Consider the following 123,364-nt stretch of genomic DNA (forward strand, 5'->3'; position numbering starts at 1 on the left):
GGGGGGGGGGGGGGGACGATTTCGAGCGAGTCGGCGAGGTTTTACAAAGATTCAGAAAACACCGATGAATTGGGCTGGAAGGAACTTATACTAGTACTCTAAACTCGGCTCTTCTTCTTGCAGGCACAAGTTTTTCGTGGCACTGCGCCACCTGGCGGCCGAGTCAGAAGCTCCGAAGTAGAAAAGTGGGGAAAGGTGACGAAATGATGAGGCGAGTATTTGTAATTTGACCAAGTTGATTAATGAGAAGTTGCCCTAGGTCCAAACTCTGGAGAGCTCATCGACGCGAGCGCAAAGACAAGAGTCGATGTGCTCGGGCTAGAGACGACTTTATTTGCTGGGCCGGGCGCCTCGCTTACATAGAAAGCAAGTGCGCGCTGATTGGCCGTCGGCGCAAGGTGGGGACGAGTGCAACAGTGCACGTCGTTTGAGTGGGAACGCATGCAGAGGTCTCGTCTAGCGAGTGGGTATAACAGCGGAAATATGTGTTTCATCTGCTGGCAATTATATGCCCATGACGCACCAAAGCAGGTGATCGGGCGGGTACACCCGCCGAGCTAGATACGCGGACCTCGAACATTTGCGATCGATTAGTCGCTTGCTTCACTGCACAACGTACGTCGTGAAACTATAGTCACGCGCTGTTGTTTATAAACAGTGAAGGAAGCGATCACAAATGTTCGAGGTCCGCGTATCTAGCGCGGCGGGTGTACTCACTGCCGGGCGTTGTGCGAAATAAAGAATAATAAGTCGTGGACCACTGTTGGATGTGCAATAATTATTCTTTTTTAACACTGCGTGCGCGAAACACGGGTTTTCTAACCTGAAAGCGTCAGAAAACCCTAGTTTCTCGCAAGCAGAGTTAAAAAATATCGTTTGCAACTAGTCCGCGAGGAAGTTGACTCACCTAGGAGTCTTTGCACCTTTGCTACGCTCGGGTGAAAACAACTCCTGGATGAGTCAACTGCTTCGCGCACTTGTTACAAAATATACTATTTTCTTTTTATATGATAATTGGACATAGAATAATGACCATAAAAGTATATTTTTAATTGTTTTTCATATCATATTTTCCAGGTACCCGGTCATTGATTGTTCGAACTACCCTAACTCCGGGCAAATGCGGAGATGGGTGGAAGAATATCTAAGTTGAACTTATATTAAGGAGCTCCGTACCTCAGCCCAAAAATCAAAATTTTGATCCAGTTTTCTGAAACTTCTAGTGAATATTTCTCTAAAAGGCTCTTTGCCATCGAAATCCATGGCGAAACCGCGTACTTTCGACCAGGGGATCAAGAAAAATAATTATCAAGATTGGTTTTAAATGCACTTGATTTAAGAATAATTTAATAAAAGTACATATGCATACATTTTATGCGAAAAAGTTTATCTGACATTTAACCCCTATTTTGTGTGCATTGGGCCCCCCGACTTATTTACCCAATGCTGGGGTAAGAGGAGCAAATTTGTCGTTCCAATTATTGTTGAAATTTTTCAAGTGATTTCATTCATGATAAAATCATGATAAAATCGTTACGCCTCTTTAGGTATAGGTCAACGAGAATAAAACTGCAATAAAGGCGGTGCCAAAATCAATATTTATTAAAAGATATGCGGTGGGTGGAAGTGTACAATCATACACTTCTCGTCACCTAGTCACCGTTTCGCCGATCACTTTGTCGGCCTCTTCGGGATTACTTGATTTTATTCAAATTTTGATTCATTACATCTCGCAAAAAATAGTGGCTCTATTGTATACCCCACTTTCCCCTAGCTGGGGTTACGAAAAAGTAGTAGCTGGTGATCCAAAAGAGGTTAGCTATTGTGCTGAAAAAAAGGGTAGCTGGGGTTCCGAAAAAGGAGTATCAGAGGCTCAGGAAAAGGGGGTAGCTACTCTGCCAAAATAATAATTTACGACACAAGTGCCATAAGTAACACTGTGCTACGTTCACATTTATACCCCCTTTTCCGAGTCATGAGTAGCACTTTCTGGTAGCGTGAAGTGAGGTTAGCGCACAAGCGTATGTGAGTGTGATGCGAACGCAGCGGTGCCAGAATGTGCGACTTATGCCACAGAAAAGTGTGCCATAAATGTGAACTTATGCCACACAGTGCTATAAAAAGTAGTAGCTGGTGCTCGGAAAAGGGGATAGCTACTGTGCTGAAAAAGAAGTCGCTGGAGCTCCGAAAAGGAGTAGCTGAGGATCAGGAAAAGGGGGCAGCTACTGTGCCGAAAAAAAGGTGGCTGGGGCTCTGAAAAATGGGTAAAGGGTAGGCAGTGGCTCATCTAATACTTTCACAGTAGGTATAAGTGTCATTTTACAATATATTGTGACTACGGCTGTGCGAATCCCTGGATTATTTGGTTCGGGTCGAGTTGGGTCAGGTCGTGTTTTCTACTCGGTTTTTTGTTGGACTTGTCCTCACCTGAAACTTTTGGGTAAGCTGGCGTAAAACTCGAGTAAGCTAGAAAAATGCGAGTTAGTCCAAAGACTTAACCTGACCTGACTTGAATCCGATGATTTGTTTATTAATGTCGGGTATCTGCACACACCCTCAATTTAAATGTTTTACTCTTTCAAAGCATGAAGCATGCTTTGGAAAATAAGTTATATCATACAATTATGTATACACCATTTCCATTTCCAATTGCGTGCATGCAACGTCAGAGTATCACATAGTGTATCACTTTCTGGAGATTTGCCCATATATTTATTTGAATAATCAATGCAGCTATTGCAGCACTCTATAATATTCATATGAGTCGTCTCTTTCATCAAAACTCTTGGTCTTTTTTCTCCTCTCCCTTTTTCTACTTTTTCATTAATTTTTGCAGCTCTCGCGCGTGTGCGTGCCGCATCTATACGTGCATACGCACAAGTTGCGCGGCAGTGGCACTTCGAGAGGCAAAAAAACTTGCAATCGCTGCCTTTCCGCGTTTCAATTTCATAGAATTTCTTCGTCTCTTTTTCTTCCTTCCATCGACCCGAATCAACCTCGCACGCTGCAACGCCTATGTATATAGATAGAAAAATATCCATATCCTCAATTATACCTACCCTCAAGGTTCATATATACGTCTATATGTGACGTACGAATTTCTCACCTCATGCGTGCATCTATCCATAGCTTTTCGTGCACCTTCGAATTATTTAATTTGGCCTCCTTTTTTTCCTTTCATTCGCAAAATATACTCAATTGGAGGCCAGCAGAATAAAAACCGTTGCGAAAGATATTTTACTTCATCAATAAATGTAAAAAAAAATTTCCACCATTCGGTACCCGGGCGAAAAAAAAATAGAAGAAGGCAAAGCGAAGTAGGTAACTGCGCGTCCAGTACATATTGACAGTAGTATAGAAGCGAGCGTTAATAAAACTCGGCTTCGGCGCGATGCCTTTCATTTCGCTACAAGGCGTTAACGGGCAAATAAACGCAAAGAAAAGTCCGCGGTTCAGTGATGCTTGACATTCATCTTTACTTCAGTTGCATGCCAAAGTTCTATTAACTGCTATATAAAGCGGCGGCGCACGACGAGGGTCACCTCGCGCGAGAAAAAGGCAAGAGACAAATATACATTCCTTCTTCGGAGATTACGCTCTTCTGACTCTTTTCAAAATGATGTCGTCGTGCGAGCGTCAGAGTTTTTCTGAAAGTTCGTATTGAGCATTATGGAAAGTGAGTTTGCTTTTTTCTTCAACTCATATGTATCGATCGATTTTCATTTATTTTACTTTGCCTTTGAAAAACTTTGTATATTATTATTTCGTTTGCTACACCAACACGGCAAGTAGTCAAATTCATTAAGAAATATAATGAATCAAAATACTTCATCATTTGAGTTCAGTGTAGCCGAACGATATATTATAATTATTAAACAGTGGAGTAAGATTCTTCTCGAATTAATTAATGCAGCATGAAAGTCAACGAGTGAATTTCCTTAAAATGTTAATACAAATGTGTCAACTTATTCAGGGCATTTATAAATGAATTTCGTTCATTCGTACACATGCCGTTGAAAAGTCAAGAATTGCTTAGATTCAATACACGCGTTGAAATACGTTGATACAAAATGCCTGATATACCTAAATTTATATCTTCATCTACGTCATAGAAAGTCGAAGCATCCCCGGAGAGAGCAACGTTAAATCCGCAGTCTTCCCTTGGGTCTTGAAGCGAGAGAGTAGTTGACCGTTGTTGCTTCACAGGGAGCGAAGAACACTTGTCATCGCAGCGACAGGAAGTTGCTCCTTCTTTTGCTGCTTCCTCATTTCTTCGTTTTCGTGTAATACTGCTTTTCATGGGCTTATGGTATCACGTATACAGAAATTAATTATCCATATAAATTAATTAAAAATATTTTTATGCTTGTCTTTTAATTGATATACTAGCAATATTCCTCGTTCCATCCTTGATTTATATATATATTATTTATCTTCACTGTGTACTAAGGGGGATACAAACTGCTGCTAAGGGCGATTTTTAACTGATTTCAAAGAAACAACTTGAGTGAGACAGACAGAGGGTGAAGGGAAGGAAAAAAACGTTGAAACTGGACTTAATTTTTTTTCTTTTCAAACGACGTGGCAGAAAAGCTCAAAGAGTCAAGCAAGCGTCAGAACTTACTTTAATTACTTTGGAGAAAAATGTTTTTTGAAAAGTACACGCGACGTGATTTTTTTCTCTGCCCGAGCGTATCTGTAGACGAGTCTTTTTTCACTGACTACTCCCAATAATATTTACTTCGCGTAAAAAATTGGTTTAACAGAGATTCTCATTTCTTGAGAATACAATCGTCTGAATTGATTGAAATTATATAACTGATCGATTATATTGTTAGCCAATGGTTACTAGAGTTGCGTCGGCATAGAGTTTGGTCTTGATTTTCCTTGAAATAAAATTCAATAAACAACTTTTAATTGTTAAAAAACTCAACCTACAGAGAATCACGCAGTTGCTTCAATGTTCATAAATCTATAAAATAAGCTCTCCTGCGACTATAAACCCTCATCCATCAACTTGAAATATTCCACCACTTATTTTTACTATTTTAAGACGTTGCGTATCCATAATAATTTGGGTAATTTGATTATTGCATACGTAATGCAGCTCGTCAAGTTTTTAAGGAAAAAAGATTTGAAGCTACGTATCGCCCGTTTCAAAGACAAAAGAGTTCACGATGTATATACCGAGCTATTCGCCGTTACGACGCTTTATTTTCAATTCTCGGCAAGCAGAAAAGCTCGGATATAAGATATCAGGTTGGAGCATAGCATAACACACACTCGCATTCACGTTCGTAAAATGCAATGAAGAAAAAATTCTTCGCAGTAAACTCGCTCTCTTTCTCTCTCTCTCTCTCTCTCCTCGTGGTTATTTCGCTCGCTTCCCCATCCTCTTCCTCTCTCTTGCGCGCGCGTACGATTTTCTTATTGTACATGTATATTTCAGAAACGAGAAATTCTTATTCTCTTGTTTTATTCTCGACGCATTGTGCACACGCTTCAATACGGCTCTATATCGCGTGACATTCACTTTTTGGCTTCTTATATGCGCAGCAGCATAAATCTGACGCCGAAATTCGCCATGGATACAGAAGCAGTTCTCTGTGTAATGCGCGACCGACTATATCCAGTCTATAACTACTTATAATACACTACACTATTCTATTCTATTACTCTCTACCCGCCATCCCATTTTCGAAACGATTTAACTTTTTTTCTCCTCCCTCTTACTTAATCTGTTTCGCTAGTTTCGTTCGATGGACATTTATTATTTGCTTATATTTTCTTATCTCACATGCAAACGAGATATTCCATTAGGTCGTTTCCGCTTAAAAGATTTTTCGCTCGTCGTAACGACTCGCGTATAGTCCTTGTGATGGATGAATTCGATTGCTTTCGTTACCACTCGCGAGCGCGCGCGAGGCAAACTCACTGGGGAAATTTACGATCTTTCTTTTTTTTTCCTTTTTTCGTGGGCTCGCGCAAATGAAGAAGAAGCTGCGAGCGTTTATATCGACACTGTCAGCCTTTTTATCTTAGCAGCTGCACACTTGCAACATCCCTCGTAGGGAGCCCCTGCATCCTGGATTAAAGTCTTTATGCCAGGCGGAAATTAGACTGTATCGCGGGCCGTTTAAGCTACTCGCTGATAAAAATCATAAATTTTTTGTCAAACTCGCCCGCTCAGGAAATAACGTAGCGCGTCGTACGTGTGTGCCCTGGGTATACGCGTGTGATTTTCGCGAAAGAAAAAAAGAAGAATAAGAAGAAAACAAAACGTAAACACGCAAATAGTGTAATAATACGTGTGTGCACGAGAGCTTCGTACGTACGGCAACGGTGGCCTTATTATACGTATGAAGAAGCAAAACCCTACAGGATACGCATCTGCTGAATCGAAGCAAATATTTAACAAAGTCTATATATACATCGTCAGTGTAGCCTATTAAAAAAATCCGAAGTTCCTATACTATAGAACGCGGAGCCTCGGAAGCTGGGAACGGAGGCGAAAGCTTCTTCACTCCGATAAGGAAATATCCTTTTTATCCACATGATTATATATATAACATATGTTTGCTTTGGAATTGAATTTGCTCCATGGCGTCTTTGTCTCTTTCTCGCTTTCTCGTGAATAGTCACTGATCCGGCCCACTGCGTATATTTCATCCAAAATCGATTATTATATTTTTCAGCGACTTTTATGGAAAATTCACTTTAATCGATACTTGACACACTCGTATTCAAAAAAAGGAACGACCCGAACTGCTTGCATAAACTTTTAGTTATATCAAGAAACTTTTTAATATCGACGTTTTTTGTCGAAGAAGCTCTGGACTCGAGCACGAAGCGGTCAAAGCCTGAAGTAAAGGGACAAAAGATCCAGAGAGGCTTAAAGAGAAATTTCATTGTAACGATGAAAGAAGGAGAAAGCGGGAAGAGATATTCAGACGATTAAATAATCTGAATTCTTCATTGTAAAATCACACAAGTTCATCGGGGCTTCTTTGTCGTGAGCATTTATTCGAGCTTTGTCTTACTTGGTCAACTACTGGTGCTCTTAGGGTAGAATTCACCAAAATCTCCTGTTTTTATTTTTTCTTCTGCAGTACACAAAATGTCGAGTTGCGTAAGTTGCTTTGGTGCTTGATTTTTCAATTTTCGTGCGAAGCCAACTTTCTACGCAGTTACTAGTGCGAGCGAAAAATTGTTTGGCATAAAAATGAGTTAGGTATACTAATGGAAAATTTATAATGAATATACCATTGTAAAATTGTAGTCAGAAATTAATTGTATGAGTTTTAGTATGCTTTTTATTAAGCCAACGATAATCCAGTAACAGGTATAAAGAATTTTTGCATCTCTTAATCATCTTCACAGGTTAATTTTATGCTTAAAAGTCAATAAAATTCTCTAGCAAACCTATTGATTGCCAAATAAATTGTACAGTGTACGAGACAGTTAAAGTTATTGTTGTTCTTATTCTCACACTTAGTACGGTGCGCTTACACTTTGGCACGTTTTTCCATTTATTATTCTTTCTTATATGCGCTTACAACAACCCCTTTACTCTCCCTCCCAGCTGGCGGCGCTGCTGCTGCTGTTGCTGCTACTCCGCCGCACTCAAATGAGCTCGAGCTGAGCTTTTAATAGAAAAGTGCCAGTAGTATGCCTCTTTACTCCCTCTCTCCTTCTCTTTTTTTCTCTCTCTCTCTCTCTTTTGGTGGGATAAAAGTGGTGCACAAACCCTACCCAATAGAGCTTTTATATCGCGCGTGTATGCGTTAGTGTGTATATGCGGTTGCTTTATGTATGGCTCAATGGTTGGATTTAATGGCTCGCGCTCACTTTTAAAATTAATTTGACTCTCTGTTTGAGAACGAAAGCCGTTACTCTAGTATAGTGTACACTGTAAGAAAAAAGTGACGAAAGAGAAAAATCTCAAGGGTTCGATTTTTAATCTCTGTTTTTCTTTTTACGATCCTTACAAATTATGGCAGTGTATCTTCTTGCTCACCTAACGGTAAACCTTTTCACGGAAATATGGAATTCCGACTGATTGGATTGCCGGAGAATTAAGAAAAATGGAAATTCTAAGGTGTTGAAGCGGCGTTAAAAGCATTTTTGAGAGTGACGATAAAAATAAAGCATTGATAAAAAATTCATTGCCGACGATTCCCGCTACGTAGACGTGTACACAAGCGCGTGTGTATATATGCGTGGCAAGTGAGTTTCTGTTGAAATAAAGTGTTTCGACGCACTCAAAAGCCAAAGAAAGAGAGATATCTACCCTTCTTTATAAATGTACACATAATATTTGAAAAAGTAAAGCGGACGAACTTCAAACGAAAATTCACGTTTGCGAAGATTGCTTAGAAGCTTACCAGGGAATTTTCGTTCAACGAAAAATTATTTTCTAATTTTTTTGCGTTCCGAGGACACATATATTGATACATATAAATAAATTGTTATACTTTTAAGCAAAATGGTGTGTAATTTTTATTCAATGTATAAAAATCATCCAAATGGCACACTTTCAGTCAGAAATCTCTTCACTAGAGAGACTTTCCAAAAGCGAAACCTGCGGAAAATTACGACTTATATAAAAATTAAGACTTATTACTTTCTCACTCTGTTCACTTTCCACTTCGAGCTTCGAGAACGAGCGCTAGGTGGCTCATCCTAAAAAATTGGCTCCCGCAAGTGGCCATCCACTTTTCAGAGTACTAGTAGGAGTGATATCAACTTCCAGATTGTTCTGTTTATTGAATTTTCATGCACTCTAATTTTTTATTCTCTGGTCATTTCGAAGAAATAGTTAGTCAAGTGATTAAGGTATTCACTTCCTTTTCAATTCCAATTTTCAATTTCCTTGATCTTGCTCTCTTATCTAACCTGCGCTTTTTTGAACTTTGACTTCCACTTGCATATGAATTACTTCGGTCAAGTAAACTAAATCAACTAGCTAATAAAATTAGCTTTGAACACGAATAAGTGACTTCAACAATTGTCATTATTTTATAAGTAAATAATCCGTGGTTAGGATGGAAATATTGCGACTTTTTTGTCCAATAGTTGTTAAAATTTCAAACTTCCGTAGCTTAAATATGAAACTATTCTGTACGACAAAAAATGTACTTGGCACACGTGCACACAAAGAATCGACGAGCAGAAGGAGGGAAAAAATGTCATACGCAAATTAAAGCGAAAAAGCTGGCTCGCTTGTTTGACAAGCGAAATAATCAACATGCAATCGTACGATCCTGTCTAAACAAAAACTTTACTTATTAGCCGCACTGTCGATTCGCATTATGCTCTACCTATAGAGGTGCATTACGTTAACTGCAGGCAGTAGGCTGGCAGACTCGCGGTATATAAGGGAGCCCCCCCATGCGCCCCGAAGCTGTGCGCGCCGATATACTCGTTCTGCTCGACTGCTCGATTTGCTCGGATAAACGCTTTGCTAATCTCGCTCGCTCACTGCCAATAGAGAGCTTATATTATGATGGGAATTGCTGCCATATTGACTCTCGGGCTCGGGCTCCAGCTCTCTATATAACCCGATACACCGCCGCTGCGCTTTATATATAATGCGCTCGCCAAAGAGCCGCCAATAGACACGGACTATATAATACTTGTGAGCAGCGAAATTTTAATTGACCTTTGAAATTGCGATTAATTGACGAATTTAGCTGAAATATACACTCCTCGGCCGATTAATTTAATGAAAAGCTTGAGTGATGTTTCAAGATCGCGGCCCATAGACATTTCTACGAATCCCTACGCGTTCTGTTTGTCCCGCAATGTCCGTCATCGATGCAAATATTCGAGTCGATGAAATGCGAATTACAAGCCGTCGCCGTTCTGCCGATTGATTCGGTTAATCTAGCAGCCCCATTTTCATCGAATAATAATGTACAGACACGCGTGCACAAGAAGAGAAAAGAGAGGGGGGGGATGCAGATTGATCAGTATAAAAACAGTTTGATTTATCGGCAGGCACGACATGTAACGATCGCGAATATACACCCCCTTGAACAAACAGTCCAACTTGTAACTTTGATATGCGATTTCATCCTCCATGCGATATCTGTGTAGGTATAAACGATCAAAGATGTATTGCCGTATTTTATATACGCAACGCACATATATCTGCCTCGAGTACTCATTCGTATAATTGGCGAGTCCCGTGGGTCTCCTCTCGTCTTTCCATGATTCACGTGCTGCGTTCCGCTAATATATACGTTGCAAAGATAAAGTTTGAATCGCGCCTGAGTGTGTGCGTGTACACGATGCAAAGTTATGATTACAAACTGATGCGCACACAGTAGTGTCTATACGCATACATGTATAGATGATAACACTGCGCCGGGCCGGAGAGTCTACCTACGTATGTACTACTGCTGCTGCTGCTGCTGCTGCTGCTGCTGCGCTTGTGAGCGTTGCAACGAGCACCAGACCTTTGCACGAGGAATATTATATCAAGTTCATTGAAAATCAAAAGTTTTCGCCTCGCACGCTGAAATTTATAGCGAGTCGAGCCGTGAAAATATTCAGTAATTGTTTCGTGTTTCACATCTTGATTTATCGGATGCGAGAAACTAAAGAAGACTTTATTTTTGGCTTCTTCCGCGTTGAGTAGAAATTTTGCTTTACGAAATTATATCGCGATAACGTTGTTGTATTGTTGTTGTTATGCCTCGCAGCAAATGTTTAATTTTATCAACGCGATGATCAAGCCCGATAAATCACGTTGCGGATCATTGCAGTCGTAAATTATCCTTTTAACCAATGACTTCTTTTTCATTGTAACGTTTACAGCAAGGATAATTTATCGTTCAAAAAGTTTTACCAAATGAATTATCAAATTGAGCGCAATGTGCGCGCACGCGTCCTTGAGTGCGATTTAAATCTAAGGAGGCTTAGCGGCGAATGTGCCTGCGGCTACACTGCGAAAAACTAACACAACGGCAACAAAGACATTATTGTACAAGGACAAGATTGTAGCCGCATCGTAAAGACATGTTGTACTTTCGAAAATCACGAGCACTCCAATTACGGCGTTCAAAGCTCAAATTAAAGCATCGCGCACGCGAGACGCTGCATCTCGCTCGCACGAGTGGCCAAGCGTCATCTGCCGTAAGCCAACCATTCGGCAAAATCAAAATCCACTTAGCACCGAAAACTCTTGCTGTTATGTACGTGATATAGCTATACGTGCGCTTTGTGGCTGTATGTGTGTATGGGTGTGTGTGTGTGTGCGCCTGACAAGAGAGGGAGAATATAGTCTCAGAGCTAGTGTACAACAAGGGCGCCCAAACGGCGACAGTGCACGTCTTAATTAACATCTGGCCTAATTTGCTTCATCGTCCTCACTCCTGCGCCCGCCCGCCCGCGTTCACTCGCTCTCTCGCTCGCTCGTCCCTATAGGCGAAAACTTCCTCGGACAGCTTTATCCGTTGAAACACATCGAATTTATGTTTCTCGGAACAGACTATGGAGCGAGGAAAAAATTTCTACAGAACGACTCGTATGTAAAGCCGCGCGTTGCTTCGTCCCTTTCTGCACGGCTAACTTATTTTTATTGATGACTTTATTTTTCGTGACCCGCTATGTGTTACTCTCACTCTATGGTGAAATGCTAACGATCGAAACCATTTTTAACCACAAATGAATGAATTTTACCATGTTTACTTTAAAAAATTACATTAATTATACAAATAAATTCAAAAAACCAAAAAGTTGTTTCTAAACATTATGACAATCGACAATAAATGGATTTTATTTCGTTACGATTTACTGTCCTATTTTTTAGATAATTAACACAGACAGACATTTATTGGGATTTCGTTCTAGTTTAAAAATGTATAAACAAAATCATTCTACGACACCTGGTTCAAATAATTGTTTTGGATCCTATCACAGAGCTCTCTCGGGCAGGAAGTAATTGTTAGTAAATGTTTTTGCCTGTTTCAGAGAAATTCTAATAATTTCAAAATTATTTATTCATTTTTCACAAGAATATTTACTTCAAAAAATTGAAAAACAAATGAAGTTTTAGACAAGATTGAAGTAGTAAGTAAGAACACATACATTGTATCTTGAGCAAAAAAAATTCGCGAAAATATTCCATGCGCACGCGACAACGAAACAATTCACACGATGTAATAATACGTGACATTATTACTGCCCAGCCGTATGTTATAATTTCCCTCGCACAACATCGTGCTGCAACACACTTTATTTCAATCGCTCAACGCCATCTCGTATATCTGCATACGTGTTGCCATTAAGTTTAATACACCCGAGCCCCCTTGCAAGCGCGCTGTGGTCAACTTAAGATCCCAGATAATGGCTTGGCAAGGTGTATGCTGTAGAGGCTCGTTTTTTTCCCTGAGTAATTTATTAAGGAGAAACTTGTTATTTTATGTCAAGATCTCAATAGCAATGACTGCTTCAACGTGTTTCAAACTTGTCTTTCGATAGCAGAACTACCCATTGATTCTAAATTATTCACTTATCGAGATACCTATCACGCACGTATCGTGTATGGTCTATTTTACTTCAAATTTGAGCTCTCTTGCAGAATTTTAATATTGCATGACAATTAATAATTATGAAATGAAATCGATGAATTTCATTTTATAATGCTGATAAAAAAATGAAAAAAACGAGTGCTTTCAAAGATCAAATCCCCTGTTATTTACATTAGCCGGGGATTAAATTTTGATTGAAATAACTTTATCATACTGTTAAATTATGTATATTCATACAGAGCTAATTTCGGGCATAGCTCGACAATTATAATAATAATTTCAACTTAGAATTGCCTTTTCGGAAATATTTCACAAAATTAAATGCTCGAAGGTAATCAAAAATAATCAATCATGCATTTCTTGTAAAATAAAAATTAAAAAAGTTCCTTTTTTCATTGTCAATGCAATTGCCATCATCAATCTACGCGTAATAGAATTACATTAATGACGAAGTTCTCTCCCTCTCTCATCACACTTTTCGCTCACTGCATATTCGGGCAATACACACGCAGAACCAGCATGAATCAGCGTTTGTTTAGGACTGCTCGGCATATCACGCGATAAAAAATCTATTGCAGCGCTGCAAATGAATATTCCAACGCTTCATTATAAACTCGCCAAATTCGTGCGTTACCTACATGTATAATTGAAGAGGAGGAAATACGAATCAGTATAAACGTGAAAATCGATTTTCATCGAAAGTCCCGCGAGAAAATGATATCGGACAAGTCATTAATCTCAATTGTAGTTGCAATTGAGCAATATCGTGAGATTCTAAATGGTTATAAAACAGTGTTTCCCAGTGTTGTGAGTTTCAGTTATTGTAAAAATGAAGAGAGAGAGAGAGAGAGTATCAGCTATATCAAGAGAATTTAGTTATTTCGAAATTTTAATGTGTAACATATACGTCTACTCGTTATTCCCGTAGATACCTTAGAACTTGTAATAACAAGTTGAAGAAGCCTATTCGAGTTCGCTCAAGTTTGAGTATGTTCTTGGGAAAAACAAAAAGTAACAAACTACAAATAACTTGGCTTACTGATATGAATCTATTTCATCAACGGGTATTAAATGTATAATAAAACTCATTGAAGCTTGCTTGAATATTTTCGACCTGGATGACCAAAGTTATTATCAAGAAATTCAAATAGCAAATATCGGTGTATAATTTTCTATAAAGATGTACTTCACTGACTTATCACGGCTTTTAACAATTGCTAAAAAGCTGGATCTGAATAAATACTCTGATGAGCAAGTCTATTATCTTCTGAGATCACTGGGTCCTTTTACTAGTGTCAAGGTAAAAAAAAATAGAAATTGAAGCTGCACAACACAATGCTGGCTTGCAAGTTAAAACAAGTCCCATGTATACCCATAGAATAGAGATAAAAGCTTCGTTGTCTAGAAGGAGCGGCCGGAATATAACGTTCGTGGCAAGGACGACGCTATAGACAGGCAAGGCGGCAGAGAGACAGAGGGAGCGAGAGAGAGAGAGAGAGAGGAAGAGAGAGTTAAGTTGTTCGAAGTCCCGTTAGCCATTTATCAATCGCACTGTGGCGGTTAAAGTTTCTTGCCTCTATACATACACACACCCGCGGCTCTGCACAATTAATGGAAGCTGAGGCAATAGCAGCAGCAGCAGCAGCCAGTCTGCTCTCCTGCACTTGTAGCGGAAAAAATTTGGCCTTAGTCGCGCGTGAGCGTATTATATTTCTTTCTTGGCAAATGGTTTGTAAAAAAAACGGGGCCCATTGCACGATATATAATACATCAATCGCCGCTGTGTACACAAGAAAGTCTCTTCGTTATGATACTTAATCACTAATTATGAACTGAACTTTTTTCAACTCCCTCTCAAATCCTTTTATTGAACATAAATTATGTCAAGGTACGACAAAAATTTATAAGATCGATAGAGTTTCTTGTTCATAAAAATTTAAATTTACTAAATATAAACCATAAATTCAATTAAATATTTTATCCGGCTATGTCTGCTCTATGTCTGGGCATGTCTATCTTCTGCTGCTTGAATTAAAACAACAGTACCAATCTAAAAGCAATCCAATAATCTCTTTACACTCTACTTCTGAGATCCACCGAGACGTAAAGCACTTCTTAAGGCACTTGTACCGTAAAGTACTAGAGCATAACATTTAGGATTTTCATTTTTCTGCATATATATTTTTTAATCATCATTTGGATTATATTTATTGAAAAATGCTAACTTTTATATGATTGGTATTTAAGAAAACTTTGATACCGTATAATTTTGGTAAATGGTATTTAATGCAATTTTTCCCTTTTTTAAATTAACACGATAAATAAACCGTAGCCGAGATTGTAATTTTCAATATCAAACCCACACTTCAAATAAAAATTTAATGCACTTTTAAGTTCTTTTTGAAGGTACAGCAATATAAATATTATTTTCTATGAAAGTGTTTGATAATTATTTTTGCCCAGACATGCTGATAATTAAAAATTAAAATAATTTAACTCTCTCTCTCTGCACAAATTTTGATTTCCAATTAATTATTTCTACTTATTTTAGATACTATCCTGTTTTACTTATTACATAGCATGAACATCAATTAATAAAAAGAAACTCTTCTGACTCGTAATCTTGATATTTCTAGAAATGAAAACGCTAGCCGAATAGTCACTTGAAAGTCGCTGCAAAGCAATGTGTATCTGCGTTACAGCAGCAGCAGCAGCAGCAGCTTTTCATCGATCCAAAACTGCACCCAGCGCGCGAGAAATTGGGCCACGCCGTATAGTGACGCAGTGTGTATACCTATACTCGCACGCCCAGCCTCTCGCATTCAGCGAGCAATTATTCACACCGGTCAACACTGAACACCACTGTCCCTGGTCTTTTACTTTGAAACCGATTTTTTGCCCTCCCCCACCATATCTGCTCTTGTAGATTCTTTTTAATGTCTTTTTAGAGTCGATCTTTTGTTTGATTCACAGAGAGCGCTGCTAGATCACCACACCGTTATTTAAAATTTTTCATTTACTATCTATCATTTTAAGGGGTAACACCACTCTAGGATTTTGGAAAATTGCTAAAATTTACAAATTTTTTGTGGGGGCCACGATAAATACTTTAATTTGAGACTTTGAGGACTAATAATACACGCAATGAACTAAAAGAAAAAAATTTTTTTATTAGTTTTAGGCACAAAATGGCGAAGATATCGCAATTTTACAAAATAGCGATTTTTTGACTGGCGGAAAGTTTTCTCGACTTATGTGGCATCTAGAACAAAATTTCAAAAAAGGTCTTAAAGTTAAATGCTTTTTCTAGGGAAGTACCTAGGATTTTAGCTCAAAAGTGAAAATTGTGAAAATTGCATGTTTCTAAAAAAAAATTTCAAAAATTCGAGAAAATTCCCTCCGAATATTGTTTATAAAAATTGAAATAATTAACTTATCGAAAAAATCCTACGTACTTCCCTTAGTAATCTTATTTTAAAGCTTCAGTTCAAATTTCAGCTCAATCGGTTCAATATTTTTGGAGAAAAAACGTTTTTTTCAAAATCCTAGAGTGGTGTTACCACTTAAGTAACACAATAATATTCATAACTCTGAAAATATGTTTAATAAATTTAAATTAAAGAAGAAGCAAGTGATTAAATTTTAACACGATTATATTGAAAGTCTAAAATGCCTTAAAGTTTAAAAAACTAAGAATTGAGATACAACACAACGAAACGTAAACATTAGGGGTACAACGAAATAAAAAAAATTTTGCCTGCCAATGGGAAATTTCAATTAATTGAATGTTAAAATAACAGATTAAAAAATTGTATCAAAATTATTTACTCGAAAAAAGTAATGAATTAAATTTTTCCAACCCTGGTAAAACAATAGTTACAATATTTGGAAATTACAATTTGTTTCAAAATTGTATGTGACTCAAATTTGTTTTTAGCTCAACATATTTAGCAAAATACGTGACTAATAATTCATTATATATTATTAGTAAACAATTTTATTTATTTACCTTTTTATTAAACTAACATGAATTGAAATTAAATTAAAAATATCCAAGAAAAATGTACCAATCAAAATAAATCGAGACTATTATGCATTATATAATTTTAGATCTTTTAATTGCAATGTTTAATTGGATAACATGGAGCTTTTATACATGTGACTTTTTCAACTGTACATTTTTGAGGACGAGGACATGGTGCTACAACGCAAGGGCAAAATTTTTTGTCTGCAAAGTAAATTATATCGATATAAATTTTTTTATGAAAATTACAAAGTATTTGAAATAAATTTTTTACCTGTTTGGCAACAATTTTCATAACAGCAACCATTTGAACATTGATTATTCCGAGAACACTATAATTGAATATTAACATTTAATTGTAAATCATTTGCAAAGAAAATTCTAAACAAAAATATTATTTACTGATTTCGTGCAAGTTTGAGCATTTGCTTGCATTATGAATACTGCAAAAATGACAGTGAAAATAATGATAACGTTTGAACGCATCTTAAGTATTGATCCACACTCAGTTAACTGGAATTAAACTGTTTATGGCTAAATTATCTTGGCAACAATATACCTAGAACAAGAAAAAAAAATCAAAGACTTACCCAATATCCTTTCAGCAATTCTGTTTCTTGAATCATGAACTGCATAGATGGAGCTGACTCTTTTATAATAACATTTTTCGCAGCACGAGATAAGAAACAAGGAAAATATTGTAATCAGCTCTAAATACATTGTAAACAAAAACGTTAACTGTTTGACGCATGAAATGAGATCATAGTATTTTATCCTCTTTACCGGAAGATACAAAAAAGTTGAAATTGAACTTTTAGAAAATTAAATTTGATAACGATTTGTTAGGTAAATTTTTAAAGCTGGAAAATACTCACCGAGACAAAAATTTAACATAATGCCAATGTTCAATTTAAACATGCGTTTAATGAACACTCAAATGAATGAATTAATTGTCTTTTTTTTTGAGAGTTTTTATAATTAAATTTACAAATGCAATAAAAATTCACATTTAACATGATATACAAGACTTCTGGTATCGTTACTTATTGCTTGAAAGATACAGAAAATTGTAAATCGATCGTGTAGTAGCTACCCTGATAATTGTTGTAATTTTTTTTCTTATTCTCTTGCACCAGTGTCGAGTTTATTTTGTGGATCGGCAATGCTATTCACGTAGCGATTACGTGAGCACATCGACATGATATCGCCTCTCTTTCAACCAATATAAAAGATAATAGCTATAAAGGGTCGTGTGGACATGGGCTTTTTTGCAACGACGTTATTTTCGTAGATACAGGTGCCTGTTAAACACATTAACTTGTTGATGCACGAAGAGTACACCGTCGTCAAAATTAAAACAACATTTAAAAAAAATAAACATAAATGCAATCTATGATAAAACTTTTTTTTTATGTGTGTATATGAGTAATTCTATAAAAAATTCTTATAAATGGAGGCTAAAATTGCGAATAAAATATGAGAAACTTGACTCGTGAACCAACGATTTGGAACTGTAATTTCTTTTAATTCAAATTCAACTAAAATGAGAAATTTATTTCTAACTGTAATGCCCTCAAAAACACAAAACAAACCAAAAACATACTTTTACGCAAAATTTTCCATTTTTTAAAATGTAAAAAAATGGGGTTTACCGAGTAGAAAATAGATTTTGGATTCACTGCAGCTTTAAGGTTAGGTTCAAGGTCAAATCAAGAACATCATTGATTTCCCTGACAAAAACTTTTATCGCCCCCTGTAGATCTCTATTTTTCCAAAATGTTATACCTACATACGAAGCTATTTAAAAAAATTTTCCTGCTATAAAATTCAAGGTCTTGATATTAGTTTTCAATTAAGAGTATAAAAAATATCAGTGGAAAATATTCAACTGAAATTTAACATTAAGTCAAAAATGGCTTCGGTTTTCTTCGGTTCGATTCGGAATTGTCTTTCACAGAAGACGAAATAAAGTAAAATATTAAAACAAACATCATGTTACTAGCAGGGTTTTCCGTCATTCCCTTGGGTCCTAAACTAATGAAAACTTACTTTTTTTATGAGTATCTTTTGATATCTGGATTAGCAAATGGAAATACTCAATTTCGAGAAATAAGGGACACCCTAATACATACGTACTCGTATACGTACCAATTCCCTTTCGTTTCTCCAAATAGCTGTGTGATCCGTTGTCGACAAGCAAGAGCACGACTGATCAATTACATTGCTTTGTCTCCAGCATAAATGTAGATTCAAGATGTACAACTGTGTTGAATTACTTAAAAAAAGTTTTTGCTTGAATTAACTTTATGCAGAATAGAGCAAGGGATTTTTAAATTTTAGTGACATTAAATCACAGAATGAACTTTTTTGTTTATTATTGTGCTAGTATATACCATATGTCTGCGGACACAACTAATCAAACTTTTGGATCCACTTTCTCGTTGATTTTTATCGTGTGTTCTCCACCGAATATTTACGAGAGATAGATTCTCCAAGTTTTTAATTGAAAATGTATTAGGCAGGGTGCATGATGATCTATGCATCAGTGTTGAACTTGGTAATTTTCTGAAAATTTCAAATTTAGGGGTTTCTTCATGCACAACTGAACTCGTAAAACTTCCTCGAATTTGCCAAAATTTCATAAAGTAGTTATTAGCTCAGCAGTTGCTTTATTATTTATATGAATGCGAATCGACTGCCGAATAGAATATTTCCATTTTCATGCATACTCGTAATTTCAAGCCTAGGAATTTTGGTTCGAAACATCTCATTTTTTGCATGTTAGATTTACCGTAAAAGATAATGTCAAAAAGTTAAAATGAACATAATCATAAAATTTTCAAAGTTTTTGGAAAGATTTGTAAATATACTTTGATTTTATTAATCGCCTAATATTTAATTGAACAATTTTATTATTTGATTATATAAGTAAACTCCGGAAATCTTATCATGAAACACGTTTGAAAGTACCTCTAAATTAATTATAAATTAAAGATGAACATCAGAACAATGACATAAATCCAAAAGACAGGATGCTAATAATAAATTTTGAACTTATTTTCCCATCTGAGAAGTCAGTTCAAAAACTATTGGCTTTATTGATCTTATTTTAAATATTTATGTGCTCCAACAAAGATCGTCGGGAAAATTACGTGAATACATATATCCTGAATTTTCCAGGGTTACGATGATTTAAGATACTTTTTTCTTTTTTTTTACTGCTTTTAAGAAAATTGCAATGCAACAGTTGCTTCTTTCCCTATGAATATAAACAACTGGCGTTGGAGCGTAAATGAAGAAAATACTCTGTTCGTGTGATTATATAAGTAGCTAAGTAAGACTTGGATGAAAAATGAAAGTAGTCACTGCGTTGAAAAATTTTCCTCTATACCGTTTGCTCTGACTGTGCAGTAGAAAAATTCCACCTCATTGAAACATAATTATTTCTCTTTTCTTTTTAAATATTAAATTAAATTTAACTATTTTTGTCCTGTTAATTTTCTATTAAGATATAATACATCCGTTATTTCTTTACGATCTTAACGATTTTTACGATTCTCTAACGAGGAAATCTAATCATCGAAAAACATCAGTTGAGCATCAAATTGATTTCCAGTGCTATCTTCCTTTTTCATTGGAGTGAACGATCTTCACATCATTGCAACTCGTTATTTAAAATTCTTTTCTTCAAACGGTGGTGCGTCTAGACGACAAGTTAACTTTAATTTCTTTTTTTTTTTTTTTTGAGACGTTGCTTAGAGGACAAAAGGTTTTGCAGTCGGCAACGTCTTCGAAACGTCATTTTTGCCGTTTGTTTCTTGACTGCCTTTTCCGCCCAAGAGAAACAATATAAAGAATATGAGGAGATATTTTATCGCTACGCGTGACAGACAGAAGAAGGGGGTGAAGAGGTATTGTTGAGAAAAGGCTTTTATTGTTGCGACTTGTGTGTAAAAGAGAAGGAGCTTCATTTCTTTTTGTTTGTTTGTAAAACTGGGTCATTGTTATAGCAAGCTAAAATATATACAGCGGTTTTTTCTTCCTACTGGCCTGGAAGTGTTAATTATTTATTGTTGAGTTTTCTACACTTTCTCAATAAAGAGGGCGTGGACGTGGGCCATTAATGTCAGTGTGAAAAATAGGAGTATGTCTCGGCGAGAGGGTACTCGAAACGATGTTTCATAGTTTTATATTGTAGAATTTACGCAAGGTGAAATGAGAGAGCACATATTATTATCATTTTCAGGGAAAAAAGCAAAATTTTCAAAGTAATTTGGTTATAGAATCTATTCATCTATGATAGGAACAAAGGGTCAAATTACTCAAAGGAGTCCTAAGCAGCACTTGGACTCCAGAGGCCTCAGTCTGGCTTAATACCATCGGCAAAATATAATCGAATTCCCAGTGCCTCGCTTCCTGCTCATGCTGCTTACACCTCTACCTATATACCTACACACGCGCAGAAACCAAGAGAAAAGCAGATTAGATAATTGGTTGCATATAGGACACAATCATGATTGAATTTCTATATGTGCAATGTGCAAGCTGCACACACATATATTTATGTATGTACACATACATATTGTGTGTCCAAGGCAGACCTACACGAGCCTCGCTGCATGTGCTACGGGTACGGAGTTACAATTGATACGTTATGTCGAGCATGACGATGTATATGCTGCTTCGTGCATGGTGACGCGTAAAATCGACGTCGACTCTGATTGACATGGCAACTTGACTTGACAAAATCAAATGTTTTTGGATAACAAGTAGGAATGTCCTTTGAATTAAACAAATTTCATTATTATCTCGAGAATTATCATAAAATACTTCTACACAGAGGAATCTCTATTAAAGGGTTAAGGCGTTTTTTGAAATAAAAATAATAGCGAAGAAGCGTTTGCCGCTAATCCCTGTTACTACTCCTACCTGTAACCCCTTGTTTAACAGAAAAAGCATATCCACAAATGTTGAATAATATAATATTACTATCTCAATTCTATGATTAATCGTGAAAAAATTGGTGAAAAAATTGGTGAAAAAATTACAAGATTATTTATTTGAATAATATGGAAATTGTGTAACATCTAATTACAACGGATATTACAAAAATACTGAAATCACCAACACAAGATTTGGCACGTAGTCACCAAGCAAATACATCGCAATTCTTCGTTCTTTAGTTTCTCGATGATCAGCAGAGAATTAGCAACTGGTGACCCGTCAATTCCAAGAAAGAATCCAGTGTCCATCGACGGAAAAATATTTTTAATAGTTAGTCTATTTGAAGACAATTTTTATTATTATTTATTTTTAATAGTATATGGCACAGGTAGAACCACAAGCATTGCGATAAATTTTAGGAAATCTCCACCATTCGAGCATTCATTCAAGCTCATGAACTTCGAGATCTCAGCATATGTGAGTATTTTCGCCATCCCATTATTAGGTCATATCGGGATTAAGTCGTAGAGATTCTTCGTCCCCATACCAAAGTTCGTCAAGATATGCCGGCTTCTTGAAAAATTCGTAATTATTTAATGCGTTCATAATCGTTATGGCATCACTTCAATTCAGCTCGTATCTTTTTCTCGCGTCGCTCGACGACGATCATAATGACAGATACTGGTTTGAATATAATTGCAATCGAAGTATATCGCAACTTTAATCCCTCGTCAAAGTCACTCACTGTGGGAAAAATTGGAGCAAAACAGGTAAGTCCCATACCCATCCCTGTATCAGCTGATATTTTTTGTTGGCGATCTCAAAGAATGTCCACCAAATCACAATCATCGGTTTTCTTGCTAATGATGTGCAGAGGAAAAATTTTTTGAAAATTTGGATATTGGCCCTCCCAATCAATTTTTTCGATAAATAATATTTCATTAAAAAGAATTAACAAAACAGATTCTATGGTGCGTGAAGCGTGCTATAAATGATTTGATATCGCTAAAAAATAATGATAATTTTATACAGAATTATCTACACAAAATCAATATCATTGGTACACGAATATCAAACTTGGCATATTGCAAATACTAACAGTCGCTAAATGAATAACATCCACAAAAGGAATTTTATTTTCACTTCTTTACTAATGGTCTTTTGTAATCGTTCACATACTTGCAAAAATATTGCTAAAAATACTTGCACAATTTGAAGCATTTTATATCTTTAGTTTTTTTATTAAATATAAAAAGAATGAGAACTATTCAAGTAATGTTGAAATTGTTAACTGGTGCATTAGAGACCACTTAAATTTACGTCATAACAAAGAAAAAACAAATTAATTTTTTAGTCCTCTTATTCTGTGTACGTTGAATAAATACTCATATAAATATATTACATATCAAAATGCAAGAGCTTTTAATTAAAAATTTATTTAAAAAATCTACATTTTACGGTATTATGAGCTCGTTTCTTTGTTCTAAAACATTCGTTTGTTGGCAGGAAAATTAGTTCACCTTTTTGCTGCTTAAATATTTGCGATAGACATTTCTACATAATTAAATTTTCTTATTACTCTGCTTGGAACGCGTGCAAAGTTATTGAAAAAAGTCTTTTATGCGCATGTTGAAGAACGTCAAAAGCTGACTTGGAGCACGCTCGCTTGATTTTGAAAACTTTCTACTGCGAGACATATCAAAGAAGATATTTGTACACCCCCACGTCTAAATCGAAAACTCGCATGTGTTATTATGATGATGATTATTATTGTTATTATCATTCGCGGCAAAGGGAGTTTCGTATCCATAGCACGTGCGCAATCCTTTGTCAACTTTGAGGACAAGTATTTCGCTGCGAACGAACCAATATATCTATATACGTGTGCATTTTGAAGTAATGGTAACAGTTGTTAGACGACATTCAAAGTCTGTTTTTAGGTGAGACCAACTATAATAATAGGTGCACAACTACAAAGTAGCATTGGTCTACAATGGACGTGATGAAAATGTCAATAGAAAATATTATACGCGCTATTATGAAAATAATCTGCTGTACTGCTGGAGTCGATTTCATGGTAAAAAGTAGTGTTTTGTTGAACGAGCACAAAGTCCGTTAAAATGTTTATCCTACAAGATTGCGCACTCAATAGATCGGAAGAAAAAGAGCCACCAAACAAATTCATAAATCATTGGAAGGAAAAATTTTCTGGCCAACGTACGCGCGATTACACGGAGAGCGATTACTCGCAGGGGGCGAACAAAACGCGGGGATTTGATTCCGCTAAAACGAGCCCCGGAACTTTTTGCACGAGCAGGGTTAGTGCAGGTGTCCTCCATACCTACTTCTCCCCGACATCTTTGCCGGGCTGCGCGTCGAACTGCGGCGATATGATAGAGTACGAGTCGAAAGCAGCCCGAGCTGGCTGGGACGACGGTGTGTTGCAGTCATGCGTACATGGCAAAGTTACAAGGACGAATGAAAAATTCAAACGTGCCCCCGGATTCCACGTATACTCGCGCACCTATTGGCAATTTGTTCGAGAAAGAGACGCGCGTGTATTCGTACTTCTTTTTCTGATTTTATTCGATGAGTTAAGCGTATGTACACGGAATTACGCCGAGTGTGAATGTTCGTGAATTTTAATGAGACACTCGGGAGCGGGTGTTACTCGCATCCTTGCACATCGAGCTCGCTTTCATTGTGTAAGATGAAAAAAAAAATTAAATATTTGCAAGAAATTCGAAACTAATTTCCTACTTGCAAATCTCTCCTAAGGCTCTTTTCATTCATAAATAGTAAGACTCGAGTATCGCACAAGCCGAGAGTAGGGCCATCAGCCGTCGGATCGGTCTATAACAAACAACTAACTAACGCCATGGCTTTTGGAGATCCGAGAGGGCGAAAGGGACAAGAGAAAAGTGACTTTTCAACGTTCGACAGGCGGGGTAGACGTTTCGCAAAGATTTAAAGAGGATATAAGGACTCGAAGCGGCAAAAGTTTTTTTCGGGGCTCTGTGCGCGCGCGTGGTCGAAATGAGAGAGATGGAGAGAGATGGAGAGAGGAGCTGGAATAGGAGTAGGAGCGGGCGAGGGATGAGAACGAAGCCTGGCTTCAACAGCACGCAGGGAGTAGCTTTACCAAAAGCAAGGATAAGTGCAACTCGCATTCATAGCGACAGCACCAGATGTTACGCTATACGAGTGCGTATATATATCTATAAGTGGCTCGGGCCCTCCTCTCGCTGCCGCTAGTTTCACGTAACTTTAGCCCCGAAAAGAGGATATATTTATGCTACCTAGCACCTTTGAGATTTTATGCGATTTCGGAAATAGTTTTCAACTTTGTCTTTGGACGCTGCTGCTGTTTTTTCCCCTCGAATTATTCGCCTCTATGCAAGCTCGCATCGTGTTTGTACACAGATCTATGCGCGGGCACGTACACAAGCTTATAAATCTACAATTATTCGTCAGCCTCTGGGAGAGTTCAGCACTCGCGAGCCATAATTTCGAACGATATACATCTATTACAATAGCTGTAATTCCTGTATTATAGCTTATGCTATGTGCAACTCATCAAATGTATATTACAAATGTCAGAAGCGCTACTGTGCTGCCCGCTCTCTGCTGTGTGTGCGTTATAAATGGATTTAGTCGAATAAACCCATACCGCGTGACGTTGAATTATTTATGCCAGTTATGTTTTTTTCATTAAAAACATTTCTTCGTCTGCTCTTTTGACGAGGAAAAATTGATGAGATGGAAATTTGTACACAGTATAATGATCTCTCTAATATATGAAAAGATAAGCATTCAGCTGGAAATTTTGAACGGGAAGATTCTTCAACAATTTATAAAAACTTTTCTTTTTAAATTATCGTGCACCAATTTTCTTGCGGCTCCAGCAAGAAACTGCTTTATTTTGCAATTTTAATAAGTTTAGACAATAACGAGATGAAATTATGATTCAAAACATTAGCCAAAAAATGGCGTGGACTCGCGAAGACAAAACTTCGAAATACTCAAGTATTCTAAATCATCAGTGTGTTGAATGAATTGAATTATGATCTGTTCTTTTGCAATCAAAACCTATTACAGCATTTTAATTATCGGCAAATCACATTAATCAGGATATGGATTTCAGGAAAGGTTAGATGAAAAAGTATTCGTTGATTTTGAGTGCAAAGGTACTGAACCTGAACCGATGTCTTTACCTACAAACATACAAAACTGAGGGTCAAATTTATTCACCTATCGTAAATTACACCAATTACTTGATGATAATGGTTTGATAATTTTGATAAAAAAACAATTTGATTATGATAACAATCGTCTATTTCAAGTACAATTCTAATTGAAATTTGATGAATATGAGGATCAGGTTATGAAATTTAGAAAAACGATTCTAACCAAATTATCTTATCAGGGTATAAGGATTAAAAAAAACGTATAACACTTATAAAGGTAAAGTAATATTGATAACCATTCGACAGCAAAAGATATAAGTCATATAAATATAAAATGTATATCAGAAGGATTTCATAAAGCACCTCAATGCAGTACATAGTCGGAGAAAATCCTTCGAATTTATTGTTTATATCAAATGATTCAGATATCACCGAAAACACTTACATTTAATACATAATCGTAAAAAACTCTTTGAATGAGATTTTGCATAAATCATCTTAACAAAAAAGTAACCTTGATTCTCATATAAATAATATATTATTGGATTATTAATAATTGGATAATTCCATAATTGGAGCAAATTTTTGTAATTTAAAATATGTCACGAATCATTTAGATCCCACTATCTATTCAAAAGACAAACTTTGACAGCACATAGTCGGAGCGAATCTTAGGAGCGTAAAATTTGTCTCGAGATGTTTGGTTTCAATGAAGATTTCTATCAATTACATTATTATGTCACGTAATTTTAGAAAATCGTTCACATAAATATTCTGTAATTTTGTTTAGAACAATAAAATATTTGAAATTTTTTTTTAAATATTCAAACTCCGAATGAATAATTATTTGAAGATAATGAGGACCTTTAAAAATGAGGAACTTTAAAAATGTAATGTATATTTTCATTTAATATACGATTATTGATTCGCTGAATTTTATACACTTCAAAAATTGTAAACACTGATGAAAAAACTTTCTTTTTCAAGAAATCAGTATTTTATGTGAGTAATGTGCGTATGAAGGAAAAATATATACGCGCGCGTATATTGCAGTCTATACCTATCCATCGCATTTTCACGGATATGGACATTGATTTACGAGGCTTCACGCTTAATATATGAATCATGAAGCGAGCTGCACCAAAGTCAGATATCCGGGACTTGTGCTTTGAGCTGCGAATGAGCAGCCCAACGGTCTATAGATAAAAATTTACGGGTATTTCCATGCGTGCATGCCATACATCTATAATATATTATATCGTAAGAAATTGCTTTCATTTCACTTGCACGTGGATTCGAGTGCTGTTTGCCTCGTACGCGACATAATAGACTCGAGACAGCCGTGCTTTAAATAAAAGTGAGAATACTCGCCTGTATACATACCCCATTATAGTGTATTGTTGTGAGTAGTGAAATGAGATTTTTGTCAGACGGTGTCGTGTGTTTTGAATTTTCAGAATCAAACGCACCAGCAGCGTAATTTAATTCTCGAGGGATGACATAATGCTCCTCAATAATAACGTGGGGAAATGTTTTCCTTGTTCCCGTTGATTTCCACTAATTATTATTTCAAAACTAATTACATTGCATTACATTAGCTATTAAACGATTTGTAAATTTAATAAATAGCAAAGAAGTATTAAAAAAATCATAATTTTTTCAGTAAAAGTATTATATGAAGATAATATTATTAATTCAATTTTACAAATTATTACAAAAAAGTTCTAATGGTAATAAAAATGCAGGTGCAATACGCCATATAAGGAAGAGGAAAATTCAGTATGCCATTGACACACAAAGGTAGTAGGAGTATTCGTAATGTGACGACACTAAATTAACCGGGAATTCAAATCCTTCAGCGTAAGGTACAAATTTATTATTTGAATTTCAAAATTTTACCCAAGCACATGTCGAGTTCCGGGTGTAAAGTAAGAGTAGAGAAAGTATATAACCATTATGATCATGTAGTCAAACTCGGTCGCGAATTTTTTTTTTTCGTAAAGTTGAGAAATGAAAAACGAATTGTACAAGGAAAAAGGGAGAGTGAGAGAGAAATCGAAGTCGAGCGCATTGCGTACATATAAGAAATGACTGAAAGAAGAAGAGAGAACCGACGACGAATGAGATTTGATATGCAGATATGCGCTCGAAACTAGGCAGGCGTCGAGAAATGAAAGAAGGAATGGATTCCACATAAAACAGAGAATACGAATCGCTAAAATAGAGTGAAGACAGAGAGGCACCCGAAAACAAAAAATGAAAGAAATTTAAGATTACGATCGCGATATCATTTTCCCTGACGGTGGCAAAATTAAATAAGTGACTTGTAAATGCTTTGAATGAAACTTATTGATTTTCGTTGCATTTTTTACTCGCGGTATTTTCAGAACGTGAGGCGCAAAAAAAGACAATCACTAACTTAGATAAGCACATCAGAAGTAAAGAATAAGTCGTAGGATGAAAAAAAGAGACAAAAACGGAATAACGAAGCTATATATGCGGGAAAAGGAGCCAGAGCGCAACAAAGCGTTTGAGTATGCGTAAATACTCGAGAGCAGCAGTTAGCGCGCGTGCGAGGTACAAAAAAAAGAGCGGGCAAAAGAGAAGCTTTGCTGCCGAGAAAATGACAACAAAGAGCAAATGTAAATGAGGCTCTCATGCTTACTGTAAAAAAAAAGAGAGGAGAGGAATATACAAGGAAAAGAAAGCAAACGAGACGACGATGTGTCCTTAACTCCTTGAAACTGCCTGTGCATTTTCTTATATATATGTACGCGTAGAGCCGAGCGTCGATAGCGTACTGTGCTCCTTTCTTTTTTTTTTGGCTGCGTATTCATTCCACCGAGTTACTTTATTTTTTTTGTTCACTTCTATGTTTTTAATGAGATTTACCCTTTTCATTATTTTGTATGTATATACGGGCTCGTGTATATATGCGCACACAACGTGTAAAATATGCAAAAAGATGAACAAGTAAAAAAAGGCATGGCGCTTCATCGCACCGTTGCTTTTAATCCACTAGGAAGGCTATTGTGCGCCGGAAAAGGAGTTGTTTTTCGTTCGTGTTACACTTGCAATTTACGCCTGGCATGCCCAGTCTTGTATACATATAAGCAACAATTTGTCTATTTCGTATCCTGCGCGCATCCCCCTACATATAGTAAATATATTCAATTTTCAAAATTGCTTGACTGTGTTTAATACACGTACGCGATGTAACGAACGCACGCACACGTGTGCGGAAAATGAAAGGAGAATTGGACAGATGGGAGCGTTTAATTTTCTTCACTTCATTACCACGTGAATTTGTTAATTGTTGTTTATTTTTCTTCTCACTCCAATTGTAATGACTGTATTGAAAATATATATCGGAAGTTAATATATGAACGCAATTGAGGAGTCGGTGCGAATAAAATGATCCACAACATTTTTTCATTACGAGATTCGTATATTTCGTCCAAAGCTGTCTTTTTCTAATTAAGCGCGTGGCACTTTTGAAATGACAAAAAAACCTCGGTCATAACGAGACTTTAAAATGACAAAAAAACTTTTGCGGAAAAATACTACAATAAATCCACTGGCATTCTGCTTTTCCCTCTCTCTGCATACAACCCAAATACAAGTTATCCTTTAAATCAGTCTTGGCAATTTTACCAAGAATATACAGATATATTCGTACGTATGAGGGTAGAAAAAAGAGAAAGAAAAGCTTCGTTTAACATCCATCACCAAGAATGAAAAGCACCAAACTGATGTAGAAGCGTCGTTATCTGTCGATTTGTGCCATCTATTAAGAGGAATCCAATATTTTGCCGTTGCTCCGGTTCGCTTGGAAAGAACGCCTCGCCTCGGGCATCTCGCGCTACGACTTGCAACACAGTCGTACCTATCGACAGTTCGTAATTTAGCTCTTTCTTGTGTACTCTGAGAAGGGCAGAAAAAATTTTCTTCTTTTGGAAAAATGATTCTTTTTTTCTCGTCGTGGTTCGTGAAAAAATATCGCGAGACATGCCATACCGTACGAGATCTTTGTAGATTATTTTTATCGTGTCTAAATATGGTTTCACCTCGTCCTCGTACTGGCAGAGCGCGCCGCCAAGAACCAATAATTGTAAAAGCCGAAAGATAAATTCTTCTCGTTCCTCGCTGCTGAATAAATTATATTCGCAGCTATCCTCGTCGAGTATCATCTATGAATATAAATACATCGACATAATAACGTGCTGCTTTTTTTCTCTCAATGTAATAAAAAAGAAAGGGAGAAAGAGAGAAAAAGAGAAAAAGAGAAAGGAAGAGAAAGAGAGACAATCAATGCTGCCCCTACCGATCTGAGCTTGTCGGATACGATGAAATTGTCGATCTCGAGGTCGCATTGTTTGCGGATATTTCCAGTCGCTCCGCAGATGCCGTTCTCAGGGTTTGTTAATTTATCGAAAAAGCTCATGTTGAATACAGTGCACGGCACCGGCGTGATCTCCACCGTGGCAGCTGCGATGCCTGTAAATATTACACGATTGATCAATATCATCAATTTGCATTTTACACATTTATTGTGGTCTTTTTCTTTCTCATCTTCATACCTTTATTGATCCATGCATCTCCCTCTTTCAGCAGCAAACTTGACACGACTTTATCATCCTTGAAAAATTGCTGCGAAAAAATCCGAATTTCGGAAAATGAAACATAGTGTGGTGAATACGCGCTGAGAAAATTGAGATGGGGGTAGAAAAATGTGTAACCTCGGCGATGTGATATTTGTTGTACGGTTGAAACGGCTCATTGAAACAGAAATCTTGTATGCTGATATTGCCCAGCAGTCCCCTGCGCAGTTGAGAGAGAAAATGTAATAGTAAGGCAGCGTCGAGGTCTCATTAAAAGTGCAGGCGCGCCGGAGCGTGCGTACACCGCAGTCCCGCCAAAGGTTATCAAATTTTCGCACGCACACACACATACATGCACGTCACACACGGGCGCACGTAGAAACAAACTAATACACGTAATTACGTTTATGTGCTGTAGATACGAGCAAATTTTTACTTAAAAAAAAAAAAAAAAAAAGAAAAAAACAGCCTCACCATTTCATGAAGTTACGCTGGGTATTTTTATTCTCGATACCCATGTAATGTCTCGGTGCGAGAGGCACAAACGTGTAGTCCGGATCGAGCTCCATTTTCAAAGGCGCTGCAGCCAGGTTTGTCGGCGTTGCCGCGGTAACCCCCATGTGCCGTAGGGTTACGCGTGTCGGTACCTATACAGCAGCAGTAGCTGTAGCTGTAGCAACTCGACCTACACGATCCCGAGCAAAGATTACACAACGCCAGCCGTATATGTATACACGCGCATATCTATGTATATGCTTTGATTTTACGGAGTAAACGCATTGCGACAGGGCCGTATTAGAATCTCGCTACGGCGCGCCTCGTTTGTGTGTGTGCGTTGGTGCACTTGTGTCAGTGCGTATGCCCAGGCAACTAATCCGGCGCTTTTTGACCTAGGCCATAAATTCGACGAGAACGAGCTCCGATGATCGCAGCTGAGGAAGAAATACGAGGAGCGGAGATTTCGATATAAATATTTATCGGGCGCACGAAGGCAGTTTTCTTTGATCGCGCCGAGCGATTGTTCAACGCAGTAGCTGCACTCGAAATTTTACAAGAAAAGAGAGAGGGAGAAACTTAAACAATTAAGTCGAGGAGTGCCGAGTGAAATACGCGCCTCGCGAACTGCAACTAATAATAAGTATAATTAAATTTTATCTGCCGCGCGCGACACTGCGCGAGTGCGAACTTGCGCGCATCGGAGGAAGGCGGCCCAAGCCATGGGGGTTAACAACCAAGCCCTTTCCTATTATATGACTTACTTTCGCGCCAACTACACTTATGCCTCTCTCTCTCTCTCTCTCTCTCTCTCTGTGTCTGCAGCTTGTACCACTGCTCTCTCCTGCATACAACTCGCGCCTCTGCGCTATATACCTTACATGCATACACCGTGCGACTTATTTTAAAGATTTATTACACACCAACAATTTTGCAAGTCGCGCGTGCGGCGCAATTTCCCCTGGCGTAAATTCAAGCCGAGAAGAGATGCGCGAGAGCAGCAGCACGTCACGCATTATATACCATCGAGACTTCGCGCGCGCGAGGCCAACTTTCTTAATTTTTTAACAAAAAGCACTTGGCCCTTTTTGATTCTCTGACGCAGCGGAGAAATGCAATTTTGATCGTAGCGCAGATTAGCTCGCTACGACAGTCACTTTTACTGGAAGAAATAATCCGAGGGCATATTTATACTGCAGGTGTAGCTAATCGAGCTATTAGCGATTATTGTCTCCCTTTCTCTGGCCCTGCTCTAGTCGAGGAAAAAAGGACCAGTGCGCGCAAAAAATGTATATGACCCCGAACGTCGTCGTCTTCGGGAAATCCTTGTGAAGTTCGTTAAAATTATCTGACTGCCTCGCAGCCGCTACTGACGTCAGGTGCGCGTAATCGTGCGGACTCTTGAAGATTTCAACGTCCCGACTCATTTTCTTCTTTTTCTTTTGTGATTGTTCCTTGGAAAATCGCTGCAGAGTAGCAAAGATCTCGGTCTGCCACGTTGTGCTTGCACGCGACCAGATGGATTGTGTGTTTCAACACTATTTATGGTGCTTAAGCCTTTCGCTGATGCCGGCAATTATAAATTATCTCCGATATTTTATGCATAAACATACCCGGGACTTTTTACATTTATTTTATTTCACGAGGGAAACTTTCTTGCGCACTTCTTGGGCACGACATAACGCGTAACAACGCGCGGGACGTGGAAAAAAACGAATCTTTCATTACTTTTTTAGAGTTTAATCTCCCTTGCCCATCCTTTCGAAGGTTTCACTGACGGGGAAAATTAAGTAACTTTTTGTCTTATACCCCGAAGCGTATTAAAAAGGAGAACAAATTTTTGCCATGCTTGTTTGAAGCTAAAAATATATAGGTTTTGCTGGGTAGTTTTTACATCTGATAATAAGTATTCAAAAAATTTCTTTAATCTGCGTGAGGAATAAAAAGAAAGTTTTCAGAAGATAAAAGGACCGAGTAGAGAAAAAAAAGATTCGATTGAATTGAATATATTACTCAATCATCCGTAGCCCAACCAAAAACTCAATCTACACTAATCCGGGAGCGTCGAAAAATCGATTTTTTTCTCCCAGTGTCTCCATAAAGCTTAAATCCTAAAATCTCCGTATACTAACCGTCCCTATTCATCAGTACACTAGTGAGAAAATGAGTTTGCCAATTCAAATTCGTTTCAGCTGACTAACTTTGAGTTCAAACAAAATCTCGACGTATACTTTTCACTTTATCGAGATTTTACATCGATAGGAATTTCAGCAATTTATTTAGTTTTATTTTTTAGTTATCTAATTCGATTGGCAAACGAATTGAGTGCAAATAAATCTTTCTCCTAGCTATCATTCAATCTAAACCAGAATGTTAAAAAATCTAGCACGCTCTATGGACTTTTAAAAACGTTCAATTATTTTTTCAACAAGCCTGCTTCCGTTGCAGCTATGCAATATTTTTTCAAAAATCCTTCTGATATTTTCATGAAAAAAAGCTAAATTAATAAGTGAAACTGTGTCAGTAAAATTCTGAAAGCAGAAAGTCTGAAGACTAAGTACGCTGAGTAAGTTTGAAATTTTAAAGTCATACTTATGCCTAATGATAAATTTAAAATCACAGATTTTCAATCTCTTTCAATAGAATGAAGCATTCGGAATAGCTTAAACGTACTTATGCAAATCTCAAATCGTGACCATTAATAAGAGATCTGACCCGTGCAAAACACGTAATCGCAGCTCTCAGTTTTTAGATTAATACAAAAATATTTTTACGATATCAATAATTAAACGTTTTTAAATACATACTGTAAAAAGTAAATGGTGATAATCAAAAAATACTTACACAATACAAAATAATTTCAAATAATATTGGAAAGTAAGTCGTCAAATTGGAAACTAAATTACTTCAGAGTATACTTCATGTAACAAGCAAACTGTAACATTCGTAATTTAATAATGAAATAATTAATGACTGCCACAGTTACGTTTTCGGTTAAAATTTTTGAAAATTTTTCGAGTACTGCATGGCTTATTTAGCACTAATTGAAACATGGGAACAATTGTAGCTAATTCGATTTACTTCGGAATGCTAAAAATGCAGTTTTTTACATCGAGCTTTATTGGCGTAGCAGTGCAAGCATTTTTTGCTCAGAAAGCCGCATCATGATTACCAATTTAGTTGGATAAATGAAAGATAAAATCCACCAAGGACGCAATTGCGTCATTAAAGATTTATTTGAAGATCGAAAAGATGTTTGACGTGTGCGCGTATAAAGGTCATCCATCGCTTGTACGTTTATTCAACGCAGTCACTAAATAATTGAAGCGAGTAGTTGAGGCAAAGGAGCGCGTTTAAAAGGGTGAGAAAAAAGGTCAGCATCGGTTCTGATGTCTCCTCATAAGGAGTATGCTCTCGAGCCGAGGCATTGGTAGTGCAAGCACCGCAGCTCAATTAAAATCATCATTGCGGCCTAGTAACTCGTAAATGCATATCATAGCTAGACGGCCGCGTTCAAGTCCTGCGAAAGATAGGCGTTTAACCGGGACACTTCGGCGTGATGCTAGACACCCTTTCAGCTGCTTGCTGGTGTTTGTGTGTGCATCGCGCGCGCACATATCGACCGATGACAGAAAACTTGGCGGGAAATGCGTTGAAAGCTCCGCAGCTTCTTCGGCGCAGACTCCGCTGTGTGTGTGCGCGCGCGAGAGTGTGTGTATTTATACGGACTTGGTAAATCGATTTTAGATTTTCCACGAGGTATATGCAAGTGTGCAATACGCAGAGAGAAAGAGAGAGAGAGAGTGAGTACATACGTGTATGTACAGTTAAGCGCTTATGCAGATTGCTTTTGCTGCTCTTGGCATGTATGTTGTACGTGTTTAAATGATTTACCTAACGCAGCTTTGATGTAGTAAAGTATTGAAAATTGAAGATTTTCCCTTTTTTTATGCAAAATAGACACGAGCGATCGAACGAATATATTATGAAAAGCGTGAGGTTCGATTTGAAAAAAAATTATTTTGAATTGCATGGGTCTAGATACTAGACGTACTACGTACTACGTTCTAGACTCGTATTTTGCCCTTTTTTTCAAAGTATAATATTTATATGCCTAACAACATCCGCCAAGCGGCTTAATTTTCTAACTATTTTTACACTAATTAAGGGAGAGTTATATAATTTAAATTGGTTTATTAATCACTTCAAAGTTTTGCATTGAATAACTGTTGATGCAAAATTTTTAGCGGAATCTTCTCGTTGGTCGTGAAGTTGTTTCTATACCCACTTCAAAGCATAACTTATCGCGACTCTGAGCAATTAGTTCAAGCTTCTAAAGGCAGACACACAGAAAGTATATAAAGCATATAAAGTGGAAAACGTTCATTGACATATATCAATCGAGTTTTATTCGAGTGCTTATTATCAAACTAGCAAGAGCAATGTACTCCGTGCCAAGGGCTCGAGAGACCTTATCCGGGCTCCTATACCCTTTACAATTCCAGTGGCAGCTCTCAAGGTTTTTGTCTTTGATGCGATTCTCGTGTTTGACATCGACCGAGAGGAAATTTAGCTCCGATGCTTGGCAAAGCTTATAGGATACGTGATCCCCCTATAGTTTCAACTGAATTTAAGACTCTCTCTCTCACTCTCGGGTTAAGCATTCATGTAATTTCGACCATACGTGAAAAACAATCGCACAAAAGTTGCATTTCTGCCGCTTGATTTTCCTTCATTCACGGGGAAAAACGAAAAAAAAGAGAGACGTATTATTTTCATATTTTTAGCGGAGAGCCAGCGTACGTCTCGCAAGCATTTGGAAGTACCGGAAACAAAGACATTTCCAACCGAATGTAGACACTATTCAATCCTCAAACCGCGAAAACAATAAAAAATATATATCTTTGTCCTCTACTTGTAGCATTTTTTCAAGAAAAGTACGCTCATTCGGAATTTTTTAAAAGCCTGAAACTCTCGTTCGACAATTCACTCTCTATGCGAGAAACAAAATATTTTTGTGCGCAAAAAATGGTCACAATTTCATGCTCGACATTTGAGGACCGGAGCTCTCTGAAGCGTTGAGATGCGAAAAAAATTGTGCATTTTTTAGACGAAGATGTTGTAAATCAAATTTTCATTCGTCGCCATCTTGAAAAAAAGTATATTATTTTTAAAAGTCCATACGTTCGTGAGTTGAATTACATAACAGTTTTATATATTTAATATTGTACATCTTTTTACACACTCACGCATATATAAACATAAGTACCATTATTTTACTTTCTTTCTCCCTCTTTTTCTCTTTCTCATAAAAAAAATCCACTTCCTAGTTCGTAGCTTTCAGGCCAATAAAAACATTGCATCAGCACATGTATCAACCTTTCTTTTTTATTTTTACCGAAAAAAAGTTAAGCTCGTTCTAAACAATAGAGCGAAACTCGCACGTATAAGAAAAGGAAAGACGTAAGCTGAGCTCGCAAGAGGTAAAATTACTTTATGTACATATATACACTCACACACACACACACACATATACCCACACATCAAAGGATAATAAAGAGAAGAGGAGCAATGGGCAAGAACAAGAAAGCTTAAAATCAGTTGAGAACGAGGGCAGCAACCCGGATAAAATCCACCTGTATTCTTTCAGCAATCCAACATTTGAATCCGTTTTTCTTCTCTATAAGATTTTTTTTATTGCAAGAGCGATTTTTTAATTAAAAACGAAAGTAATTTTGTTTTAAAAAGCGATTCAGAAAATAGTTCACTTAGTTTAACAAGTACTTAAAGAAGTATAAAAAAAGTACGTTATTTTTCCTACCAAGAATCAAAAAATTGGAATGGAGCATTGTATAGATTTGTAAAAAGATTTTTGTGACGCAAAAAATTTAATTTTATGTAGCATATATAACGATTTTATAAATGAATCTCAGTCTTGATATTTAACAGGAAATCAAATATTGCATCATTAATATGAATGAGCTGCAGTTATGATGTAAAATTTAGACCCAATTTTTATGTATGGATGCAAATTCAAAATTATTTTCAGTAAAGGCGTTCATAGAAACTATTAAAAATGTAACATGCTCACTCACTAGCTGTTCAAAATTTAATATTTTTATTATCTAATTACCGAAGATAATTAATATGCAGAAAAGGATTTAATGTACGAACGCTGTTAAAACACGCTTGGAATTTAATTATTTTCCATAGCATTTTTATGCGAACTAATCAAGTATACTAGTGCAAAACATGTTTCAAAGACATGTTAAACCATTGTCAATTTTCAACAAACTTAACAACGAGGCTGGTAATTTTAAGATACAGTAGAGATAAGTATTCAATATTTCTTCTTATTTATTGAGATAAATAATATCCTAAAATTTCCATAGATTTTTCTTACAAATTGCGAGTTCACTAACCTCGTTATTAACGGAGTCTTGATTACTTTTTGTCATTTTTTAAAAACAAAATCACGCATATCCTTACTTAATAAATATTTGTAAGTATAATAATATCATGATAATCAGAGCGATGTACTCGTAACGCGCATTTGCCTAATTAGAAAGTATACGTGGTGCACACACGCGTGCTATGATGTCTTTTTCCACCTCCGGCAAACTCTTGGTTTCAAAAAAAAAAAGGAGTGAGAGAAAGCACCGAGTACGAGATCAGTCCATCCGGTCTCATTAGCATAAAACGTTCCTACAGGCGTTGTTGCTGGGTTCTCCTGACGCGCTTCTGGTCTCAAATAAATGTGCTATATAATAGTTATATGTAAAGAATCAAGCTGTGGCTGGTGGCTTCGAGTCAAGAGCAAAAATGTCAATCAACTTTTTAGCATGTGCTCAAACTATTTGCTAGTTTTTGCCACGGATGAACTTAATTCCACTCAGGGGTGCGAGCGAGTACCTTATTTCATCTGTGCTGTACTTAAAATTTTCAAAAAAAGCCGCCGATTATTTTGCCCATGCTTTTTCTTTACGATTATTCGAAATTGGACAATTTTTTTTCTAGTTAAGACAACCAAGAAACTTTAATCAGGCGCTCGCGCACACTTGAGTTTCAAGGCGAAACGGAAATTGCAACTATATATAACTTTGATATTAGCTGAGCTTCTCAAGCTACTCGTATACATACCGTGTACGTGTATATATGCCTCGCGTTTTAAACTTGCTACATAGTTGCACGAGTTAACATGAAAAACAAGTGGAAGCGAAGCCTTTTTGCAAATCATTTTGGTTTTAGACTTGAACAAGATCGTTAATTAAGTTAATTTATTTTTATAAGTCGAAATAAAATACTGATAAGTCGTAAAGTTAATGATTGTTGGCATGAAAAAATAAATAAATAAAAACAGAATAAATACTTTGGAAAAGTTTTTTATTACAATGAAGAGAGGCAAGACGAGGCTGAATATGCAAGCACGGGCGATCCCTTGGCTAAACCAAAATCACACCACCAAATTGAAAGCCCATTTAGGAGAGGCTTGAAATATTTAGACACTAGCTCGCAGTAGTATAAAGAAAAGTGTAGGGGGAAGCTGGGCGCGTGGATAATCTCCTCTTTTTTTACTCTCTTTCTATGCCATTACACCCGCTCCTCGCTTCCTTCTTGTTTCTCTCTTCTTCTTCTTCTTCTTCTTCTTCTTCCTTTCCTTCTCCTGCTCTCCGATGGTACGCGTCGGTTAAATCAGCCGAAATTTCATTTCTACCCTTCTGGCTCCAGCAGCTATTTCGACTCACTCTCCTTCTTCTTAAAACGAGAGTTTAGGTCATTATCCCTTTCGAGTAACTTATATAGATGTGTATACGGGTGCACCTGAGAGTGTGTGTATAAATGTGTGTGCCTGTATTTGTGTCGAGGGGTAGTCGATTTTTTATTCTTCTCGGCACTCGTTTATTCACTGTGCGATTTCTACCACGATTTCCTAGCATCGTTATAAATTAAACGACTCTTTTATTGGCCTTATAAATAGGAGCTTTTCTTATATTATTTCGCAACAAGTCCGATAAAAGCTATTCAGCGATCCGCATACACGCATGCCGCGCAAATAAAGGCGTACAGTATCTTTGTCCATTTGTTTACCTTTAGAAAGTGCGGGATGAGTATGAGCGGAGCTTTTGTGTATGAGAGTGATAATAAGAAAATAAAGATAATGAAATTACGTAACGCCAGGCTCTACGTATTATTGTAAAGTCTTGCCGCAAATACCTTATGAATGTAATTTATAACATTTACATGTAAAGTCTAAGTACTTTTAAATTATTAAAGCTGCAGGTTTCGTTGCGTTTATTTATGGAGGAATAATATAGGTATTGCATCTATTTTCGATGAACATAAAAAATAATAATCTTGAACTCGAAGTATAAATTTATATACATATATTTATTGTTTTGTATTTTTTGTTAATAACATGAGGTGTATGCTGTACATAATATTTCATTTTTCTTACCTTAAAAATATTTATATAAAATACAGTTCGTGATAGATCATTCACACACTTTTACATTCATATATATGTTATCCATTAGCTATCCTGAAAATTATCTTGATTTCCTACGCATTTGCATTCATGTAGATAATTAATCGTCACACGAGCATTTAAATTTGAATTTATATGTATTCTTACACGTATATTGTATCGTTTTGTTCGTCAAATGAAACAGAACGCATTAATTTATTATCGATATTGTGAAGAACGAATAATGAAAGAATCTGTACCAATTTTCGTTCATGTCCCTATTTCTGTCCATTTTCAATGAGATCTATTTTGAAAACTTAAAAATTTGTACGACATGTGCAATATTTAGATAAAGAAATAATGTTTTGAGCTTGTAGGACAAAATTAATTTTTCGCTAATAGGGACATCTGAACCAAAATTGGTACAGTTTTTCATACCTGCAAAATGGAATCATTTTTTTTTTTTTTTGCAAAGCGATACAACAAAGTAAAAAATGCCATAAAAGTAGGTACCTATATTTATTCTGATTTACAAACACACATATATTTGAAATAATGACATGTATACGTTATGGTGCGTTTATACGTATTTATATAGTATACTCCATAACAGATAGTATTGATACGCGATATGCGTCTCGAGTAAAAATTTTCAAACAATAAGATGTACATGACACCTACATTTAAATCATAGTAACGTGTTATAATACGCAGTAAATGAACTGTGTACCAAATTATATTATGTATAAGTGATATTTAAATATTTTTACACCTTGGGTATGAAAAATGTACAATTCAGTACTACTGTTTAAAAATATAATTAAATCCTTTTTTAATCTATTCGTACATGCTCAACTATGATTTTTTTCAAATTATAGTTTGTTTTTGTCAATGAAATATAAGATGTATGCAGCAAGGATATATTTTGCATTAGATTATCCGAATGCTTCGCGCAAATAAAATAGCACGCAAGACATCATATAAATATACATTATTTTACAACACCTATTTTCTTCTATTACCGATTGGTCGCCTTGTAAACTCCGCTTTTTTCCTAATTACATTTGCTTACTGAAGGGCAACGGCTCGCAATATTTAAATGTTCCCATATCCTGCACAAAGTAATAATTTATACGTAGTATTTTTGCGTACGATTGCACTTTTGATGGCATTAACGAATCCGTAAAAATATACCTTCTTATATTATATATTATAAATTAAGAAAACATTGAGCATTACGGGCATCACGTTATATTTCACACACACATTATCAACAGTCTTAACACTAAAAAAGTTTGTACTTTGTTATATTTTAAAGCTGTTTATTACAAAATACCGCATCACTTACGCATCATTCATTTGTTTTTCAATTCTTCGAAGTACCCACAAAAACATCAGAGTACTAAAATACTTTTACTACATTTTATACACAACGAACAAAGACGCACAAGTTTACAAAAATAAGATTACCCTTGACACTGCCAAGCTCGTTGCCCTGCAAGCTCTCTTGAGGTGTATAACTCCAGTTCCTTTTTCGACTTCATATAATTTTCATTTCACTTTTACGTAAAATTCTCACATAGTTATACTATGTATACGTAAATGCATAGCATTTAGTTCCATTTTTTACAGAGATTTTTTGCGTAATATATTTTTAAGGTTTATTCGTTTTAACAGATTTTCACAAAACTTTTTTGTGTGTCTTCTGATACATAATGATAAAGCCCAGTTTGATCTTCTAGGTGCTGGAAAAAATTGAAGAGCACAATGAAGTTTCGATTATTATATAATATCATAAATTAGCGTATCATGGTGCGACGTGTCTATTCAGGGCAAAATTCTAGTCATGTTTGAATTTAATGTACGAAAATCATACTTTTTTAGAGATCTCTAGGGTTATTTTTCCCTTCTAGTTACGAATTTTCTCCTGAATAGCCAAACCCATATAATAATTAAAACATCATTGTGTTCTATAATTTTTTCCAGGGCCTAGAAGATCGAACTGACTATAAGGGGCTACATTATTATGTACCAGAAGAATCTTTTTGACAAATCTGGTATTATTTGTTTTTACTCTACATGAAATGATAAATATTGATGCAAGTATCGTGGAATAAATTGGTAATTTTCTGGTGTATTTTTTAAATTAATATTTCAAATTGATGTAAATGTACCATTCAATATTGTTGAAGATGTATAGAAAAATAACAAAAAAAATGTATTTTATTAAAAAAAATTTTCGAATAAAAATGCATGTATCTTTGATTGAATAGCTATGATTACCCTGTAAAAAAATTTACACTCTCATTGTACTCTGTATAATAAGTCTCAAAAGACTAAAAAATATGCACAGTTATCAACAGTGAAAATTAAATTATTGTATTTAAATTCGACATTATTTTAATAACTCACATAGTATTTGCTTTTCAAGATAAAAAATTTAAACGAATTTATTCAGGAAACTTGTGCATGTATTGTCATTGTGTTAAGTTTCTTCCCATGAATTCACAGTCCGATATCATTGTATATAGAAAACATAGAATCAACATAGCCGTTAAAATGTCAAGAAAATAAATTAAAAATCGTAAAAAATTACTACAATTTATACTATCATTAAATTTCTTCATTCATAATTTTTCATACTTCATTATTTTTACCATTTTAAATGCTGTTATTAGATATCACATAAAAATTTTAAAAAATATACTGACACTGTGCTGTTCCAAAAATGTTGATACTCTTAGTGGAATATTAAATACGTTAATAACCACTTACAGTGTCTCATGAATTTCCTTTTAGATTTTCTCTTTTGTTTTTCACGCTATTTTTTCTTTCAAAGAAAATTGTTGTAATCAAAACTCTTACGGGATTTTATAAGTAAAACATTCAACCCATTATTGTAGAAGACAGGCAGAGTCACGGGTGAAGAATCAAATTTTTGCCATTTTACAAGATCTTGAATTTTTATTCAATAGAAGATTCTCGATCCTTTGCGAAAATTATCAAACAAAAACACATCATCTCAAACTTTTTAAAAATCATAAAACTTTCATTTATTTGTAAGTAAAATATATACATTTTTCATTCATGCATATGTATTAAGCTAATTAAGATATTTTTACGCAAAAGTTTGATTTGTCTTTCATTGTTTCATTATCTTTCATTTTATTATCGATTTTCTAATTATTGCGATTTTGAATGTCATAGCTTAAATTTGAATTGGATATATGATATATGATTTCACAAAAAAGAATAAACTAATTTGATCACTCAATTTTGAACGACTAATGCTGTATTTAGCACACTTATACTTGAAACATTTGCGCTTACTAGATCAGCTGTTAATGCAAAAATGAGCGTGGGTTCAGAATTGTAAATACTGTAATGAGTGCAATGAGAATGACGCTGAAATGATTTTAGAAGCACTAATTACCGATTTCATATTATGTATCGATATTCATTTAATAATACAAACTTACTAATTATATTAACAAAATGCATCACCGTCATTGATATCACTCTGATTAACATTCGCAACCATGTAAACGATGTAAGACCGATTAAAATATTGTATTGAAAGTGTAAATGATACAAAAGATCAATGAGATTAAAATGAATATTTTAAATGCAATTTGTGCTAATACCTCTTAAAATATTATTAAAAAATTATAAAACGAAGAAATAAAATATATAAGATTATTTAGGAATGGGTAAAAAGTTTTGTGCATAACCATGAATTAAAAAATGTTGGAAGCTCTTTTTATAGTATTTACAGTTTTTAAAAACGTGTATTATATTTAATTCATAAAACATAAAAAAACATTCGTGGCGATCAATCATTTGTTAAATAAAAATTCTCATGATTTCATTCAACAACATATACGAAATCTCTGGAAACAGTGATTAATTATTCTAAATTTAGCGCTTTTATAGTTTTGTTTGCTAAATAAAATTACATACTTCATATTCTCAACTATTTGCTATTATGCTCGCCACGAACGACTTATACATTGAATGATATGATGTTTGTTTTTTCACCAAAATCATGAATACTATTATTTAAAAGTCTTATACAAAAATGAATAAAAAATAATAAAAACAATATATAATATATGTATGTATATGTAAATCGGAGTTATCTATCTTATTTCATAATACTAAAACCTATGTGTTTGTGTTTTGATACAAATAATATTGATAACGAATTGTGATTTACGATTCTATGATTAATTAAAATCAATCAGTTCTGCGCCTTGCAATGGTCTTTTTTAAGCCTATTTTTGTGTAAGTATGCTAAATACATCGTAGCATATAAAATATAGATCATAATTATACAAAAAAAACGCATAGATGCGCTCACATATTCATCATTAATTGGGACATATCTTTATACACAAGGATAAAGGAAGAACAAATTGGAAGATTAATTCAATTGACATTGAGCGCTCTATATAAAATGAAATTGATTTAATGCATCAATTCGATTGTATGGAGTATATGCATATGAAAATACACATATACTATCGCTCCACCATCACTCTGTACCCTTATATACATAAGTATATAGAAAAAATCAATAGTAGAATTATGAATTTGGTAACGTCAACTGCAAGAAACAGCAACAATTTATATACTTTTTTCAATAGATTATATACAAGCTCTAAAATTATTTTGGGTTATAGTTTTAATCAGTCACACAGAAACTTTTGCCATGCGTACACTTATTAATATAGCTTCATTTACACATTTTATTTTCTGCACGCTTGATAGAAAAAAAAGAATAATTTAACGTAAGATAATATCGCTTATGACATGTGGAAAGTCTTAAATGTTTTTACATTCATTCTCAATTAAACATTTGCCCTATCGAAATAAACGCACGTCATGATCGCTTCTTTATGAATACCTTTAAATATTTTGTTCGCTAAGTCATTTTCATACAAGAGCTAATAAATCAAAAATTTTCGTTATGATCGCAAAGCGATAGCGTTTCTCATCTTGGAGAATTGAAAAATCACACATGAAAATATCGTGTAAATGAATGTAACAAGTACATCATTTACATATCTATGTATAGAAGGCTCGTAACAATATTCAAAATTAGTTTATGACGAATAATATCGCAGTCTTCCATGAGGAGTGCATTTTTACGAAGATAAGTTTTGAAAAAAAAACTATTTCAGCTTATCCTTCATAGCAACACGACATTTTCTCTTACTACTATTATTAAATTTACTATTTAATATATAATATAGAAGTTATACATCCTCAAATTCTTCTTCATTAATAGTTAGCTTTGTCACGCCACATTCGACAAGTAGACCAAATTTTAAAAAGTTAACTTAACATTAAGCATTTAGCGCTAACATATGTATGTATATATGAACATTGTACCCCGGAAAAAATCTTTTTCAGGATATCTACTTTTATGAACCTATTTAATTGATGTTGACCGAATTAGAATGAATCTCAACGAGGTTTTTGGCGTTCGGTGAGTTTAAAAGAGCTCGCTAACGCTCTGCGTAGATCACACCATTACCATGTCCTCATCGACGTTGATGATAGACGGAAAATTGCTTTCCGCCGAGTCTTGTCTCTGGATCGGCTTTTTCCTTAGTAGTCCGTCTGTTAGCAAAAATTGCCACTTAGAATAAAAATTATTAACAGAGTCTCAATACTCTGAAAAATGTATGTGTCATACCTGCGGATGGCAGCACAAGAGAATCGTCGATTGAAGGATCGTCCAAATCATTAGCTGAAATTAAATCGTCATCGGACGAGGCCCTTGTTAAGCTCGGCAGAGTCGAGGTCAGCAAAGCTTTCTCCTGTTGGATGGTTTTAATGTGCCCTACCAAAGCAGCCACTTCTTCGTCAGGGCCAGCTGCAGATCTGGATACGACGTTCGACAACGTCGTACTCAGTTCTTCTGGACTCATGTTCTTAGATGACCGGAGACTCGACAACCTTTTATTTGCAGTCGTACAAGCCTTATCGAGGTCGTTGATGTCTGCGAGTGTTGTTGTAAGTGCTCGAAGCTTTTCCTCGACAATAGTTTCGACGCACCTCGTCTGACGACCAACGTCTTGGAGTGAGTCTTGTGCGGGCAAGGTACGATGAGTACGTAAAATACAAGGCGCAAAAACAATAGCCAACGCCGATGGTGACATTCGATTATCTAACTCGTGAAAGGCAACACGAGCCAAGTGAAGTATGAGGCGCTCCATTAGATCATAGTTAGGCCTAGGTAGCTTTTTAAGAATACCGTACAATGTACTGTAAAAAATTAAATTCAAGTTAAATTATGATCCTGAGGTATTATTTATATTTAGGCTTTAAATATATTAAATTTGTACCTAACGCGGTCCGCTGGTTCAGTTAAGCTAGCTGCATGAAGAAAGTCGTCGTAGTATTCGAAAGTTAACAAAGGTTCGGGCATATCCCTGAGGAAACTTTTCAGCACAGCAGCGAGCACATGAACTTGATAATTTTTAAAATCAATATTCTCGTGCCCCTCATCATCCATCGCATTTTTAAGCTCTTTCACTTTTGAACTAACGCCACTTTTGCGATATATTCCTTCAGTATACAAACCATGTAATTCGATTGTTGTAATTAATCGATCAACCACTAAAGGTATTCTACCATCACCGCAGTCCAGTTTGGACAGAGGTACACCAAACACCTTATGCGAATTGAGTTCCATTTTAACTGATGATGGGCAATCTTTGCTGCACTCTTTGCTAGCGCGTCTGTAACATTTCTTATGGCTTGTCAATCTACAGTCTGAAAAAATTAATAGTTACACTTGATACATGTTGATAATAGTGCAAATACAAAGAGGTATTTATAAAGGGTGCGAGAGTAATTGATGAGTAAAAAGCGTTAAAAACCAGAATAAAGGTTTATATATTGTTTCGCTTTAAAAATTATATTTTTGCTAGTATTCATATTAAAAGAAGGTTCTATTGACGTTATTACAAACATAGTGCAGTTAATTGTGACAAAAGGGAATACTTCAATAGTAACCATACTTACTCTGGCAAACAAGTCCTCGCTCGATTGGCCACATGAAAAAACTGGAACAAAGCTCGCAAGCTGTTGGTATATTGATGATAGTAAGTTGAAACATGTGTTTGCCATGAGGAATTGGATCGTCTTTTTTACTTTTATCTTTTTTCTCTCGTTTACGCTTACTTTTACTACTCTTTTCAGAGGACTCAGTTTTTGCTTGCACCATAAATTCATTCATGAAACCACGAAATGCATTTACGCCCATAGTCACAGGAAAATCTTCTTTCAAATTTTCTTGTTTGCACACGTTTTCGATTACTTGTACAAAGTTTGCAATCAAGTCCGTATATTTAATGTTTCCTTCAACATTTCCTTGTTGAATCACTACACTGTAAGTCATAACTAACTCATCTTTGAATTTCCTTAGGGCTTTTTTGAATACGCGATCAACTTCACTTGGAGGTTTTTTGCCATCATCTTGAACCTCCATGATTTCGATTTTTTTCATTATAAATTCTTCCATGAGACCAAGCTCTTTTTCGGAAGCTATAATTTGATTAGTACTATCTGAGTAGGCCGAAGTACCAGTGAGACTAAATTTCGATGACACTCCTTGTTTATTTTGTTCGTAAGGTGTTCTTGGTGATTTTCGCTTATTACGACGATTAGGAGTATTTCCAGATACGCAAGATATTTTAACAACTCCTCCGTTTTGAATACACTTTACGTGGAACGGTTTTTTACAATCAGTGCATTTGTAACCTTGGGTGACAAATGCATCCATTTGTTCATTGCAGCATACGCAAACGTCATCTTTGCTGAACCTTGCTATCTTCCTGAAATTATGCCCAGCGAGTGAAAACTGCGTACCGGAACCCTTCCATTCAAGCAATGTGGAGTTGTGCGGAGGTTTAAGATCGTTTGTTGGACTATCAGAACTTTTAATTTGCGATCCCAATAAAGTTTTAGTCGTTGGATCAGAATTGCGCCTCCTCAATTCCATTTTCGGGGGAGTTTGACCCGATCGTATGCGTTTAGTACCTTGTGGCATATATTTGAAGTGAGAATCCTTTTTGTTCGACCATTCAGAATTCGGAGGAGACTCCTCTTTTTGTACCCACACATTTACGTCTTTGACAAGATCACTTTCTTTAATTGTGTTTAAAATACTGTTTCGCGGCTCGGTCGGCACTTCGATTACTGATTCACCCATTGAACGACACTGAAGATCACGAGGTGGTCTATTGCGACGGGCATTTCTCACCGGAACATTAGGTTCGCTTTTTTCTTTCGGCAATCCTACCGTCACCGATGATTGCATGGTTGATACAATTTCTTCCGAATTTTGTTTTCTCAAATAATTTGAATATTCTTTGATCTCATCCTCGCTCATTCTTCGTCTCATTGGATTGTCGATTTTACCAATTTTCATATTCATATTCAGTCTTTCAATTCTATTCAATCTTTCTTGTTCTTGTAGACTTTCACTCATGTTCTTGTGCAAATGCTGCGATACATTTGGTGATCGCGTAATGGTCGGTTTGGGTACTACCGGCGGTACATAGTAATCGTGTTCCGACTTCTTATGCCAAACATCTTGCTGATATTTAAATTCTCGAGGACTAGGAAAACTCGACACACTTGGAAAAACTGGAGGTGCGCTATGAACGGCACTAGGCGTTTCAGCATCATTTTCACCGTCACTACAACCTGTTGAAGAGCTATCTGTTCGACGACTTGACGAAGAAGGTCGACTACTGCCAGTACTAAGTGTGTGTTGCGAATCAACAGTACCGATTCGTCTAACACGAGTGTTCGGAACGGGTTGTGCCTGCTGTGGTTGCTGAATCTGCTGCTGGTGTGGTGGGGTTGATACGCGTTGATGTGATTCCAGAGACTCCACGGAAACTTGAGACTCGTAGCTCTGTAGAGAAGCTATACTCTCAAGACTACTCTTGCGATGCTCTGAAACGTTAGTAGGACTATTCACCTCGTTGTTCAAAAACGTTTTCGTCGTTGAGCTTTGTTTCACGGGTACTAATTTCCGTGGTTTCAAAGGCAACGACGGCTCGAAATTCGGTTCAAAGTTACTACTGCAATAAAGAACAATTACACATTTACAATTTCAGCATTCTATATGAATATGGGATTATCGTAAAATAAAAAAAAGTTTTACCTTAAAGCAGCGATTCTATTTCTGTAATCAAAACTTTGAGCTAATCGTTCACTCTCAAGCAGAGAATTCAAATTCGGATCGTGAGTGGTCTTAAGGTCTCGTTGTTCTTTATTTGAAATCACAGGGCTTACAACGACAGTACTAACACCAGCTTTCTTTTTCTTTCGTAATTCTGGTAAAGTTTTTCGAACAAGATAACCACGTGTGAGAGCTTGAAACCTTATTGTCCATTCTCGAAGTTTTTTATAATACTTTCGCTGTCTATAGGCCCTCCATAGCGACTGTATCTGAATAACAGCTTTGGATTTTTGTTTCAAGACGATTTTGTAATTCTTCCTAGCTTTCCACATCCTAACTGCGCTTTGTACAGTTATCACAGCTTTACGAAGTCGCAGAAAACGACGACGTTCTAGACACGCTCGGAACCAATTCTGTATTGTTGTGATGCTTGTGATAATCTGTTGATGCAGCTCGATGTCAAGCTTGATTTTCTCAGATTCGCGCAAAAAGATCTTTGTCTCACCAAGTTCATAATGGTCGCGATTGAGGTTGAATGTCAGAAGAGAGTCGCGTATATCGATTTTCGTTGACGAAAGACCCTTGGGCAGTAGCATGCGGTACAACTGAATAAATTCGTCGTATGTAAGGCGAACATTAAAACCTGCCTGACGAATGCGCACAGTTTCTAGCATTCCAGTGTATCTGTGATGAAAAGTCATGAATCGTTAATTTTTCAATGCAATACAAAAGTTCATTTTAGTAATAATTAACTAATTAACTGAAAATTTGCAACGATGGTAGTGAAGTCGGTAAAAACGTCGTTTACTTTCGTTAATAGAACATTACAAGATATTTATCGAAAACAAAATATAAAGTCTAATATTGATTAACTTAAAAACTCTTCTGTTCGATCTCATTATTAAAAAATTGGAAATTATCAAGAAATTGGCTTCTCATTTTTGTTCCGTTGAAAAAATTTTTAAATAAACTTTTCTTCGTGTTCGAGAAAATTGCACTTTGGTTGAGAGATTTTTCTTTGATAACAATTATCTTAACACTTGAACACAGTGAATCAAGCACGGAGGTTTATAAATACTTCTAATTAAATGCAAAGTGAAGTGACACTCAAATAAAGTTGATTCACACTTGAACTAGAGCAAATTTACACTCTTGTGCCGAGAGCCTATATAAGTATATTTTAGATTGCTCTCGAGTGTAAAAAAACTCACCTGAGTTGACGTTGAACTGTCTCCTCATCAAATTCGTTCGGTTCTTTTTGGCCGTTGCTTTTGATGCATCTGATGAAAAATGGATTTGCTTGATTTAGCGTATCCATCAGACTGTGCAAGCTTTGTTGAAATTGCGCTGAAACGGTCATAGGCTGTTTTCGAGCTTTACCAGGACCAGTCCCGTAGCTTTGTGTCCGACCGGCTAAAGTTTTGACGGTTTGTAAATTCTTCAAACCTTTCTTACCTCGCTCACGGGGTCTGAATGACTTGTTTTTCCTAAAGAAAAAATTATTGCTCAGTGTTATTTTTCATATTAAAATTTCACTATGATCAGTTAATGGTCTCAGCCGAAACAGTGGTTATAATACACTTTTGCGCTTGGCGTAACATTAATTCAACGTCAGTTTAGTCGTTCAATCAGAAGCATATCTCTCCTATTTGAGTTCAATGCTATTAAAGAAATAATTTCAATTGATTCTCAACGTTAGAGCTAATTATTATCCGATGAATTACTTAAATGATTTAAACGTTTTACCTAGTAAATATTTATTAGAATTTTGAGTAAAATTCCTAGAAATATACTCTTAAAGTGTAGTCGTTTGAAAAAAGCTATTAATTCAAAAGCTCATTTGACATACCTAACTGTATGTTTAGATTATAATTTGTCATTTTGTAGCGTTTAAATAATTAAAAGAAAGAAAAATAAAGCATGCAATCAAACAACAACATTATAATATATTACGCATGTGCGAATTTTAGCAGCTGGTAACTGAATAAAGCCGAACAAATTGACTCATTGCTCGCCTATTTATATTAGATGATTCTATAAGTACAGTCAATTTGCTCGCGAGTACATAGCATTTGTTTAAGAACAACTTAGATGATAAAAATATTTTAAAGAAGTAAAAAATACGAAAAAAATGATTTGGAATGTAAAAAAAAATGATAATCATGCATGCATAATCATTTCTATAATAAATTTCTAGGCAAAAAATTTGAAAAAAGATGATGATGACGATGAAGTACAATGCGAATGTGATGAAAACAAAAATTATGTGCACAGTAGTATAGGTATTTACGAAGCGTGAATGATTAGAATGAAAGATTAGTAGACGTATACGTTGCGTGATCGGTATTATTTTCAATTTTCTACGGCGTTAATTGTTGCCTAAATGTACACAATCGTTTTTTCACACTACTGTAGGCTGATTCAATATTATTCTTTACAAACTTTTTCATAAAAACTGTTTTCGAATATTTTAAAAGACCCTTCACCCTACAGCATTAATTCGAAATTTATGATTAAGCAACTCTACAACGCGGTAATACGTTATTTTATCGTCACCTAAAGTATTAGAGGATATCGTTTATTGTTTCAGTTCTCACGTGGTCGACTTCTAAAGCACAAATCTCTACTTTGTACAATTACTTTATTACATGCAGTTCTTGAATTATATTTTGGTCATTTTTCTGATTTCTAAAAGCTCATTAAACAATCATCCCATTGTAGTATAAAATCATGAGAAAAAATTCACTAAAAAGCCACGCAGCAGTACAATAGAATCCCAAAACCATTTCAAAGCTTATCTTCAATTCTGCGATGAATTTTTGTCAGTTTTTTTTCTGCTTCGCAAAAAAGCGTATTAACATTTTCAGCACGTACATAACAATCTGATTGGCTCGCTCCATGACATTAGCTTCTTCTCTGGGCAACGGCTTAGCTGAGCCGATTCTTCCTCTAAAAACTTGTTGCTGCTGCGTTTGTTGCTGATTTTCGGCTCGATTATTGGCATTGCTTCCGGCAACCAGTAGCTGATTGACATTACGAATTTGTGGCCAGGAAAGTCGATTGTTGTTACTGACACTACTACTACCATTATTGTTATGATGTTGATGGTGGTGATGGTGATAGTGATTGTGTCGATGGTGGTGATTGTTGTTGACACTGTCGCTAGCTACACCACTAGCACTGCCACTGGTCCGTTGTTTTGAGTAGCCGGCTCGGCTGTGTCTACTACTGTGCGAACTGCAATGCAAACGAGGCTCTTCTCTTTAGACCTAATTGTATTATACCTCGTATATAACGCATATACGAGAAACGGGCTAACAGATTTTTTGTTCGCGCTTAGTGAGTTTCGTGTGTACAGACTTAAAGAAATATCTAACCCTTAACGCAAATAAGAAGTCTAAGTTTTACATAAGTAATAATGACAATGACGGCGACAATGATGATGATAATGATGATGATGATGATAATGATGACGATGATGCTGATGATGATGATGATGATGATGATGATGATAAAGATGATAACGATAGTAGTGGTTAACACGATGATGAAATTTATTTAATACGAGCTAATTTTAATGTCAATTTTAATTTTAAAAAAAGTCATTCTGAATTTAAAAAGGACACATAGAATAATTCAAAGGCTAGATATTGCAGTCCAATTGAAAAGCAGAAAAATTTGCCAATCATTGCATACACAGACAAATTTTCGAATGAGGAATGCTTTGCCAATCGTAGAATAAAAAAAAATGCGATCTAGTAATCAAATTCAAATAAAATACAAACAAAAAAAATCAAAGGTCATTTGAAACATTACACATACAGTGGAGCTGATAACCACTTACGCTATTCGGTTAATAGTTAGATTGACTGCAGATAACGTCACAAGGTGGCTATTCAGAGACAAAAGACAATTTGGACAATGTGAGTGTGAGTACAATCAAATTATTCGTTGTTTTCTTCACTAAAATTCTGTAATTAATTTTCCTCGTAGATTAAACTAGTAACCACTCATATCGGTCAAAAATAAAAATTACTATCAAACGTATATTGTCGGCTATATATTCAGTGAAAAAATACTAATTGGAATTATTAATTTATGTTTACCACAAAACTAGCATTTACTAAGTTTTTTAGTAAATCTTCATTCGATAGCGCTAATCATGTGATGCATTCATTTGTGGATTGAATACGTCATTTTATAATTATAAATATTGCAATTTTAAATTGTTAGCCAAATGATCAACACTCACCTCAACACATTCTCGTTTGGAGTTCTGTATCTATTCTGCACAGATGATTTGTTTCCGTCAGCTATAGCCACACGAACGAAAATAAAAAATAATATAATTTCAAACCACTCTAGGATAAATAAAAGGGCGATAAAAATAAAAACATACCTCTTCCATGTCTGTAGGCTCTTCCAGCGGCTTGAAATGCAAAATGTGCCCGAAAGAAAGCCCTGAGAATTGCCCATCGAAAAACAGCGACGGGATCAGCTCCAACAAGTTCTCGGACGAAAGCGAGAGATGAATTTTTTAGAACACCAACAACACCGTCTGGTCTCATGAGGTCTAGATTTTTTTCACGCATGTTCGCCACTTGATACCTCACAGCACCGGCGTAATGTCGAACGATAAATGTGTTGTCCCTTCGTTGAGGTGCTTCATAAAATTGATTTTTTTCGTGAACGGAATTGAACTTCTGCAGGAGAGTTTCATTCGAAGCTCCCGGAAAACTATTAAAGTTATTTTTCATTAATAAACAAAAAAAAATTAATTCAAAAAAACAATCATTTACACATACTTGCACTGATCATCTAAAAGACATAGTAGCCCATTGGGTTTACCCTCGATAAGATTAAGGCAGCCTGAATTATCACTATAATCAATATCAGTCCATCTAATTCCTTGCTTTTTATATTCACTTTGCTCATATTTAAAAACGTGCTGATTAAAGTAATGTTGAAGTTGTTCATTGGCATAATTGATGCAAAGTTGTTCGAAACTATTGCAGACTTTAAAGTCTTCAAAACCAAATATATCAAGAACTCCAATACTGTTGCCTTGGTGATCTTTTGTGGTTTCTTTTTTTGACAGTAATGCATGGTTAACTTGCAAAACAATCCAATCAAAAAGAGCTCCATACAAACATTTGGCCATAGCATCTCTAGCAGCGACTGCTTCAGGCAATCTATAATTTATAACGAGGGTCTCACCCGATGCCCTCACTCTCTTAGCTGTCAGGGACAATATCAAAGTCTCTTGCTTTACTCTGAGAAGTTCAGATATTAGGGCTACGACTTCGGGATTCTTCACCATAACTTCCTCATGGTGATTATATGACTTTTTTGGTAGAAATTCTACATTGCCTGTTATAAAATTAATATTCTAATGAGAAAACCGTATTTTTTGAAAAATCAACATTCAATAATATAAGTATAAATTTTTACCGAGTAAAAGGACAGCTGATAGAACTGCAAACAATCTTCTTTGTTTCTCCGGTGTAAAACCGACCATTTCCATCGATTGTTTCAGTCTCGAAAATTCGTGTCGTTCGTCCGCATTTTCAAGTCCATAACAACCACTTTTGTTCAAATAATGATACCAATCAGAATTCCTTAAGTGCAGTACTTGTTTCTCTTGTTCGTTAGCTCCAGTAAGCAGATAATAAAACACATGATAGTTTCGTTCATTTTTTCCTTGCGAAACGATTCTTGATTTTTCAAGAAGATATTTCTGCACAACAGCTCTGTAACATTGATCATCATTATCGTTATTATAATCAATTTTATGATTGTAATTGATTTATAAATAGTGTATCAAATTACTTACCCATGAACCATGCCATTCTCCTTGTAATTAACTTGAATGAACTTTCCAAACCTACTGCTATTATTATTGTGAGCAGTTTTGGCATTACCAAAAGCTTCTAAAACAGGGCCAGCGCTTAAAATCGTTTGCTCTACCCCACTGCCATGCGAGCCTTTTTGACTTAAAGCTGTTAAATGATGCAACAAAAAATTTGTCGATTCTGTTTTTCCTGATCCACTCTCTCCGCTTATAACAATGCATTGATTTCTCTTTTCTTTGAGCATGGAATGATAAGCGGCATCCGCAATAGCAAAAATATGTGGTGGTGCATCAGTTCCAAGACGTCGATTTTGATATAATTTAACATACTTTGGGTTGTAGATTGGGTAAAATTTGAACGGATTGACAGCTATCAAAATACTGCCAACGTATGTATAAATGTTTCCGGCTTCAAACCGAGCCCGCAGATTGTCAAGCAATGTCCTCTCATTGAGATCTGGCAATTGGCAAAGATCTGGGTATTCTTTATCTTTTGGTTGATGCAAGAAACGATTGAAGTAATCTTTGAGCAGCTGTGGATCCAGCGGGAAACGACTATCTGACCAAAGATTGTCAGTAGGTTGCCGTTTGCGCAGGTAAAATCTAGAAAACATTCAAATTTAAAAATTTTAATGAAAACATGATAAAATTAATAAAGAAATTTAAAACATCTACAAATTTATAATTGTTCAAAGACTCAGCAGTTTTACACTTGTTTTGATATTTAAATACAAGACTGTTTTTTCTAAAATTATAGAGTTACAAAATAACGCCGATATAATAATTGAAAAAAAATGTCGAAAAAAAAATTATGGAATTTTTTAATAAAGAATGAAGTTTTAATGTGTTCAATTTTGTCAAATAGCTCGAGAAGAATTCATGTCAAAGTTTTGATGTGATCGCGATTGGATCTCTTGAATAAATATATATTGTATATTAATATAAAATCAAAATACACACAGATAGACGTGTGAAACTCAAAATATTATGATTTTTAATTATTGATACCCACAGGATTTTCTTTTCTAATAAATTTTAAATTATGAAAATCAATCATGGATGGACTTTCCAAAATTCTAATTTTATTGTGTTTCATTGTTTGGAAAATCATTGTAAGGATTACAATTTCCGCTTTTTATAAGAGTAGAAAGTTGTACAAGTACAATAAAAGTAAAAAAGATACTACTTTTGCCATTAATAATACTAGTAAATGTCATATTAAAAAAAATTTAACAGAATCAATTTATGTAATGAGTATTTTACTTAAATCTTTTTAGTTAAAGTAAAATATAAAAATGAAATGCAAAAATAAATCTCAACTTACTTATAGTATTCTTGTTGAGATGAATTTTTCTTTGGCCACAATAGCATGAGAGCAACAGGACATTCTGTGGGTGCAAGTCTCCTTTCTTTACATTCTTGACCCACAGAATTACCAATGACTTCTGCTAATTCATAGCCATTTGGAATATTGCCATCAGGTAGATTAAGCCTTTCTATGATACAGTCAACTATTTCAGTTGAAGAAGTCTGTTTTGTTGCCCTTATAGATAGTGCTTCATATTCAGCGCTCCACTCGCCCACGAATACTTGCACCACGCCTACAGTTGAGTCATCCATTCTGAAATAAGAATATTAAATTATTAAATTGTGATAAAATAGTCAAATATTTTTATCAAATCAATTGTTTAAAATTTCAGCTAACCTCAACACATACAGTCCATAGTACGTGAAATCTCTAAAACTATTTGCTTCAACTCTTGTTTTAAAATACTTCTTTTCAAAAAATAAAATACATTTTTCTCTTGCATGTTGCTTCTAATGAAGAATTTACATTATATGTACATTTTGAATTTCTAAAATCTAATATTTGTTTGATTCATTATCAGCTTGAATGCATTTTAAGAAATTGTCTTTCAATGGCTGATTCAAGATACTAGCAGCAGTTAAAATATCACTATTAAAATAATTTACCTCAGTCACAGCACAAAAAATTGCATGCTTTTGCTGAAACACTGTTTCTGCAAAGACTATACTTTTTACAAAAAAATGCACAGCTTACTTTTTAAATATGCTTACTTTTGATTTATAAGAAAATATAAGCCTTAAAATATTTGCATCTATTTATCCAAAGTACATAGTGTTCTAATAAGTTAAATAATTCAATGACACATAAAATATATGTGAGCAGCACCTCTAAAGTGTTAAATTATTATCGCAGAATTCATTATGCCAGTTGAGAACTGTGCGCAGCTATACTACTGTGTTGGTAGGCAGTAAACTTGATTTTTCCACTGGACACAAAGATCTATAATTCACTTTTGTTTAGATAACCTTATTTTATCTTGAGTATTTTCACATATTTATTGCAGAGATGTGATGATTATCCTGTACCATAATGGAATCTTCAACTGTAAAAATTCATTAAGCAATAAATATAACAAGTATAAAAATTTTCATTTTTATACCAGTGGCCTAAAAGTAGCATTTTTCTGTCGCTGCGCTAAACGAAATATTGCTATTTTTGGGCCACGGGGTATGTAAAATAGCATATCGGCCTATACCAGAAAAAAAGAATGTCCCAGTGCATGTGCTAATCGACAGAGGCTTTGCTTGGGTCACTTATTTCACGTGCCCTGGGATTTTTCTGTTTTTCCCGGCCTAGGGCAGTAATATACTATTTAAAAACAAAAATGTTGTCCTATTTAAATTAGAGGAATATATAATTTTATGACACATCTTCAAAGATACAAAAGATTTTTTTAGAATAAAGCTAAATTTATTTTTGTGAAAACAATGTCAATTTTACAAACTAGATTCTATAAAAGTTCCTCATTTATAAACTCAACTTATAATAAACATAATATACTTGTTCCTCCTATCTCAAATAATTGCAGGTAATAATGTATTAGAAGTATTATGCTTTCAAACATTCAATTGAAAACAGCAAGGATCCATTCAATGATTTCATTCTTATTCAGTTATAAAGATTTGTACCTTTTACCCTACTAGTTCTACAGAAGTAATCAAAGAACAATGCATTTTACATGCCTTCAATGCTTGCATTATGATGTTTGTAACAATTTTAAATGGCCACAATTATATCAGATATAGTAAACAACATTTATAACCAAACAGATGCATGAATGAAATCCTTTGGTTATTACAAGCTAGCACATAAACACTCTCTCTGATGATTTCTATACATTATTTTTAGGCATATATAGAAAGCAAAAGCATTAGGCTCGACTGTTAACGGTTTATTTATAGAAAAAACCAAATGTTTACCTGCTGTATTCCAAAGCTGGAGTATTGTAGTTGAATCTTTCTAAATTCAGCTGTCGTTGATCTAACGTCAATAATGCCAAGTTGATCGTCGGCCTCACTCTGTTCCATTCACATTTTCCGGAAATCATTCTCGTGTTATCTCAGCGTTTGAACGTTGTACTTTTGATTCTGCGACGATTACCAGAAGGACTGCTGCATAAGACAGAGTTGTGTTGCATAAATATACATGGATTTTTAAAAAGTTTTATGCATATTTACATATGCACGCATATGTAAAAGTGTACAGTTAAAAAGATACTTTTAAACATATATATATATACATATACGCGGATGTACGTGTATACAGCATATATTGGTATGGTGAAGAAAGATAGAGAGAGAAAGAGAGAGAGAAAGAGAGAAGAGAGAAATGTGTATGGCCTCGTCCGATACGCGCGCACGGTTATAATGTTGCGTGCATGACCTAGTGCATCCTCTCTCTGTCCGTGTCGATCTGTCTCTCTGTCTTACTCACTCGCATGCAGCAGCAGCAAGACGGGCAAGTCGCACTCACACATGGACACTCATTATCAGCGTATCATCCCGCTGATCGGGTTGTGTCTTCTTCGATTAAGCCTGCATTGCAGCTGCACACAAACATATACAACAGAGATATATGTTTGTATTCTATGCACCATGTACATATACACGCACGGGATGGTCAGGCACTCACTCGAGGCAGCCCGCAGAGCTCATGCAGCCTGCTGCACTCAGCACTGGTCGTTCGCACTTGGTACTCCGTACAGGACCTTATGTACTGGCTGGGGATCTCGATCGCACGGACGATGGGTGGCGCGCGCGCAACACGATGTATCTGAATCTACAGGACACGGCCAGGCCCAGAGCCAGAGCACACAGGTGGATGAAACACTAAAACTCTGTTGCTGCTGCTGCTTTCTCTCTTTCACTCGGCATGCATGTATGTTGTATCCAGTACTGCCTGCGATGCCTCCTGTATCGCGTATACACGCACACACGCATACACTATATATATATTTATTATACACGTACATACATATGCGTATATATATGTATACATGGATGTAATAACTCACAAAATCACAGTACTTTTATGCTCCGTACGTACTGCAAAGTCTAGTCGACACTGGCGACTCGCTCAAACACAAATAATCGTACATGTAAAAAATAAAAAATAAACGAAAAGAACTAGAGAAGACGTAGGTAGATCGCGATAGATATAGCCAGTCTCGTGGCGACTCGTATCTAACGCGACTGTAGCAGGACTAAACGATGTCGGCGGAGGCTTGCCTTACAACACTGCCTCATGCACACGAGAGAGAAGAGGGAATATCATATCAGGCGCGGCGACACGTCTCGGAAGCCAGCCATGCCATGCCATCGCATCGCCAGCGAGCCGCAGGCGACGGTACATTATACACGCCACTCGCCAGTCTGTAATATCTTTTCGCTCTCTTTCTCTCTCATTCGCGCAAAGTCTTGAACGGAACGAGTCAGCGCGAGGGCCGAGCCGCCGACGAGCCGATGGATGGAGGATTTTGCGCATACGCATAGGGATGTATGTAATGTATACGATCGGTCGCTATATATACGTGCTCTACACTCTACAGGTTTTATACAGACCTTGCCATCTCTTTTCCTATATATACCTCTATATATTCGTTACTTACTCGTGTGGTATGAGCTTGAAACATCGTTCCATTCGCTTGTGCATGTGGCGTATACACTCGTAAGCTCGCTTTTATTGCGGCTTCCAGCGTGTATCGGACTTTATCCTGCCGATGCCTGCTGCCTGACCGTTTCTTGCGCTACGAACAGACTTTGACATCTGAATCGGAGCATTTGGCTTTTCGAACAAGAGTCGACATTTGGCCACTATACTGCCTATTTTCATTCTTCTTTATCATGAATCAGAGCACACATGACTCAAAAGATACGTACGTTTCACGGGCATAACGTACGCTAATTGCTCGTGTTTAGTTAGAAATGCGCCTGTTAATACGATGCACACTTGCACCCGAATAAATGTGATTCGATTTAGAAAAACACGACTTTCATGATAAATAATCAAACGGGAGTAGATTGTATCATCAATTTATTTATTAAACAATTATATCTTCGATGACCAACGCAAACGAGTTGACAACTCAGGTTACATATATGTTTTGTCCCGTTGACTTCATTAACCATTTTTAAAATGAGCCTGGAGCTTTTGCTGTAAGCTTATATGATTCTATGGACTTTGTCCAACATTTCTTGGTTTATAAAATTTAATTTATGGGAACGTAGCCGAACGTGCAATTTTTATTTGTTCAAAACGACGATTTGAATTAAGTTCACAAAATGCACGATCGAGAGCGACATCTTTCATAAGTTCGACTTCGAATAAATTGACCGCAGTAACATGCGTTATACTTGCAAACTAATAATTTTAGGATATAGTCAGTAGTTTACATTTTTTTACTTGTTCTAGTTAAATCGTTATTGTGTAAGTTTCATTAAAGAATACTATTACAATAAGAAAACAAAATCTTATGTGATATCATTGAAAAAAAACAATAAAATTTAATGAAATACTTATCTATTGTGCTACACGTGACGCATTCCACTCAGCTGATAATGACGATAAACGCTTACTCTCAGAGAATAAATTTGTAAATAAGTTTGTGTAAAATTTTATGTCGTGATTAATAGTGCATTTCATCATAACGCAGCTTTAACGTATGTGGTAAAAATTACATAATTAAACACAAATATCTCAAAAATTGCATTCAGCAGATTTTTTTCATGTATGCTGACCATTGATTAATTTTAAATTTACTTAAATTTATTTCCGTTATTACTAAATTATATTTATATCTTATTGATTTTTGATAACTTTTATTGTTGTAGAGTCTTCTAACTTCCTATCAGATACACAACCTAAATGTAATCAGTCTTTAGTCTATTCACTCGATGAAAAGTATATATCTGAGGGGAATCCCAACAACAGTTGCATATACATAGGGGAAGTATATTATATAGTCAAGTAAAAAGCAAGACTTTGTCAATTCAAAGCAGTGGGCATATGATTTTAAATATGGAACAGTATGATAAGTTAATAAGTGATGTGATAGCTATTGCACAAGATCAAATGGATACAGAAACATTGAATAATTTGAAGAAAGTTTATTGCAAAAATATAAGACCACGTGAACTAGAAACAATAACAAACTTGGAAACTTTTTTGTTGGCTTTGGACAAGCGTAACATTATAAGCTATGATAATACAGATATACTTAAAATCATTGGTAATAAATTAAAAAATAAGGAAATTACAGATTTAATAACAACATATAATCAACAGTTTCAAGCTTCCGAAACCAATATTTTATACCATGGTAAGTCTTATGGTCATAGTAACAGTGAATTTCAAATTATAAATCTTTCCAACACTGAAAAAATACTGACAAACTATGAGGCTGAAGAACAAATGAATTATTCATTTTCTATGAATCCAAAATCTAATAATCAACACATTACCAAAAAAATTTCTGGCAATATTTTCTCATTTGTAGATAATAAAAAGCATAAGAAGGCAAGCCAAACTAAAAAATGCATCATATTGTCCTCTATTGCAATAATGAATATTGTACTTATTTGTTGTATCACGCTGATAATATTACATCTTAAATCTTTAGCTCTTACACCAATGGAAAGTATTGAAAATGCAATGCCAGCTCCTATTCCTAACTTTAACTTTGGATTTACTTTAAATCAGCCACATTTCTACTCAACAGTGCCTCCAGATGATCCAGATAAAGCACTTAAAACTAAAGGTAATATTATTTTTATATTTTTGAACACCATTTAAAATAATTTCTAAAAGTCAATTATATTCTTTTACAGTCACAAACTGTATAAGTAATCATATAGGTAAACATTGGATTTACATTTGCAGACACTTGAATCTTTCAGAATCTCTTATTGATGAATTAGAAATAAAATTTTTGGACCAGACAAATGCATACAAAAGTGCTATGAAAGAGGTAAATCAATATTTACTTTCTCATTTTTGATAAAAGGTGCATTACAGTTTATTGAATTTCAACCTAAATAATAATAATATGTTCATTTATTTCAGGCTTTAAATGAATATTTTTCCAAAAATCCTCAAAACTGGAAAAGAGAAATATTGGATGCCCTAAAAGACTCTAAAAGAAACGACATTAAAAAAAAAGTGGAAGATATTTTTCACTCTTGATATTTAATAGTTGCAGAAAAATAAAGTGTTATTGTATCAAGATTGTATAAATTTGTGGTAAAAGGAATGAAAATAAAAAAATATTTTTGTATATATTTATATATAAAGAAGTATTTATTCGCAGTACTTTAAGTATAATTTACATAGAAAACTGAGTTACATATGAACTATGAAAAAATGGATGTACGATGCATATCTAATCAGTTATTATGTAGCATGCGAATAACAATTAATGAACAGATTGCTGTGTATTTTTCACTTTTAACTATTTCCTTATAAACTATCGAAATGAAAACGCAAGCTGCTAACTAAAATCAAACTAAAACATCTGTTGAATTTGACAGAAATGGTAATACAGCAACCTGCGCCAATCTCACCAAACATACTCATTTGTATATAGTACATATTAAATATTCGTACATCTTTTATACTAAATCATCATTCAGCAATCATTTTTATTACTTTCGGTTATATTTTCATATTTTTATTACTATACTAAACATTTGGAAAAAGTAATTTATGTTTATAGTAATCCCAATTAGTTTTAATTTCTTAACTACCAGCTTCTGATTCCAGTCAGTAATTGGGTATTATCAGAAATAACAAAGAAAACAGTATAAATTATAATGCATTGACAGTTGCACTTTCACCTTAGATCACATATGTGTTCTTAGTCGTACTTCCCTTTTGCACCATTGTGTCCTTGTGAACTTGATATCCTATAGTTATTTTGGGTGTGATCTTCAAACGTTCTTTTAGTTTTCGTCTGAAAAGAAATATTAATTGAGTTAAAGTAAGAGAAAATTTTGTTTTTATTGAATCAAAAACCAAATTATTTACCCAATTTCCATTACACTAGCTTGAACGCTAGCGTCACCTGTCCAAACAGCAATTTTATCTGCTCTGGGTCTCACATTAACCACGGCACCGCAGATGTCATCAGAATATTCATTGAATCCTTCACCAATCATACATAACAATATTTCTAGCCAAAAATGATCTAATTCAGTTGATCTCTGCTTCTTATCCAAATTAATGAGCCATCTGCCTCCTTGTTTGTTAGCTTTGTCTTCCCACATGGGCCGAATGCCTTGTTTGAACATACTGTAGTCACATCCATTTTTGAGTTCTGATGCTGTTTTGATATGATGATACATACTGCAAATAAAATAAAATTTGAATTTATTTTTGAATTATGTTGTAACAATACTAAATTCAATGCTGCAAAAAATGGACTATGAACGACTTTGCTCATGCAAAAAAACTGAGCAAACGAATAATTTTAGGTTACGTACTGATTATCACATGGATTGCACTTATAACAGCGTTAAATAAGATCTGATGAAAACATACCTCCAAAAATCTTCAGCCGTATCAAAGCTAGTGATTTCGCGTTGACTTTCTTCCCATGACTTGCTCTTGTCAAGCTCAAAATACCAAAGAGTCCAGGTATTCTGAAGCGGATGTTTAATCAACAGTTCTGGAGGAAAGTCTTCGGCAGGAGTTTGGGTGTTTTCTCTCCTTTCGATTTCCTGCAAATTGAATTGAAAAATATACGTTTATTATGCTTGGTTACAATTGGCAGTCACAATATGAATATATTCTATATATTGCAAGACTGATTGTCGCCATTTACCCCATTATGACCATTCGAAGAGACCATCGTGCGTAACGTTAACATAACAATTTGCTTTTATTACGGTTTATTCAGCGAAGTACGTGAAAAGTAATAGCCATAAAAAATAGAGTAAGCAATGCGTTGAAAATAAAATCTAAAACTTATTCGATCAATCGCTCGTATGAATCGGAGACACTAAATAGTTACACAATATTTCAATTTCAATCGCTTTATATGCTCCACTGTATACACGTAACGATAGTAACTAAAGATTCTCGCAATTACGGAGCTTTTATTTGTTTGTTTATGCGGTTTCTATGCGAATTTCGCACTATATGGAATCTGCTGTCGCGCGAATAAATAACAATCGCGATCCAAGCTCCGAGACAGTCGTCAATATGCTATATCGGCCAAAAACGACAAAATGTATATGAGTTTATAAAAGGTACGCGTGTATCTGTATATACGGTGGAGGCGGCTCGCGGCAGGCGCGGCGCCATGCGAGAGAGGCTGTAAAACGCCGCGTAGGCGCACCAGCGATATACTTCGTATACATACACATACGTGCATACGAGGATATAGATTGTTATGTTAGTTATGTATGATGCGCGAAAGTCAAAAAACGAAGTTAGATGAGCGTCATTGCCTGCAATAAAGAGAGAAAGAGAACGAGAACGGAGCAGCGCGGCTTGGCAATTTGGAGGAAATTAGGTATACAAAAAAGCGATGCACAGCTCTCACGCCTCGTGCACTCAAGGTGGGGGAGCCTATGGAGCGTTGGAAAATTTTTCTCTTTTTTTTTTTAATTCAGAGAGTCAGACAGAAAATCCTCATTCATGAATATGCAAGACGCGCATGATTTTTAATTCACGACTTGGCCGATGTTTTGAAAATTTTCAATGTTTTTCTACGTTAGAGTCGATGGCATGCTCGAGCGATTGCTTCTGTCAAAGCAAAGTAGATATGTTTCACGAACATATTGTCCGGTACTTTAATTGCTCGGCACCCATCGCGTACGTTGAGGCTACGCGTTTTTGTCATATGTTATGTATGAGCTTCAAATTCAAAAGTTGTGTGCTCGTTTCGAGTGAATAATTAAGAGAATTAGGTATCGAATAGCACTCTGCATGGAATGGAAGGCTCATTTGATATAAAAAACTGAAATTTTTCTCATATGAACTTGATGGAAATACGACACTGGCATACAGTCATGACGTACAGATATATACATACACATCACACGCACACATGCACAGACTCACACGCACGTACTTTAAGAACGTAACGTTTCACAGGTTTATATTTATACCCCACAACAAATTTCTATATTTAAAGTCTATCAAGCGTAGATTGGAAAAAAATGAGCAAGTTCCAGGGACAATAATCAGCTGGTAAAGAAGTATTAAAGTGCCGTGATGTAGAAAAGCGATTAAAGAGTAGTTAAAGGCCTGGGCAGTAGTAAGCGTAATTCATCGGTGCCAATGACTCCGATATCGGCGCGGGTGTTAATTATCCATTACCTCGGCAACCTCTTCCTTCGGAGGATTTGCTGCTTCAGCCATTTGCTATCTGTGTTTATTATTTTTCGCCTTTATTTTGAGAGCGTCTGCTATATAACAATACTATATATGGAATGGAGAAACGAGACCTTTTTCTCGGACACACACGCACACAATCGGTGTACGCACTTGCCGGAAATCGCAGGGGAAATTCGAAAATTCGAGATTGTATTTAACGGAATTGAGAAAAACGTATGCAATGTCTGTAATACGCGAGGCGCGATAGCGAGCAAAGTGAAAATTTCTTTAGCAGGCGTGAAAGCCCCGTACTCGGGACATCTGCCGACTGACTACTACTCTATATGCTCGCTTTTAGCTCTTACTCACTCTCTCGTGCTGCTGTAGAGTGGAGTAGCACGGAGTACACCTAACCCCACTTGACAAAAATTATACACATTTAGCCGTGGAAAAGCATATATAGGTATCGCGTACGTATGTGTATGTGTATGCGTGTGTATGATAAAATGTATCGGTGACTCGAGAAGAAACGAGAATTCTCTCGCTGCGGAGCGAAAGCCTCCCAGCTGACGGTCTCGTTGACAAGTCAGGAGTTCACCGCTGTTTATCTAAAACCTCGCGTGCACAGCAGGAACAGGAAAAGAGATTGTAGGCGTAGCCGCATGCCTGCAACTCGTGCCAAAGACTCGCGGATAGGCCCATTCGAAGCGCGCGCTCGATTTAAAGCTCACCATTTCCACGAATGCGAGTGCATTATCTTTGGCGCGCGGATGAGAGAGAATGAGAGGAAAAGAGAGAGCGCAGCAGAAAAGCGCTCATAGTCAGAGCCTAGTAGCTGAGAATCGTGCGCTCTTTTCAACAAACCTACTTAAACTTTTACTGATTTGCTCTAATTGATTTTTTCTCCCGTAAACATCTCGACGAAGTTCATGAAAAGATATATTCTACACAACCATACATTCTTTCAATATAAGAGAACATTCGTTTTTGAAGGTACATTTAAGATTTTCGTGCATTCAGATATATCAGATAGCAAGTCACTTTATTTTGAAAAAATATGCTGAGTCACAAAATTATATACTATGAAAAGTAAAGAAGAAAGTGGGTAGTCTTATTTACTTAAAATTGTGAGGCCAGATGGATTTAAAAAAGCTAGCTAAAAAAGGAAATTCGTTCAGAAAATCGTTTTCCAAAATTCGTTCTTGTAGTACGGTAGAGTGAAATTTAAAAGACAATCGTGAAGAGGACACTGAAACATAGGGTAGATCAAGTAATTTTCCACTTGTTCGAAGATTCGAAAATACATGTTTAGGTGATTGCTCGAAAAAGTGTCGAACACGCGTGTAGCCTTCTGGAAGCGCCTAAAGTCAACCTTCCGTTTCACCTACGCTCGCGACCTGGAGGTCAATTTCCAAAGCTTTGAACGCCATTTTGAAAAAATGTCAATATCAACAAGCTGAAATGCTATATATGCTCATTCAGCTGTCTGCACAAGGCGCGAATCGGCCTTGCGTAAAATGTATAACTATATTATGGCAGCTGCATTCGCAAGGACTTGGATCATGAATGAAAGCCATGCGCCATGCAACTTTCTAGCGCGTACACTGTACACAGAGCGACGCGTGGAGTCGCATATCGTTAATGCTGAGTCCGTGCCATGTGCTGCTACACCGGCCTTTCTCAAATTCAGTCCAACTCGAAAGAGACCATTAGCTCGAGAGACTAGAACGCAGCGTCGAGTACCGAAAAATATGATATTCCTCGGGTCGAAAGTTGGCCGTCTCTCTCGCTCTCGTTTCTCGCTCGCTGGCTCGCAAGAAACAAGCCAAATACAATGAAAAAATAACCAGTTTGTGAAAAAAGCCGCGCAGCACGCAGGAGGCATTCCTCTCGTCTGCAAGTGTGCTCACGGAAGCATGATGAAAGCGAAAAACGACACCGCTTAGGGCCCGGGCTGAAATTCCATCCGATGAATAATAATAAGCAAAGAAACAGCCAATAGTGGCGCGGGTCAGAAAAAACGCGTGTGCTCGAGCGAGCCTTTACAAAGAGGTTGTGTAGGCAGGTAGGCCACGAGGATGGATTTCACTCACCAGAGTAGGAGGTTCCACCTGAATTGTCTCGACTATGCACTCGTTGGCTCGCTGATTTACGGCTGCGGCGGCGGCGTCGGGTGCTGCTGCTTGCGTAGGGGCTGCTGCTGGGCCATTATTGCCATTGCCAAATCTGTTAAAGGTTGCACCACGGTCACCACGTCTCGGCAAGTTGAACTCGCGAACGCCGTTGCTGTTGCCGCTACCGAATCCGCTGCCACCGCCACCGTTACTTCTGTTATTTCTGTTGCGATGCATTATTGCAAAGTTCTACTCGTGATAATAACGTGGTAGCAACTGAAGAAAACCAAACTAGGGCCTATATGGTACACTGAACTACGACACACACTCGTATTCGCACCAGCAACAGACACTATCCTCCACGACTGCTGCTAGGCGACTGTTACTTGTTAGCCGTTATAGGCCGGTACACGATGTTAGTGAAGTGGAAGAGTGAAAGTGCCACTTAGGCGCACGCCGACGCTTCCAACGAAAGGAAAATTCCAGCGTGTTCCGGCGCAGCGAGCTAGCGGCGTGGCTCGACAAAAATTTCGACGTTGGGTCTTTTACTCGGCTCCGTGCAGAGCCAAAAAGAACTCGGGCCAGTTGCTCTTGCCACGGCACGCACAAAATACTTTTTGGCTCTCAGGAACGACGACGAAACTGGCTTCCCTTTCCCCGCGCGCTGCGACTGCGCTCACACGTATACAGCACTAAAACAGCTACAACAACTGTACCACAAGACTCGTGGCGTTACAATAATCTCTGGCCATATACATGTACGTTTGTACGATTGTGCTGCGTATGGAATACATACGGATTGGCCCCCTCTCCGCCTGACTGCGCCGGTCCACCTAGCAGGCTCCTACGAAAATTCGTCGCTACGCACGCGATGCGCGCTCTGAGCGCGCCGGATTTTCTCCTACTTCGGACAGTGCTCTCTATGGGAAATCCTCGCCAGCGGCCGTAAGCAGACGAGAACACCAGCACTGGATTTTTCACAAATATAAACAAACAACAAAGTGCGAACACGCAGACCAGCACTATGAACGTAACGGTATGTCACCCTTTCAATGCCTCGTATTCGGTAGTAGCTCGCCAGCACGCCTCGCGTTTATTTACGCGGAAAGCTTTCGTCCTTGCTGCGCGCGAGGGTTGCTCGTGTGCGGCCAATGCTTTGCTGCGCTTGTAAGGGAGAGAAAACATAGGTTAGTTTTTTACAAGCCCCGCACAACAACGTTGCTTTTGTTTCGAATGCTGCCGATTTTTTGCAAACAATCGGCAAACGACTGCACTAGACTGCGCTACGGTCGATTTTTTCCAAGGCCCTTGCAATTTTAAACTCCAGGAAATATGAATAAAAAAACTTCTCTCACACGAGTATAAATCACTTTTTTCATTCAAATTTCATTGTATTTATCTGTATTATTATTGATAATTCTTTTTCCTTTAATCATCAGGGAGGCGAAGGGGACACCGTCGAAATAAAGACAAATCAAACGTTTATTAAACAAGAAAGTGCGAATCCTCCCGCGACAAATGTCACGTACAGTTATGATCCGGCGGCGCAACAGTATTATTCTCAAGCCACATCAAATCAAATGTCTCAGCAACCTTTACCGGGTCAACCGCCACTGCCGCCGATGCCTCCCCCGCAACCGGCCGCACCACCCCCGCCGGCCCCGGTTTTCGGGCCCGCTCAAGTTTCACAATTCCAAGCAGCCGCGGCTGCTGCGGCCTGGTCGCAAGCTTGGCAGTGGATGACGCCGCAACCTACTCCCATACAAGCCACACCAATCAACCCGGCTGCCTATCAAAGATGTGACTTGGCAATGAGAAATAATTACATTAAGAGGGAGAGATTCAATCACAACAGGAATACACAGTTTTCTAATAGAGGCAATTTTTATAGAAACAGAAATAGGAGGTTTGATCAAAATCAGACTCAATTTGATCAATCCAATTATTATGGTTCACAAGTCATTCCCAGCGCCAACTCAGATTGGCAAAGAAATAATGAAAGTATTGGACACATGCAGTCCCAAAGCCATGTACCTGCTACTGGAACCAAAAGAACTGAAGATTTTCACGAAAATGAAAATAAAGTAATTTTCTTCCATTTCTTAACTCATGAGTACAACAAATGACTATAATCTGAAATATCTTTTGATTTTTAATTATAGGAGGAGGTAGTGCCTAAGAAAACCAAAACACGCAAACCAATGTCACAAAGTTACCCCAGTCGGCCATGGAATCGAGAAGATGCTGAAAGAGCAATAAAAATAGAAATGGAGTACGCCAGAGTTGTGAGATCTCAGAGTTTAATCATTAAATTTCCAGACCCAGATTTAAATAAAGACATAGTAAGAGATTTCCATCCTGGCATTCAGAATATACACTTTCAAAGTCCTAGCGGTCCTAGATATTGCTTTATACAAATGAAACAAGACTTTGATTTAGATAAAGCTATAGAGGAGTTGGAAAAAATTCCTTTTGGAACAGGGCATTTGAAAGTAGAAAGAAAATCTATAAGAGATGAAGATAATCCTTCGCCAGAAGAAATTGATCCTTACACTCTTTACATCGGAAATTTACCAGAATCAGTCAATGTAAATGAAGTAAAAAGTAAATTCCCTACAGCAGCTAGAGTTGATGTAGGTTACGCACAAAAAATGAGAAATACAAGGTAACTTGCCTGAAATTATAAATGATTATTTTTTATTTTTATACTTAACATTATTTTGTTTTAGGTATGCTTTTATAAGGTACAATAGTACCGATGAATCTATAGCAGCTTATAAAGAAGCACATAGTTTAATGTGGGATACCAGAAGTATTATTGTTAGATTTAGAAGACAAAGAGGTCACACAGGTTTACCAGGAGAATCAAAAGTCAGTCCAAAAAAACTTAAAGATGAAGCTTCCAAAAATACAGATAATTCTAATTCAAAATTAAAAGCTTCAAAAGAAGAAAAAAAGAAAGATAATAATCTTTCTGTAGTCAGGACTAATAATTTAGATAAACAGACTGAAAAAACTAATGTTGGCCAAAGTAATGTTACCGATTCATTGACGGCTGTTTCAAGTTCCTTAGTATCAGCAACTAATAAAGTACAGGTAAATTTTTAAAATACTTTATGATCTAAAAAAAACTAACAATGACATTGAAAATATTTTTCTTCTAGCCCTCAATACCACATAGATTAAATACAGAAAATGTGCCATTAGAAAATAGTCCCAGTGGAGAGGATAAATTACTGCTTACAGAAATCAAAGAAGAACCAATTGATTACAATGAGGTCGAAGAGGTTTACTACGACGAAGATGACGAGGACGACGAAGACGATGAAGGCGAAATATTTCGTCAAGACGAGGAAGATGATGACGATAGTGAGTACGAAAAGGATATGACAAGTTTTAAACCATTTTTATCAAGGAACCGAAAGGTGTCGAATGAAATCGATGCACCTTCCGATGTGAGTGAATAACAATACTCAAAGAGATATACCAAAATACTATTCAAATTCTAATTAATTTTTTTTTATTTGGCAGCACTTGGATAAAATGTTCAACGATCTAGAAAACATGTCTGGTGATTTGGATTTTTAATGGCTAAAACTTAATTTAATTGTTCTGAATGACCGTGATACCAAATTTTTTTGTTCATATTTACAATTAAGTTGTAATACTCAATTTATAAACACTTAGTAAGTTAGAACAATATTTGTAAATAATTATACATTGTATTATATGCTTGTCTCCACGTCGTCTATGTTGAGACTTGTGATATTAATTCTTTGCGATAATCATCTCGAAAACGTAAATTTTACGTCAATGCTGCGATATTATTTTGAATTATTTTATATTTTGTTTGTACATTGCAGGCTTGTAAATGCCGTTTTACAATTTTTTCAATAAATACAACTTTTTACAAATGCGATTTTTTATTCCCACACGCACGCACATAGGACGCTACAGAAATTTTTTAAAAATTCGCTCAATTTCCACCCCTATGTTCCCAACTTCCTCTCGAGTCTTCTTGCCCTCTACATCCGCGCCATCACTAACCGCCATCTCGGTTTGGCGCGAAATCGCGCGCGGGCTTTCGTTGTTCTCCCCTCTCGATCGCAAAAGTTCGAGGCTAGTTATATTGCACACATAGAACCCGGCACTTGTTGCACGACATCGCTGCGCGATACTTCGCAATAGTTGAGTTTTATTTAAACATTTTCGGTTATTTAAACGATCGTAAACATGTTCGAGGCACGTTTGGCTCAGAGTGCAATCCTGAAAAAGGTCCTCGAGGCCGTCAAAGACCTGCTGAGCGAGGCGACGTTCGAATGCTCAGATTCGGGTATAATGGTACAAGCTATGGACAATGCTCACGTCTCCCTGGTATCGTTGAACTTGAGGAGCGATGGTTTCGATAAATTCAGATGTGATAGGAATTTGTCCATGGGCATGAACATCACCACGTAAGTCAATATTTTCGATTTTGCACGACAAATTTCTTTGAGGGTTACATTATGATAACACGTGTGGAATCTTCTAGAATGACGAAGATTTTAAGATGCGCCAGCTCCGAGGACACGGTCACCCTCAGGGCTTGGGACAACCCCGACAACATTATTTTCATTTTCGAATCTCCCAGCAAAGAAAAACTCGCCGAGTATGAAATGAAACTCATCAACATGGACCAAGAACATCTTGGTATTCCCGTAAGTTTTATGAAATTTGCAAATTTTTCAAAGAAAAGTTAAAATTATGACAATACAAAAATGTTACTTTCACACAGGAAACTATGTACTCGTGTGTAGTGAAAATGCCCTCAGCTGAATTTGCCAGAATATGTAAGGATCTTAGTCAGTTTGGTGAAGCTATTACAATTGCATGCTCTAAGGAGGGAGTTAAATTCTCTGCAGCTGGTGATTACGGAAATGGTAAGAAAAAAAAATTTTATTACATACCCTTTGCATAAATGATGGAATACACAGTTTTGGAATTGTTAACATTTTGCACACTATAGACCTTCAGTGTTCAACAGTAAAACTCTTACTGAGAATGTATTATTGGGAGAGTAGATGGCGTGTAATCAATTTACTTGTATCTATACTCTTGTTGATATTATAACCGTGGTCAGCTTAGTGTTTATTTGTGTTCAGTGATTGACCTCAAGATAACTAATTTACTTAATAATCTTGTATAGCACGTAAATCTTGGAAATCTCACTTCATAAAGCTACCAAATTTATTTACACTGATTTCTCAATATCATGCAATTGTATTTTATTTATTTTTAATAATGTTGGAATCCTATCTATTATTAAGTCAATCCTAAAACAATCATTAATGATTAATTATTTATTGTAGAACTTTAGAAATTGGTATAATTTATGAGTACTAATTTGTAATTTTTCCCATACAGCTAACATCAAATTGGCACAAACTGCAGAAGTAGACAAAGAAGAAGAAGCTGTTTGTATTGACATGCAGGAGCCTGTAAAACTCACATTTGCTTGTCGTTACTTGAATTCTTTTGTAAAAGCAACACCACTTTGTGCTCAAGTAAAATTATCTATGTCTGCTGACGTACCTTTGGTATGCGAATATTCCATTGGAGAAATAGGACACATTAGATATTACCTTGCACCTAAGATTGATGATGAAGATGAGAATTGATTGATGATCAACTAATTTTGATATCCACTTTTCACTTTTTTACTCACCATCATCTAAGCACAATGATTTTTTTAAAGATTTTTAAACATACCAAAAGAAAATCTTGACTTGCAGTCATAATTGTTATATAACATCCTAGCTCACTGAGTGAGTATCAGTTTTAAATTAGGTTTAACAAATAGAAAATGAAGAAACTCATTGTTTATAAGTAATTTCAAGAATGATATATATTGAAACTTTATATTGAAGTCGTTTGGCTTGTCACAGTATTAGCGCAATACAGAATTGACACTATTTTTTTCGAATTAGGATAATGTAATTACAATACTTTCTAAAAGATGTACATTCTTTCTGTTTGATTCAACTGTGACTTGATGAATTTTCATGGATATCAGGTAAATGTCACAATTAAAATGTATAATATGAAAATCAATATATATTTGTTCATTTTTTTGATAAATCTTGTATATATTTATTTTTTTTCCCTATCCTATTCATTGATTTGAAGTTCGAAAAAAGCTAATAGAATAGTAAATTGTTATCTTTTTTTAAAAGATTTATGTACTAAGAATGTTATTAGCTACATCGTTTTTTTAATATAAAAATACATAATTAGCTTACGAACTGCGGAGATTAGTGAGCTACCAGAGATTGCATAGCCTACTTTTATAGAAGTACACGTTTGAAATCTTAAAAATCTATATTATAAATAGAATTTGATCGATCGATCCGTCATATAGCTCAAAATTCGCAATGGAAAAATGCATGCGTGAGAAATTTTAAAAGTTTTCGTTCTCTAGTATTTTACATTCTCAACGATTTCTTTCAAATATATAGTTCACATCACAATCGCGCTTATCACTCGCACTTTTATTTCATAACATTAACATTAGATTAATTAAAAGTAAAGAGTTTACATTTTTGGTATGAGTACGTTCATCGAGAAAAAACGTTGCCTATAATTATTACGATTTAAAAGTAGCAAAAAAGAAAAACACGAAATACTTTGGCATTAATTGTCAGACTCCTTAATTTTTTACAGCCTCGATACTGTTTTTTTTTTTTAACGTCCAACTGGGAGGGAGTTTCAAAGAGTAATCTAAGTTTATTAAAAGTAATTTTTAATACCTTAAGGCTCAACTAAATCTAACTTCGTTTTGCTGTCATAATCACATACTTAACACCTTTATAAAAAAGAAAGAAGCTTGAAGTATTAGTTTTATTTAAGTTTGATTAGCCTTGATTGATAATTGTTTACACCCTTAGGTGTTGTTATGTTTACTGCCGTTGCTCCCGTAGAGACTCGGATGTACGAATTTGTCGTGGAGAGTTCGCAGATGCCTCAACAGATTGCTCTTGACGTTGAAGCCTTTTTTACAATAGGAACAGAGGAAGGGCCTCTCGCCAGTGTGGGTACGCTGGTGTATGACCATGGAGGCGTGCGACGGAAATACTTTGTTGCAGGTGTTGCAGAGCTTCTGGTGATTGTGCACGCGCTTCGGCTTCGGCGGCGCCGAATTGTTCATCAGGGCGAGCTGCTCCTCCGTGTGCTCCGTTTGAATGTGGCGCACCCACTCTTGGGGCGTGGGATACTGATTGCCGCAGAGGTCGCACTTCAAGGGTGGAAAGTCCTTGCCGTCGTCGTCGGTCTCGCCCTGCCAACGAAAAACAATTGTCCTCGATAACGATGCTGGCTCGACGATAAAGCATAAATATAATTAGGCAGCGCAACAGACCTTTCTCTTTTTTCTTCGATTTTCCGTCATGTCTGCGTGAGTGAACTCGATGTGGCGAACCCAGTCGGAAGGTCGATTGAACGTTTGACTGCACATATCACAAGTTAAGGGCGTGTACTCTTCCTCTTCGATGTCGCCGTCCTCGTCGGCACTGTGAACGATTTCGGGTTTGATGTCGATGTCGTGGTCGATGGTGAGAGCATCGGTCGGGTCCATCGGCTCTTCCCACTGTACTGGCTCCTCTTTCACCACCATGTCCAGATTCAAGTCCCGCGACTGTAAAATTCAATTGAAAAATCATCCCGACCAAAGCCGCTTCGGCCGCCTAGGTACATTACGATAACTCACATTTTCCTCGATGCTCACGTCACTCTTGCTCCTGATGCTCTCGGTCTCGCTGAATTTTCTCTTATCTTTGCTTCGATTGACTTCGACGTTTTCCTTATTCTTGCCAACCTCTCCATTCTCGACCTCCTGGCCGGCTCTCGACTCGAGCTGCTCGTGTTCCTTGTCCTTGGCAGATTTGTTGTTGTCGCTGGACGCAGCTGCTCTCCTCTCGCTGGCACTGTGGATCTGCGGCGTTTGCTGTATTACCTGCTGCTGCTGCTGATGGTGATGATGCTGCTCCGGCTGCACGAGTTTGATCTTCTGAAAGTGGCCGGAAGCCACGACCGTCTGTTGGGACTGTTTGGCCGCGGGCAGGCTATTGCCGCTGGCTGCCGATTTGCCGGAAGTTTGACTGTTGGACTGGATGTTCTCCTTCTTGCTACTAGTCGAATTCGATCGCCAGAGTCCTCGCACTCGGAGAATATCACCGGCTTTTAAGACGCTCTCGAGCTGCTCGTTCGACACGGTCGTCTCGCCGCTGTACATGTACTGGACGAGGATCTTCAAGGTACGGTAACCGATTTCCGTCGGCAGGACCTGCAACAACTCGACGACTCAGTTTGCTTCCTCGAGCGGGCCAATGAAAAAAGCGTCGATGCAACTCACCACGATGATAGGGGCATTGGTGTTGGCACCAAAGTGGCAATTCTGGAAGATGTGCGATAGGTAGGACGAGCAGGCCGCGAGGACGAAGCGATGAGCGGCCACGTGGCGTCCGCACGAGGTGGCCAGCAGCACGTCGGCGAACGACTCCGAGTGGAGCAGGGTCGCCACCGAGCTGTGCAGATGGGCCCCGTAGCTGTGCCATTTCAACTGGAAGTTCTCCGACGGTGGTACGCCGATTTTTTCTGCAATTTCAATTTCGCAACTTGTGTCAAGGCAAAGTACGAGAATCTCTTGTACAAAATTTAACGATCGCAGCTCTATATAACGCGCTTTGATATCGGACGAGTGACGCGAAAATATACGAAATATCAAATCGATCGATGGAGTACAAAGGCGCGATGAGAGAGAGAGAGAGAGAGGGAGAAAGAAACGCGCATACAGCCAAGCATCCCCCTTTTGAATGAGCGAGAGAAAGAAAGAGACGGAGAGAAACGGCCTGCTACTGGTGTGCGTAATACATTTCGTAAAGAATAAAAAAAGACGCGATCGATCGATTGCTTTGACGCCGCGAATCGGAATAATTTAGCGTAATTTCGCAGCTCGGCGTGTGTGCCGAAAAGAATGATTTTTATCGGCGGCCATGAAATCGAGGCAAAAATCGATAAACGTGTACGATTTCGAAGGCTGTCGTCTATTGTTTTTGTCGTGCGCACTCGAAATTACGCCAGTTTTGTTTTTGGATCTTTCGCGTATTGTACGGGCCTCGGGGTGCATGTCGCATGTGCCCGAGCATAAACATTAAAGAGAGAGTCGCAAACAGGCCGATTTAAAAAGTTCCCCTGCATTATGCATTATACGTATAACATGCGAAAAAGGAGATGAGCGCGTCGTTCGCATGAGGCGTCACTGGGGTCGTTTCGCCTGCAGGGATGCAGGACAAAAGCGCCGCGCAGCTTCTTCGTGTACTATTATAATACTTTTCAGTAATTACAATGTACAGTGTTTTTTTCCCTTTCTCTCTTTCTCTCTCTTTCTCTCTCCTTCTTTCGGTACGTATACATCAGAGAAAAGATTAAATGAAATTTCTCCCGTATGGGACGAGCGTAGGGGTTGCGAAATACGATCGAGACGATTTGATCGCGCTCAAAGCTCATAAGCTGTTTTTGCCATCTTAAATGTTTTTGTTCATCGATCGACAAGATATTCAAAAAGAACCCGAAAGAGTAATCAGACGCTGCTTCTTTTCATGTACACGAAAAATCGAGCTCGAATAAATTCAGAGACAGAAAGGCGAGAAGCTTCTTATATTCCGGAGAAAAGGTAGAGATTAGAAATTCGCGCAGCGTACACGGGGTTCCTCATTCCCCTGGCTCTTTCGTTGTTATAACCTCTCCCTCTCTTTCGGGGCAGCAACAGCAGCAGCAATCCGCCACCCCTGCAGGCACGCGTCGCGGCGTCGGTGGCCCGCGTTTTTGATCGATAAACTTCAACCCAGTCGTTGCACGAGAGCACGAGAGAAAGAGAGAGAGGAGAGCATGCGAAAGAGAAAAGAGGAAAACGATAAGGTATTATATTATAATAAAAGAGAGAGAGAGAGAAAGTTGGAAATTCGTGGCTATAATACACAGTGCAGAATCAGTCACGAAGATCTCCGACGTTTTTATCGATCCTGTAACGAGGCGCGAGGAGGTAAATGAAAATATGGAAATTGTATGCGGATCGACGACGGCGAGCTGCGATGAAGGAGAGACAGAAGAGAGTGAGAGAGAGAGAGAGCACGTAAAAAGCCCTCGCGGAGCGTGATACGATGCTATTCGCTCTTTAGATCGATGGCAATTCGTCGTCTATATGTAGTAGCAACAACGTGCGGCAAAGCGAAAAGAAGAAGCGAAAGGAGTCGCTCTCGCTCACGCGCACCCAAAATCACTGCACCCATTTATTATGACGTATAGATAGGGATCGATCGTTTTCGTGTATCGACGCAATTGAGCCGCGCGCGAATTAACAATTCGACATTCGACTCGACTCGCGAGGCTCGCGCGCGCACCCCGAGATCTCTCTTTATATATACCTATTGTACGAGAGAGAGAGAAAAATTGCAAATATTGCAAAGTTTGCCTTCGCTTCGCACGTATAACACAGCCGGTGAATTGGAGCACGAGCCGATAGATCAATAGAGCTCTCATACAACATCGCCGAGTCCGTACGTGCAGTGTCTCGAGCATGCCAATGTGCTGCTGCTGCTGCTTTGCAGTATACGAGCTGCTGCAGCACCTATGATAATGTGCAGCGGTGCGCGTTTTTTTCTTTTCTCTCTCTCCACCTTTTTTCCCTTCGCGACAAAGACGATGATCCATCCACCGCGCTAGCTAACAGCACATAGAAAAACAGTTTACAGCGAGTATCGTAATGTAAAACGAAGCCGTCGATCGCCGGCTACGTAACGAAGATTACACGAGGCGTGCGTGCGAGCTGTCTGGCCAAAGCATACCTATACGAGAGAGAGAGAGAGAGAGAATGCAAAAAGGCGATAAAATCAATGACTGGCACTGGCTACGACGAGTACGTGTATTATTGGAGCTTTTGTGCAGTTTTGATCGAACGTGCACGCGAAAATTGAGCCTACGGACTATACGATCAGTGTTTACATTTACCTGACATCGTGAGCAGTCCCTCCTGCCGCTGTTGATGTAGTCTCGCTAACTCCAACTGTCGAGTCCGACTCTTTTCTCGAGCTTATTATCGAATTTCTCTCGTCTTATCGGAGCGCAGGAGGAGAGGCGATTCTCGGCGACACTCCGATTCTCATGTCACAGATACGATACACACTCATTCACTCGCGCGTCCCCATAAACACGATTATTGCGCCAGGGGAGAGTAATGCTTCTCGAGCTCGTAATGTGTCTGCGGAGCGTCTCGTGGACACGAGCCTGCTGTTTCGAAGCTCTATTGCGCTGCTGCTGCTACTCGAATAAGGACTGCTGCCACTGCGGAGTGCGGCGCTGCTCTGGTGTCGCGCGACGGGGCTTTTCTCCCTACCCCCTCTGCTGCTGCTGCTGCTGCTGCTGCTGCTGCTGCTACTGCTGGCTCTCGCCCGCTCCGTAGGGATTATTATATTCGCGCAGCGGGCCTAAAAATCGATATTTCGGTCTTCGCTCCCCTTTGCGACGATACATATCGCCTCGTACTCGAGCATGTGCACGATAAAAAAACTCGTCTCGACTTTTTTGTCCGCTATTTCTTTTTCATTCAACAGAACTTTACCAGAAAATCGTGACATTTAGTCTGGTACATGACTCGATGTAGCTGATCGCAAAGGTGTCTTTTGGACGTGACTCGTGGCTCAGTATAGTACCGTATCGTTGCGTGCCACCGTAATTGCGTACCTGAAACTCGGCTGATTTGCCTTCGAGAATCAAGTGCTTACAGCGCCGATAGATTGTCTTTTCAATCGATAATTAGCAAACTAAACGTTCGAGTCTCATATGCAGTGTCGCGAGTCTCGATACAACTCTGCCTGTCGCAGTGCCCATCGCAATTGTTTGATCGATTCGATATAGCGCAGCTCGCTCCGAGCGCGGAGGAGGCCTGTTACCTATAGCTGGCGCAAAAATCGATACAATCGCCTACGCTTGATGATAAATCATTAACTGCTCGCTTATAAGAAATACTCGTCGGCGGATAGCTATACGCCGATGCAGCTTTTTTAAGGCGTCTCGTTTATTCCAAAACCGCTCGGAGTTTTGGAAATATTCTGCCGCGTAATTATTTTTATACGAGCTAAGCGAGATGCACCAATTGAGAATCAGTACAAATCATATCTGGGCGTCCGGTATGATATCGATGCGATCCGTCCGACGCAGGGATGAATACGCGACGCAGCTATAATATGAACTTGTCGAGTTTTCCACGATTAATGTCCAGTCGAGCGCTCGCGAGCTGCCTATATAAATGTGTGCATGTGCGATTTCTCCGTCTGTCTTTTAATACTCGTACACGATGTAGCCCTCGTGCAATATAAGAGTCGCGATCGATTTTATGGAGCGCGCGCGCGCGGGGGTACGACGTATACATCAACGACGCTCTCACAACACAAGAGCGTAACACAGTCGGCACAGCAGCAGCATCGACTGCACACACACACACACGTACTTGGGCCGCGTGCATAAATACACCCAATCGCACGCATCCATTTATCGTATCGATCGCGAACTCTCGAGCTCAAAACACAAGCTCGACGCGCGTATACGATTTTTATAATGCATACAAGTGTGTGTGTGTGTGTGTGTGTGTGTGCGTGTGCGTATGTATTGTACGGCAGCTTGCGAACTCGTTTATAATACTTAGATACAAGTGACAGAGCCTGTTTCGACGCATTGATTATACTTTTTCCATCTCGGCTCAGAACTCTCTCCTGGTGTACGCGCGCGTCTGCCCTGTGCACCCCCCTTTTCTCCAGGATCCTTTCCCATGACATGCACTCGACTCTTTACTAGCTCTATTTTTATATACAGCCACATATATAATACGATATTGCCAATGACGCAGTCTGAGAGAAAGAGAAAAGATTGCCCGACAGACTTGGCTGCTCTGCACCACTTTCCGTCTTTCTCTGAGACTTGAATAATGAATTTACACTAGCTTTTCCAATCGAGACTACTAAAAGTGTTGTACTGCATCTGTCCGATATATTTGCATATTTCAAGTGTCGTCTAACGATGCCTACTTAGATAGAAGTTTATAGAAAATCCGCTGAATCAGTACCTCGTTCCAACAAACGCAATGGCAATCGTAATTTAAAGCCCCCATCTAATTCAAAAATATTATTCACAAAGCTACAATCGTTACAGAACCGATCAAGCTTCCGTTTATCAATGTATTGCAACATTCACCACTCTATTTTTATGCTGATTCATCAAAATTCTTACAGCATAACTAATACCAAAAACAGCACCAAATTTAATATGAACATATTGAGACATCGTAACGAAGGGCCCAGCTATTTTACATGAGCTTTTTAAAATTTAATCTATTCGAATAGCTGTTCTGAAAAATAGATTTTTAGATATGATATCCTCGTTTATATTCTTTTAAAAGTATGCAAAAGAATCTAAATACATTTTCGCGATAATTCCAACGAAATGCAGGGTACGATTCAGTTTTAGAATAATCTTGCAATAGATATTTCCTTGAAAGTATCAATAATTTAAATTTGCATCAATAATATATTATCTCGATGACAGTTTGATGCGAAAAGAGGTACTGCGTTTACTGCCGATAAAATATTCAATTTGACACATATTCGGAACGCGTATTAAATATAAAATTGTAATACTGGCATTAGTGTCGACATATTACGTGCAATGCAGGTAAAATTGCAAACGAGTTTAGTGTCATATGAATAGTACTAAATTAGTGGTATTTCAATTTGATTATGTCACCAATTCAACAAAAACGTCAACGCAACGTCGATAGCAAGATATTTTGATTTCAACAAAAACAATTTATCACTCAACAAATTCCTTCCTATGAAGTCTACGAAGTTCCATCATTCTCCTTGATTTAGTAAATTACTTATAATTTATGCTTCAATAGAACGAGTTTTTTTATTTATTAAAACTGAAACGAATGCAATTATTTTAGAAATAGCTATTATGACGAGAAAAGGCAAAGTACTTATGACGCGCGTTTGATACATTATATTCTTGACTTTGCGTGTCCTTCCATCAGTATACGAAAGCTGACAAAAAGTTACTCTGTTATTCAGAAACTATCAGCGTGTTTATTCATGTAGTTTTTTCAATAAATCGATCAGGAAACAAAGCGTGAAAAAATCGATCACGGGTTATATTTAAATTCGCGAATCCACTCGAATATTCCGGGGAAGTATTTCGAACGATCGCGCCAGAAGTCACGTGTTTAGCAACCGCGAGTTCACCTGAAAATTTTAGCTGCAGGCAGAGAGGCTGCAAATCAGCAACTCCTGGATGGCCCCTGCGCTGCGGTTAACCTCAAAGCTATCGCCAGCCGTGGCAGAAATTCAGCATCAGCTGGCGCCTCTCCCTTATCATATGTATTGTGCCACCCACACAGCTTCGCGCTGCACTGCTGCGCCGACGGCTGCACTTGGCTCGTGTGCGTGCGTGTGTAGAGTTGGGGAATAGGTACCTATATATATGTCGGCTGCTCGATCCATCGTCGCCAATCGTCATAATACCTATATGATACGAGCGAAACTACCACCACTACTTGTATTTACCACCTCCACCTGGAACTAGTATAGCTTACATATCCGCAGACTCGAGAGCAGTGGTTTTTTTACATTTTCTCAAGAGCGCAGAAGAAGCATCGCTACGAGCGAAAGCATCGCGCGACTCGCGATCCGTGCTGCAGGCAGGTGCCACGAGCGAGTCAGTGCATCGTATGTAGCAGCAGCAGTGCCAGGCATCAGTATACCAACAGATTTCGTGGACGCTGCAGCTAAAAAACCAGTGATATCGTGTCCAATCATGCTGTAGTGCGGTGATGGCCACGATGGTCAGTCACCTCCTGACGTGCAATTGTGCCTGCTGCTGCAGTGTAAAAACCTAGAATACATGCAGCTGCCCGAGCTCCATTAGTTATGTTGTTGTTGTCGTTCGCGTTACTGCGCTAGCTCACAGTGGCGAAGAAAAAAGCACAAGATCGCGCGTTACGCGGTGCTAAACAAGTGTGTCGCTCAGCACGGAGTGCCAGTGCACGCGCCTATCTATCTATCTATACGTATGATTTTCTATCCGCAGAATAGAAATTTATTAATGCCTGCCTGCTAGGAATTGCAGTGTTCTGCAGTGCGAATTGTTGTCTATAGCTCATCGTATTATACGCTGCCTGAATGCTGCTGCTAATATAGGCTCGGATAATAGGTATGTCTGCTGGAGAGGTCCGCCTTTGGAGAGATGAAAGGAAGGGCGCGGATGATCGAGCACGTCGATCGCTACTCCCGGCGATGACACATATTTGACTCGAGTTCACTCGTCGGTGCGCGCACCTTTGACGATGCTCTCGCGCCAGCTTAATTCGCCTTCCAGCAAGTGCCCCTGCGCCTATTGAAACCAGCTCGCATGAATTCATTCGTCCGCGAGTTTCGTTCTTATCGTGTAAAACTTGACGCGGCTGTCTTTACGCGTGTGCACATGTGTTTGTGTCGCTGTTGGTATTGCGAATCGAATGTCATCGCTAGAACGCTCTTGGCAGGATAATCGACATTATGGCGAGGTTAAGTTGACCATCACACGCATCATCACCTCCGACTACTGTTAATGGTACATTATACGAGTACTTGCACACTTATAATGTATAGTGTACACATACATGCAAGGAAATATCTGCGACAATTATCTGCGTAACATAATACACCACTTGGAGCTACGCCGCACAGTCGTCATCTTACGATCATGTGAGTATAGGTATAAAAACCTTTCAAAATAGCCCCACTCGGATGGAGTTCAATGGAGGGTGCAAATCATAACATTGCAAACAATGTATATATATATAATGCCGTCGCTCTTGTAAATAAATGCACTCGCCTCTTCACGCCATCCCTGCATAATATATAATAGTATCGTGTGTACACGTCTTGACGTCATTATAATGCTTGATTCATTTTACGGCGCGAGACGGCCGCGATGCACCCGCGCTGCGTATTTGTTTATCTTTGGCAAGGATCGTCTGGAATAATAAAACTTCGTCAATAAACAAGTATCGAAATAGACGTCGCCGAAACTTGCACTGTTTGTTTATTTTTTTTTTTATTTATTTCTTTATTTTACTTATTTATTTATTTTTATTTTATTTTTCGGAGCATTTCCTCGCGCTGCATATATTGGGCTTTAATTGCAACTTCGATACACCGCATGCATATATACATGCACACAAGCAGACAGACACTCTTGAAACTTTCTTTTTAAACTTGCCCACTTTTGACGATGACGGCTATATTATACATACACGTATCGTGTTGGGCCACTTCAATTATATCTGCATGTTGGCCTGTAAAAAAGAATAAAGAGAGAACAATTGCCACTTGGTTAAAGGCTCGAACGCAAAGTCACGACGAAATATGTACGCGGAGAGTATATATCACTTGTTGATCGCTGCTCGTTGCCGCAGCTCTTTCTTGCCATGATCGCCCAAAAAATACTAGCTTTCCGCACTTAATGGATTATAATATTTTCCGCAAAACATTCGGTGACGCTCGAATAAATAAAAACAAGGTCACCAAATACACATCCGCTCTTTGCTGGTCTTTCTTGAACTGTTGACTATAATTCAATTGACATTGGACTTGATGGATTTTTAATTCACAGCTCATGGGAAGCGTTTTTGTCGAGAATAACAGTTTCCTTAGTCACGTCGTTTTGAGCACACGGTTACTGACGTGCGCTTATCGAACGAAAAATTCACGCAAACCCAACTCTGCCGTGTTCTGATTAGCCTTATCTTAATTAGCCTCGAAAAATAAGACAACTTCAACAATTTCATTATCATCGATAAATCCAAAGTATCGTGACATTTTTAAATAAGGAAGCTTTTTGCACTAAATTTTTATAAAATGGTTTAAGAAAGAATTCGACGACTTTAAAGTAAGTTTTTGAAATAGTTGAAAAAAATATCATATCTTTAACATTTTTCTTGAGTTAAAAACATCTCAATGCGGCAAGAATGATATGGTCCATTTGGTCATTTAATTTTTGCAATTTCATTGATCACTACATTTTACTATGTGCTTTTGTAATCTTTTTTTAATAATAGAGTCGATTTTTCCTTAGTTAGAATGAAATTTTGAAAAAAAATGTATTTTATTTACATATCTGATCACAAAAAATTCAGTTAAAAATTATGAAAATTAAAAATTTTTCTTTAAATATTATTTAAGTAATGAAAATATATTTTGTAGAGATATGAGTATAGTAACATGGATTATTTGAAAATCAAAAAATTATTTGTTGTTTTCCAGATATTTAAAAAGCATACTTAATTCAAAATGCCTCGAATCACAAGAAAATGGGAGCTTTTTCCTGGCAGAAACCGTTTTTGCTGTGATGGAAGAGTCATGATGGCACCTCAGACTGGTGTATTCTACGTTACGATTTGTTTAATTGCTGGTACAAGTGGATTATTTTTTGCTTTTGAGTGAGTAATACAAAAAATAATGTAACATTTGACCTGTGCAAGTACCATGTAATGTTTTCAATATAATTTTGAATATTTCAAAGGTTTATAATTGTGACTATTGTGAAAATACCAGCTTTAAATGTACTTCTTTACTAAAGAGGATACTGAAGTCTGATTAGGAATAACCCTTCTTACACATATCCTCCACTATTTATATATAATATTATTTCAAAGAGCCTCATGGAAAATTTTATTGTGTTATCTTTATATGTTCTTTGATATTCAGCATAAACTTACAAAAATGTTTTTAAACATTTTCATTTTAACCCAGACTTCAGTATCTCTTCATTCTATTATTTTAATTTAAACTTTTGCTGATCTATAAAGTATTGATGGATTACAATTATTTGCAGCTGTCCATTTTTGGCAGAACACATAACACCTGCTATACCAGTAATAGGATGCTTGTTATTCATATTTGTCATGTCAGCTTTATTCCGGACAAGTTTTAGCGATCCTGGAGTTATTCCTCGTGCAACGCCTGATGAGGCAGCCTACATAGAAAAACAAATAGGTATGTGCACAATTTAATGATTGTACAAAAGACTATTCACTTTAATATTTGAATGAATTTATATTATTTTAGAAGTGCCAAATAATGGTAATTCTCCTACCTATCGACCTCCTCCAAGAACAAAAGAAGTTTTAGTGAGAGGTCAACCTGTAAAATTAAAGTATTGTTTTACATGTAAAATATTTAGACCTCCAAGAGCGTCGCACTGTAGTTTATGTGACAATTGTGTTGGTAAGTTGGCAGAAAATTTATATGAATATTTTTGAAGAGCAAGAGATTTTTATAATGTAAATATAATTGTGAAAATTTTTTAAATGCAGAGAGATTTGACCATCATTGTCCATGGGTTGGAAATTGTGTAGGACGTCGTAATTATCGATATTTTTATGCATTCATAGTGTCTTTAGCATTTTTATGTGTATTTATATTGGCTTGTGCCGTGACACATTTAATAATGTGTAAGTATCTTTAATTCTTTCGTTTTCAAAGAAAGCTGTATTTGCTCACTGCTTTACTTTTTTTACAGTAACAAAAGATAACAAGCCTTTTGTAGAAGCTGTGCGAGAATCTCCAGGTAGTGTAGTTGTCAGTGTGATATGTTTTTTTTCTGTCTGGAGTATTTTGGGGCTGGCAGGATTTCACACATATCTCACTACAAGTAATCAAACTACTAATGAAGATGTGAGTTTGATTTTTTTTTAGATAATATTTTTCGATGAAAAAATCGACTAAAATCGTATTCTTTATCTTATAGATTAAAGGTTCTTTTACCAGTAAGAGAGGACAAGAAAGTTTTAATCCTTACAGTCAAGGAAACATTTGCGGAAATTGTTTTTATGTACTTTGTGGTCCAGCACCTCCTAGTTTAATAGGTATTTGCCTACGTATTATTAAACTGAAATTGCAAATCTTGAATTACATAATTTTTATATTTTTCATAAGATCGAAGAGGTGTCGTGACACCCGAGTATCGAGCCGAACAAAAAAGGGTATCCGAAGATTGTGTAATAACTAATAATAAAGTTTATGGGACAGTCAAAGTTGTTCAACCACAGGTGAAAATTATTTTTTGTTACTTATGAAACATTATGCATTATCCCTAATACACACAATGTACTTTTTTATTACATACTTACACATTTACATTTTGGTGCAAATGGTCGTACAAAAACTAAATTTTTGATTGTAAACACACAACGTACACTCAAACAATGAAGTATACACAATTGTATGCTGATTAGGTAAACTCGATAAAAATTCCTTATAGACGTAGACCACGAGCTTGATTGTATAATCAAGTTCGCGAAGTATAGACACACGTTACAAAGTGCTTTAGATCGATGTTTTATATTTCTTTTGGTGGTTTCGTGTCATTATAAGTGAGAATCGTTAATATTCATGCTTCTTATAGTCTTAATTTAAATGTAGAATAATATCATTTAAATTGGTAACCTTCATCGAAATAAAATATTCAAGCTCATAGATATTTGCTAATGCCGAGCAGATTAAATGTAGTAAAACTGCATGCTACATTAACGAATCACAATTACAATGCATTTTACGTCAACATTTCCAAAATAGAAACGAAACGGTCGTGCATAATAATCGATGCGCAATGCAACTTGAAAAACACGATTTAAAAGAACGATATACTTGAAGATTATTTTTATGAATTATTTGTATTTATTTGCAGTCTAATGGAAACTCAGTTCCACCGGTGGATATCGAGGCTGGTGAACAATCCACTACGGTCCATGATCCCAGTGCCTGGGGAACACATCAACAGCAGCAGCAGCCACAGCACAACGATTCGTCGCAGCAGTCGTCGCAGCCATCGCATCTCGATTCCCTAAACGGTGAGTCAGCATCGGCATCAGCGCCGATCAACAATTTACGGGTACCACCACCGCCACCTCCGCAACGTCGCTACCTGGACGATTCGTACGCGTGTCATTATGCCCCACTTGCCGCGCATTACCCTATTTATCCGGAACAGCATCAACGCTACCACCATTACAACCAAACACCTGCCAAACCCTCGTACCGATGCGAGGAAGAACTGCAAAGGTACCCTCAGAGATGCCGAGAGGAATACAATCAGCGCTGTTCCGAAGGCGATTTGTTGACTAGTGACCACCATCACCATCATCATCATCAAGAGCAGCAAAGACAACAGCAGCAGCAGCAGCAGCAGCAGCACTACTGGACCGATGTGCACAAATATTTTCGGCGCAAAGCTTTTGATGATGCGGAGGTGCATCGAAAGTACACGGCGTATCCACCTATCGCTGCCGAAAGCAGAGCTTGCCTTGAGCATCGCGGTAGTAGCAGTTTTCTTAGTAATAGAATACTTAGTCCCGGCGGATTGCCCATGTTAGGACAGACTGCCCTTGGTCTAGTTGTCAATAGATTTGGTTCAGGACCTTTGTTAATGGATGCTCATCCGCATCATCATCATCATGCTCATACGAGACAGCATTACATGCATCCTTACACAGAGCAGACGTTCTGCCCTTGCGAAGGTAGTGTCGGAAACGGTGGTGGCGGCTTAGTCGATAAGGATGATTATTTAGACGCGCGTTACATGATAAACAATTCCATGAGCGACAGCGACGATATGTAGAAAAGGTTTACGTGGCTCGTTTAAAAGGATCGACCTCATTGTAATTAAATTACTTCGCTAATTATTTGAAAAAACTAGTCAACATTTCATACTTTGAGCTACCAAATTTACCTCAGAGTACAAATTTATTTCATAAAATGCGGTATAACTTTCTAACTTGCACGCAAACCAAGAACTTACAAAAAAAATAACAAGTTGACCAACGAAACGTTGAACGAAGACAGAAGAAATCGCTTTCTCATGATTTATACACTGGATGATTTCGTTATCGTGATTTCCCAAGTTCAAGCTTGCGCGACGTACCGTTTCATACTTGGATTAAATTGATCGATCCTTCAAAACTGTCACTGATATTGTTTATATTGCATTGTTATACGCGTTTATCGCTTTAGAAATGTATGAATATTGTTATTAATCACTTAAAAATTTTATAGAGTTTATTTGTATCAAAGTGACTTATTAGATGATACAAATTGATATTATTAATTCATAACCGTTACAATTACGTAATATTGTGTACATATGCAAAGACGTAAGATCAGTCCATTTTTTCTAATCGCATGATGAAAAGTTGCATAAGTATGTACTCCAAAAGATATTGTTGGCATCGTAGAACGTTGTAGACGACGATCTTTCAAAAGTGCTTGCGAAGATTCTGATTCCTAATCTTCTTTTAGAAATAGTAATAGTAATAGTTAGATGATTAAAAAAAGATTAAAACATATTCTATAAGCTATGAACATGGACAATTCCATGCATTCAATCATAAAAATTCGTATTTCTTGTACTCTACTTTTCATGCTTCTTGCTTCTCACGCATCTCTATTAAAAACTTGAATCTACTATCGAGTTTAATCACTTGATAAATTTCATATGGTAAAACTTAAAGAATTTTTCGTAAAAATTATAACGTAAATCTTGAGAAGTACTTCTATCTTAATCCATAATAATAACTGTAATAATGGATGAAATGATAATTTTTTTCTCTTCAAACTTTTTTGTGAATGACTCAACTGACTTTTTATTTCTCTGTTGCTCGTATAAATACGTCCGATAAATGAGGACTCTGTGCAATAAGACAGTTTGGTAAGTTTTTCTCTCAAAATAATGACAAGTATCCCCCATTCCTACACTGTATTTTTAGTTTCTTTGTTTTACTTGCGGGATACAATAACGCTGGATTGATAATAAATTAACAAAATCAACGTAAAGAGCACAAAAAATCCCGTTGTTTTCCTTGTTCTCTGTTTATAGTCGATCAGCATATCGCCTACTTATTGGTGTGTGTTTCGAAACGCAAAAAAATAACAATCCGTTGCGTAGTTTTCGAATTCGTGACTAATTCAAATTGCAGCATTATATGCATTGTTACATACGTTATACATATTTTTATACATACAATAAGACAGCACTTGATCATCTGTACAATCTAAAAATTACTCACATGCACATTGTTTTTATTTTTTTTTCTTGCATTTTTTATATTAATAATAAACAATTGTACATTTGTACATATATGCATATTCAATTGTTAACTAAAATTGTTCTGTAAAAACACTTAAAATTCAAATAGTCAAAATTTCAAAACACAATTGAAAAAAATCAGGACAAAATTTTAAAATGTTCAAATTATAGATGCCGATCAGATGCATGCAATAACGAATTTTTTTTATTAATTAAATTACATTACACATGAATAATTATGCGTCATTCAAAAACTATATTTAATCCAGAAGTGATTCAGTTGAAATTTTTTTATCCTATTTCATTCAATTAATTATTAAGAATTGTGAAAAACAGATCAAAGGACACAATTCTGAAAAACGCCAAAATACCATGAAGCATGTTTGTACAGTATGTGATTTTTGAAAACCATAAATTGATAAAGTGGATCATTATGATTTTGAATGGAAAAATTTCAATTTTAAATCTTTCAACGTTGAAAATGTTTTTGATCTTTAAGATATGAAAACATTTTTTGGAGCAATTGTAGCACCACTTCAAGTCTAATGGTCGCTCAATGCACGTACTAATTTACGTTTTTCATATTCTTACAGATATCACGTCGAACAGTGTAACTCATCTTGTAATGAATGAATTGCCATTGGCCTCTTTACCATTGGCACCGATCGACATCGATGAAATAGCACCATTACCACCTCCCAGCATAGTAATGAATAACAATAATAGTATGAATAACTGCAACAATATGCGCTCGTCATCGCTATTGGAGCCTGCGTCTGTTACGACGCCTCTTTCGGCATCGAGATTGAGATTGCTGCAAGACACGACAATGATCGAATCAGCTCTGGATCTTGATTCGCTCGAGGAGGCCAGCATCGGACACGGAAGTCAAACTGGACTTATTAAAATGGGAGTTCCTTGATAGCGTAATTGCATTAGTGTGATTATGATCTTGTGCAATTACATATGCAACATTTTGTTAAGAGTGAGGAATACTATTCACAATCATGGTTGCATGAAAATTATGACCTCGTTTCCTGGCGTATTTATAATGATATTGTTGATAAACACACGCACGCGTAACGCACGTTATGCACAAAAAAGTTTACATTTATTTTTAAGAATAATAATCTAAAAAACTAGCTTTGCCGAATGTTGTTTGATACGATCGAAAGCAAGCGTCGAGTTTAGGACAATTTACTAATAGAACGTTTGAGTGATCATAAACAATTAAATATGTTGCGAATCATTCCTGTAAGTTAAGCTACTGGTATGTGTGCTCTTATGTCGTTAAAAATATTTGTTATACACATTGAAGACGTATATTATTTCCAATATGAATCGTGATTCCAAATAAATAAAATTTTTGTTACTTCTCGTAATTTTTTTAAACTTTACTTTCGCTTTTGGCAATTTTAGCTTGTAAGTTGCTGAATGATCAAAGCAAATTAATTTTAATGATTTGTATGGATCTTGGAAAATGTAGTATCCCAATTGAATGTACAGTTGATGATTCAAATTTTTTACATAATTAAGATAAGCATTTTGAATGTTTTTTTTTTTAATTTGGTGCTGAGGAAACATACTTAAATCTGGGAACAAGTTTTTGAAATTAAGAAAGAAATTGCTTGTACCACTCCTATTCTTTAATGATTGTTATAATCTATCATTAATGCGTGATAATTTTGAAGAATTTTTAATATTAATATTCTAAACGTAATTGCAATTGAATTGAATTTAAATGACTCATGATTTACACTTTTTTAAAGTGTTAGATGTAAGTGTAGGAAACATTTTTCTACGTGTTGTATGAAATTTTTGACGGTGCTTTAAAAACGAATGGGATTCTGAACTGCATAAACTATTTAATTGGATTGTTTAATTTTCAATATTTTAGTCTTAATAGAATAAATTATTGTATTACGTTTACACGGATATTATTAAAATCTTAAAAATTTGCACCTTTGTTAAAATCAAAGAAACGAGAGTTATTTGACTTACTAATTTAGCTATCATTGGCGTTAAAAAAATGTTGGTGTTAATTATGTATTATTTGTATGATTGATCTAAGCAATGCATTTGAATTGGATCTCAACCCACAAACTTTAGTCTTTGTTAAGATAAAGGCATTTTTAATACTCTGTATGTTTTTAACTTACTATTAAGTAATTTTTTTACAGTGTTGAATGTATGTTCAAGATAGTATATGAAAATAAAATGAATATTAATTCGAAAGATTTATTTAAAATACTGTTAAATTTTGAAACTGAATTGAATTTATAAGTACTCACTGCCCTTATAAATGATTCTTAAAATAAGAAAGATTTTATGTTATTTCGTAATAATGCGATAAATATTGAACTACGATTCTATAAAGAAATCGTAAACAATTTTTGTAACACAAATAATTATAATGTAAGGCGGGTTGTTGAATTTTCGCAAAAAAAATAGATCATTTTGTAAATATGTACTTGGAAATTCTTGTAAATAAATTTATATGTACATACTTTATATATAATAATAACTTAAAAAAATTGTATTGAAAAATAAAACATATTTCTGTGTATCGATAATCATACAATTTTTATTAAAAAATGCTTACAACAAATGTCACACACCATAGTATTTACACTCAATCATAAGCCACATTACATGTGTCAAGTATAGCAGATGTTCAGAATATTTAATAATGTATAAATAATTCGGGAGTATAAAAATATGTAACATAAGATTTGTTCAACAGTTTCAACACTTCTCTCTGACAATTTGTACAATTTTTCTTACCATTCACTTCATGTGCTGCAAATTTTTTCCTTAAAATTATACATCAAAAATATCATTAAGGTAATTTTTTCCAGAAACTATTATTATATTTTTGAGATTGCAGATACAAAAAGTGAAGTATTGTAAACAATTATGTAAAATTATTTCATACATGATATGTCCATGTGTAATTAAAAAAGTGGTTAGTTCTTTTTTTGAAAAAAATATAATAAAATTCCGAGAATAATAGCACATATCACAGTCAGCAAAGCAGAAACATAAATAATAATGTTCCAACTTTTATCACTTTCAACTTTTGTTTCAGTTTCTGCAGCATTCCAATTTTCACTACTCACTTTGTTTTGCTTGTACAAATCTGTTGGATCTGTTGAGTAATATTTCATAATTTATTACATGTTGTCTTAGGACTTTCATTATGCAAATAACAAATGTATCTTACCAATTTGCTTTTCTAAATCTTTTTGCAATTGATTTTCTGAAATTTCAAGATCCAAAAGTGTTTTAAACAGGTCAATTATCATTGACTCATCAACTTCACCTGGATACAAGTAATCTGATAAACTTATTCTATTTTGTGGCAACTGTAAAAAAATTCTTCTTGGTGGTTCATGCAATGTAACATTTTCTGAAAATACATGTTTTATCAAGTATTATTATTTTAACATTTTCAAATGTAAACTCCAATTTTACCTTCTTGAAATCCATTTTCTTCAACTATTATAGTGTCCCAATGTAGTTCTAGTCTACTTGCTATTGATCTTAAAATATCCTGTTTCACAGCATTAGCTGCTTCTTCACAAGTAGACTTTTCGTGAAGAGAAACTCTACTTACCAATTGACCCATTACTTTAATCGATGCCTCACAAATTGTAGATTTTATATCCTCTTGTTTTTCAACAGGCCACTGTAAAAAGTGTATAAATATGCAATATAAATGAAAATTAATTCAAAGAGCAGTTTAATAAAAATATAAAAAAACTAACATAAGGTATGTAAACTCCAACTTGTAAAAGTTTATCGTTTTCATCTTCTTCTTGTTTATTTTTTTTGGTTTTTTCATCCTCCATGATTGATTCTAATGGATCCGATGAATTTGTCACTGCCTCCCCCTCAATCACTATGACAGCTTTATTAATCATTTCTGCATATTTTCTAATTACAATCTTAATGCAAAAATATTTTGAAATATAAATTAGATTAATAAACAATAAATCAAAGAAGTAATGATAATAACTACCTGCAATTGCTTTTTCAATGAAAGTAAATTTTCTTCTTCAAGAATTGGACACAGTGTGTTTAAATCTACTATGGTTTCAAAATGATACCATTTGGTTGGTTTTTTTGCAAACCTCCAATCAGCGGGTTTTAAGAAACCATCTGTAGCTGTATCAATTGATTTTGATGTATATCTAGAAAAAATTTTTCATGACAGATAAATTATACCAATTATTTATTAAATAACTTAACTTATATCATACTTCTTTGTAAGAGTGTTAAAGCTCAAAATTAATTTTTCGTGGGGACTGTTGCCACTCAAATGGACATTTGAATCCAAACTTTTGTGAATGGCCATGACAGCTGATTTGAGTTTTTGAGACAAACTGTTATCAGTTAAACAGTCTTCAGGACCTACGACAAACATTCCTAAAACCCATATACCACCTGGTAACATTCTGGTTACCTAAAATCATTTGTTGAAGTTTAGTTTTTGTTGATAAAAGATTATCATGTATTTAAAGAATGTAACATACAGTTTTTGCATGATCTGCTACATAAAATACATCCAAATCCTTGATGGATTTTATGTAATTATCTTCTGGATTTGTTGGATGGGAATGAAAACTATCTTCGACCGCATCTGCTGCAGGGACAAATGGTATTCTAGCCAAATGAACAACATAATCTTTCTGATCTGAGCTCTAAAAAACCGATTATAAAATATTAGCAAATAATAAACTTATTTAAAAAAAAAACATTTAATGCAAATTTAAATAAGAAATAACCTATGATAAGCGATACAGATATATGTATAGCAAGATGCTTTTTTATAATTCACACAACATCTGGATGGAATAGATTATTAGCAATAATTAATATTCACCTGGCCAAATATTAATCCGACGCTATAAGCATCTGGTTTTCCGAGTGTCTCCAAATAATTGAGAAGTCGTTCCTCGGCGTACACTGTTCGGCCCATTTTCTTTGGGATCTACTGGATTTTTGCCTTTAAAAAAGTAAAATTGCAATGGATCGCTTCAGATCGAGTTCAATTTGACAAACAATCGTAGGTTTACTCGCACGCCCGTCACACGACAACTAAAAATGCACGTCTCGTTTGCGAATAATATTATGATGGTTGTATCAGAGAACTTTGTTACCGATCGAGACTAGACAGCTTTTCAAAGAATAAATATTGGAGTGAATAATTGCACTTATATACATGTTTTGTGTCAAGATTTTGGATTCATTTATACATGTAGACAAAAATATAATTTGATTCAAATATACATGCACATTATTTAAGATACCTATCGTTGGGTTCATGTAAACGACGCGTGAAATTAAATGCAGAAATGAATCTATTTTTATCTCGAATAGTTGATTCAACGTTTAATTTTATGGTATTATTCAGTAATTCTACTTGATATAATTCATTTAGACTTAAAAACCTTAATAAAAATTAAAGTTTACGTTTTTTCGTTGCACTTGAGTTTGACATCATATTGTAACTAAAGAATGTATCACTTAAAAATAAAATAAATCTTCGAATCGTAGTAATCGGATAAAATCATATAATATATCTGTATTTATAGAGTTATTAAATAGCAGTGGCGTCAACACACTGTGTATATAAATATCAAATTTTAATATGGACGATCGTCACGAGCTTTTTGAAAGCTCGCAATCTTCTCGCCTTCTCTCCCGCGAAGTATGGAAATGATTATCTGGTGAATTAAACGTTTAGAATTTGCGTCGCACATATAAATATAGATGTATCGAAATCTGTTCAATGTCGAAACGAATCTATATATAACAAAATAAGTGGCTCACGTTACAAAGCTCTTTTGTGTACGGAGTATATATATGGTAACATTACATTAAATGTTGCGCGAAAATGTCGTTTGAAATTTAGTTCAATGTTTTTGGAGTCAATGAAAAGTCAAATATTTAGTATTGTTAATGTGTCATCAAGCACACATTAAAAAGTATATTTTATTTTTCTATAGAGTCAAAAATAGTCTTTTTTATAAAAATATAATTCGGAGCAATACATATTTATACAAACATATATATGTTTATATATATTTATATATATTTTTTACATCCATATTAGCGCTGCTGAAAGCTTTAAATTCTAGAATATGACATAAATAAAATTTGTAAAACTTATCAGCTGCAATGATAGTACACATTTCAATTTACGTTTTAAGTATTATAATAAGTGTGTAATATGATTTTAAGGTACATTTTGTATTTAATTTATGCGCGTAGTATATTAAAGTGATGTCTACTTTCTGTCCAGCTAATATTTCAACAGTATTTATCACAGCTATATAAATTAATTTATAGTTAATCTTACAAAAATAAGATTTAATAAAGAGTCTAATATTTAGTAGTTATAAGTATAAAGCACGGACAATTATGTATTTTTCTAACTAATGCGTAATTTTCAGGGTATTTATGAGATTCAATAGAGATCTTCTTTTCTCTGAAACTAGCCTTCTCACACTATCGTATTTACATTCTTCAATTTTGTACCTTTTTTGGATGCATTCAGCAATGACCTCGGCAAAACAAAGCACAAACAAGCCACAATCATAACCATTCTCTTGGTGAGGGCAATCTATTTCTACATACTGTCCAGTTCTGTCCAGCAAGTAATTTGAAATATCTCTTGAAAATGCCCTTGCAACCATTCCATTCATACCTTTGGATGAATCAAAATGAAAGCAAGTTTTGTCAGATCTTGAAAATACCAAAAGACTCCAATGAGAACCTCCTGAAGACAATCTACTGCTACAATCATTCAGAGGAAAGAATAAGTAATCTTTGTACGTGGCTTCCAAGGGCTGAAGAAAAACTGAATATTCACTCGAATCAGTTAATTTGAGTAGCTGTGTTAATTCTGGACTGACAAAGAGTAATCTTGAATATCTGTATTTTTGGCCAAGGTACTCAAAGTAAAAGCCTATAACTGCATCATTGAGCCAGTGAGGTCCTTCAAGCAGGTGGATATCTTCTTTTCGTAAAATGCAGTCATGATAACTAACAACAATGTTGCTTTGAGATCTGGACATGGTAGAATCTGCAAAAGTCGTGAAATGATACGATCTATATTTACGATTTCAGTGATGCGAATATTGACCAATATAGACAGACATAACAAGAACGAGGTTTCCCTGCGACTGAAACTCGGGTGAATATATAGGCAGTACGCGAGTGTACAGTGTATATAATAGCACAACACATCAACACACTGTACGACGCGCACCTTAATAATCTTTTGTTATAAATAGAAATTTACATAACAGTCTACTAAAAATATATAATCAAGTCATACATACCCTAAAGTAAGGCTACAACTGCAGATTGTTCTTTGAAAATTCTTGGAAACGACAGGAAACTCGTTGGAAAAATTGTTACGATAAAGCCAAAAGGCCTCGGCATATATGCTAACGTGTGGCGCTTCTATACAAATGTGCACTACCTGTCGACACGCTGCTTTAAGAGCCAGCAGTCCGAAACGATTGACTATCGAACACGCACTAAGTAATTGACATTCGGTGAGTTTGCTTGCGACTTGTGTTGTGAAGTGATGCGCCAACTTCAGCGCAACATTCTCATAATGTGTATATTCTTCTTCTTCTTTCTTTGGTGGCGCCGACTGTGAGCAAGCTCTATGTCATACGGCCATTAACAGGCTTTATAAAAGAGGCGCGAGAATATGAATAAAGATAGGTGAATTGAAAGTGTAGCAAGGAGGGATTAAAGTTTTTTGTTGCATTTGATCAAGAATTTGCAGATGATTTCGATGGTGAGAGGTTCGGGATTATAGAGGAATTCGGATATTGTAAAGGGTGGAAATTTGTTTAGTTTAATTAATTTTTTTAAGAGTATTGTTCGATGTATGTTGTGTTTTGGGCAGGCCCAGAACACGTGGTTGAGGTCTTTGATGTCTTCATTGCACTCGCACCAAGGAGAAGAAGAAAGGTTTTTTCTGAACAAGCTATGGACCAAATTGTAATGGTTGCTGCGAATTCGATTAAATAGAGTTATTTGTAGTCTAGATAGAGTGGGTGCGTATGCGCTAAACCACTGCTTAATGTAGTCTGCGTGAAAATTTTCAAAGTAATGAATGCCTTTGTTTTGATCTGTGTCTCGTAAAAATGAGACGAAGAGGTCGTGCGATTTTAATTTTAAGGATGCCGTGAAATCTGAAGGTAGTAAAAGATAAGGTGGGGCGACACCTGAGCGAATTGCCTGTTTAGCGAGGGAGTCGGCTTTTTCATTGCCAGGAATGTTAATATGACTGGGAATCCATATAAGTTTAACTGACTGGTTAGATAAGTGAAGTTCGTATAGGAGAGTTTTAATGCGGTATATGTAAATATGATCAGATTCAAGGAAGTATGATTTACTATTAATAGCATTAAGAGTAATCAGGGAGTCAGTGAAAATTATTTAATTGGGAATGCATTTATGTTGAATGTATTCAAAAGTAACTTGAATGGCAAGTGCTTCATAATGTGTATATGACTATACCTATCTAATAATCTAATAATCTAATAATAAATTTGAGGATTCGATTATTGAATCATGGAGCTTATCGAATATCGAATATCGAATCGAATATCGAAATGTATAATTGGAACAGAGCAGATTAAAAAGATTGTTAATAAATAATTCGTTAACCTGATCAGTCATAATAAAAAATCAAATAGTACATAACCCCAGGCCGAGACGAAGCCGAGGTCGCAAAAGAAGTGCATAAGGGATTTCTTTTTTGGCGGTTTAGACTACATACGATATTTCATATTCAGTGGTCCCATAATAGCATTTCCCTCTCTACGCAGGCGAAGGAAAATAGTTGCTTAAAAAATACAATTACGAAACATAAATAAAAACGAAAGTAAAAGATATTGTAATAATGAATCACCCGTGTTTTCTTAGATTTCTATTAAAAGATTATGTAATAATTAGAGCAAATACTTTTAGATCTAAAAAATTAGTGAAAGTTAGCTAGGATTATAGAGAGGGTAGACGTTTAATCTGATTTAATACTCCGCGGTCTTAAAGATAATACCATCTAAATATCAATTTATTATTAAATTATTCCATGTGAGCATATAATATCTTATTTTTTTACCAAAACTTGCAGAAACTAAGTAGTATAAAAATTATTTCATATTTTTCGTTATTTTTTAAAGGTGAATCAAATTAAAATTTGTGTTTGAGGAGCAGAGTTGAGCAAAACTGCGTTCGAATTTTTCTACTAAGACTAGCTCTGAGAATGTAAAAATAAAATAAACGTAAAATGAGGATTAATATTTCTATGATGATAAGAACTGGTAAAAAATATTCAAGTCAAAGCTTTAATGACTATATTGGTTGAAAGTCAATGAGCAAACTTTTTTTCATTGTAAGTAAAAAAATATGAACAGAAGTATTGATGAAGAACGTGAGTATGAGTGAAAATAATCTTTAGTTGCAACTCAAGCTCTGATTTTAAAAAGGTAATTATTAAGAAAAAATATTCGAATAGCAAAAACAATAGCTCCATCGTGATGAATAAAAATTAGAAAATACTTGTCATTACTTAAGTTATAAACTTTCAGTGCAATATCGTTATTCTCACCTTCTTGACATGCTGCAGATCGAGAATTATGTTAACGCGAAATCGGTATAACGTGCAGTAACGATACTTCAAACTAATATGATAAATCATTGTGATAAGAAATAAAAAGTTTTTAAAAATCAATTAAAATAAAATATAGCACGCTTAAATTAAGAAATATTTTAAATCGATTGTTTAATAATGCAAATTATCTTAACACCGAGAGTTTTGCTCAATGAAACAAGAATATCGAAAAACAGTGAAAAGATTTGAAAATGATTCGAAACAAAATCTTGAGATTTACAGAGTGTTGATAATGATCAGCATCGATGGCAATAAAAACAAAAACTACAGACGCAATAAGTCAATGATAAGTCACAGAGAGACGAAGGAGGAAGAGAGCGAGAAAAGTCTGGCGGTAGTCGAATTGACCTGGTTTTTGAGGCTGATCGCGAGGCGAGGCTAACGGTATCCAACCGACTGACCTACTCACAGTGCAATCGCAGGTAACTTATAGTAGATTCGCGACATTATCCGCACTCGTGTGTACATGTACACACGCTTACACACATGTGTACGTACGAGTATCAACGAAAGCTGTCGACGGTGAAATCCTCGTCGTTCTCTTGGTTGGTCATTAAGATATTATACACACTATTGTGCGAACACTCACATACACGCACACATATAGACACATATAGACATAGTGGGGCTTGAAACGGCGCGTGAATCGGCTGTAATACACGTTCCTGTGGAAGGAAGAAAAAGAGGGAAAAATTCATACGAGCCCGAGTGAGTGAGTGAGCGCACGGGCGAGCGACCTATACCCAGTAGTCAGCTTCTTGGGAGATTCTCCGCTTCTTTATGTTTGATCGGAGCTGGTGCCGCGCACTTCGCATACGCAGTAACAACGCCGGCTAAGTGTGACAAAAGCTCGCTGCAATCGCCAAACCTTCGTAAACTGTTCGCGCACCTGTTTTTGTTTTTACCTGTTATAACGCACGTGCAGTGCCAATTTCGTTGCTTCGAACGAATTTCAGCCGTTTGTTCACTGGCCATCCAAACCGATGACACATGATGGGCCGAGTACTTGCCTTTCTTTTACTACTGGTAATTTTATTGTCCGCATTTACAAATCTACATAATTTTTCAAGTGGTTTTTGCAATATTTAAATATTTTAATTTTATTCTAACTGTAATGTACTGACAAAAATATTGAGAAAAAACAATTATATCATCATTTAGTAAAGTGTCAATTGTGAAAGAGAAAGTTGTTGATGCCATTTTTTGAAACATTGGAAAGTTCATTAATTCAAATCTGTACAAATGTCAATTATTTTGAAACAATATTTATGTTTCTCAATATTTTTAACATGTCATAACACAATCTTGCAGCTTTATTTTCAAGAAGCCGCGATGCTGAGACGACCTTTAAGCATTTAACAGGACTAACTATTTAAAAAAAAAGTTTCATGACCCTCGATTGCAATAAAAACATCGTATCACCGTAACTGTATGTGGTTTCAATACCGATCTCTAATTGCACGTGTGCAGCTCAAAAACTTCATTTTACATCTCGAAAGTGACTTCTGTAATAATATGCAAAAAAAAAACATGTCGCTCAACAGGTACACGCGTTTCTGTACATGAAAATTATAATAGCAAAAAGAGAGTGCAAGAGAGAGGAAAGATTATCACGAGAAAGGAGAAACCGGTATAACGGTAACGTCGATGTGTATATATGGATAAAAGAATTGTAAAATATCATAACTTTCGCGATGATATCGTATGAGAACGAGCATCTCGCCCTTAATCTTTGAGATTTAATTAATAATCAGTGCGAAAAAATAAAAGAAAGCAAATTCAAACGTGGTGATTTTTCAAAAAGTTTTCGAGGGCTCTCACGATAATTCTTGTGACATTAGTCATCATGGGTACCGTAATTTCTTAAGAAGTTTCCTCGTACAAGAAGATAGTATAAATAAACTAGCACATTTTCAAAGCTATCGGGTGAAAGTGTTGGAGAGTTTGGAGTTGAGCAAAAAAAGCTCTGGCCTCGATGCATACATCGCATACACAGCACGCGCACGCGTCCTCCTCGTCGTCGATTTCCTTAACATTTACTTTTCCCAGCAAGTAACTCGAGATGTTTTTCTTCTCAACAGGCGATTGATTTGGGACGACCTCGACTGGGTGAAGCTGTTACGAATCCCTATGGCTACGATGGGGCCTCAGCTTGCAGCAGTGAAAAATTCTCGAGAGCTGGTAGATCTCGCCCATTGCCCTGCGACTTGCACACCGACTCCTGGTGTCTCGATGCCGGCAACGAATATCCTTGGTATTGAATATAATTTTTATTTAAGGAAATAAAACCGAGTGATCTTTTATTTGAAATTTCACTGGCAGGCATGCGGTACAGAGATTTGTGAAGGAAAACGAGGGCTTGATGAAGCGTATGTACGGCAATCAAAGACACCTGAAGGTATTAAAAAAAGAATTGGCTCGTCAAAATATTGATGTCGTAATCGACCACTCTGGCAAAAAATTTTACTACCCAGACGACGACGATGACGATGAAGATGATTACGATGTGTAAGTTTATACAATAATTATGATAATATAAATGACACTTGTTCGACGTTTTTGTTGAATTTTTCTTAGGAGCTTCCGAAACAAGTGGCGATATGATTCAAGGCTCGACTCGAGCAATCACATTCGAGCATCGCGCCAACTGCAAGATGAACTTGTTTTGCCCAACGAAGACGGTAAAGACGTAAAACTCAATAGCAGCAGCGTGACTACTGAAGCCCCTTCATCACCGATCCCAGAGACGTCGACGAGTACTACGGACGGATCGACTACTTCGACTACATCTACGACGATAAGTGCAAAAATCAACCTGACCGTCTCGTCGACCAATGCACAAACGTCGAGCACCGAAAAAGCAACCACAACCACTGACTCTTCACTGCCAGCCTTGGTCGTCAGCTTGTCTCAGATAGCTAACATTCACAACTTGAACAATAATGCAATCGTTGAGCAGCAAATCGATCGTTCGGACGTCGACGTTGAAGAACTGACGGAAATACCGTCGACCGATGCCGAAGTCGGCGAGAAACAAGAGTTTCGACCCAGGCCAGAATATAACAAACCAACGGAAACTACAAGCAGTCGACCTTCGCCCTCAGAAACAAACTCTACCGGCACCGAAGGTCAATTATTCCAGGATTACACTGCAAAAGATAAACCAGAAAATCCCCAGCCCGTCTTGAAAGTTCGTGGCATGTAAGTGTTTTTTATGGTAAAGATTTAAGTTTTGATATTAAAAACCTTCAATGCTTTAGCAATGCTTGCCCAGTGAAGGAAGAGGTAGTGGCACCGTTTTGGGCAAACAATACTCGAGGCGAGGTACTGGCATTATTGAACTTCTACCCGTTCGAACAGTACGTGCACTGGGAAAAATGCACGTGAGTATAAGCGTCAGAAATTCCTCTCTATGCGAAATTTTTTTCTTAAATTGACAACGTCATGACGATTTTTCTATTTTTTTTTCCTCTCAGCCACGAGCATAAACAAATGTACTGCCGAGACGGTTGCCGATGCGAGCAACAGTACAGACTGCACCGTCTCCTGGCCTACGATCCAAACAACGAGTGTCGAGGCATTTTCAGCGATTGGTTCAAATTCCCGAGTTGCTGCGTATGCCGTTGCTACGAGCTGCCCTTGGAGTTCCGTTTCACTTCGAGATCGCCCCGTCAATCAGGGAGTGTATTGAAAGTACGAACGCCGGAACCTCCACCACCCGTGCCTAGACGCAGACAAGCGAGGGAATATCTGTAAATTTTTGTGATTGTTGCAACTACTAAGCTATATTTATGAAAATTATTGATATTTATATTGTTATCATGACGCGCTCATGACCCACCCCATAAATAAGTTCGAGAAGCTCATTATTGTAAATTAGACATTACTCATGATCATCACGTATTACTCATCATTGTTTCTTTATTTTTACGGTGCCTGAAAACGAGACTTGTATAAAAGTAATTCTCAATTGTAAGATTATTATTAATACTTCGAAATAAGTTGAATATTCATTAAGGCTCGTGACTGAAATGATAAAGCCATTTCTCATATTTATTGTACTAGCTTTCACATTTTTAGATTAAATATGCATTCTTTAACTCAAATTGTTTTCCATTAGTAAAGTATTTATACGATTATTTATGTATGCATTTTATAAAAAAAATATATTAAAAAAACTTGTTTAATACACTAATCAAAAAGTATTGCATGCCATGTTATTTATTAACCTAGATTTTATCATCTGCAGGCTTGCATTCAAATCTAATATGGAAATTTGACGGAAAGCCAATGAAAATATATCTTTACAACGGATAACATTATTTATATAATACTAGCAACCCCAGCATTTTCAAAATGACCAGAATTTATAGCCAAAAATGATAGTATTTGAAAGTTCAAATTAAAGCAAAGTAACGATGGACACATATTAACAGTTTGTATTTACAGCAGTAAACGCTTTGGTCTTTTGAGACTTCGATTGATTTTTCAAATTTCTTTTTATTTCTTCGAAGGCTCAAAAATTCTTCAATCTGCAAGAAAACCTTGAGTGCATGCCTTAAATAGCTTTAGCTAAGTGAAAAAAGTATTCTTCAGAATTATCGAGTATATTTTTTTCCAGTTCAAGGCATCTCTTTCAGTTTTTAAGGGGGCACTAGAGCCGAGGTAAAAATTGAAAAAATTTTCAGATTCCGAAGCTTTCGCCAAATATTTTTTTCGACGACTGTATAATACTTTTTTTTTAAGATTCATATGAGAAATTACCAAGTAGAAGATTCGAAAAATGTGTTTGAACATTTTTAATTGCGTTTTAACTTTGTACCCCCTCTTATTTTTCCGAAATGATAGGTTCATAAATTGAAATTTTGCAAAATTTTATTATTTTCATTATTATTTTATTATTTCATATGAATTACTTTTTTAACGATATGTTAAATATCTTCAAGATTTTTAATTTTATCACTTGGATATTCAACAGCATACATTCATTGAATTTTTTAGTAGGAATTCATCTGTTTCGATGTTTTCATGAAAATAGATTTTTTCAATTCAATTATGTTAACATTTTAACATTTACTATTTAACTGTATCTAATTATTTCATTTTTTTAATCGGTGAAAATATATAGTTCATCTATAACTTTTCCATAAAATTTTGAACAATCACTACACAAGAATGTGAAGTGAGATTAGAATTTATCTTTTCAATTCATTTCTATCATACTGGAGACAACTTTTCAATTGTTTCTCATAAATGATATGAAAAAACCACCAATTTCAGAACTCTTTTTTCAGATTTTTTTGAATAAACAGGCAGTGTCGACATCTCACAATATGACTCATATTCAAAGCAAATAATATTGAACAATGGTAAAAATGTAGATTATTTATATTTTCAATTCAAATTCTGCATTGTACCATATATTTATCAAAATATGTTGATATGTAACAACGACGAAATGAAAAATTTCAACATCGGTTCACAACAGGAAAGGCACCGAACCGAGAAAACTAGCATCCACAACACCTCATTGATGATTCACAAAAAATATATTCAATTGCAAATCGACTTATTTGTCTTTCACAACCTTTTCATATCGTCCAATCATTTCACAGAATTACAATACGTTTTTTTAAATTTTCTAGTATCTATCCAATATTTTTAGTTGAATAATACATTGATTTTGTATGAGATTTGTGTAAAAATATTGTAATCATTAAGCAATATTTTTGACGCAATCTCTAACCATGATATTAATTTTGAACTTTGCGATTAAAGGCAAGAGATGATTGATATTGTTTAACAATGAGTATTAAATATCTTGAAATTTTCATTCAAACTGTTGTCAGAACGATGACAATTCTATTATAACGTCAGCATAAAAAATATTCATGCAAGGATCTTATATTCACCTAAACTAAACTGATATTCAATTATGATGAACAATAAAAGATTACTAGTATTTTTATTTATATACAATTATACTTATATAAATTCATAAAGTCGCAGGTATTGCTGAAAAATCATGTTTATTTAAGATTTATTGCGTCTTTGACAATAAATATACAAAATTTGTTAACGCATGTAAAATTAAATACTTTATCACAGATGTGATCGAATATTTATGAGAATTAATATATCTAGCTTTACTTTACGAAATAAAGTACAACCGTACATTATTGACTCCGACATCGGTCGTAATTTATGGAATAAAATTACACAAGGCGCAAAACATTATAAATATTTTATGGATTAAAATTGATAATAATTATTGAAATCTGTTTCCCACACCATTCTTATAATTTCCACTACGAATTTCTTGTAATAACAATGTACGCCAAAATATTGTCTTATTGAAATAAAATTAAAATATCCTATTAAATATAATCATTCGTTTAGATTCTTACAAATAAATTAAATCACGATAATTGATTATTCTAAGAAAATTGCAATGGTGAATCCCATTAAAGATGATATAGAAAATACAAATAATTAATAATACGTTGATAAAAAAGAAATGCGCTTTGACGAAATTTTTATCAAGTATAAAATAATGTACAATAAAATTCGTTAACATTGTAACGGCATTTTGCAGACTGAAATTTTTTTTAAAAACATAATTCTACATAATAACAAGTACCGAACGTAAAGTACGGTAACGAAAGACTAAGGTTTTTCCGAACTATAACTTGTACTTATTTAGTTATGAATTTTTTTAAGCTCGATTAGAATATTTTGTATTACGCATAATATTTTGTATAAATTTGCTTTTTTATGCGTAATAAAAATTCATATATTAAAAATTTCATGATAAAATATTTTTACACGTAACGATAGGAAATAACATCTAAAAAATTGTACGCATAAATACTTTTTCATGGTAGAACCTGGAAAACAATTATAAATTTCTAAATTGTGTAATATTATGAATATATTCATGAATATTATACTTTTATGAAATTTATTGATTTTTCCTTAGTAAATCAATAAAAGTCCACTATTCCAGAATCAACTTGCAACGACAACAATTAATTCTTTTGCATTATATAAATCTTACAATTTCATTCAATCACAACATTTTTCCAAAACAATTTTTTAAATTCCTGAAAAATATTGAGAATTGAAAACAAAGACTTAAAAAGATACAACATTCCGTATACTCTTCTTACCGATACGTACTATTTACAGGAACTAAGTTATAAAGTCACAACGTAAATCAATTTCATTCCAGTGTTACAATAAAAAAATATGGTTTGAACCAATATGCGACGTATAACGGTCTCTTATCGTTTTGCTTGTCTTATAAATTGCCTTTTAACAATGTAAAGGTGGCAATTTATCAGTTTTCCAAAAATAACAAATGTATTTTATTCAATTTCAACTAGAACAAGCTTTCAAGGTACCAAGACAGATTTCGAGACAGAGAAGAACAAGCTAACTCGAAACGATAAATAAAAAAACTTTATAACAATTAAGAGACCATAAACACTTGATATATCAACAAACTAAAATGTTGCATTAGTGTTTGAAACACGTCGTTAGGGTCCCCTAATGGAATTTAAATTGATTTCCATTGCGGCTTATGGGAACCCCCCCTCGAGTGTCAGGCGAATCCACGAGGCACCCACAATGCTTTGTTTTGCTCCTCTTCGACAGAGGTTTTAACTTGAGTACAAATATAAGCTATATTTACTCCAGCTGGTATAACCACTGCAACAACAAAAGTATTGTGTTAATGTTGGCTATTTGGCAATTTGGCTATTTTATAAACACATCAATCTTGGAAAAATATTTATTTTATCAAATATAATATTTGTACCATTTATAAATTGTCGGAATTCCGATTCCATTTTTAATGACTGCTCGTACATTTCTTTGGCTGCTTTTGCACTAACTTTGTCTGAAGGATAACGTGAATCTTTTACTTCCTTTATCTGTTTAGTGCTCTTGAATTTGATAAGAATTACTATCGGGTATATCTGATGTCTATGTAATCTTTCTAACGATGCCAGAGATATATCCAAAATGCAATGAGAATTCTAAAATTTAATATTAAAATTAGTTATATAATGTTTTTTTTTTTGTAAAATGTTCAATAAATTATTTTAATTACTTGTTCACATATATTTTTGACTGCTTGTACAGTAGTGCATTCGAAGTAGCTGCCTTTTTTGCGGTAGTCAACGTACAACGAGTCTCTTAATCCTTGTTCGAGCGTTGCTTGTGAACAATGCATCGCTTCAGGTATGCATTTTGTGAACAAACCTGAAAACTCTTGTAAAAGCTTTGTTGTCACGCACTCATTCAATGGACCAATGATGAGTACTGGTCTTAAAGTAGGATCTGTGGATTAAAACATTATTTATGTCATTTTTGTTCGGCTATAGTAGATTTTAAATCCGTAATGCACTTACAGTCCAATCGCTCAACGCGTTGATAGCTTAGAGGCATATTCTCTTCGTTGAGTGATCCACTGTCACTATACCAGCCCATATTGATTCCAGTGAGCTGTGAAAGTTCTTTGCTATCTCTGCTAGAAGAACGTTGATGCTTCTTCCGCCTGAAGAAACTGCGCCTAGCACTTGTAGTACCTCTTCTACTTCCACCACTGTCCGATTCCAAATCACCCAATGATCGTCGAAGCAGCAGTTCTTCTTCGATCCTTAAACGATTTTTACGTTAGATCATATTAAACATTGATTACATTCATAATTTTAGTGACTGAATATAAAATTATTATAATTAATAGCTTACTTGAATTTACTCGGAATAATTCCACATGTCATTCTTCTGCCTCCAGAGTCAATGAGCCAAGCTCTCCAATGACCAGGCGTTCCGTTGAACATGGTGTTATCGACATACAGAATGTCGTCCTTGTTGAATTTCAATTGCAATGCATCGGGCATTTCACCGATTCGGTCGAACATAGCTTTGACGTAAAAGCTATCGCCGGGTTTGTCTTTTACCTCGTGATATCTGTCGGGCAGATAATGGGCAATCAACGTTACTTTGTCGGCTGGTCGGGCTAGTTCCAGGGCAGCCTGCTCTGCTGTAGCCTGTCGCAGATCCACTCCGTTGTACTCGAGAATTCGGTCACCCGAGAAGAGTCCTGCTTCCTCGGCCAACGAGCCTGGCTGTACGGTATGAACGAATATACCGACCCCATTTCCACCCACGAGAGCGATGCCGAGGTTCGAGCATTTACGCGTCTCTATAAAGAGGTAACGAGGCTCGTTCGGCGGTGTCGATCTCTTCTGTTCTTCCTGCGTCGGACTTCGAACGGTTGCGTTCTGACGTTGAAGGGTCGAAGTGCCGCCTTGACTCAGTTGGCCACGAGTTAGAGTACCGGTGCCGATTAAGCTATTTCTTATGCCATCGAGAGTGATACTTGTTCTTAATTCTGGCTTCCTAATGTTGATGTCCAGCGACGCCGAATTTCGGATTTCTCGTTCCCTCGTTGTTTCTGTCCCTCGCACTTCGACTGAAGCCGACGCTCGTAAATCTCGTTCCCTCTCGCGGTCTCTTTCGCGTTCCTTTGGAGCACGTATTTGAGGTATAGTTGGTATCTCTGTGTCACGTTCTGGCTCGGAATTTTCTTCGACGATTGCACCGTTTTTGCGCGTTGCTTCTGGACTATTGCAAGGAGTCAACGATCCACTATGACTTGCTTCTTTCTCGTTTTCCTCGACATCGCTCGAAGAACCGTTTCCGTCCAACTCGCTGTACTCTGGACATGTTGGATTAAACATTTCCGATTATTATTTTAAATTATCACACAAACATTTAAGCTGTTAGAGGTCGCAATTTTGATTAATTAACTCAATTAAAGGGCCGTAGTGTAAGAATTAGTGTTATCATGTGTAGTCTCATGTGATGAGGCATGAAAAATAACTATTGCATAATGAATCAACATTGAAAAAGTAGTAAAAAATGTGAGAGATATACACAAAAAATATTATCAATTTTGTGGCTACTACTTAGCAGTGGACTTAGCGATGGTGTAGTTAATTTAAATCCAGCAACCATGTCCCCAGGATTAGTCTTAAAAAGAAGGTACCAAACGAACAACACCTATACTTACTTTCTGGGCTGTACTGCACAAGCATTGTGAACGAATTACCACACTGCCTCAAGATATTAGCAGCAACCTGGTACGAACTGCATGTCCTCATATTTATACCACAAACATCAAGCAGCTGATCGCCAATTTGCAGTCCTATTTGACTCGCGAGACTGTGCTCAGTGACGGTACTAACGAAAACGCCGCCCGCTTTGAGACAGGATATCTGTATGCCAAGCGGTTGCTGATTTTTATCGAGCGTTATCCTTCTCACCTGACGATGAGCAGGCTTCGACGAAAAATCGTAATCCGCATTGGCACTGATGGGCCCGCTGATGATCTCTCGCTCGCCCTCCTCTCCTTCGCCCGCTGAACCCTCATCCTCGAGTTTATTTAGTATTTCGATCTGAAAAGATGGCATCGGACTTCCCCGCTCCGACGTTTTTTCTATACTACCCGATGACAGTTTACCAATACTGCTTTTTGAAGTGACGCTTGGATTACTGGGTATGCGAAATCGCTGGCTCTCCTTTTTGCGCGGGAACGTCCCACCCTCGTAGTTGGTTTGCGCCACGTACGGTGGTACATCTACGTACGACATGCTCGGGTGCGCAGCTCTAGGCTTATGATAGTGATGAACATCGACAGAGGGTGTGTGTAAGTGTGCGAACGACGATGGTGGCTGTGGACTATAAGGGGGCTCAAAGCTGTACGAGCGAAGATCGGGCAGCCCGATCGATTCACCGGACTGAGCGCTCGGTAAGCAAGGTGGCGAAGGATAGCGCGACGACGAACTTGCCGGATGATGCTGTTGAGGAGAAAAGTGGTGCGTCGATTGAAGATGTGGATGTGGTGGCGACGCGTAAGGCGGATGATAGTTGTAATTTGACGGTCTCGGAAGCGGAGTTGTTCCGACCGGCGAGTAGATTTGAGAGTGCACCCGACTGTGATGCAACGAGTCCTCCAGCGGAGTGTACTTGCTCATCGGTGAATTGCTTGACATCAAACGTTTGCTTTTGTAGTAATCCAACGACTTCATCGGCAGCTCCATAGTGTTCGCATCCGGGGACATCATCGATACACTCATGGGTGGATCTGGCGCGGAGAAATCTTTCAACGTAGCCGGAACGAATGATTTAGGTGCCGCGTGTAGTAAGGTGGCCTTGTAATTAGCCCCTGCCGCCGAGTTTTCTAATGCTCTATATACCGTGTGACGATTGTTCGAGCTCATCGGTAAAGGGCCGAAATTCGCGTACGGCACAGGTTGTGAGATGCGATTGTATGGGTACCCGATTGGCGCGGGAGGAGGTGCATCGTATTTTGGTGGACCGGTCAAAAGTGCGCTGATGGGCAAGCGTTCCTTGGTTTTGCGCGGATGTATAATCGTGCCAGTGCCATTTTGTATGATAGGGCCAATTCGCGCCTTTGGCCACGTACCTCCATTCTTGTCAGCGGCTGCAGATTTGTCGCTACTGCTGATGCCAGATGTGCCTGATATGCCGCTTCCAGGCCCGACGGTGCTCAAACCGTTAGCTCCTCGCCTCTTGCTACGCTTCAGTACTCCACTGCTACCTGTTGTTTAACAAGAACAACAGACTTGCTTTAGTAAGAATAAGACACATGTGTACGTACATTTATTGCTATGACGAGCGACAATTATCGATAAAATTGACAGAGTTTGCTGCGGCTTATCATTGCTTTATCACCTCCGCGCGAAAGATTAAGCTCTGTTGATAATCGTAAAGAAAAGAGAAAAAGAGAGATGGTACATCAGTTATACCATCGACGATAATTTAGAACAACTACACGCTGCAAAACGTTTTGATTTAAGGAAATTTGAAAATCGCTATTTTATTTGCGCTTTTATCAAAGTTCAAATAAACTAATACTACTGTTTATCAAATACTTACAATATATAAAAGACACGTACCGTTTGTGACTTTCTTGTAACTCTCAATAACTGAATCCAACTTGGCGATTGCGTCTTGCTCCTGCTCCGATGTATTGGGGCTCGAGTTGCGATGACGTTTTTTCTTTTCGTCGCGATCTTTGCTATGTCTACGTCCGCGCACGATATCTATTTTATCGCGGAAATTATCCCAGACATTGCTGATACCGCTTGCCTTTTCGTTGCTCATGGACTTGGAAACTTTATAGACGCTGCGGTCAGCGCTAAAATTTGCAGCCATGTAACGACGATCGTAATCGTCCGAGGTCGCTTTCATCATCATGCGCTCTTGCTCGGTTTGCGAACAGCTGTTGACCATCTTCTGCTTCTCGGGACTGAAGCTGCTGCTGTCAATCGGTAGCGCGTCGGCGCTCGAGCCGGCTGTTAATGGAATACCCTTCAATGTCGTTATGGTAATGACGTCCACGGAATTATCATTCAATATTGACATAGCCTCGTGAGCCGTAGATACTCCTTCCATAGATTTACCATTGATCTATAATTAAAAATAATATATTTCATAACGATGCAGGAACAAAATATAGTTGAAATAATTAAACGTGTACTCACACTTAAAACTCTATCACCAACGGCTAGACATCCATCTTTCGCGGCAGAGCAGCCAGGTGAAATTTTCGATATGTAAATTCCAAGTTCCAATGTTATTCCATGTGGCAAAGATCCGACGGGCAACTGAGTTGTCCTCAGCGATCTTCTTCCGAGTCTTCTTCTTCGAATGGTCAAAACTGCGGATCCTGCGTTGCACGACTTCAATGTGTCCATAAGCATTCGCGACGAGGTCGATGAAACGTCAATATTGTTGACTCGTACAATGCAGTCGTTGACGCGTAATATATTCTCTACAGGACTGCCCTGGGCAATCTGTGACACGTATATTCCGTTGTCGTCGGGATAATGCGAGTATGCGTTGTCGTGAGCAGCCACTAGCATAACACCCAGGTCCCGCTCCTCGAGGTGACTAAGATCGAGGTGCACCTGAACCAAGTCCCACTCGTCGTCGGTGTCGTGGTACTGGCCAGATCGCAGGCTGTGATCGCCCGACTCAATTTTTTCTTTGAGGTCTTTGAGCTCCTTGGAAGCTTCGTTGCGCTGCTTCTTGATATCGTCAGAGTCGCAAATGGCTTTGGCGAGCTCGGATACTGCGCGGTCTCGCTCCTTTCTCAGTCGATCGCAGAGCGAGCGGATACTTTCGCGTTCTAGAACGATTTTGTCTCTCTCGCTGAATGCCCAGTCACGTCTTCGTTTCGATACTTCAGCCTCTTGAAGGGCTTCTTCCATCTCCGTGTGCAACTTATCGGCTAATTTTCTTAGATTGTCGAGCTCGATGTTGGCCTGGTCCAAGTCGTCGAGTCGCTCTTTCGCGCGCTTGTAGTCTCTCGGGCTGCTAGCCTTCTCCGACTCTTTGCTCGTGACGTCTCGCTCGGTACTGTAAGAGCGCAGCTCGAGACGATTTTTGCGCTCGCGATTCAAAGCCTCGGAATAGGTCTCGCCGAATCTCTGGCGCAGCTCGTTGCACTCCTTGAGAGCCTCGTCACGGTCGTGTAACGCTGACGATATTTCCCGCCTTAAAGTCTCGATTTGATATGACAGGGCTTTTTTCTACGAACAAAAAATAAAAATCTGCCAAAATCCGGCCTCTTATAGTTTATAAAACATGCATGCCAAAGTCTTTCAAGAGCAAAACCAGACTGACTAGATGATAGAGCGCGCAAAGTTAGTTGAAGTAATTCGTCGGATGCTTGAAAGCTTCAAACATCAAAGTCAAAGAAGAGAATGAAGTTGAGCAACTATCTACCATACATACCTCTTCGGTGAGCTTTTTGTTTTCGCTCTCTACGTGGGTGACTTTGGCGTAAGCTTGGCTCAAGTCATTGCTCATAGTTTCCATCTCATGGTGAACCGTGTCTCTCTCGCTCATAATCAGACTATACTCGTGCAAGGCGGCATTTCTCTCCTCGGTCAAGCGCTTGATGTCTTTGCTGGCCTTCATGCGACCGACCATAGCCTGATTAATCTCCTTGACGGCCTCCTCGTGCTGCTGGGACACCTTGGCAAGTACCTCCCGGTACTCGTTGCGCTCCCTCAGGGCTATGTCCCATTGCCGTATAGCCGCTGTGCACTGTTGCTTCAAACCGTTACGCTCGCGCACCGTAGAATTGCACTCTGTGAGGACTTCGTCGTAGAGCTTCTTCAGCCGGGCTATCTCTTCTTGGGCGAGTTCAAGCTAAACATTATCAATCAACATTTATTATCTTGCATAATGTTTATCGAAAAAACAATTTTTCCACCAATGCAATACAATTTTTAATTATTTCATTGTAATTATAATTAGTAACTCAAGTTTTAAAGAAAAATCGATAACCGTATCATTTTATTGGAATAGGGTATTACATCGCTTTCTATATGATCAGTAAAAAAATATATATATAAAACGTATTAGGAACGTTGATACACAGGTATTATTCTATCATCTAAAGTACTATGCTAGGAAAAAAAACTTCATGTCTGATAACTATTTACTCAAACTTTCATTTCTCTCTTATTCTGCTGTCCGATGAAATACACTCGAGTGTCCGACGACGAATATGCTATTTGAAAATATGTATATCAGATGCTTTTATAGGATTGTGTTGCGAAGTTTCTATTATAAATATATATCTATACAAATACCAACTATGCTAGAGAGGAAAAGAAAGAGATAGAAGCGAGAAAAGAACTCGCAAACATGAAAAAAAGAGAAACAATGATGCAATATCATTTTTTTCTCAGAACATATACGAAAAATCATAGTCTCCTTGACACAGAGCTGATTAGAAGAACTTAGTCTATGAACTTTCATCGATGTCTCGATTTAGGTGTATTTTCGATTAGCAAATCGATCGCGAGTCTCGAGGAGAAGAGACGCTCCCACGAGGGGTTTATGTATTTTTTCACGAAACAGATACCTCTCCCTCGACGAGGGCGCAGATGTCAGCAAACTGATTGTCCTGAGAGTTGAATGTAAAAGAGAAAAAGATATATCCTATATTCAAAATAAAAAAAAAGGTTCCCCTGATGTGCAACAGATCGATGAAAATATCACAGGTGTGCATTACGGTAATGAACACGACGATGCGCAGTCGAACGCATGTACATTTTCACTCATTTAATCGAATTAAACAAAATGACCTCACCCACGCGTTGCACGAGGGGACTTTTCTTACAACGATAATTTGTGCTTTAATTGCCAATTATCCACCAAAGTATGAATTTAATCAGAGCAAATTCTGTAAATATACCTGTAAAAATCAATAAAGCAACTTGTTTTACTAAAACACGTGTGTAAAAGTCATACGTGCAGATTGCATACAGGATGTATCTGAACTTTAAGCGTCAACTTTGCTTATCGTTTTATCAATTTTATAAATCGAATTATATGCCCTAAAATAAACGAACAAAAAGTAATATAACAATGCTCTTTGTGAAACTTACTGGAATTCAAATTTTTAGGTACTCTGGTTCAGTTTATACATATTGAGCGGAATATATTGAATAACTATTTTTAGCCGAGAAAATTATGGACTAGAATTAATTTAATGTAAATTTTTTCCTTCTCTTTCTATCCTGACAGCCTCAACGTGGATAAATAATCTCTTATATTTTTTTCATCTAAAACTTTTTAATAAAACCTTACTGCATTGGGTATTATCGGTAAAAATGGTAGTTTTTAAAAGATAGTGCAGTAGCATACGTTTATCAAAGCGATTCTCTGTGATCATCTTAAATATTGATATTTACATGCAAATCCTTCTAACAGAATAATAAAGTAGAAACAAAAAACGCAAAGTGAATCACGTATTGCAGATGAAACCCAAATCTGTAAATAGAGGGAAAAAAACCTCGACTTTTTCCACCGAATAAAAAGAGGGAAAGAAAAAGAGCTAGCTCCATTGTGGACAGGTACATAAGTCAGAACAGTACCAGTAGTAGTAGTAGCACTACGTAAGCATGCACGTAGGTCGTTTTGTTTTGTCTTTTGTTAGGTGTCGTACCTTATTGACAGCTGAGGCATGCGACGCTTTGAGGTCATCGTAGCGTTTCCTCAGCGAGTCGTATTCATCTTTGACGGCCTCGTATTTTCTCAGGGCATTAATGTAATGTTGATTCATGGTCTCGGAGGCCGACTGGGCTGCGTCGCTCAAGTCCAATTCGGGGATGTCTTGTGGTTGCTGCTGCTGCTGCTGCTGCTGTTGTTGTTGCTGCTGCTGTTGCTCGGACGGTGATGACGCTTGATCGACGACGCTACTAGGGTCCGAGCTCTGATGTGACATCGCTGCTATGTGCTGATTACGGTAGTACTCTAATTCCTTCATAGTATGCTCGCATCTTAAATGGTTATTTCTCGTTATTATTCATCCGAGCTAATCATGCGTGTTTGGGATGTGTGAGAGAAATCGTGCAATTTTTCGGAGACTAACTACTGAGAAGACAAATGAACAACTCCAATGATACAATAACTCCATCTATGAGATGTTGCAACTGTCTTTATAGACAATTGTTAATGCCTTTGTTATGAGGGAAACTTATTAGTTGGTTAATTACATAGAAAAAGAGAGGGTACTAATTTTAGTGCTATATTATACTAGTGAAATTTTATTTTAGATAGTGAAAAATGTAAGGATAACATGTTTTTTCAATTTCATTAGAGTAAAGAGTTTCAAGGTGTATATATGAATAAAAACTTTCAATTTAGGTACAATTTGTCAAGTTTTATTGGACTCAACGGAACAATACATAAATAATTAATCCCGTAAAAATTATGCACGTCTGATAAGTTTCTGAAAATTCTTATTGGATTATCATGTCATAAATTGCTGTAAAATCTACTCGAAAAAAAATGTCACGTTTCAGTACTTTTATGAAATAAAAATATTTTATCCTCAAGGTCTGCGTGAAAAAGGAAATTTTCCTCCCGTCCTTTCATTCGAAATGACAACAAGCTAAGTGAGATGTAGCTCAGAGGGTCAGAACGCAATTTATTGTCAACCGAAACGAAACTGAAATAAAAAAACAATCAAATCGCACACCGAGCTTGTTTTTCCGCTCACGTCGCTTTTGCCTCTGTGAATTTGCATTTTGACTTTGGCCTCGTAACTTTGCACTTTTCACGCGTTTTTAATTGTCGCACCACCACGAGCAATGCAAAAAAAAAACTGGGTAAACTTGTTTTGAAAAGTTAGCGTCACTTGAAACCAAATGTACAAAAATCAAGGGTATACGAAGTTGCGCGCAAACGCTGCGACCGGTACAATTGTACTACTACTACGTCAACATCGTAGCTCGTCGACGACTGATTTACAATGATATAAAAAAGTGCATGCACACGTAGACGACGATGCGTGGGCACCATCGTCATTTCTACGCAAGCTCGATATTCACACTCTACTTGTAGGATAATTTTTTTCTTATTAGCATCCCTTACTTGTCACAGTGCACGTAGGAGCAGGAGCAGCCAATAATATTGCCAGTCTCGTCCATGATTGACCGATCTCGCACGTCGCACGCTCGCAACTAAGAATAAAAAGCACTACACTAAAACACGATATATCGATTCGTTATTTATACCGACTTGGCCAGTAAGTTTTTTCTCACCTATGCACGCGCAAGCTTTTCTATTTTTATTTAATAATAAAAGGAAAAAAGCAATCTATTGTTTCTTTTTTGTATCCAGCGCCCGAGAGCGAGCGAGCGAGCGAGAGAAAGAGAAAGCAGAGGCAAAACGAGGCTATCGCGGCTGGAGCCAGCGGCCGACTGATGAGCAATATAAAGCAGCCAGCGGAGGGTTGCATAGCTATCGCTCTCTCCACTGTATCAAGAGGGTAGGCTGCCGCGAGCATAGCTACTGCGATCCCTAGCACGGAAAAAAGGGAACGGAGTTTGACCAGACCCGCATGCACGTGGCTCGGGAAATGAGGTACGCTTCGGCAGAACCGATATTGCTATTAAACTATCTCGATTTGATTGTTTAGATAGATTCTCGGTTACTATATATACTATATGTTACATAGCATATTGAAATTGGATGACGTTTATACGTATATATGAGCGATCTAGCTTGTGGTTGCATTTCTTTTCTCGCGTTAATTGAAATAATATGCTTAAAGTTTTGGAATTTCAATGAATTCTCAGCTTATTAACAAAGTTTTGGGTCAAGCTTTTCGTGCGCTTGCATTATTAACAATAAATCGGATTTAATTATTCTCAACTTTTTTTCTCGGATCGATAAAAACTTTTACAGTGCAATACTCGTGCAAGTGGAAATTTCGCATAGGAACGGAGTATTAAGAAAAATGAATGAGTGTTTAAAGAGTAGCGATGAGTAACAAACCGTCTAATGGTATCGGAGTGCTTATGCCTCAGTAGCTGGTACTGCGTTTTTAAATCATCGTAGTCGTTTCGGCACTCGGAACCGCCGACCGGACTTCCAACACTGTCACAGCCACCACTGTCTCGTTCTGCTCGTTACATGTAGGCGACATGAAAACAAACACCAAACACAAACAAATAATCTACATGAGCGATAATGAATCGAACGCAAAAAATCACAGAGGAACCGATGCTTGCTCGCGCTCCCATCGAGTTCGACTGCGTTGCTTCGAAAAAAGAAGATGGAGAGAAAAGGAAAAAAAAACATTTACACGCAAGTCGAGGTGTTGTACGGCAACGATTCTCGGCTTTCACTCAGGGAAAGAGGAAAATCATCGCCGTCATGCGCTCCCGCACGCGCATCGCCAGTATTTCAGCCAACTCTTTTTTTCTGTTCAAGAATTATTTCGTTTTATAAGGTGAAATTAGAAGAGTGTAAGGTTTTATTAATTTGTTATTATCTCATTTTTATTTCACTTTTTTATGAGAAGCTGCTGGTATTACTCGCACGCGTGGAGGTGACAATCTAGGACATTATAGAGCGAGTAGCTGAGAGATCAATATTTTTTAATAGAAGTGATGCTATGATTATGAAACTTGGAAAATGAATATTTTCCGCGTGAGGAATGCCTCAGCCATTGTTAATTTCTCCATAACAATGAGAGCTTATATAAATATTTGGAGCTATTTAATAATGCGGAATATTATGCACCTTAAAATCAAGTTTGATGTGCTACTCGAATAACTACTCGCAGCATGCCACGAGTCTGTTATTTCAGACCAATGCAAGTTCATATAACACGAAAATGGACCGATAATATGTTAACATATTACTTATAATTCGATAAAATCTGCTCATTTTTCAATCGAAATATCTCGTTAATTATGATTTTTATGTAAAGCTATTCGTTTTCTATTTTTTACTGCACGTAATACGTGAAAGTTATTTGCGCAGTTCACATTCGTTAGGAAAAAAAAAAATGTTACGAAGCACAGTCAAAAATAATTTTATCTCCTATTGCTTCATTGATTATTAAATAGCTATTGAATTTTATAGGTAAAAATGATGGATTGAATGTACGTTTTTTATGCTTCAATACTCTTTGCAGTTCATTGAACATAATACTTAAGCATGAAAGTGCATAATAATGCAAAATTTTTATATCATTTAAAGATTTTACTTAGTAATACTCTACATTGTATGTTATCGAATGTAACTAATTTTTATAGAAGCTGTTACATATTCACTTTCAGAATTATATGCAAATTCTAACAGCTTAAATCTCACCGCTACTTTCAGCACTGTCCAACGAGGAGGCACCTGAAGCCATGCTCTCCATCCAAAAAGCAAATACTAGATCAGTAGGTTTTGCCCTGCTGATACTGATAGTATTTGCTTCAATGAGATAGAGAGGGTTGATGGAGATTTATATTTTACACCCGAATGATCCCTTTGTGGTTTAATAAAATGTACATCCTTCATGATGACAATTCATGGATAGATAAACAGGTTGATGAAGTGGCACTTATGCATGTAGCCTGTAAACAATGGATGAAAAAGCTATGCAGAAAATGAAGTGGCAACAAATTGTGGTGTTTACTAAGTCAAAGGGATGTTCTGTTATCATACTTACAAGTATGTCAAGGAAAGCCAATAACACATAGAGGATAAACTAAAGCAAAAGCTTTGTTGATTATGTAGGTAAGCTTGAAAAAGTGAAAGATATAGTAGGAAAAATACTACAAGCGATATATTTTTGAAATGACAATTTTAAAGCTTATACTAGATTTTAATGCAAATATAATGGTTATCAAATCAATAAAACATTGATAAAAAGTATTTTGAAAGTTTAATTTTCTATGGATCTCATAAGATTAAATTATTTTTTAATTTATAATTCAAGTTGGCAAAAATGAAATGAAATTATTATGCTTGAATAATCTCATTACTATGTATGATGACCAAATATTCATTTAGAATATATTTAAAAAAATGAACCATTTATTTTTATTTCAAATTGAATTTCAATATTATTTGATTCTTATATGCAACTTAATAAAGCTTATTATAACAAGAATTTGAGTTTGGAGATACAGCAAAGAGAGCCTTAGAACGCTAACCTGTTGCTTGCTACAAGGAAAGTGGGGATAGCTTTAATTCCAAATTCTTATATGCATATGAGTCTTCAACAAATAAAAAATAAAAAGCTAATGTTTAAAAAAACACAATACATACTGTACAAAATAAGCATTTAATGATGATTATTTATCATTGACCAAATTCAATTAAAAATCTGGCTTTGGTTATTTTTTTTATTTAATTTTCTTTATTTAAACTATTGAAAGATTAAAATATTATAGAATGTATCAACATTAATAACTGTCCTTATTATTGAAATAATATTATTCACGACATCCAAAATTGTGTATTTTCTATTCATTAGTATTTTTAGTTCTACAGTATGAAGGAATAACAAGTGTGCTCGAGGTAAGGCTTTATCAATCGTTATAACAATAATGATAAATTGTCAGGTAAAACAATACTCGAGGCACAGTAATGAGTAATTACGGGCAAATCGCAAGTGTACCAGTAGAAAAGTGGCAAAACTCAGGTGTTTATCACCTGATCGCTCGATATTACAAGTAAGTATACATACACACACACATGCAGGGCCAAAGGTGTGTGCAGTCATTACACATAGACAGCGCCAAGTCTACGTCAGAGCGCTCTAACCACAAAAAATTTTCGCCTCTGTGCAAATTCCATCGGTAGCGCAATGCACGGGAGTATTTTCACGAGAAAGAGCGAGAGAGAGAGAGTCTAAAGAGACAGCTCGTACAGTTGTGAGAGCAGCGATCGAGCCATGTGACCCTTTCTACTGCGCAGCAGGTATAAACGAACGCGCATTTTCCCCGGTGTTTGGAATTTTTTTGCTGCGCAGCCAGGCGTACACGAGCGCGCATCTATTTGTTATTCCATAGTCGAGTTTTCTGGTGAAAATACCCCAGTCCGAAGCAGCAGTAGCGCAGCAAGTGAAAACACGAGAATAATAACAGTCGTCCAAGATTTTTTCACAACATGCTCCGAATGACAAGCTGGACTAGGTACTAACTACTTTGTTGGCATGCAAAAGACCCGATAGACTTGTAGTAAATAACAAAAACATGTATACTTTGAGATCGTAATCGAGACCAACCTGCTAATACGAACATCGGCAGCAGATACGAGGACGAGGTTTCGTCTAAATCAGGAGGCCACGCGGCTCCAAAACTGCTGGCTGCACTCGACACAAGGCACTTTTTTTCTCGTTCAGCTGGTCTTGAGGCACCAGTAGATGCTCCGCACGATCTCTTGACACGAATTCGTGCGTGTACATCCGCTACGCGCCAGTTATATATCTGTAAGGCACTCGGTTGGCGCGCGTTAAAAGGAGCACTCGTTGAAAATTTTGGCAGGCACTTTGAGGAAACTCGATTGGAGCGACACACTCGCGGCCTCTCGTAGGAGAGCTGCTGTGACAAGTAGTCGAGAGGACATTGGCCAATCGGCCACGCAGCGAGATTATGTATTCCGACGTCGAGTGGTCGACGACACGAACTGCACTGCGGCCGTGGTTGGCTCCGCTCTAAGAGAGCCTATACACAGGACTCTCAGCTGTTGGCTATATCGTACTCGGCGACGTCTTTGGCACCTGCGGGCCGTGGGCTCTCAGGAGCTAATTGCGTTGCTGGTCGAGACTTTGGTCGCTCGGGCTGCTACCGTTCGGCGGCCTGCTGTGGCTGCTGCTGCCGCTGCTGACATTTGGCCATTTTGCACTTTGCACGTACAGGCGACTAACTCACTCTCGCGACGTGCTGCTGCGCCGTCTGTGTGTATGCACTATGCTATGCACTGTCTTACATACATACAAGTCGTGCTCTCGTGCGCTGCGTATGCCTGTTGCGCCGGGCTCGGCAGTCGGCTAATCGGCGACGGGCGATCTCTGCTCAGTGTGTATGTATGTGTATGTGTGTGTGTGTGTGTGCATGTGCGTGTGAACTGTATATAGGTGTGTCTGCGAATCGTCGCGCGGCGGTGCGTCTGTGTTGTGTCCGTGTGCACACTCACACCACGGCTGACGGACGTAATCGAGCGTTTACGTCGGTGTGTGGCGCAAAATCTGCGAGAGCGACTCCGAAGTCTGTCCCAAGTGCCGCGAGAGCAGTTTAGCGCAGGCCAAGAGCAGCGATTCTGCGCGCGCACGTCACACAGATTTGCCAATGAATTATAATCGCGAATGTATATCGATACAGTTATACCTACAGCTTGCGTTACACGTGTGCCGCCGCTCGATTGTGCCACAATTCAACTCGGCGAATCGCACACTCTCTTTTTCTTAGAACAGCCATTCGACGCGCACATGCAGAGGAAGAGCCGAAGAAGCCTGTACTGCGTGTACGCTCGAGTCCTTGTCTCGGGGCCGATGGCGCAGTTATTGCGCGAGCCTCCGGCGATGCTTTTAATATGACTTAGCGCGACTGGCCTATAAGTGTGCAGGTCCCACTGCTACGCTCTCGTGTAGCTCAAGCTTTCACCTTTCTCCGATGCCGATCTATGCATTTGCTCGAGTCTTAGCCCGTACAGCGAAATCGATGCTGTTCGATGCTTGCTTAGACCTGCAAGAGAATTTTAACGGTAGTTCCATCGGTAGGCAGATCGGATCGTTGCTGGCGATCGAGTACGCGACTCGTCGGTAAAACAGCGATGACAACTTTTAAATTTTTGAAGCGAAACCTTTGCAAGTGCGTTGGATTTGAGAAGTTAATTTTTAGAAACCAAGCGAGCGTAATAATCGTAGGTTTCGTGCCTCAGGAGCTTCTTTCTTTCTTCTTAATTCTTCTTGTGTGCGTCGTGCAGAAGCTTCTACTTGCTTTGTGCATTATTGTCCGGCACCTTTGAGTCATGACTCATGCGTGCGGAGAGTCTATTCGCTCGCTCCTGCTGTGGCGGCTTGTGAGTGTCACTCGACACTCATGCCTTCGAAACGTCTCCGTCTCGCTCGTTCTGGGCTGGTATCTCGCTCAAATGACACGATAGAGAGCTGCTCGCACTGCCACTAATATAATATCCAGTTTACGTTACGACGCCGCAGCGTGATCAAAGAAAGATCGCATCGAACGAAGCACAAAGTGATTTTTGTGACAACAAATTAAAAATATCTTAAATTATAAACAATTGTGTGAGAGCGCAAGATGCTGTTCTATTACGACTGCGACTCCGATGAGAGTATACACAAGCACGATTCCGATTCCGAAATCTCAGGCTTAGAAAAATTAAAGAGCTTACGAGAAAAGATGCGAAATGAGTATTTACGTCAACGTAACCTTATAATCGAAAATTGGGAGGGCTCAATTCCGAATCTTTGGGACATTTTTCGAAAAGAAGAAATTGATTGTTTACTCACGAAGGCCATGGAATAAAACTCCACCACCTTCGTCAGGTTTGTTGTCAGGACAGGATACAAGGACGAACCCTGAGCTGGTTAACCCATTAGCGCCCAGCCGGACACTTTTTTCAACTGAACTTTAGGCAAAAATCTTTACTATTCAGAATTTTGCTAAAAATTAACGAGTTCATGTATCTAACGGGAAATTTAATGCCCTTTTCGAATATGGCTTCAAAATTAATCTTAAAATTATTGTTCAAAAGTTATAAACAATTGAACAAAAAAAAACACGAATTGAAAAAAAAAAAATTGTCTTCAACTCGAATTTTAAAACAGAAACAGGCTTGATACTTAGGTCCCGAGCACATTAAAGGTGTCCATGGGATGTAAACTGAAAATCCCAATATCCATAATATCGGAATTGGACATTTTTCATAAAAAAATGGCGCTTCGTAGAAAAAAGACCGTATATGAGCTAAACCAATTTTTTTAC

At 36.9% G+C, this 123,364-nt stretch overlaps 12 protein-coding genes across 40 annotated transcripts; 5 read left to right on the forward strand and 7 right to left on the reverse strand.

The window, feature by feature from the left end:
- Positions 1-29,416: 29,416 nt before the first annotated feature.
- LOC106650547 (uncharacterized protein C11orf70 homolog) lies at positions 29,417-30,861 on the reverse strand. Its single transcript, XM_014368661.1, has 6 exons — positions 30,767-30,861; positions 30,431-30,512; positions 30,272-30,341; positions 30,016-30,188; positions 29,709-29,881; positions 29,417-29,615 (listed from the first exon to the last, which is right to left on the reverse strand). The coding sequence occupies exons 1-6, from the start codon at positions 30,859-30,861 to the stop codon at positions 29,417-29,419; spliced, it is 792 nt and encodes a 263-aa protein (XP_014224147.1).
- Positions 30,862-43,380: 12,519 nt separating this feature from the next.
- Positions 43,381-59,301, reverse strand: LOC106649826 (unconventional myosin-IXb-like). 13 transcript variants are annotated; one of them, XM_023460252.1, is made up of 18 exons: positions 58,703-58,893; positions 58,308-58,618; positions 58,149-58,221; positions 57,596-57,787; positions 56,013-56,718; positions 55,632-55,928; positions 54,290-54,910; positions 53,908-54,206; positions 53,262-53,826; positions 52,856-53,193; positions 52,709-52,769; positions 52,301-52,348; positions 49,668-49,943; positions 48,439-49,140; positions 46,287-48,355; positions 45,605-46,034; positions 44,953-45,524; positions 43,381-44,876 (listed from the first exon to the last, which is right to left on the reverse strand). In XM_023460252.1, exons 6-18 carry the CDS (start codon positions 55,925-55,927, stop codon positions 44,779-44,781), a joined length of 6,375 nt encoding a protein of 2,124 aa, XP_023316020.1. In that variant the 5' UTR covers position 55,928; positions 56,013-56,718; positions 57,596-57,787; positions 58,149-58,221; positions 58,308-58,618; positions 58,703-58,893; the 3' UTR covers positions 43,381-44,778. The 13 variants fall into 13 exon arrangements, with proteins under 13 accessions (XP_023316020.1, XP_023316021.1, XP_023316022.1 ...); XM_023460253.1 differs by having other exon boundaries at positions 58,308-58,586; positions 58,690-58,893; XM_023460254.1 differs by having other exon boundaries at positions 57,596-57,784; positions 58,690-58,893.
- On the forward strand, positions 59,031-62,181 carry LOC106650617. 7 transcript variants are annotated; one of them, XM_023460263.1, is made up of 6 exons: positions 60,112-60,402; positions 60,506-60,903; positions 60,960-60,993; positions 61,294-61,431; positions 61,502-61,641; positions 61,737-62,181. In XM_023460263.1, the coding sequence occupies exons 2-6, from the start codon at positions 60,874-60,876 to the stop codon at positions 61,854-61,856; spliced, it is 462 nt and encodes a 153-aa protein (XP_023316031.1). In that variant the 5' UTR covers positions 60,112-60,402; positions 60,506-60,873; the 3' UTR covers positions 61,857-62,181. The 7 variants fall into 7 exon arrangements, with proteins under 7 accessions (XP_023316027.1, XP_023316028.1, XP_023316031.1 ...); XM_023460262.1 differs by having other exon boundaries at positions 60,506-60,993; XM_023460261.1 differs by having other exon boundaries at positions 60,960-61,431.
- LOC106649239 (eukaryotic translation initiation factor 4E-1A-like) lies at positions 61,952-72,157 on the reverse strand. Of its 4 annotated transcripts, none has more exons than XM_014366552.2 (4): positions 72,052-72,157; positions 63,210-63,388; positions 62,697-63,014; positions 61,952-62,622 (listed from the first exon to the last, which is right to left on the reverse strand). In XM_014366552.2, exons 1-4 carry the CDS (start codon positions 72,094-72,096, stop codon positions 62,508-62,510), a joined length of 657 nt encoding a protein of 218 aa, XP_014222038.1. In that variant the 5' UTR covers positions 72,097-72,157; the 3' UTR covers positions 61,952-62,507. The 4 variants fall into 4 exon arrangements, with proteins under 4 accessions (XP_014222038.1, XP_014222032.1, XP_014222055.1 ...); XM_014366546.2 differs by lacking the exon at positions 72,052-72,157 and adding an exon at positions 67,085-67,610; XM_014366569.2 differs by lacking the exon at positions 72,052-72,157 and adding an exon at positions 64,995-65,316.
- LOC106649216 lies at positions 68,034-71,018 on the forward strand. 2 transcript variants are annotated; one of them, XM_014366522.2, is made up of 6 exons: positions 68,034-68,141; positions 68,545-69,189; positions 69,268-69,770; positions 69,835-70,201; positions 70,270-70,560; positions 70,637-70,950. In XM_014366522.2, exons 1-6 carry the CDS (start codon positions 68,130-68,132, stop codon positions 70,691-70,693), a joined length of 1,875 nt encoding a protein of 624 aa, XP_014222008.1. In that variant the 5' UTR covers positions 68,034-68,129; the 3' UTR covers positions 70,694-70,950. The 2 variants fall into 2 exon arrangements, with proteins under 2 accessions (XP_014222008.1, XP_014222001.1); XM_014366515.2 differs by lacking the exon at positions 68,034-68,141 and adding an exon at positions 68,155-68,464 and having other exon boundaries at positions 70,637-71,018.
- On the forward strand, positions 71,339-73,222 carry LOC106649266 (proliferating cell nuclear antigen). Its single transcript, XM_014366577.1, has 4 exons — positions 71,339-71,559; positions 71,637-71,802; positions 71,880-72,024; positions 72,509-73,222. The coding sequence occupies exons 1-4, from the start codon at positions 71,339-71,341 to the stop codon at positions 72,760-72,762; spliced, it is 786 nt and encodes a 261-aa protein (XP_014222063.1). The 3' UTR covers positions 72,763-73,222.
- On the reverse strand, positions 72,972-78,496 carry LOC106649230 (zinc finger and BTB domain-containing protein 14). The gene is made up of 5 exons (XM_014366534.2): positions 78,146-78,496; positions 75,492-75,733; positions 74,847-75,422; positions 74,499-74,774; positions 72,972-74,417 (listed from the first exon to the last, which is right to left on the reverse strand). The coding sequence occupies exons 1-5, from the start codon at positions 78,150-78,152 to the stop codon at positions 74,025-74,027; spliced, it is 1,494 nt and encodes a 497-aa protein (XP_014222020.1). The 5' UTR covers positions 78,153-78,496; the 3' UTR covers positions 72,972-74,024.
- A 2,967-nt stretch (positions 78,497-81,463) lies between these two features.
- Positions 81,464-90,680, forward strand: LOC106650603 (palmitoyltransferase app). 2 transcript variants are annotated; one of them, XM_014368729.2, is made up of 10 exons: positions 81,464-82,929; positions 84,490-84,665; positions 85,061-85,221; positions 85,294-85,452; positions 85,542-85,679; positions 85,748-85,902; positions 85,976-86,093; positions 86,164-86,276; positions 86,915-87,077; positions 89,902-90,680. In XM_014368729.2, exons 2-10 carry the CDS (start codon positions 84,517-84,519, stop codon positions 90,228-90,230), a joined length of 1,485 nt encoding a protein of 494 aa, XP_014224215.1. In that variant the 5' UTR covers positions 81,464-82,929; positions 84,490-84,516; the 3' UTR covers positions 90,231-90,680. The 2 variants fall into 2 exon arrangements, with proteins under 2 accessions (XP_014224215.1, XP_014224224.1); XM_014368738.2 differs by lacking the exon at positions 81,464-82,929 and adding an exon at positions 84,095-84,115.
- A 1,192-nt stretch (positions 90,681-91,872) lies between these two features.
- Positions 91,873-94,541, reverse strand: LOC106660236 (protein odr-4 homolog). The gene is made up of 8 exons (XM_014383168.2): positions 94,194-94,541; positions 93,844-94,011; positions 93,571-93,773; positions 93,330-93,501; positions 93,076-93,255; positions 92,783-92,996; positions 92,532-92,717; positions 91,873-92,456 (listed from the first exon to the last, which is right to left on the reverse strand). Exons 1-8 carry the CDS (start codon positions 94,287-94,289, stop codon positions 92,275-92,277), a joined length of 1,401 nt encoding a protein of 466 aa, XP_014238654.1. The 5' UTR covers positions 94,290-94,541; the 3' UTR covers positions 91,873-92,274.
- Positions 94,542-95,356: 815 nt separating this feature from the next.
- LOC106660064 (sentrin-specific protease 8-like) lies at positions 95,357-96,919 on the reverse strand. Its single transcript, XM_014382899.2, has 2 exons — positions 96,658-96,919; positions 95,357-96,398 (listed from the first exon to the last, which is right to left on the reverse strand). The coding sequence occupies exon 2, from the start codon at positions 96,388-96,390 to the stop codon at positions 95,749-95,751; it is 642 nt and encodes a 213-aa protein (XP_014238385.1). The 5' UTR covers positions 96,391-96,398; positions 96,658-96,919; the 3' UTR covers positions 95,357-95,748.
- A 2,609-nt stretch (positions 96,920-99,528) lies between these two features.
- LOC106660295 (protein spaetzle 4-like) lies at positions 99,529-103,050 on the forward strand. The gene is made up of 6 exons (XM_014383230.2): positions 99,529-100,037; positions 101,093-101,265; positions 101,334-101,519; positions 101,589-102,212; positions 102,272-102,394; positions 102,488-103,050. Exons 1-6 carry the CDS (start codon positions 100,002-100,004, stop codon positions 102,765-102,767), a joined length of 1,422 nt encoding a protein of 473 aa, XP_014238716.1. The 5' UTR covers positions 99,529-100,001; the 3' UTR covers positions 102,768-103,050.
- Positions 103,051-105,021: 1,971 nt separating this feature from the next.
- LOC106650051 (disks large homolog 5) lies at positions 105,022-121,453 on the reverse strand. Of its 6 annotated transcripts, none has more exons than XM_014367835.2 (13): positions 120,643-121,453; positions 118,734-118,984; positions 117,408-117,534; positions 115,072-115,405; positions 112,845-113,264; positions 111,590-112,639; positions 111,002-111,515; positions 109,093-110,643; positions 107,766-108,744; positions 107,426-107,673; positions 107,125-107,354; positions 106,831-107,050; positions 105,022-106,721 (listed from the first exon to the last, which is right to left on the reverse strand). In XM_014367835.2, the coding sequence occupies exons 2-13, from the start codon at positions 118,783-118,785 to the stop codon at positions 106,615-106,617; spliced, it is 5,832 nt and encodes a 1,943-aa protein (XP_014223321.1). In that variant the 5' UTR covers positions 118,786-118,984; positions 120,643-121,453; the 3' UTR covers positions 105,022-106,614. The 6 variants fall into 6 exon arrangements, with proteins under 6 accessions (XP_014223321.1, XP_014223329.1, XP_014223337.1 ...); XM_014367843.2 differs by having other exon boundaries at positions 107,766-108,738; positions 120,643-121,452; XM_014367851.2 differs by lacking the exon at positions 118,734-118,984 and having other exon boundaries at positions 120,643-121,452.
- Positions 121,454-123,364: the final 1,911 nt, after the last annotated feature.

This window comes from Trichogramma pretiosum, unplaced genomic scaffold (assembly GCF_000599845.2).
Source record: "Trichogramma pretiosum strain Unisexual culture from Peru unplaced genomic scaffold, Tpre_2.0 scaffold45, whole genome shotgun sequence".
NCBI lineage: Eukaryota > Metazoa > Arthropoda > Insecta > Hymenoptera > Trichogrammatidae > Trichogramma > Trichogramma pretiosum.

Coding starts and splice junctions, on each gene's coding strand:
- LOC106660295 (XM_014383230.2), top strand. CDS start 100,002: ATGATGGGCCGAGTACTTGCCTTTCTTTTACTACTG. Junction 101,266..101,333: donor GCCGGCAACGAATATCCTTG/GTATTGAATATA, acceptor TTTCACTGGCAG/GCATGCGGTACAGAGATTTG. Junction 101,520..101,588: donor GATGAAGATGATTACGATGT/GTAAGTTTATAC, acceptor AATTTTTCTTAG/GAGCTTCCGAAACAAGTGGC.
- LOC106650617 (XM_023460259.1), top strand. CDS start 60,681: ATGATTTTAAATATGGAACAGTATGATAAGTTAATAAGTGATGTGATA. Junction 61,432..61,501: donor TAAAGCACTTAAAACTAAAG/GTAATATTATTT, acceptor ATTCTTTTACAG/TCACAAACTGTATAAGTAAT. Junction 61,642..61,736: donor ACAAAAGTGCTATGAAAGAG/GTAAATCAATAT, acceptor CATTTATTTCAG/GCTTTAAATGAATATTTTTC.
- LOC106649266 (XM_014366577.1), top strand. CDS start 71,339: ATGTTCGAGGCACGTTTGGCTCAGAGTGCAATCCTGAAAAAGGTCCTC. Junction 71,560..71,636: donor ATGGGCATGAACATCACCAC/GTAAGTCAATAT, acceptor GGAATCTTCTAG/AATGACGAAGATTTTAAGAT. Junction 71,803..71,879: donor AAGAACATCTTGGTATTCCC/GTAAGTTTTATG, acceptor ACTTTCACACAG/GAAACTATGTACTCGTGTGT.
- LOC106649826 (XM_014367501.2), bottom strand. CDS start 55,927: ATGGATGACTCAACTGTAGGCGTGGTGCAAGTATTCGTGGGCGAGTGG. Junction 54,207..54,289: donor GAGAATGGCATGGTTCATGG/GTAAGTAATTTG, acceptor TCAATGTTACAG/AGCTGTTGTGCAGAAATATC. Junction 52,349..52,708: donor CCAAACGAGAATGTGTTGAG/GTGAGTGTTGAT, acceptor GTCTCTGAATAG/CCACCTTGTGACGTTATCTG.
- LOC106650547 (XM_014368661.1), bottom strand. CDS start 30,861: ATGGAGCTCGATCCGGACTACACGTTTGTGCCTCTCGCACCGAGACAT. Junction 30,189..30,271: donor AGATGCATGGATCAATAAAG/GTATGAAGATGA, acceptor TAATATTTACAG/GCATCGCAGCTGCCACGGTG. Junction 29,882..30,015: donor TATCCGACAAGCTCAGATCG/GTAGGGGCAGCA, acceptor TTATATTCATAG/ATGATACTCGACGAGGATAG.
- LOC106649239 (XM_014366546.2), bottom strand. CDS start 67,342: ATGCATCGCAACAGAAATAACAGAAGTAACGGTGGCGGTGGCAGCGGA. Junction 63,389..67,084: donor AGGTGGAACCTCCTACTCTG/GTGAGTGAAATC, acceptor TTCAATTTGCAG/GAAATCGAAAGGAGAGAAAA. Junction 63,015..63,209: donor ACGGCTGAAGATTTTTGGAG/GTATGTTTTCAT, acceptor TTTTATTTGCAG/TATGTATCATCATATCAAAA.
- LOC106660236 (XM_014383168.2), bottom strand. CDS start 94,289: ATGGGCCGAACAGTGTACGCCGAGGAACGACTTCTCAATTATTTGGAG. Junction 93,774..93,843: donor TAGCAGATCATGCAAAAACT/GTATGTTACATT, acceptor AAATGATTTTAG/GTAACCAGAATGTTACCAGG. Junction 93,502..93,570: donor TTTAACACTCTTACAAAGAA/GTATGATATAAG, acceptor AATTTTTTCTAG/ATATACATCAAAATCAATTG.
- LOC106649230 (XM_014366534.2), bottom strand. Junction 75,423..75,491: donor CCAATGCCCCTATCATCGTG/GTGAGTTGCATC, acceptor GAGTTGTTGCAG/GTCCTGCCGACGGAAATCGG. Junction 74,418..74,498: donor ATCGAAGAAAAAAGAGAAAG/GTCTGTTGCGCT, acceptor TTTCGTTGGCAG/GGCGAGACCGACGACGACGG.
- LOC106649216 (XM_014366515.2), top strand. CDS start 68,438: ATGAATAAAAAAACTTCTCTCACACGA. Junction 69,771..69,834: donor CAAAAAATGAGAAATACAAG/GTAACTTGCCTG, acceptor ATTTTGTTTTAG/GTATGCTTTTATAAGGTACA. Junction 70,561..70,636: donor AAATCGATGCACCTTCCGAT/GTGAGTGAATAA, acceptor TTTATTTGGCAG/CACTTGGATAAAATGTTCAA.
- LOC106650603 (XM_014368729.2), top strand. CDS start 84,517: ATGCCTCGAATCACAAGAAAATGGGAGCTTTTTCCTGGCAGAAACCGT. Junction 85,453..85,541: donor TTTATGTGACAATTGTGTTG/GTAAGTTGGCAG, acceptor TTTTAAATGCAG/AGAGATTTGACCATCATTGT. Junction 87,078..89,901: donor GCATCTCGATTCCCTAAACG/GTGAGTCAGCAT, acceptor ATATTCTTACAG/ATATCACGTCGAACAGTGTA.
- LOC106660064 (XM_014382899.2), bottom strand. CDS start 96,390: ATGTCCAGATCTCAAAGCAACATTGTTGTTAGTTATCATGACTGCATT.
- LOC106650051 (XM_014367835.2), bottom strand. CDS start 118,785: ATGGAGAGCATGGCTTCAGGTGCCTCCTCGTTGGACAGTGCTGAAAGT. Junction 115,406..117,407: donor CACTCCGATACCATTAGACG/GTTTGTTACTCA, acceptor TAACCATTTAAG/ATGCGAGCATACTATGAAGG. Junction 107,674..107,765: donor ATTATTCCGAGTAAATTCAA/GTAAGCTATTAA, acceptor AAATCGTTTAAG/GATCGAAGAAGAACTGCTGC.